The sequence below is a fragment of the Lampris incognitus genome, chromosome 2, assembly GCF_029633865.1.
Source record: "Lampris incognitus isolate fLamInc1 chromosome 2, fLamInc1.hap2, whole genome shotgun sequence".
Taxonomy (NCBI): domain Eukaryota; kingdom Metazoa; phylum Chordata; class Actinopteri; order Lampriformes; family Lampridae; genus Lampris; species Lampris incognitus.
This window is the reverse complement of record NC_079212.1, coordinates 18,271,643-18,380,996: the sequence shown is the minus strand read 5'-3', so window position 1 is coordinate 18,380,996 and position 109,354 is coordinate 18,271,643. Positions and strand designations below refer to the sequence as shown.

Here is a 109,354-nt window from a genome sequence, read left to right as displayed (position 1 = left end):
ATTATCAAGTTCTCAGGCTTGATTTCAGATTCAATATGATGGAAAAAAGCAACTTAAATATTGGTTTTCAGCTCATACAAACAGCATCATGTGAAAGATGAACAGTTAACGTGTGTTACAAATTTCAACCAGAAGAAAGCTACGCAAACTGTCTTGTCTACCGAGTTGCCGGTTAAATGTCAGATCTGGTAATTAACTGAGCAATGCCCCTATAACCCATCTCAAATGTGCTACAGTTGAACAATCAGTTGCATTTCAGTCGATGAGGGGCATCTCAAACCTTTCCGCAAACACATTAGGGGAGATTAACAAGGAAAACAACCAGCAACTTTCACTTTAATTTAGCCTGTATTAGAGTCATTACATAGGGACACTGTGTTGGCAGAGATTAAAGTTGAGATATTGTTATAACTTCATAGATTATGAGCAAATGGCGGCCCAGTGGTTAGCACTGTTGCCTCACAGCAAGAAGATCCTGGGTTCGAACCCCACGCCATCCCAGGTCCTTTCTGTGTGGAGTTTGCATGTTCTCCCCGTGTCTGCGTGGGTTTCCTCTGGGTGCTCCGGTTTCCTCCTACCATCAAAAAGACATGCATGTTAGGGTTAATACTCCTGTCTGTGCCCCTGAGCAAGGCAATTGAAAGAACTGGAGTTGGTCCCCGGACACTGCAGCTGCCCACTGCTCCTAATGTGTGTATAAAGGAGGGGTTAAATGCAAAGAATGAATTTCATTCTATGTATGTACAGTGGCAATTAAAGTATCTTCCTCTTCTCTTCTCAAACCTTAAGACAACCTTTAAATTTTGATTGACCAATTAACAGCTGACTAATCCACTGCAACAGTTATGTCACGATCACATTGCAGTCAATGTGCTTAAGAGGAGGCCTGTCTATTTGGACGGGGACCAGTTGACACAAGGCTGTGAGAACCAGTTATGGGCCAAATCCTGCTAATGCTGCTTTGTTACAGCTGCAACAGGGGCTGCTTACTAGTCAAATACAAGCTTTCCCTCGAGTTAAATGTCAAAAATGGGCAATATGCCCATTTACGTGATCAGATGTGGTTGAAAAAATAATGAATGGCTGCAGCCATGCATGGATTCATTCACATCTCCAGCAACTGTCCTATCTGAGATAAAAGAGCACAGAAATGTCAGTACCTTCCACTGTGTCTGTTTCAGAGGAGATGAAGTATACATTATCTTTATCACATACCTCCATGGAAGATAGGACCAGGGGAGTGGGCTTTTAAAAGGGGTCTTTGTCACATGTGGAGGCACAGTAATTTCAGGGTCGTGACCCTCCAGAGAGCACCCTCATTCCACATACAGGACAGAAAGATCTGAACCCTCCATCGCAACTCTGAAATGCCCAGCTTCAGAGCTGTTTAATAGATGGCAGAGATTTTTCAAACATCACATTTTCATTTCAGCAGTTATGCTCATAGAATATCTTCTTAGTGTAGAAAGTGATTATTGGGTCAGCACAGTGGCTCTCAGAGAAAGCAAATCTTGGTTTGAGAATATGCAAGCTACATACTTCTTGGCAGCAAGTACACTTGAGCTGAAACCGTTGGATGCTAATGAGTCAGTTGACAAAAGCACTTTAGGAATTTCATCTGCCAGTTAAATCAATAATATGTGACCTTTGGACAATAGAGGATCACACAATGTCTCTCTGTGTTACACTCTGTAGTTTGCCCCGTCAGGTCAGGTCAGCGTTGCTTTGTAAAGTGAGTAAATATGGAGGAACTGCCCAGGCGACAGCAGGTTGATTTGGAGATGCTGCAAGGCATACTATAAAATTGTAGTATGCACGAATATCAGTTTCTCTTGAGAAAGGAGAGTTTGTTCAATTGCTGCAATCAAGTTAAAATTTGATTAACTATCATTGGAAAAATGATTGTTTTGCAGATTTATGCAACAGCAGAGTTTAGTTCACTGCAGCCAAGATGTAAGCACCTGTTATTCAGCGATACAGAAAACCCATTAAAGAGTGATATATATACAGTAGGATTTGCTGTCTCACAAAATTTCATCTCATGCACCCCGAAGTCATAAATACATGCACAAACAGAAGGATGGAGGAAGACCACAGTGATTGTAACTTAGCCGACCATGGCATATCTCCAAAAGTAACAGTACTGGGGAGGGAAACAGAAAATTCCATTCTTTATCCGGAGAAAATGAGGGATGAACAATTCGCAGGAAACAACACAGAGGATAAACTGCTGCACTATGGTTTGGAGAAGGAATTTTTTCAATCGACACCCAAATTATTGTTCCTGTTTTCTGGCTGCTTTACCACCACTTCATTGTAATGTCACTGAATCCGGAGCAGTGACAATAAAGGATACACCAGAACCAATTCTGGTATCACATATCGGGTTGATGCAAAGCTGAAATTGAGTATATGTACCAGAGCATTTACCCGAGGCTGAAGTCCAATACCAAAAGCCATTTGTAAAGTGTCATAAATAAAAGCAATATGGATGGATTAACCAAATTTTTGGCACATGGAAACCTGTATGTATTTCATTAATAGTGGGGGGGAGGGACTCTGATTCAATCTAAATTATTTTTGCCCATTGATCCCAAACTAATGGTCTAAGTTTGTACTGTTCAGTAAAATGAATGCATCGGATTGATACTCAGTATCTGCCAATACTTAAAGATTCGTCACTATAATCGGTATCGGCAGTGAAGAAGTGATATTGGTGCATCCCTAGTGGCAATATAACATGCAAATGCAGCACTGAAGACAGAACTGCATGCCATGGGATGCAATGCAAGAATAATGTCCCCAGTGCTGTCTACGCATTCTGTTTCTCTGGTACTCTGACTGTATACTCTCCTTCTCCCCTCTCCCAGCACACACACACACACACACACACACACACACACACACACACACACACACACACACACACACACACACACACACACACACACACACACACACACACACACACACAATAGGCCTCTGTGTGCAGGGCCCAAGGAATGCTGTGAGATGGCAGGGCAGTGGGGATAGCTGCATGGTGAGGATGGGGGGTAAGGGGGGGGGGTTACTGACGAAGGGTGTGGAAGGTAGTAGGATGAATGGGGTGGGTGGGTAAGGAAAGGGAAGGGGAAGAGAGATGGAGGGGTAACGGAAGGTGGGAGGGGTGGGGTGGGGGTTTGCTGATCTTTCATGACTGTATGAGTGCACAGAGGCTCCAGGGGTCTAGAAGGTGTCTAGGTTTCGGCGCTGTGGACGGGATGGTTTTGGTCTCCTGTGTACAGCGACTGGTGACGGCGAGTTGTCTGCACCCACCTGAAGGAGAGGAGGGGGACGGACAGGTCATGACACCGTCTCACTGCAAAACTTTTGTCCCTCATCAAAAACTAGTTTAAACCTGTTAATGACCTTGTAGTCCTGTTTTTTTGTTTCAGGGATGAGAATATATTGACTAAATGTGGCTTATTAGACAACGTAAGAAAGCATAGGTAAATGAATAAGTACATGGGTCAGTAGCACATGGTGCTGAAATGTAAAATGAAGTGACCAGGTGCGGCCTTGGAGAAAATTATAAGGAAATGTTATTTTGGTTTGCTATGCTGATTTGAAGAGATGACGCCAAACATTAGTGAATACAGTTTTTGAGATTATTTCAGTACTTGGTGGTAATTTCCAATGCAAACTGTGCATCGGTGAAAAACTCCCTCCAGTGGATGACTGGAAGAACTGGTAGTTATGAGGGCTGATCAAACGATGGGATTTACAGGACTAGTTATGCATCATTATATCTGAGGAAAGCTCTTAGCTAATTATATCCGTGGATGTTTGATATGAACAGTTAATGTATTTAGAGTCAACATAGTATTGGTATCGATGCTCTCTCTCTCTCTCTCTCTCTCTCTCTCTCTCTCTCTCTCTCTCTCTCTCTCTCTCTCTCTCTCTCTCTCTCTCTCTCTCTCTCTCTCTCTCTCTCTCTCTCTCTCTCTCTCTCTCTCTCTCTCTCTCCTTGTATACACTGATAGGCCTGTATGTCTGTGTCACTATGAGGAGGAATGTAGGTAAGACTCAGTTTGGGAAGAGAAGGAATTCCACTCGCCCTGTGTGGCACCTGGGTAATGGCCCATATAGTTTAATTTGAGAGACGCATCAAATGATGCATTCAATGTGCACAGTAGCACGCAACCATCTGTAATAAAGAGCCTCCTTTCACCGAACATGGTTCTTATTGCAAAGTCTCTCCTTGATATCAAATTGTTGTCACGCAGGTACTATAATGAACTTTGGTAAAGCAGTAGAGTAGGCTGCAAGGCCCGACTCAAGACAGAAGTTGAGCTGCGTTAGATTTAGTTTGTTTTTGTTTTTTAGGAACAATATTTCTGTGATGAAGGGGGGAAAAATCCAGTGTTCTTTGCTGTGAAACATCCTATTTCGAGCGAGCATTTTAGGTCCATGAGAGCAAGTCAAGGAAACAAAACACAGCATCACACCTCAGAAAATGTGCTGCTGCTGTGTCGAGTATTGCAACAGATCCTCAGGTTGTTCAGGATACAGCTAGCGAATACTAAATCAGAACCACAGCGTGGAGATTTATTTGATAATCTGCATGGATCTAAAGCCATTTCTTTTGAATTTAACATGTGCGGACACAGTTTAATCTCTTGGATTTGTCTCATAATACCGGATCAATTTTTAACGCAGCTAATCACTGCTCTGAGTGCAGCAATTCTAAGACACCTTTTCTCTCTTTACGTCTCTACAGCTGTCCAAAGTGGCCTCTGGACCAGGACTGTGTCCAGACCTGCAGATTACCGAGGTTGAATCAAAGCACCAGACCCTGTGTGTTTCCTTTCCTGTGTGAGACGGAGTGGGGTCGGGGGTGTGTGGGGGGGGTAAATTTGTGCAAGCTCGGTGAGTGCAGCGAGGGGGGCTTTCTCACACAAGATGGAGGCTGAGGGGACAAAGCTGGCATTCATTGGCCAAGGAATGGAAAACATTTTCTCCTGAAAACAGAGAAGCTGCAACCGGCGGAGGTAGCGCAGGAGAGGCCACGGGCATGTGCCCCTTGGAGACGAGGGACCACTGAAAAACTAATGAGGACTCACATTATTTGCTAATTAAGACAATATTATGACACCTCAGACTCCGCTTGGGGAGTTGACATTACTATAGAAAGAATGAGGCGTGCAGATGTTAAAAAAAGGAAACGTCTGTATGTTCTGAAACGTGAGCATGGATACTGGTATGGTGGGCAACAACATGGATCCTTGACTTGTCTGTATCTGAACAGTGTCTTCTTGGAAGAATTTAAATTGCCCCGACTGGTATGCCCTTTGACACTCCAGCAGTACAAAAGGGGGCTGCAGCAATAGAATGAACAATGATTCGGATCACAGACACATGGTTCAGGTTGAGGTTACAAAATGTCAGGTCTCTTTCCAAGTTTGCATCCTAACCGAGAGGTAGCAAAGCGACACAGACATAATCCGGCAGCGACTGAAACGCAACAGAACAAGACTGGCCTCTTCATTTGCAAAATCCAGTTTCATGTGCAAGGGCCGGACCTTCCTCAGCAGCAATACTGGGTCTTTTTTCTGTTGTAGTATCAAAGGTGTGTCTTCTGGACCAACAGTAGAGACCCAGAGATGCAGACAGGGCCTTGTGGTACTGGAGTGAGTATGCCCCCTGCTGGCAGAGAGGACGGAGGCGTCGTTTGTGTGGCGAAGCTACCACTAGGTGTCGTTAGAGGACCGTTATAGCCTGCACAAACACTATAAACTTGACAGTGACTTCCAGACCTGTCCCCCAATTGTCACTCTCAGATTTATCATTTGGCCACTTCACAGTTATTCTCAGCGGTGTCTAAAATAAGAAAACGCCATAACAGATCCACCGACTGATGAGTATTGCACAACACTTGTTCATAACATTGTAAATTATGAATCTCATAATGACTTAAGGCACTGGTAAGCCTTCAGATTGCATTTAAATTCAACGTTGGATGTAAATTTTAGAACAATTTCTCCAAGTAGTTTATCTTGTTTTTTAAGTTTCGTAATGCTTATTTCAAGATACTGCTGGGGAAATTTACATGATCACACTGGCAGATAGCATTGCTTGTTTACTTGTCTCACGATAACAGGACTCAGTTCAAGGCACTTACTCTAAAAAAAAAAGATAGAAAGAAAGAAAAACGAAAAAGAAGATTACCTCAAAACAAGTTTTTTGTTTTCAGATTTCCTTTTCCCTTCAGTGAAAATTCCTTATAACAAATGCCATAATCATGAAACAAGTAAGCAATAATATCTGCCAGAACATTTGACAAGTAATATCTTAAAATAAGCAATATGAGACTTAAAACAAGGTAAAATACCTTGTTAAGCTTGTGGTGACCCACCCATTGGACTGCAACAGTACTGTGCATAATGTTGATTATCAACATTGTTGTCTATTGTAGAGAATAAACAACAAACACGACAAACATGAGATTTCTGAAAAAGCTCAGACCTCACCTTGTGCAAAAAAACAGGCCAACTTTCATGACCAATCACAACACCATCACTCCTACCTCATTAAATGGAAAGTATATCAATTTGCACCAAGTTTGGACAGAGCTGACATCAGTCATTGACCCCATTCGTCCATCTACTCACGAGCATGTTTATGTCACAGCACCGCCCCCGAGCAACAGTCCACACATGAGCGCGGGTGCAGGACAGCTTGCATTACAGAAAGCCTATGAGGCACACAGGGGCCAGTCACAAAGATTTCTCAAGACAATATACAATCGGTTGCGTTAAAAGGAAAAGTGATAGTCACGTATCATAATGCACTGTCTGAAGACTCTACGGACGGCAAACTCGGGAATTTTACAGTTAGTTAAATGTGCTGCAAAAAACAATGCCGGGCTGTGCAGGACACAGCAACCTGTTCATCTCCTCTACTGGAGAGCAGCATCAGACCTCCGGCGGCTGTTTCATCAACAGGCGGGCCCCGACGATGACCAGGAACGCAGCAAGTAAGTTACTCTGGTCAGCCTGTTCATGGATGTTACGGTTAGCTTGTAAGTTTATGAGTTATGAATTTACAAGAAAAAAAAACTCTGCAGTAACTGAGCTTCAAAACTACTGGTTGCACAAAGTTGACCTTTGGCTTTCCAATGAAAAATCGTGCATACTACTCAAAAAATGTCTGTCTGTCTATCTATCTATCTATCTATCTATCTATCTATCTATCTATCTATCTATCTATCTATCTATCTATCTATCTATCTATCTATCTATCTATCTATCTATCTATCTATCTATCTATCTATCTATCTATCTATCTATCTATCTATCTATCTATCTATCTATCTATCTATCTATCTATCTATCTATCTATCTATCTATCTATCTACCTACCTACCTACCTACCTACCTGAATAGTGACTAGTCATACAAAACATGTATGGGTTTGCAGACTCAACAGGAGTAAAGAATCCCAAAAGCTGTTAACCCAGCCAGAAATGGGCCCTTTATATGTTTGACAGTACAGATTGGACACATGAACATGTACAACACACACACACACGCGCACGCACAGAGTTAATATAAAATCCCTGGTTATCAACTGATTACCCCTGGATGGTTGACAGAGTTTCCATAACATTCACCACATGTTGACCCAAAAAAAAAAAAAAACGTCAGCCGTTGTATAAATATTGACATATGCTGAGCCCACACAGGCCTGGCAATCAACACAAGCCAATGTCTGTTTGTTTTGGCAGAAACAGGCTGATATCACGACTCGAGGACCTGCTTTTCTACAGCATCACCGATGGCAAGGAGACGATCCCTCTTTCCCAGTTCATCTCTGTAAGTGAGCAATACTGTATGTTTTTACCTCCGTGTCATTGACAATGACTTTCCCTGGGACAAACACGTAAACACGCAGCATTGCGCAATACCACATCCAATCTGACAGAAGGCCACTTGACTTGAGCTAAATCAACTCCATGGGGTGAAAGATGAGCCGAAGCAGGAATCCATCACTTTGTGCCTTTGGTTCAACACGTAGGAACGTTTAGGAAACAGTTACACAATAGGACTAACGTGGGCATAACAACTTCATACTCCCTACCAACACATACGTGCCAAACTGTGGAGCATTCGACATATCAAAGGTACTATAGGCAGACAGGATGAGGACGTCCTGGATTATGTTAGATTAAAAACTGAGTGAAATTGAAACATTAATACTTTCTAACATCACGTTACACATGACGTTAATCGTCAGAAAAGTACAGATGACTCATTACAGTTTCTTTCGACTAAAACAAAAATCAATGGAAAAGGTCAAATTTGATATTCCATTTTTCTCTAAACGCTCACCTTAGTTCAAATTGTCTCCATTGTTTATTTTCTGACAGTCAGGATGTCGTCAGACATGCTCATTTACATACAGCCAATGAGATAAGAGCAGCAAATTATGAAACCCCGCCCACCCTAACAGCCAACCTTTGCTTGTACTTGTCACTCAAAGATCTGCTTTTTAATATTAATGAGGACTTGCTCACGCCCCCTCACAGTATCAAAACACATGAGAACAGTTATGTGTAAAGATATAAAGAAAAACCTAAATGTTTAGCGCTGAACACTTTACTATGCCGTTTTCAAGAGTTTTGGGCGAGAAAAGTTAAATCTGATGATTGATTTTGGCCCACTAATTCTATTTTTGTTTGTGCAGCAGAAATTAAATCTCCCCCAAGGCAGCTCTAGAGGAGTTTAGAGCATTTCTCCTGCACGGGTCCATGTGAACACCTCAGTATTTAAAAGGTGCAAATGGGTTGAGCTCTACAGTACACCCCGCTGCAATAATTCACTGTAATGTCAGGGGCCCTCGATGTGCATACCCAAACGAACGGACCAAAGCTCTATTAATAGCAGAGGGTGGCGTTTGTGTATGTTATGACACCCATCAAACGTTCCCTTAAACGTGCAACATCACGTTCTGACTGCCTGTCCACATCCACATGTCACATTACTGCTGAAAGTCCCATCGAAAAGCCAAGTGTGGGTGTTGTGTAACCCTGGTATCTGCAGCAACTCAGTTATTTTGATTGGAGAACATATCCAGGGGAGCGGGTTTGTGTCAACACAGGGGGCTTGCCACACCACATATGACTGGACGTGTTTGTGGAAGACATTAGGGCAGAACAGAGACTATTAGAGCATTAATAAATAGCAAGGAGAAGTATGCGTTGCTTTAGTAAGATGTCAACTCACTCAATATTTTGTGGAAAATATTTAGTGACAGCTTCATGATGAGATGATGAGATGAGATGAAATGAGTTTCATAATAGTGTTTTTTAATGATTAACTTATAATTACAAACGGTGGCCCCTGTCAGTTTTGAAGATAAGGTCTCAGCCAGAATAACTTTAACCGATTGTTAGAAATATTTTTTCTTGTCTCTACTTTGTGTGATAAATACTGGATGAGGCGTGACCTTTAATTACTTTTTAAATAATATCAAACATATGAATGTCCATTTTAAAATAGTGCATTTAACTTTAACATTATGGTATACACATTATGATATACATATATTGGCTTCATCAGAACATGACCTCCAGCGCACACTGGGGCGGTTTGCAGCTGAGTGTGAAATGGCTGGGATGAGAGTCAGCACCTCCAAGTCTGAGGCCATGGTTCTCTACTGGAAAATTGTGGATTGTTCCCTCCGGGCTGGCGATAAGTTGTTGCCCCAAGTGAAGGAGTTCAAGTATCTCGAGGTCTTGTTCATGAGTGAGGGTAGGACGGAGTGGGAGATTTGACAGGCGGATTGGGGCAGCATCAGCCGTAATGCGAACATTGTACCGGACCATTGTGGTGAAGAGGGAGCTGAACCGGGAGGCAAAGCTCTCAATTTACCAGTCAATCTTTGTTCCAATCCTCACCTATGGTCATGAGCTTGGGGTAGTGACTGAAATGAGTTTTCTCCGTAGGGTGTCTGGACTCAGCCTTAGAGATAGGGTGAGGAGCTCGGACATCCGGAGGGAGCACAGGGTAGAGCCGCTGCTCCTTTGCATCGAAAGAAGCCGGTTGAGATGGTTCAGGCATCTGATTAGGATGCCTCCTGGGTGCCTTCTTTTGGAGGTTTTCCGGGCATGTCCAACTGGGGGGGGGGGGCGTCCGGGGTGGACCCAGAACTCGCTGGAGGGACTACGTGTCCAATCTGGCATGGGAACGCCTTAGGATCCCCCAGGAGGAGCTGGAGGACGTTGCTGGGGAGAAGGACGTCTGGAGTGCCCTACTTAGCTTGCTGCCACCACAACTCGACCCCGGAGAAGCGGCTGATGATGAGATGAGATTATGCTATCCACTGATCAGCCAAAACATTAAAACCACCTGAGGCCACTGCCATCAGGGAATACCGCTGCCATGAAGGGGCGTACTTGGTCTGCAACGATGTTTAGGTAGGTGGTGCGTGTCAAAGTAACAGCCACATCAATGCCAGGACCCAAGGTTTCACAACACAACATTGCCCAGAGCATCACACTGCCTCCGCCGGCTTGCCTTCTTCCCATAGTGCATCCTGGTGCCATCTCTTCCCCAGGTAAATGACACACGCACCCGGCCGTCCAGATAATGTAAAAGAAAATGTGATTCATCAGACCAGGCCATCTTCTTCTACTGCTCCAGGGTCCAGGTCTGAGGTTCACGTGCCCATTATAGGTGCTTTCGATGGTGGACAGGGGTCATCATGGGCACTCTGACCGGTCTGTAGCTACAATGCCCCATACGCAGCAAGCTGTGATGCGCTGTGTTCTGAAACCTGTCTATCATAGCCAGAGTCAACTTCTCAGCAATTTGAGCTACAATAGCTCTTCTGTGGGATCAGACCAGATGGGCTAGCCTTCTCTCCCCACATGCATCAATGAGCCTTGAGCGCCCATGACCCTGACACTGGTTCACTGGTTGTCCTTCCTTGGACCACTTTTGGTAGGTACTGACCACTACATACCAGGAATACCCCCACAAGACCTGCCATTTTGGAGATGCTCTGACCCAGTCGTCTAGCCATCAAATTTTGGCCCTTGTCAAAGACGCTCAGATCCGTACGCGTGCCCATTTTTCCTGCATCCAACACATCAACTTCAAGAATTGACTGTTCACTTGCTGCCTAATATACCCCACCCCTTGACAGGTGCCATTGTAACGAGATAATCAATGCTATTCACTTAGCTGTCAGTGGGTTTAATGTTTTGGCTGATCGGTGTATGTGACTATTACCAAATAGCCTTAAAAAGTATGCTCTACTTTGCACTTCTTGTTGATGGGGCCTATCCTTATTTACACTTCTATGTTTCTAATCAGCATGTGACAAAATGATTACTCGAAATATTTAACTGCAATTCGCGATTTGCACCATTCTTTTGTTGAAGATCAACAAAATGAATCTGATACCAGCATCGATGCTCCCTCATAATTTAGTTTTAACTATCCTGGAGGATGAGTCACTGACCAACGTGTCCCACTGACATACAGTGACAGAAAATAAGTTTCTAGTGACACATGGTGGGATCTCATTGAATCAGTCACCGGTGTGATGCGTTTTAAAATAGCCAGGAGCCTCTTCTGAAGCAAGTCTGGAGACCCGTGCACATGACGCTCCTCAAAATAGACACGCACGTTTCAAACTTTTGCTTTCAGCGACGGTTTGTGGTTGGTTTAGAAGAGTGCTACCACTGATCCGACCCAAGGCCGCATTTCCTCAAGGCTCGCTTGCCTTTGAAGTTGAGGAGCTAACGTGATAGTTTAGCTTCATGTCATTGTACCCCGCTAACTGACACCACCGGTACTTTGCTTTGCCTCTGACCCGGAAAGCCAGTACTGCTTGGTTGAACTCATTTACGACGCCATCTACCTTTATCTTCCTTCTCCTCAATGTATTGTTTTTTCCAATAGGTGTGAAAATACCCCCCCCCCCCCCCCCGTGTTCATATTCTCAAGAAATACCCTTGTTTCCACCTTCTGTAGGCGTTGAAAAAAACAGGTTTGTTGATGTCTGACCCCCGGCTGCGTGACTGCGTCCACCAGATACGTCAGTCCACACGTGACTCCACTGGGCCGGTGACGATGGACCGGAAACTCTTCAGAAAGTGAGAAAAGCTTTGTTTTTGCTTTTGCTTTTTCTAACGCATGCAAGTCTTCATGCGGGATTAATGCCCAGCGTCTCCATGATGAACGCATGCTATGTGTACACTAAGCATTGTGGGTTTTCTGCACCGCTGCAAGTCCACGATGTTGCAAGCTAAAGTGTTATCCTAATCTTGCTTTTGCAAGATAGACTTCCGCCTATTTGAGGGTTGCACGTACCAATGCAATTTGTAGTAAAAAAAAAAAATGCAGTTCAAATTCAAGCTCCAAAAACTGAGAGTGGGCCACAGGATCTTGGAAATGAGCGCGACTGGTGCAAATATGGTCGGGTTAGGTCACGGGCCTTTTGCTCTTGATTTGGGCTTAGTTTAGGCGGTTTGGGCTCTATTGTATAAATCATTTGGGTCTGAGAGATTGACACAGACAGGAGTTTTACGACCGACAGCTGCCACAACCCAAGTTCATGAGCATGCATGGAGAGACATGAGGAGAAGGGGTTGGAGAGAGACGTGACGGGTCTCATGGGGAGCCAGCTAAGGGGGTGATCTTTAAAGAGTGCCAAATTAAAACAGAAAACCTCGGCTCATCAGCGAGATCTGGATGGTCAGCGCTACTGTCCAAACACCAGGGATAACTTACTGAAGGCAGTTTTAATCCGTCCACTGATCTGTAACGGTAGCAGGCGACACAGTCCGGTGAGTGTGTTGGAACTCAGTTTGTCAAATTTAATTTCGCTAGCTTTTTTGGGGGGGGGGGCGATTCTTAGAGGTGGTGTTGTTGTATCCCTTCCCAAATAGCATGCAAAAGTTCACTATAAACAGGCTACTGGAAGTACAGTGATACCGCTCCCCCACCCCCTTTTTTTTTTTAGAAAGCATCCTGTATGAATAATGCAGTGTCTCTCCACTCTTCTCCCTGGTGACCCAAAACCTCGTGTTGGCATTGCCTTGGATCAGCCAGGGCGGTGGGCTGGATATGTCAGCTCAGCCCAGCTATGATAGAATGTGCATTCCTCTTCCTTGAGCTCACATTCCTCTTTCCAAATATAACTCCTCCAACCCATGAACAATTGCACGTGCTTCTGTGCTGTAGCTTGGTGTGTTAAGCCAATCATAATAACTGTGTGTTAATTGGGGAAAGACAACATGATTTGATCGGATAAGCATTTCAGATGACAATATCAGTGTTCCTGTGATGATGATAAAAGCCTTTTCGTGGGTATTATTTTTGTCGAGGACCTCTGTTTTTGTGTCTAGTGTTGGTTTAATGGCAACACAAGTATTTACATAAACATCTGAATGTATTGCCTCCTCTGTCTTTAACGTGACTGGATTTGATATACTCATCATGATGTCAACGTTGTGTGTCGTCTTACAGGTGCGTGGGCAACAACATCTTTTTGCTGACCCAGGCCTTCAAAAAAAAGTTCATCATCCCAGACTTTGTGGAGTTTACCAAGCAGATCAATGAGCTCTATGAGAGTGCACAAAGACAGGAAGGAGGACAAGTGGGTAGAGGGGGACCCAAACACACACACACACACACACACACACACACACACACACACGCGCGCGCACACTCGTTTCACTATCCTGTGTGGACCCCTCATTGACTACATTCATTTCCTAGCCCTTAACCCTAACCTTAACCATGCAAACTACACACCTAACCCTAAGCCTTACCCTAACCTTAACCTAATCCTAATTCTAACCGTAACCCTAAAACCAAGTCCTAACCCTAAAATAGACCCTTTTCCTTGTGAGGACCTCTGAAATGTCCACACAAGGTAGGTGCTGTCAGGTTTTGCTATCCTAATGAGGACATTTGGTCCACATAAGGATAGCTAAACATGTACACACACACGCACGCACGCACGCACGCACGCACGCACGCACACACACACACACACACACACACACACACACACATACATAGATAGCTTTGTCTTCCTTATAGTGTCTTTGTGGGGACCCCTCATTGACTAGATTCATTCTCTAGCCCCCAACACTAACTTCAACCATCAGAACCACATAGATAACCTTAACTCTTACCCTAACTTTAGCCTAATCCTAATTCTAAAGTTAACCTTAAACCCATGCCCTAACCCTAAAATCCCAACACTGAAGTTGTGGGACCAGCAAAATGTGCCCACGTAGCACATACTAAGTCCTCACTTTACAAAGTAAATACAAAGTATGCACACAACACAGTATATGCCTACTCATACTGTACACAATCGTCATTCATACATTCTTCAATTGTGTGTTTATGCACAGGTGGCAGATTATATTCCCCAGCTGGCCAAATTCAGCCCCGATCTTTGGGGTGTTTCACTGTGCACTGTGGATGGGCAGAGGTAAAAGTTTGTCATTAATCTGTTTGTCACACAATTCATTAAACCCTCCATTGCTCACACCCCATCGCCCTAACACTCCTCTCATTACCCCCCCCCCCATGTGGTTTGTGTGATGCAGACATTCAGAGGGTGACACCAAGGTTCCATTCTGTCTGCAGTCATGTGTGAAGCCGCTGGAGTACGCCATCGCCGTGCACGAGCTCGGCACAGAGCAAGTGCACCAATTTGTGGGCAAAGAACCCAGTGGACTGAAGTTCAACAAACTGTCGCTCAATGAGGACGGTAAGAGTTTAAAGGTTTCATTTCCCTTCCCCAGTACTGGTAGTATCTGCATTCAGAGGCATTGTTTTGTAGATTAGAGATTCAGCTGCGGTAGACTTCTTCATATAATGTGAAATCACACAAATACACATATATATGTGTTAAACTTTATCTTGCCTCTTGCAGACAAACCACACAACCCAATGGTGAATGCCGGAGCCATAGTCATCAGTTCTTTAATAAAGGTAAAGTCGGGGTCTTAAGCCTTCACTTTGGAAAGATAAAAACAATATAGATATTCAAAATGCTCAAATACTGCAGGTTTATGCATGCTTATATTTTCCTTAATGAGCAGACAGAGAGGCTTTCCTACATGAGGGATGTTGTCTATCATGGTATAAAACACAGCAAGACAACTTTGGAGCTGACAGAAAGGTAGTTCCCCAATTAGGGCACACTTTCACATAGTTTAATGTTAATTTACTAAAATTAAATTACTTAATTTACTTTAAATACGGTATAATTAAAATCTAATTATAATCTAACTAGTATATATCTGGCATATATATCCGGTATATTTCAAATGCCTTAACTATGGTCAATGGTGTCTGATTGACCGGCAGCCTCCATCAGGTTCCATCGATGGCTGTACGAATTCACGTTTGCAGCGGCCTCACCCAGTACCATGTGGGAAGATGGCGGCGCGAACTTACGTTTAGGGCGGCCTCACCCAGTACTGTCCATGCAGTGTCTTTGTCCACGTCTAAGTTTGTGTTTTCGTTTGATGGCTGGAAGAGCTTGGTCTGCTGCATCCTGTGGGCCCAGGGACCATGGCCCTGCCTGGAGCTGTGCCCAAGGAGGAAACACTGAGGGCGGTCTGACAGGATGCAGAAGTGAGGCAGGCTAAGCTAACTGCTAACCCATGCAGACCGGCAGTTCCAACAGTCATCCTGGCATTCGCTCTCTTGGACAGTGAAATTTTTTTTTAATATGTTGGATATATATTTATATATATATATATATATATATATATAATATATATATATATATATTCTTGTAGTTTGGATGTGTTTTTGTCTTTGTGTGGCACTGCTGTGGGCTGGGGGGAAATGATATTTCATTTCATGTGCACAGGTGCATGGAATGAAATGACAAATAAATGTTCCTGATTCCTGTCTATCAGGGTATATCACAGTAAGACATCTTTGGAGCTGATAGACAGGTAGTTCTTTAATTAAGGCACACTTTCATACAGTCTAATATTCCAACCATCCATTATCTGAACCGCTTATCCTGGTCTCAGGGTCGCGGGGATGCTGGAGCCTATTCCAGCAAAGTCTAATGTTAATTTGCTAAAATGAAATTGCTTAATTTACTTTAAATGTGATATAATTATAATCTAATTATGATCTAACTAGTATACTATATCTGGCATAACTGGTATATTTCAATTGCCTTAACTATGGTCAATGGTATCTGATTGACCGGCAGCCTCCATCAGTCTCTTATCAGCTCTGCCCTTATCTTAATGCTTATGGGGAAGGGGCTGGGGCGGGGGGGGGGGGGGTAGGGGTCTGTATGTTAATGTATATGTCTTTTCTGCTGACTTTTCCCTCTTACTGGCTACCTGTCCCCGCATTCTGACCAGCTGACCCAGAGATAGGCCTCTTATCACATGTGGGTCAGGTTTAGTGATGGTGGGAGGGTCTCAGGGCTGAGATTGACAGCAGGGGGTGTGTGTGTCAGTCTGGCCAATGACAGCCATGGAAACAGAAGGTGTGTCACCAGTGCTTGTGTGTGCTTGTACATGTTTGAGCGTGGATAGGCGTGCATGTGGTGCATTTACGTCAGTATGTCTTTTACAGTTAAAGGGCCTTGAAAAACAGAAACCCTTGAGGGTTTTAGTAGGCACGGGAACGGAGAAAGGGATGAATTCAAAAAGTTGATTTTTTTTCCAACAGTGACGTTCACTGATGCTGATTGTTTTAAATCCAAAGTGTGAATGTCAACACTTGACGAGTTTCCTTGAAAGCATAAAGTTTTCTCAAAGGTGTACCATGGAGCGCAATGGAGGGAAACTAGTTTTAATGCAAATTAAAGAGCCCCTATTGCGAGTCATTATGAACATGTTATTGACAAGGATCTTTGATCATGAAACTTAATGGAATTTCCTTGACAGTTGAAAATAATATTTGATATCAACATTAACCTTTGAGTTTAAGGTCATTTTAAAGCAATATGAGGAGTACCTTCCCTAATTAGCTGCTTTATAGCTTGGCAATGGTCTTTTGGTCTGCCTTGAAATTCAAGCAGAGCTATAACCTGTCCCCAGGCTCCAAGCCCATGCAATATTCTTCACCTTGCCAAATGGACTTGCAGATAGAAAGACACACTCTCAAGACCAACACCAACGCCCTAATGTCAAAATACTCAAACACCGCCATCTATTGGGTCCAATAATTCTTAGTGTTCCTTGGAATTTCATCCTAAACTAAATGTGTTCCTTCCTTTTTTTCACAGCCTGTCTCAAATAAAGCTGAGAGATTTGACCATGTAAGTGACAAAATCTCCTGACTGTCAAACTTTTACAGCACGTGCCACGGTTATTTCACTAATTTATGTAGTTCCTCAGCTGAAACCACACGTTACTGTGTTATCATTGCAGGTAATGGAGTTTTTGATAAGTATGGCCGGCAGAGAATATGTGGGCTTCAGCAATGCAACGTGAGCACCATGCAATAGATGTTCAGTAATTGTCAGTCCATCACATGAAACGCAGCCTCTGACACCACTTTATTCTCACAGTTTCCAGTCAGAGAAGGAGACAGGAGATCGCAATTACGCAATTGGCTATTATCTCAAGGAGAAAAAGGTGAGCCTTAAAGAGATTTGAGTTGAACTCACCAACCCCTGGCATCACTGCGGGCATGTTCAGGTTTTCAAATGTTGATACATTAGCAGAGACATTTTACAACTGCAGTATGCACTGACTCTGACATGGAACTGGCTCCTTGCAGTGCTTCCCTGATAATGCGGACATGATGGCTGCCCTTGACTTCTACTTTCAGGTGAGGCGTTGTAGCTTTAGTTTTCTACACAGCTGAAACCTAAAAACTGTACTGTGTGTCTTTCCCGGTTCAACAGACTCCTAATTATTTCATTCTTTATTTCATGGGTGGCACGGTGGCCCAGTGGTTAGCACTGTTGCCTCACAGCAAGAAGGTCCTGGGTTTGAACCCCAGGTCCTTTCTGTGTGGAGTTTGCATGTTCTCCCTGTGTCTGCGTGTGTTTCCTCTGAGCACTCCGGTTTCCTCCCACCATCAAAAAAGACATGCATGTTAGGGTTAATACTCTTGTCTGTGCCCCTGACCAAGGCAATAGGAAGAAATAATTGGAGTTGGTACCCGGGTGCTGCACGGCGGCTGCCCACTGCTCCTAGCTACACAGCTAGGATGGGTTAAATTCAGAGAGTAAATTTCATTTGTATGTATATACAAAATGACTAATAAAGAGTATTTTATTCTATTCTATTTTCCATTTTAGCTGTGCTCTATCGAGGTCACCTGTGAGTCAGGCAGCGTCATGGCCGCCACCTTGGCCAATGGGGGTATATGTCCCATCACACTAGATCGGGTGTTGAGTGCTGAGGCAGTGCGAAATACCCTGAGTCTCATGCACTCGTGTGGAATGTATGACTTCTCTGGACAGTTTGCCTTCCATGTGAGTAGACTGGAAAACTGACGACCTATAAGAAGTAAATAAGTAAAATAACAAGAGTGCAAGTAACTCAGGAACGGTTACTCATCACGCATCAATTGCAAATAGAAGAGTCCCACTCAGCAAAAGCACATAATACTACAAGCAATAACATATGACTTTCAACAACTTTACATTTTGTCTTCTTTTTCTTTTTCTTTTTAGGTCGGCTTGCCTGCTAAATCTGGTGTTTCAGGTGCTGTGCTGTTGGTGGTCCCCAATGTAATGGGAATAATGTGCTGGTCGCCCCCATTGGACCGTCTCGGAAACAGTGTTCGTGGAATTCACTTCTGTCAGGTATGCTGTCACATACACTTCTTATCCTGTCTCATTATCATATAACAAAATATCATATGCCGTACATATTTTCACATTTGACAGATTTTATTAGACAGTAATGATTTCTGAGTTGGAATATTCAACCTTTACAGTATTTAATGTTTGATTGTTTAGGAGCTGGTGTCCCACGTCAACTTTCACAATTATGACAACCTGAGACACTTCGCTAAGAAGCATGACCCCAGAAGAAGATCAGATGATGACGACCCAGTAAGAACTAGCTACAGTAGTGTATCCATGTATGCATGTGTATGTATGTATGTATGTATGTATGTATGTATGTATGTATGTATGTATGTGTGTGTGTGTGTGTGTGTGTGTGTGTGTGTGTGTGTGTGTATGTATGTATGTGAAGTTAAGTATGTATGTATGTGTGTGTATGTATGTATGTATGTATGTATGTATGTATGTATGTATGTATGTATGTATGTATGTATGTATGTATGTGAAGTTAAGTATGTATGTATGTATGTATATATATATATGTATGTATGTATGTATGTATGTATGTATGTATGTATGTATGTATGTATGTATGTATGTATGTATGTATGTATGTATGTATGTATATGCTATAAGAAGTGCCATTCAGGGCAGGCTGGCAAGGACAATAGCTTCACTTTGGGGCAAGTCCTTGTTTCTAAGTCTCCTGCTTTTCAGTAAAAAGGATAGCCACATGTACTGGTAAAACACTGTCCTGTCTTTAACTGCCTTTGGAAACAGTCCATTTCTTTTTATAATACACAATTCACTTCATCTAGTCTCTTAAGAAAGCAAGATTATTATAGTTTTCCCTTTTTCCCCTTTAGAACAAGTCAGTGGTAAACCTGATGTTTGCAGCCTTCAGAGGAGACATCTCTGCTTTGAGGAGGTGAGTAAGGATACAATCTTTGCCCGTCTCTTTTCAACACAAAGCTCTGATATAGTCCACCTCATTGGTTGATTGCATTCTATTAGGAAGGTCTCCCTACATATCCATGTAATGGGATTTGGTTGTCTTCCTGAAAGATTTATGGCCATTTAGCAAGATTCATCTCTTACCAGATGGCCATCTATCCATTGAGTTAACCTTTTCATTCATATTCTTTCTCTGGATTCACCGTCTGAACTCTGTGGCCATCTCTTCAGGTTTGCCCTTTCAGCTTTGAACATGGAGCAACGAGACTACGACTCGCGCACAGCCCTCCACATTGCTGCAGCTGAAGGTGAAGCTTCATCATTAGTTAATTCATGCTTCAGTTACACCTGCAAGATATTAAAATGAGAGCAAATAAGAAACGACATTTACATCATCGCTCTTCCTCTGGTTTGAAAATATGGTGTCGCTGAATGGCTTTCCAGATTTCTCTTGTGATGAGTTTGTTGACTGTTTTTACTTTAGGTCATGTGGAAGCGGTGGTCTTCCTAACAGAAGTGTGTAAAGTGAATCCTCACGTGAAAGACAGGTAAGGTTCCGACGTTATCTAACCATTTGTCATGCTATGAATGTAACAGTTTTGAAAGTTTTTTGACGTTTGAATGTGACCGATTTATAATCATTCTTTCATCTCCGTTTTGTGTTTTCTTCTTCATTAGATGGGGCAACACTCCTCTGGATGATGCGATGCAGTTTAGCCATGATGCCGTGGTGTCAGTCCTGCAACAGTATCAGAGAGTGTACTCTGACAGTTATTCTCAGCCCGACACGGAAGAGCAGAAAGCCGCATTGGAAACGGTAAAAGTTGTGGTTTGAGTGTGCCATGTAGGAAAAATGTGACTTCCACGGTTGTACAAGAAGTCCGCCGTTGTATTCTAGTAAATACACGAGACCTTTTGCACCAGATGCGTCTGCAAGGGTATTGAGTGATTGAGCAGATGGGTGAGTGACTTGTTGATAAGATAAGGCAGGCTGTATTATACTGATGTTTGGGTCTTCCTTAGACTGTTACTAACTGAAATATTGTGCAGTGAAACAATTGAATGCATTTCTATTGCATTCATCTATATTGTACAGGCAGTTCAAGAATGTAAAATATCACCATGATACTGTATCTAGCAATGATAATCAACCTGACAATAACCAAAAAGCAACAATTCTGCTAATTAAAAAATATAGTTGATTTTGTTCTCAGTCCTTTTTTGGAGGCCAATGTGATGTAAATATTTATATATATATATATATATATATATATATATATATACATACATATATATATATATGTGTGTGCTTCATGTTTATATTTATTCCTAAATTATTGTTTTTTTTTGTTTTGTTTTTTTTGATTTACCAGTAACTTTATCATTACTTTGTTAATTCATATTTGCTCTTGTGCAATGACAGCAACATAATTCCATAAATTTAACTTTGGCACACAAAAAAAAGACATCAGTGAAATATTTTCTACCTCATCGGGAAGAAATGGAGTTATTTGTTGGTATTGCCTTTAAATCTATCAAAAAGTTGGAAATGTTTTCATGTTTTCATGGGATATAGTAATTGGTGATTTTGTTTCAGATAATGCTGATGTCTCTGTGGTATGAATACTTCTGTTTTGTCTGTCTCTACATCAAGAAAACTACAGTACTTGCCATTTTGTTAAGCTGCACACTTTGGCGAGATAAGTCCTGCCCACTATTCTTGAGTTATTAACTGCACTGTACTAAATGCTCAACCAAGTTGTGATATAAAGTTTCTACACAGATTTTAAATATCCAATGAATGCTTCCTTTTCATAGTTTTGATGTGTAATTTGAATAACTTGTCCTCTAATGAAGTGCTTGCTTTCTGATATGAAATTTTCCAGGGTAATCAAGCTTTAGTCCATCATTGTAAATTTCTGTCCTGCTACTGTAAATAAATGGGAAACATTGGAACATTTTAAGCTTTTTATTAAACAATTTACAGTATGAACACGAAGGTCAAAGAAGGCCGTTTCCATTTAAAACATGAAGACCATATGCATTTTGCCAAAACTTAAAGCAAAGGCAAAAACTTGCCAGTTTATCGTCTCCTTTTAAAGACTATAAACATGTTTGTCACATTAGTTTAATAATACAAGAAGTACATACAAAAAAGAGCTTTGTGATACATTGCCTGAGGTTGTGTGACATACATATTGAATGAACTTGCATTGATAAGCGTCGTAGTGATGGACCAGCTGGACCATGGATAATAGACCCATACCTTGCACACCAGTAAATAGACATTAGTTCAATTTTCAAAGAACATTGCTTTCTTATCCTCATCGATTTGAAAGATACTGTTAAGTACTGTCAATGTGCCCTGTTTAATGCATACCCAAGCTCATGGCCGCTTTCAGCAATCAATATCTATCATCATCATCAACATCTCTTTTGCTCCCACATGCCTTACTGAAAACTCTCAGGCTCCTCCAAGCCAGAGTGTGTGAGCAGCTCCCCATCCCAAAGCCCAAATGCTGGGCAGAGAGGTCCCCTGAACTGGGTCTTGATGGTGTGTATGATCTTGGATTTCTGTATGTCCACCAATCCTAGCAGGCCAGCCTCGTAGTCCAGCAGGATACCTACACGGTCTGGCTTGCCAACCAGTGCCACTGGAACCATCTTGTTGCTGGTCATGGCGAACCATCTGCGCTGGGCATAGCCAAACACCCAGGAGGAGTTGTTGGTGCCAACACAGTCGTCTCGCGACATCAGTGCCTCAGCCACCCCCAGACGAAACTCTTGAGACTTTTTGACAGTCACTTCCCAGTAATGGCGTCCATCAGTGATCTTCTCGCTGCCAAACACGACTGCCCAGTCCCGGAAACGTTCCGGGTTGTCTTGAACGTGACTGGGGTCCAGGCCCAGCATCCGGTAGATGACACCAGTGTCTTTCTTGAAGAGATCCAGACTGCTGTGTGCTGTTCTCTCATCAAGCCTGAACTGCAACTCTGTGTACAAAAGGAAAGGGAATATTATTTTTCATTTTGTACTGAGGCAGTGGCATTGACAAACAATGTATTTTACACTGTTAGCCTTGAGAACTTTGATTTTAGTATGGGGTCTCAATTGATATTACAGTGTGCTCTGATAACAATCCAAAAATAATGTTTAGCGCTTTTTGATAAGACATTTCAATGTAAACAATTTGTCTTTTCAAAATCCAAAAAGTCATAATGTTTGCCATTCACTTTATTCACCTCGCTGCCATGTTTGGTTAACTGAGATGAGGGGGATTAGACGCGGAAGTGCAATAGATTCCAATGTTAAAACTTCGCTATAATAATACAATTTCAAGAGCAGGATTAATCAGTCACAGCTGGAAATCATCTCAGTAGCTATAATAAAAAAAATTCCCATGGCTATGTTTTCCATCCATCCATTATCCAAACCGCTTATCCTGCTCTCAGGGTCGCGGGGATGCTGGAGCCTATCCCAGCAGTCACTGGGTGTTTTCTTACCGTTATTTTGTTGCTTTAGAATGAATGCCATGCCAATCAGCAGACCAACCATTCGCCTTCATTCATTTTAAATCGTAAAAACGGCGACGGTTAAACACATTTGAAGTCTTTTGATAAGGGCTTTGAAATTATGATAGCCTGATCTCTGTTATTTTATTCAATACTGCTCTTGAAAATAGTATTTTTATAGCGGAGTTTTAACATCGGAGTCTATGGCACTTCCGCGTCTACCCCCCCCCCATGACGTCAGACAACCAAAACTGGCCCCGACGTGAAAACATCGAATAGACAGCACTGGTCAGGTCAGAGACCCTGCTAAGTGTGTATTTACATAAACTCGGTCATTGTTTACTCAAAACAGCGACCTTGGCTTAATCGCTAACTAGCCCACTAGCATCGCAGCTATGAAAGCCATCGGTTGATTTCAACCTTACGTCCCGTTCGTTACAAGTTGTTTGCACAACAACCAAAGTATCTAAATGTATGTGTAAACACAGTAGCGGATGGGCAAGATAAGGGGGGGGGGGAAACCCTACCCAGTGTGGCTGACCTCTACTTTGCTTAGGCTGAAAGTACAGTGAAAACACAACACACGTGTCTTTGTAAAACAGTGCACTTACGAACTCCTGTCGACCGAGATATATACCATCTTCTCGCTGGTAAAATAATCTCCCGCGTTTGTTTTGATAACGGAGAACTTGCAGCTCGTCCTGCCAGTAGACAGAAGCGTGCTACGCTAGCGGGCGTCGCCATGTTTATTACACAAATTTGTAGTTCCTTCTCTTCTTCCTCCTCACCCGTGGCTTTTAAATGCAGCTTGTGTTCTAGAGTTTTGCGTTACCGCCATCTGCCGGGCATCTCTCTTCTTCTTTGTGCTCTTCACCTACCGCGCCAGATTGAACGGAAGATCAGCTAGATTTCAGCGAATGCCTCTGTTTCCGCAGAGAAGCTGTACAAAACCTTTGTGAGTGCGGCATTCTGATTGCCTAACTCGCTATAAGTTTGTGTAGAATCTTTCCCTTAGTTCCGCCACGTTTGTAATAGCCGCCGCTCTGTTGACATTTTGTCACAGCGCTCTGGCGTCATCTATCGGCTTGGCGGCGACAACAACGACCAGCCAAAACTCACCGAATCAGTACCACGGACAGCGTCTGCCAATTCTGGTTTATCAATACCGTTCCGGATTTTGTCAATCATTCATCTCCGTCACCCCTTTACATCCGTTGTTAGCTGGTTATATCAGAAATTACGAAGCTTTGGGATGTGTTACTTAGTCGTCTTAAAACGAAACTCTTGAACGCCTGTTAAATTTATACATTTATATTTACGTCTTTTAGAGACGATAATAAATGTCCATGTGTGCAGTGGCAAGTGTCCCGTCTTCATCTCATAGGACTTTTCTTTTTCATGCTGATACAGATGAGGTGGACAATGCATCTTTTATGACATATGATAAATATTTTGTTTTAATAATAAAGCCTGAGTGAGCCAAAACGGATTTATTTACATGTTATGTATTCCATTTAAAGCCACTTTTAGTGGTTTATGCATATTGTCACAGTCATACATTGTGCCTAACTGCTTCTTTTTGCAAACTGATGGCTGCAATATTGGATTAGCTGTTAAGTAATAATGTCTCACGAAAAAAAAGGCGAGATTGTGGAGATCCATGATATTTGGTCAATATTAAACGAAGGTAACTCTCTCTCTCTCTCTCTCTCTCTCTCTCTCTCTCTCTCTCTCTCTCTCTCTCTCTCTCTCTCTCTCTCTCTCTCTCTCTCTCTCTCTCTCTCTCTCTCGCCTTCCAGCTCGTTCAGCTGCCCGTATTCCCTGATATTAAGAATTTACATTTTATGCAACCGTGCATTTGGGATTGTTTTGGCGCGTGTGCGCGCGTGCATGCAGGTAAAAGTAAACAGCTGTCTCAGATGTCGCCCGCACTTGCCGAGAGTATTGTGGGCGATGGGGGTGAAGATGTGAAACTACTTAATTTGCGAAGAGTCAACTTGTCCATTTCGCTGCACGGTTTTCTCTCCGGACTCTGCACGGACACGAACGAGGTGAAGGCTTACGATTAAACCCCCGAGCACGACCGTTATAGTGGTTACTGTAAATACATTGCCGCTTGTCTACGCTGCCCATTCGGCGCCTATTGCAGGTCCATCCATCCTGGAAGAGGGCTCTCTCCTCTGATGCTCTCTCGGAGGTTTCTCCCATTTTTCTTCCCTGATAAGCTTCTTTTTTAAAATTATTATTATTTTTGGGGAGTTTTTCCTCATCCGAATCGAGGGTCTAAGGATAAGGGGTTGTCGCGCATTGACACTTATTTGTATCTGTTGGGGGAAACATAGCGTGATCGCAGAGCCCTGTGTGACTACACTGTGATTTAGGACTATGCCAATAGAATTTGGCTTGACTTGCCACCGTGACCAAGACCAGTGCTTTAAGGCTCCGGAGTAGGGCTGCTTCTCTTGGAAATTCCTGCGTCTTCTGGATGGAAAGGTGCACCGGAGAGAAGGGAGCGGCGCAGAGACGAGAGATAAACTAGCTCAAGTGTCACCGAGGATTTGTATTTTATTTGCTCTGCGGGGACTTCGCGTGCAGGGGTGATGATGCATGTGCTTGCAGCCGAGCACCTATAAACAGAAGAACTGCTTCACGTTCTCCTCAGCTTCTTTGCCTCGGTGCAAACTACTCATTAAGACCACTGACATCATGTCCTAAGTGATTTACGTTTCAAGACGCCCCCCCCCCCTCACACGACAGAAGTCATCATTGCTATTTGGCGTGTTTTCCGACTCGTCTGGCTTTGAGAAGGAGACCAATCCTGGATATGGTTTTTCAGCGAGTAAAGGCAACCAAACCACAGTAAGTCAGGGGTGGTTTAAGGTGCTGGTACACCATATAATGACTGTAGGTGTGTGGGATGTGCCACAGGTGTATCGGGTCGGATTTTGAAGACAGATTTTAACCCAGGATACTTACGTATACATCGAATATGGTAGCGCACACGTTTTCAGCGCGCGGGAGATGGGACGTTTTACCATGCAGTTAAAAGACTGTTTACTCTCAACCCAACTGCAAGTGACTTGAATCTTGTTCAGACTTGTTTTTCCTCTTTTTTTGCGTTCATATCGAGCCTGCTGCAGGGTGACAATGGACCTAAAGGTAGAAGCGGAGGAGTCGGACAGAAACCGACCCCCTCCCATTGAGGTTTTTGCGCACAATTCGACCCTGCACGGGATTGCGCACATCTTCACCTACGAGCGGGTGTGCGTAAAGCGCTGTCTGTGGGTCGTGTTCTTCCTGGGCTCTCTGACCTTTTTGCTGTACGTGTGTGTGGATCGAATCCACTTCTATCTGGAGTATCCGCACGTCACCAAACTGGATGAGATCATGACTCCGAGTATGGTGTTCCCCGCTGTCACGTTTTGCAACCTGAACTCGTTCCGCTTCAGCCGAGTGACGCGCAATGACCTGTACCACGCAGGGGAGCTGCTGGCTCTGCTCAACCAGAGGTGTGTATATGGCACTGTGTGTATGTTCAACCACATCCGGCTCATGCTGCAGAGTCTGAGCATGCTGACACCTTTCAGTTCGGTCGAAAAGTTACTGTGTGAAATTATTGGGTCGTTTTCGTTCCTGCAACAATTGGTTGTGTTGAGCTCTTGGGCAGTGATACTCATCTATGTATGTCTCTCACACAAGCCTCATCCAGAGCTTGTGTGCCCACTTGCAAGCTTCATCCAATGTGTGCACACATGCACAAAAACTGAGTCAGACGGCAAAGGTAGAAAGATATAAAAACTGTTTCCGGCAAAAAGATAGGCTGACTCTAAGAGAGTCTTCCACCCCATGCCATGGCGAGCCGGGTGTATCGTGTATGTACATTTTCACCCCAACCCAGTACCACACCATCTGGGTTCATAGATAACCACACATTCAGTGAGACAGCATGGGGGCTAATGCTGGGCTGGAAGGGAAACCCACACATGGCCCTCCATGGCATGTGATTGAAGACCTCTTGATCAGCTCATCTCTGTGCAGGGTAAACCTGCAGGAATCTACAGGAACCTGGAAACAAGTTTTTTATTCACATTGATGTTGATTCTCACACCCATTCACAAAGGTCGTTTTGTGTTTGTTTTGTTTTTTTCAATAGTTTCAAAGTTGTGGTTGGGGCCCTCGCTGCGTGGAGGATGGAGGAGGATGCAGATTGCAAGGCGTGAAATAGTCAAAGCTTTATGATCACAGGCGCCTCAATAGTCTTCATGGCCTAGCTGTGTGGACATTGGGGCTTAGCGGAGCACTTGTGCACAGGTGGAGAGCTCTACACAGTCTGTTGGGTTTTTATCACACAAGTTAATAAAGTGACCACTATTGGTTTAGTAAAGCTGTCGTATCCCAAGAAATGTCACTAAATCAGTAAAATAAAACCCATTCCTATCCATGAACCACCGTTAATCCAGGGTAGAGTCAAAGAATATAAAACAAAATCAACATTGTTACATTGTTTTTCCTTAATATGTATTGCAATATTAAAGAATAAAAATGTGTCATATGATCTCACCAGATATATGAAGCTCTCAACTTTCAAAACCTGCATTAGCAAAGAATTTACCGCTCCAGCAATGATTCAGGCTATTTAACAGGTGGAAATGAGGCAGTTGTCCAAGAAGCCATTAGATCAGACTAAATTATGTCATTAGTCAGATGGACCAGGATATTTTTCTTCAAGATCAGTCAAAAAAAGCAGAACTCGCTAGATTTCATTTTCCACCAGCCAATAACAGTTTTATACAAACATGATTGATGGGCCCAATTACCCTTACGTTGCATCCTTTGCAAGGAGCAGGATAAGCGGTTCGGAAAATGGATGGATGGATGGATGGATGGATGGATGGATGGATGGATGGATGGGCATTTCACATGTTGTCAATTCATAAATGATAAAATTTTCAGCCCTGATCCAGAGCCATTAAACTATTTTACTGCCTGGAAATTACAATAATGATAATGAACCACTTTGGAACAAGACACACTAGAGAGGATGTGACGTGTGTGTGTGTGTGTGTGTGTGTGTGTGTGTGTGTGTGTGTGTGTGTGTGTGTGTGTGTGTGTGTGTGTGTGTGTGTGTGTGTGTGTGTGTGTGTCAGGTTTTTCTATCCTAATGGGGACCAAATGTCACCATAAGGATATAAAAACCTGAAACCACCTACCTTGTGGGGACATTTTATGGGTCTCCATGAGGAAAAGGTAGAGGGTTAGGAGTTGGTTTTGGGGTTAAAGTTAGAATTGGGATTAGGTTAAGGTTTGAGTAAGGGTTAAGGTTAAGGTTAGGCATGTAGTTATGATGGTTAAGGTTATAGTTAAAGGCTAGGGAATGAATGTAGCCAATGAGGGGTCCCCACGAGTATACAGTGACATGGTGTGTGGGGGTGGGGTGGGGTGGGGTGGTGTAAATACTGGTGTTTGTGCGGATGCATGCAGGATGTGCAAGTTTAAACTCTTGTGAAAACATACTTCAGATACCACAGGGATAAGAAAATGTGCAGGTATACAACATGAGAGTCAGGATCAGAATCATCTTTATTCGGCCATGTATGTTTGCACATATACATGGAATATGACCCCGGTTTAGTGGCTGTCAATGTACTTACATAGATGAACAGCACAGCAATCTTCAGGCATATATACAAGGAATAACTATATACAGGTGAATCAGAAAGGCAATGGTGCAATGGTGCAGAGTGCAAAGATGCTGGAATAAATATGTCTGCAGGTTACTTATATACATGAAGTAGGTGGACATGGCAGAATATGCATGTACAGGTAAAATATACAGTTTACGCAGTGTGCTTAGATTTACTATTACACTGTTAAGTGTTCATCAGAGTGACAGTATGTTGCTGAGCATATTGCTTATCCCTACAGTGGTGTAAGAAGCCGTCTTAATTATCTTGCCAGGTAGCAAGAAGCAGTTCCGCAAGGGCAAAAAAGGCAGGATCTACTCATATAATTGAAAAATGAAATAAAGAAGAAGGTGCACAATGAAAACAGAAATGTCAAACTAAACTGGAATACAAATAGTCGATTGATCTGTGACTGGATGTCACAGTTAATGGAAGAATAAATAGGGTTTGTCGGACAGCTTTACTTTTATGTAGAATTCATTTTCATAAAAACATTCTCAAATCCCATATTGCAAGGGAGCTGGATGCTAGAAAGATGCTCAGAGTTGGAGACAGACATGCTTATTTTCACTCTGAAGCTGTTGTTTGTTTTGTTTTTTTCATTCATACACATGAATAACTGGATTGTTTCTGTGAACTAGGCTTGCAGCTCATTATTTTGCCTCCCTAGGCAAGGTACAGGAGCCGTGCAGCGGGAGCCTCGTTTTCTACGAGCCTTGTCCCAAAGTGGAAATGCTTGTGGCATGAAACCAAGCTTTCTCCTCCTTCTCCTCCTCCTCCTCCTCCTCCTCCTCCTTCTTCTGGTGTTTGGCGTCACCGGGCTGGAGGAAGGTCTCGTTGCGTGATACTGAAGCCCTGCACTAGAACGACCAAGGCCGTCATTTTGACGGTTTTGGATTTTCAAAGTTTAATAACTTGGGTGGGAAAAAAAGATACAGACCTGCCGCTCCGTGAATGCTCCTAAAATTGCATATATTTGCACTAAAATTAGTTTTAGATCAATTGCAAAAAAGAAAAAGTTATGATAAGATCTACCTAAAACGACCATGAGTCGCCAGCCGCTTCTTTTCACCTGACAGTGAGAAGTTTCGCCAGGGGGACGTAGCGCATGGGAGGATCACGATATTCCCCCCCAGTTCCCCCTCCCCCCCGAACAGGCGCCCCGACCAACCAGAGGAGGCGCTAGTGCTGCGACCAGGACACATACCCACATCCGACTTCCCAGCCGCAGACACGGCCAATTTTGTGTCTGTAGGGACGCCCGACCAAGCCGGAGGTAACAATTCAAACAGGAATTGGGATTCAAACAGGCGATCCCTGTGTCGGTAGGCAACGGAATAGACCGCTTCGCTACCCAGACGTCCCTGATTGTGGGATTTTATCTTATAAGTGCCTTCTTGGCAGGTTTTGCCACAATAAAAACTGTGCGGAGTAGAAGCCTCATCTCAATTAAGACAAAGAGTTTGTCTGCAGGGCAAAGGGAGCCCATTACTCCAATTTCATACCAGAGCATCCTACTGCCCCTGTAACCTGATAGATTAATGGACGGATGCTGAGCCTTTATATGGGTTCTCACGTTTGATTTAATGTTTGACCAGTTTCACGAGTCTCCACTTTTAACAGAGATGCAACATTCAGGTGTAGCTGTCGAATCGCTCTCACAAATAAGTAAAACTACATAGATAAGGACATACTGCACCTGGGTAGCATAGTGTGAATTCTGGTATCCACGAAGATAACCTTTAACAAAAAAAGAAAAAAGAGAAGAAGAGGAACCACTTTAATGACCAATTTAAATATTGTGACACATACGGTGCACAAAGTAATTGGACATTTTCAGCGTTTGCATATCTCTCTCTCTCTCTCTCTCTCTCTCTCTCTCTCTCTCTCTCTCTCTCTCTCTCTCTCTCTCTCTCTCTCTCTCACACACACACACACACACACACACACACACACACACACACACACACACACACACACCATGTCTCCCTATACTTGTGGGGACCTCTCATTGACTACATTCATTCTCAGCCCTTAACTCTAACCTTAGCCATCATAATTAGATGCCTAACCTTAACCCTTACCCCAACCTTAACCATAAACCCAAGTCTTAACCCTAAAATATCCCCTATTCCTCATGGGAACCGATAAAATGTCCCCACAGATAGGTGGTCACACACACACACACACACACACACACACACACACACACACACACACACACACACACACACACACACATCATACTTACTAGCGCACATGTTCTCACACACTCACACCCCTCTCTCTCTCTCTTTCAGGAAGGTCAGAGTGCAGGGTTTGCTATATTGTAGCGCCCCTGGTGCAGTTTTAGGATCCGGTGTTTTGTTCAAGGGCACTTCGGCAGCGATTGTGAAGCCCATAGATGAAGATGTCAAACCCAGAGATCTAGATGTTGTCAAACCACCTCATAGGGTTAGTGTATATATTCATATGGGCTTAGAAGTCCTGCACAGTCTGTCATTGAAACCGTAAACTATTGTGTACGGGAAGTCAGTTAGTTCTTGACTCAAGTGAAGCAGGGTGAATCGGCTGCAGTAAGGCAACAGTATTTAGGGCTGTGCGATATGACGATATATATCGTGTGACGATAAAAGACGTCTATCGTTTCATATGAAGCGCTATCGTTTATTTCGTTGTGTCGCAAATCACACTCTTTACGGCAGTGTTTTTCGTCATTTGGGCGACCCTTTCCGCTCTTTGCACAGCACGGACGCAGGCAGGATATTTGCATGAAGGCAATATAAACAAACATGGAGGACGGTGAACGAGGCGCTTGTATCTAAAAGAGGGGCTACTTCTATCGTATGGACGTGGTTTGGGTATGAAAAGGCTGACACGGACCAGAAAACCGTACTTTGCAAAATATTCCGCGCACCGGTCCCCACAACAGACTCAAACGCTACTAGCCTCTTTTACCACCTACGCAAGAATCATGTCAGTTTGCGCAAAGGTTCTAAATAAAAGGAAAAATATAATCAAATATGAGTAATTACCTTCTATTAATGTAATAAATGTAATAAGAAATAGGCCTTTCCATGTGGTCATAAACTATGTTACGTCTGAACACATCGACAGCGCTGCATTTGATTTGGCGCTGTTCTATTGTGCTGGGATCATTTGGTGATGCCTGCGGGCTGTGGGTTGGTTTATCGGGTCTGCCTGTGACGTCGTGTCAGTCGCAATAAACAACGCAACGGAGAGGTTGTGTCGAGCGACAGCGCTGTGTCCTGACGTGATTTCTAAACACAATTAACTATTCATTGAATTTACAGAAAATGTTCTATATCGTGATATCAGTGACCTATATCGTGATATGAGATTTTGGTTATATCGCACAGCCCTGTATACAATATATTAAAACATCTGAAACATCAGTGAAAGTTGCAGTTTATAAGAATCTGCTAAGAAAATGGTCACATTTCCACCAAACCCCCCTGGTCTGAATCTGTCGTCCAAAAAAAAAAAAAATAGAAAAAAAGAAAAGAAAAAACAAATGCATGGTTTTGAGTGAATCTCTTAAAAGCGAGATATTTTTAATAATAGCGCGGCGTAGATCGTCGAGAGGTTGAAGAGCGTGTGCAGTCCCCACTTTTCTGCGCTCTTCAAACAGGGCAGGGGGTCATCAGAGTCGGTGAGCTCCACTAAATGAAAGGAAACATCACACTGGCCATTTATAATGTGTGCTCTGTGGGCCGCCGGCCTCCCACTCAGCCCAGTGCCCACAGGAGCACACGTTACTCACTGGTATTCAATCTCCCAGTATGTGAAATCAGGACACAATGAATCAAAACACATGAACCTTTGGGGATGCAGGCACATCATTTTTATGCTTTTGTGTTGGATTTTGATTAAATAAATGAAAGCGTACCGGGCTTCAAGGACACCCGGTTTTCTTGATGGGAAAGAAGTGGCAGGTTGAATTCACTTGGCTTGAAAAAAGGTGTTGCTGGAGCTCACAATCTGTTTATTCAATTTACAATGAAGCCCCCCCCCACCCCCACTGTGCTGCAAAACTACTCACCAATTACCTTTTTATTTTCAGCCTCATCATTTATGATTGTTAACAATCCTTCTTAAGGAGACCAGAATACTGAGACTCTGGTCATGGCTTTATAGATGCATGCAATGTTTGATTGAAGTGTTATATTGCAGCAACCTTTATATTACAGTAAGACAAAAAATACAGAAAAGGCACTTTAGCCTACAGAATGACACTTCTGCTATACTAAAGTGATTGATCACATATAAAAACCACTTGAAAACACCGAGTGAGCCTTTTTCCAAGCTTTACTTTATGGTTATCCAAAGGAGTTGACTCAAGTGCAACTGGACTTGGTATATATCCGTGAAGACGTTTCGCCTCTCATCCAAGAGGCTTCCTCAGTTCGTGCCTTTCTGACCAGACCAAGCTAGTCTGACTGGCTGGTGATGAGACTCAGAATTTATCCTCTAGGAGTCGTTGTCAGAGCTATAGATGTCCATGGCTTTTTGTGTCCCGATGTTTAGATGTTTACCAACGCCCTTCGCTAACAGAGCCATAGATATGAGTGGCTCTCCTGTGCTCCGATGTCCAGCCACGCCCATCGCCATCGGAGCTGTTGATTTGCATTTGTTTAGCAGCGACGGTCGTTGGGGGTGTTAGTTTCGACTTCATTATTCAGTGGTCATGAGAGTCGTTGGAGCCGTTAGTGACCGACTGTTGTTCTTGGAGGCTAGGCTTCTTGAGTCTCCTGGGTAGAGATGAAAGGACGGCATTGTAAGTGGGAGATAGGTGGTGTCGCAGACCTCCTCCTCTGTTGAGGGATGGTTTTTCCCGTTTCACATAGATGGCTTCCTTCACCCCTCTTTCAAACCATCTATCTTCTCTGTCCAAAATGTGTACGTTGCTGTCCTCGAAGGAGTGTGTCTTCTCCTTTAGGTGTAGATACTAGACTGCTGAGTCTTGTCCTGAGGAGTTTGGTCTTCTGTGTTGGGCCATCCGTTTGTGTAGTGGTTGTTTGGTTTCTCCTATGTATAGGTCAGTGCAATCCTCATTGCATTGTACAGCATACACCAGATTGCTTTTTTGGGTGTGTGGTACACGGTCTTTGAGATGAACCAGTCTTTGTCGGAGTGTGTTGCTGGGTTTGAAGTATACCGGGATGCGGTGTTTGTTGAAAATTCTCCTGAGTTTCTCGGAGACTCCAGAAACATACGGGATGACTGTGTTATTCCTTCTGTTCCTTTTCTCCTCGTCGCTCACCTGGTTGGTCTTTTTGGAACGTGTTGCAGTTTTCACAAAGGTCCAACTGGGGTAGCCGCAGGTTTTAAAAGCTCCCCTCAGTTGTTTGTGTTCTTCTCGTTGGGCCTGAGTGCTGCTGGGCACATTGTCAGCTCTGTGTTGCAGAGTTCTGATGACGTCCAGTTTGTGTTCCAGAGGGTGGTGTGAGTCGAAAAGTAGATATTGGTCTGTGTGTGTAGGTTTCCTGTAAACCCCAATGTGGACGTCACAGTCCAAGAAGGGCAAACTGTTGTTCTTTACGTCTTCCCTTGTGAACTTAATGTTCTTGTCCACTGAGTTGATGTGTTTGGTAAACGCTTGCACCTCTTGTGTTTGGATTTTGACCCATGTGTCGTCCACATATCTGAACCAGTGGCTCGGAGGTGTTCCTCTGAAAGAGTTCAGGGCCCTGTGTTTTACCTCTTCCATATATAAGTTGGCCACAATGGGTGATACTGTGGAGCCCATTGCACAGCCGTGTTTCTGTCTGTAGAACTGGCCCCTGAATTGGAAATATGTAGTGTTCAGGCAAAGGTCCAGCAGTTGACAAATCTGGTCTGGACTGAGGTTGGTCCTATTGTGGAGTGTCGTCCTGTAGCAAACGTTGCCTCACAGTTTCCAAAGCCTCCATGCTTGGGATGCAGGTGAATAACGAGGTCACATCGTAGGATACCATGGTTTCATCCGGTTCCAGTTTTACACCTTGGACCTTGTCCACGAAGTCAATGGAGTTTTGGATATGGTGAGGTGTTTCGCCCACTAAAGGGGTCAAGATGTTGGCTATATGTTTGGCAATGTTGTACGTGACCGAGTTTATGCTGCTGACGATGGGCCTGAGGGGGGTTCCATCTTTATGGATCTTAGGGAGTCCATATATGCATGGAATGTTATCTTGTGGGTAGAGACGGTGGTATTGTATCCGATCAATGGTTCCTCCTTTCTGTAGTTTCTGTAGGTACTCTATTATTCTCCTCTTGTAACCACTAGTAGGATAGCGTCTCAGAGGTTCATAGGTGTCGGTGTCGCTGAGTAATGACGTGATGTTGGACATCTTACTTTATGGTTAGGCAAAGATTGTTAAGTCTGAACAAGGACAGTAAGTCAATCTATCCCGACCAGGGGACACATTCCCACATCTGGCTTCTCACCCGCAGACACAGCCAATTGTCAAGTCAAGTCAAGTCAAGTCAATTTTATTTGTATAGCTCAATATCCAAATTACAAAATTGCCTCAAGGGGCTTTACAGCAACACAACATCCTGTCCTTAGTTTTGTCTGTAATTGTGTCTGTAAGGACAACCGACCAAGCTGGAGGTGACACGGGGATGCGAACTGGTGATCCCTGTGTTGGTAGGGAATGGAATAGACTGCTACGCTACCCAGACACCGCGGTGTTTAAAAAAAAAACCTAGCTTTCTCTCCCCATATCTCTGCAGGTATGAGATCAGAGATCGGCACCTTGTGGAGGAAAGTGTGCTGGAGGCCCTGAAGGTCAAAGCAGACTTCCACAACTTCAAGCCACGTCCTTTCAACATGTGGGAGTTCTACGATCGGACTGGTCACGACATCAACGACATGCTGCTCTCCTGCCATTTCCGCGGCTCAGAGTGCAGAGCGGAGGACTTCAAAGTTGTAAGTCAACGCCCAAGATCATAGTCAGAATGCAGGGAGTAGAATTAAAATGACTTTAAAAAAAAAAAAAAACAGACCAATGCAATCCAATATATTATATTACACCCACCCCATTTAATACAAGTCAGGCTCATGAAGGGCTGGATGCATTCATCTCTGGATAAAACATCTCTGGATGAAGATGCAAAAAAAAACAACTCACATTGTCCGACTGACAGTTATTGCACATGTTTATTTACTACTAATGACAGAGTAATACAGTAATTCAATAATCTAGCAGATGGGCCCACCCTTTAGTAGGCATAATAGGCAGTTAAAGGATGAAGTGGGGTGACATGCACTGTGGTCGTGCTGTCCGGCTAATGATGTCGGTGAGCTTGGCATTTGTCAGGGGTTGAGGCTATATAGCTGCTAAACATATGTACGGTCGAGTGTGTCATTACCCCGGGAATTTGAAAAGCCTCTGTCCCGGCACCGAGCTGCACCTGGCTGCTTTGGAAGGGCATGCTGCTGACCGAACCCTGCAGAGAGCCGCACATGTGCTCCCTGAATCAAAGTCTGATGGCTGAGCAAGTCTGCGACTATGAGGAATGTGTCTTACCTAGGATACATCCTCTTAAACCAAAAGTATGAGGTAGTAAATTCAAGGTGCAATTTGTAAAAAAATGTTTTTTTAAAATGCTATACCACATGAAGACTGCAGTAATTGGAGGCTAAGTATAAAGAAAGTGCTATATGGAGTATAAGAGGTGGTGTAGAAATGATTAGTGCATTATCTTTACACAATTCTAGTAAAATAAAGATGTTACAGAAATCTAGAAAATCCTGCAGATGTAGTTCTGTTGTATAGAAAAGGTTATGGATATGAGAGGTAGTTCATATAATTATAAGCAATCAATAAAATACTGTGAATTCCAGCTGTAGAGATGAAATGGTGGGATTAAGACATAAAATATAACGATTGGTTCTGAGGGAGTTTCAACTTGGTCTGAGCAGATGTGATGAAACTTGACTTGAGGATAGTGTTCATTTTGTCTCACATTTTGTTTTTATCTTTATTTTAGTTTACTTTATGTCATTTATGTTTTTCAGTAATTGCAGGTCTGGAGGGTTGGGGCGGTGACTGTTTTGTAATAACTGTTCACTGATGATTACTGTGCATGGTGAATCAAAATGTTTAACTGATTTAACAGTACTTAACATGCTTTTAGCACGCACGCACGCACATATACACATACACATTTTTGGATTTCTGTCTTTGTGAGGACCCTTCATTGACTACATTCATTCCCTAGTCCTTAACCCTAACCTTAGCCATCAGAACTACATGCCTAACCTCAACCATTACCCTAACCTTAACCTTAACCTCAACCCAATCCTAATTCTAACCTTAACTCTAAACCTAAAATAGACCCTTAAAGAAGTGAGGACTGGACAAAATGTCCTAACTTTGCAGAAATGTCCTCAATCTGATGGTTAAAAAGTCAAATTGGCTCTCACAAAGGTAGAAGTTCAAGAACACCCCACCACACACACACACACACACACACACACACACACACATTCACGCAATGTGTGCTGTGTCTTCCCTTTATCTTTTGTCAAACTGGTACCATTTCAGACTAGATTAATCACGTTCATGTTTCTTTTGTGAATATTTGACAGCTATGCTATAATTTCCCATACTACAGTATGAGCCAGACTTACATGCTGGGCTGCTATGATGAGATAGAATTTTATTCTTTTGATAACCATCCTTGGGAAAAAATATTTGTTTATTGAAGTACTTTTTTAAAACGTAATATCAAATATTGTTTGCCGTTTTGCCGACTCCTCTCAGCTCTTGGGTATGGGCTACCAAAGTTTCAGGCTACCTTTTCATCTATTCTATTGTATTACTTCTCTTTTTCTCAGAAGAGGGGAGGGGGGGTGGCAATTTACTGCATTGTCCTTTGAGTTTTGAAGCTTGCAGGGGGGAGATGTCAAGTTTTGTGTCAGAGGAATATCATAAATGGAAAATGTGGATTCTTGTAGGGCAGGGACGGTGTGTTAGATGGACTGGTTGGTTTCTCACTTTGGTGTCTTTGTGGTCCTGCTGGTTATCAGATCTCTGCTGTATTCACATGTTGCCTTGGCAGTTGATGGGAGCCATTGTGCTCTTTAATCTGGATCAGACTGAGCGTTGATTGTACTCACGTCCTCTGCTGGTGGATACTGTTTAGATTTAATGGGTGCTTTTCCCAAGTGCTTGCTATTATCTCATCTGCAGAGCAACAGACCTCTAAAGTGTGACATGAATTTCACACATCAAATGAAGGATTCTGGATCCAACCCCATGTCAGTCCAATGTAAAAATGCAGAGAAGTGTAAAGTAATTGCCTTTAACAACATCTGACGTTAATATTGACTCTTTTCTCTACTATTCATTTCCAGATTGGTTAAGGGGGAATTTGATCACTTTGAAACCGCACAAGAAAACGCCAATAATTGTTAGCCTAGCATAAGCTGAATTTACCCCTGTCTACCAGCTAATGAAGACTAAATTTGAAAAAACAAACAAAAATAAAACAATAAGACTCTTCAAGAACAGTATGAACAATTCGCACCTAATTATATAATGTATTTACAAGATTGTTCACAATGTTAAAATATAAAAGTGACCACAGTGAACTGGAAAGGATAGCAATGATGAATGGCAGTTTGTTCTTGTTGCCCAATGATGCAACATTCACCTTCATTGTTAGCAAAATTATCTTAGAAATTCACTAACATGTTGAAAAATATAGTAAAGTCAGTAAAGTTTATTTCTAGACCTTTTTTTTTTATTTTTTAAAGATTTTTTTCTGGCATTTTCTGTTTTATCTTAACAGTGAAAGTAGAGAGAGACCGGAAAGGCTGGGGAGAGATAGAGGGGGTGACGGCAGCAAAGGGCCTGGGCCAGACTGAACCCAGGCCGCAGCAGTAAGGACTCAGCCTTATGTGGTACACGCTCTACCAGTGAACCACCGGGGCGCCCTTTCTAGAGCACATTTAAACACAGCTTAACCTGACCAAAGTGCTGTACAAAGGACAGGGCCAAATTGCTGTACAAAATGACTTTAAAATATGAAAAGTAAAAAACACAAAGAGAGACACAGCAACGACAACAATAAACAACAAGGGACCAGGATGGGGTGAGGTGGCCTAGCTTACTGGCAATATGGCTTCTGGACTTAGAGGGACCAAAGATAAGTACTTCAGTTTTGTTACTGTTTAGCTGAAGGAAATTATTTGCCATCCAGCCTTTAATGTCCTCGAGACAGTCCAGTAGAGGCTGTAGGGAATCCCTAGATTTTAGTGGGAGGCACAACTGTGAATCATCCGCAAAGAATTGACAGCCATTTAGGACAAAGCTGGAAAAGTATGCAGCCTAGATATCTCGTCAGTTCTTATGTGTTTTATTGATACTTCCAAAGCTTTCAATTGTGTTAATCATAGAAAGTTGTTTGTTAAATTGAGTCAAAGAGGGGTGCACAAATACACTGTGAGAATTCTGGCTTACTGGTATGCCCACCAGACTATGCATATAAAATGGGGGCAATAGTGTCTCAGCCCCATTTGGGGTTAACAATGGTGTCAGACAAGGGGTATTTTGTCCCCAGTTCTCTTTACTCTATACATTGATGATCTATCCAAGGAATTGAAGGCCTTTAACACTGGGTGTATGATTGTTAATTCTCTAGTGAACCATATTATGTATGTAGATGACCCTGTGGTCCTTAGTCCATGTAGCGCTGGTCTCCAGCAGCTTCTTACTATATGTTCTGTGTATGGTGTGGAATATGATATCAAATAAAATGCCAGTGAGAGTGTTGTCTTGATTTGTAGAACCAAAGTGTGAATGTCTAAAATGTCCCAACTTCAAATTGTCTGATAATAATCTTGGTGTCTGTAATAAGATAAATATATTGGACATTTTATTACAAAACAAATGACAGATGATGATGATATTTATAGGCAATGCCACATGATGTATGCACAAGCAAACATTCTCTCACGTAAGTTTAGTTTGTGTGCAGATGGAGTGAAGATGTCTCTGTTCAGAGCATGTTGTACACCAGTCTACACTGCACACTTGTGGTCAAACTACAAAAAAGAAAGCTTACAGATACTTCAAGTAGCTTATAATGATGCCATGAGGATATTTACTTAAGATCCCTAGGTAGTGTAGTGGAGTCAATACTTTCCAAACTGTTTTAAGAAATCTTTTAAGAAATACATTTATTTGCTGGGTTAATGCCTCTGTAAATGAAATAATCCTGGTTTTATCAAACATAAGGTTTAGTACCACATGCTACCAATCCCAGCTGTGGAGGCATTGGTACAGTTGTCTCCTTGTAAGTCATTAAAAGATATTTTTTCTTTCTTAAAACATGATCTTTTATGGTGCCTTTGTATGGAATATATATTCTATGTAATGTCCTGTCTTATCTGGACCCTGAATCTAAAATAAAGTTTGAATGAATGAATGGAGATATTATGCTTCCTAATAATCTTTCCAAGAGGGAGCATGTACAGACAGAATAGAACAAGCCCCATGATGGATCCCTGAGAGACCCCATAGTTGACAGGGGCAGAGGAAGAGGAAAACTGACCTATAGCCACTGAGAATGTCCTATGTTAAAGATAGGATTTAAACCAGTTTAGTGCTGTACCCTAAATACCAATCCACTGTTCGAGAACTGCCAAAAGGATGTCATGATCCACAGTGTCAAAGGCAGCACTAAAACTCAGTAAAACCAGAATGGCATTTTCCCCAGAGTCAACAGAGAATAATAGATAATTTGTCACCTTTAACAGAGCTGTTTCTGTGCCGTGGGGGGCTTTGAACCCTGATTGAAATGCATTAAGGATCTTGTTGGCATTCAGGAAGGGTCGTAGTTGTGACAGGACAATTGTCTCCACTAAGAATTTAACATCAAGGTTATGATTTGACTGGTGGCTTGTCCAGGGTGTTTCCCAGCCTGCTGCCCAGTGACTGCTGGGATAGGCTCCAGCATCCCCGCGACCCTGAGAGTAGGATAAGTGGTTTGGATAATGGATGGATGGATGGGTTATGATTTTTGAGCAGAGGCTGGACAACTGCATGATTAAAATATACGGGGACTGTGCCAGAGGCTAAGCAAGTATTAATAACTTGAATGCTATGGCCAATTATATCAAAAGTATCTTTTATAATATGGGAGGGCACAACATCATGGGGGAGGTAGTTGGTTTCATGTACATGACTATATTCCACAACCCAGACATAGGAACCAGTTGGAACTGATTAAAGGTAGTCGGGCCCGCTACACAATGGGGTGGGGTGTCAGACAGAGGGGGAGAGAACTTGGATCTGTTTTCAAAGTTTTTCAGTGAAAAACTTCAAAAACTTCTCACAGATGGCTGTGGATGCTTCAACATCATGAGAGATACGGGAATTGAGGACAGAAGTTATAGTGCTGAATAGAATTTTAAGTCTGTGAGAATTTTTACTCTCTCAGAAATATTTAGCCCTGGCTTTTTGGCTGCTGTTTGACAATTTGCCAGACAGTTTTGAAATATTTTAAATGAAACTGAGGGGTGATCTTTTCTCCATCTCCACTCAGCTTTCCGACAGGCCTGCCTAAGAGAACGAGTTGAATCGTCCAACCACTTGTGGGATTTAAGTTTGTCTACCTGCCTGCCACCCAATGACTGCTGGGATAGGTTCCAGCATACCCGTGACCCTGAGAGCAGGATAAGTGGTTTGGATAATGGATGGATGGATGTCTATATTTGAGGAGGGCTAGAGTCCTCGATAGGTGAACAGGAGGAATGGAATAAGGAAATTAATTTATCTGGGCTTGAAAGAAGCTCAGCAGCAGAAGAAATAGAGGTTGTGATGGCATTTCTTTGATAGGCTTCAGCAAACTGATTTGCAGTGAGAGAATTTATGTAACAAGCTAAGTTATATATAGAAAACCCATAAGGCGTAATGTAAGGTCAAGAGTATGACCTAGTACAAGGATGGGCAATTTTGATGATAGAGGGCCACAAAAGATTTATCCTCAATATCAGAGGGCCAGACTGTGACCGTGCGCTTACACCAGTGGGATACTGTAACCCCATCACTCAATTAACCAATTATAACAACTAATTTGATGAAAAGAATAAAATATTAAAGTTTATTATGCCAACATTTCTTTTTGATGAGCTTAACACAGAAACGAAACATCCACATTCCTGAGTGATAGACCATTATTTCAGTGCAATGGGGTCTCAAAAATCATCATTCAGTAATGGTACAAAAGTTAACATTCACACTAGGTGCAACAACTAATATTCATGTTTGTAGTGCAATTCTACTCTGCCCTCCCATTCCATGACATGTTTCAAATAAACATGCAATTAGCTCAAAATGGTAAATGGACTGCATTTTATATAGCGCTTTTCTAGTCTACCGACCACTCAAAGCACTTTTTTTTACAATTTATGCCTCACATTCACCCATTCACACACATTCATACACTGATGAAGCCATTGAAACTCACCCACAGGTGGCTCAGTGTAAAGTTCTGTCTTAATGAGGTACTTGTGTCCTCTCCTGCTGGCATACAGTAGACTGAAGGTCAATGTTTGTGCATCCAATCTGCATGAGCTAGAACAGAGTTTCATCTGTCAGTCTGTTTCTCTCTTTTGACTCGATGTGCTTCATTGTTGAGAAACTGCTCTCGCAGATGTAAGTGCTCCCAAACATGCTGGCCATTGAGAGTGCAAAATCCCTGAGGAGTGGAAAGTGGGACTCGGGTAGTAGTCTCCAAAATGAAATTCCTCTCTCATTGTGCTTTGCTTGAAAGAAGGGGTCAGACTGTAGTTGAATTAATGAATGATAATTTATTGTGAACATGTAAATAAGCAGGATATAAAATACAGATAATCCATTGCCAATAATCTGAAGTGGTATCTCATCGAATGCTGTCCTCCAAGAACACCAAGATTTCAGTGAGCAGCGCAAAAAACATCTCCAAGCACGTCCCGCGGGTGAACATGCCTGATGAGAGGGTTAAGGACAGATGATGCCGAGCTAGCGGGAAGGACAGTACTCTGAGGCGCCACCTTAGAAGGAGAACGAGGTTCCGGGGAGCGGATATTTTTTTCCTAGGATGAATCTGGGGGAGGTTCCCGCCCTCAAACGCTAGGATTTGCCAGGTCAGCCTGTCAGTCAGCCTGCCAGGTATTCTGCCCTCAAACGTTAGGAGTGGCCAATTTGCCCAGTCGAACGCGGGGGAAAACTTCACTGACTATCCACTGTTAAAGGTCAGATTACTTCACAATAAACATTATTGATAAGTAGATTAAGTAAGGGGTAATACCTGACGTGGTGTCCATAATGGATGGAGGAGGCCATTAATTCCTGATTATGGACACCTGTACGTTCTACAGAGCAGGACATTTTTCAGCACGTCCACGGATGTGACAAAAGTTTCCCTCACTACAACCTATGGGCAAGTACGTTTCGATATTTTTCAAAATATGCAAAATCAATTAACGTCTATATCCCCACAAGAATTAATTCAAATGCTAACAAAGTTGGCACAGTGATCGTGCAGATGCTCGATTTCACATTTTTCAAATGGTGTTCAGATCTGTCAAACGATGAGTCTGCATTGCCATTCAGTGTCTTACTGTAATTAGTACCGTATATACAACATTTTCCATTTCGCCAAATGTTTGATCAAACTTCTCCAAAATCTTTGACAATACACTTAATATCAGCAGAAGTTTGTATGGTCCCCCCCCCCCCAGAATTTTATCACCAACACTTTTGCTACAGCTGGCCCTCAAAGTTTGCTCAAATACTGTTGGCAGGGCTTATATAACAAAAGAATGTCATATTACCTAAATGCTTTGTGCTATTGCATCAAATTTGGTGTACATGTCTGGATATGATGTCTAAGTGACCATGACAAACTTGGTGCCATTTAGGTCAATAAGTAGCACTGTAGCAGGATTATAAACTTAAATAGCCATAATCCATTAACCATTAGTCCTAATCATTTGAAATTTTGCATGCTTCTTCATTGTGCGAAGGTTTAATGATATCTGATAGGACGTCCTCATACTCCAAAAAATATGGCCACCATCAGCCAATAAATTCTAAGCTATTAGCACAGACAATTCTGTATGACTAATCGTCATGAAATTTGGGTCACATTTGCAGGCATACTCCAGATGCAAGCCTACAACATTTGGTCATAATCAACCTGATGGTGGTGATGAAACAACCCACTTTACATTTTGAAATCTAGCTCAAAAAGCCTTTGGTCTTGAATCAAAATTTTGGCTCCTCTTGAATCCATGGGTCATGCCAAATCATGTGCAGGTACACTCCAGATGCGAGCCTATTACATTTGGTTAGAATTTGCCAATAGGTGGTGGATGTGGGAAACTGCTTGGACCCCGTTAATTGCTGGGAGGGCTGCCCACTACCACATGCCTCCTCCGATACATGTGGAATCACCAGCCGCCTCTTTTCACCTGACAGTGAAGAGTTTCGCCAGGGGGACGTAGCACGTGGAAGGATTATGCTAGTACCCCCAGTCCCCCCCCCGAACAGGTGCCCCGATTGACTAGAGAAGGCACTAGTGCAGCAACCAGGACACATACCCACATCCGGCTTCCCACCCGCCGACACGGCCAATTGTGTCTTTAGGGACGTCAAACCAAGCTGGAGGTAACACAGAGATTCGAACCGCCGATCCCCATGTTGGTAGGCAACGGAATAGACTGCCACGCCACCTGGATGCCCCTGGATGCAGCTATATTTTCTACTTGTTTAACTCAACACACCTTAAAAGGAGAATGATTGGCAAACAGGATCCAAAATCCCTATTCATTGTCACCATAAATGAAAAATAAACGTATCCGAATGGCATCTGAGAACCCTGATATGACGACAACACTGTAGAGGTCTCTGGGTGTGGGAGACACTGTGTATGCAAGAACTCCTTTAATGAAGGTAGTAAAGTTGCTGTTTTAGATTTTTGTTGGCTTTGTGCGCCTTTGTTGACAAAAGAGGTAGTATTTTGCGGAAGAACAACTTCACCGTCACAGAAATTTACATCTACAAACATCCCTTCATAAGAAATGTAGTGGTGTTTTGAAAAAACAGGTGTTCGCAAGCTATTCAGCGATGAGATAATGTGTCTCAAATTGTGGCTATGTATCTGGCCTGTGTGCTATTAATCATTTGGTCTGATTTTGCAGGGAATCCAACCCAGAGACAAGCATGGGAGATCATTATATAACAATATCTTCTCACTGGTGGTCTCATTTGCTTATGGTGGTCAAACAGAGGTGTCACAATTAAATTGAGACTGATAAATAGTCATTGAAAAACTCCTAGTAGCAGCTTTAAGATGTAAATAACAGCAACAATAATTATAATGACAATAATAATGTTTCCTTACATAGTCTCTAATATATCCTCTTTTAACCTATGAAGGAGCACTTATTTATAGCAATGGCCCGAGGGAGTAGGTGTCAGGGTAGGGATGGTTAGTTACACATCCACACACTAAAACACTTGCAAGGTGCTTTATGAAGTCACAGACTTGGACTGGTATCCACTGAGCAAATCCACTGGAGTAATCATGCATTTCAATGACACTTTGATGGTAGTTCCTGCGGGAGGGTCGTGCATTTCATCCACTTATAAAAACATCCCATTTTTCCAAGTTGTTCCAGATGTTCAAACTAGCCATCTTGGTACATATTATCTTGGCTATAGCCATTCAATTGCTGCTACAATAATAAATAATTCTCGTACGGCAAACTGGATTGGCATGTTGTATGTGTGTGTGTGTGTGTGTGTGTGTGTGTGTGTGTGTGTGTGTGTGTGTGTGTGTGTGTGTGTGTGTGTGTGTGTGTGTGTGTGTGTGTGTGTGTGTGTGTGTGTGTGTTCTGTACTCACAGCTTTAGCGCCAGTTGCACCAACATGCTATTAACCCTCAGCATTTCTTCCTCCAATTTCAGGGGGGACGGATTATTTTTCTAGCATTTTCACGAGCTGAACCTTCCGAAGCCCAAGACCATTTTTCACATGACCCCGTCCTCTCAGCTCTCTGCTGTGATGGAGCAATTTCTTGTCTCTTTGAAGAGCAGTGTGGTGCTCAGAAAATTGAATCCTGCCAGAAACACAGTGGTAGCAGTGAGGTGTTTTCCCCCGGAGTGGTTTAAGGCCTCTATTTCTCACCTTAGCTCTTCCTTTGTTGTCTTCATCACTGCACGTCTGCAGAAGACTGGGAAATGTGTTTCCTTTGAAGACTGTCTTTGACGCATTGCATTCTTAATATTTCTCATTGTTTCATCGTCAAGTCCTTGATGAAGGAGAAAGACAGCTGTTCCAGCAGACTATTCTTCCTAAAAAGATTGAAAATAAAATAAAAACTGGTTTTATGCATGTGCTGGAAGCTTTTAGTGTGTGTGTGTGTGTGGGGGGGGTGTGACAAGACCACATATTCACTACTCAGTTCCTAGTTAATTGTACATTCAGGGTTCACAATATAGTCATTATGTGTCAAATTGTTGTGATGCTAGATCAAGTTAATTTTGCACATCTCATTACAAATGTCTCTAATGTCTTCTCTGTAAATGTCTCCTCTCAGCTAAAATGATGTTTGGGACGGGCTTGATTACATGCCAGTGCAATGAACAGTGGGTCATAGCAAAGGTGTAAATATTTGGTTTGTCAGTCACTGGAATGAAGATAATGCATTTCCCCAAGCTGCCTGTGGAGATGTGTGCTAGCAATAATAGATTCCAAGTGTGAAACTTGATACTGTCCAATTAATGGGTGATTTGCTCCAACAGAGAGGAAATTCCTTTCTTGTGATTTGTATGTGTGCAAGAAAACTTTTGCACATACATTTTTTCTGAGTATCCTCTCTGCCATAATGTGATTTCAAAATGGCAGAATGGAGAAATGCATGCAGCAAGGCAGTGAAAATGGAGTTAATGACTGAAACCAGTACTCCCCAGCATTACTTTTTAACAACAGAGCGAAAGAGGGTCACCATTTTGTTAATTGTTAATCGTATCTTTTTAGTGGACCACAACGGAGCCTTATTCAAAAACCCATTAGCCAGGACTAGTCCAGGACAGGAGAGGAGGACTGAGAAAAACATGAAAGGTGGAAAAACCATGCTCGTGGGGGAGCTTCACTTTGTCTGATGTGTGGCCTTTGTTTGTTTGTCGAACTCGGGCTTTGACAGGACTGCCCAGGGAATCGTGGCGTCTGTTTGCAAACTCCCAGCAAACACTGCCACCGTGACAGCTGTGTTGTTATCTCTGCACTCTGATCACTGTCTTGTCTCAGAGAGGCAACAGCCAGAATCTTTACAGAGACAAAATGCCAGACCTACCAGGGAAAAAGATCGAGTTGACACGGTGGGATACAATCTACTGCCCTTTTTAGTCCTTTAAGGTAAGATAATCTGGCTGCCATCACACCTTGCACAGAAGTTCAAGGATGTTTTTTTCCTGTTCAGGAAAAATGAGCAGCTGAAAATATATTTAGAACTAGAATAAAAACATTTTTTTGATATAAACCTTAAAAAAATGTGGGGGCATCCAGGTAGCATAGCAGGCTATTCCATTGCCTACCAACACGGGGATCACCGGTTTGAATCCAGCTTGGTCGGGCGTTCCAACAGACAATTGGCCGTGTCTGCGGGTGGGAAGCCAGATGTGGGTATGTGTCCTGGTTCCTGCACTAACGCCTCCTCTGGTCAGTCGGGCGCTTGTTTGGGAGGGGAGGGGGAACTGGGGAGAATAACGTGATCTTCCCACGTGCTACGTCCCCCTGGTGAAACTCCTCACTGTCAGGTGAAAAGAAGCAGCTGGCGACTCCACGTGTATTGGAGGAGGCATGTTGTCATCTGCAGTCCTCCCCGGATCAGCAGAGGGGGTGGAGCAGAGACTGGGACAGCTCAGAAGAGGGGGGTAATTGGCCAGGTGCAATTGGGGTGGGATCCAAAAAAAATATCCTAAAAAAAGTGGGAGGAAGGAATGTTCCATAAAAGGCAAAATCAAAAAAGGAAGGAAAACGTCTTTCATTGCAACAATCTTTCATTATTATATTACAGCCTTTAAATAGACACAGATGTAACGTTTGATAGGCAAACAAACACAAATTGAACTTAGGTTAAATGCGGGCCACCTTGCAGCAACACGTTTCAAACAAGCCAGCGCTTCCTCAGGCAACCACATCTGTGAGCGTTTAAAGGCTGTAATAACAGAATATTATTAGACTGAAAAGTGAAGTCCCTCCTTTTATCTTTTTTGATATGAACCTTGAAACCTCTGACCTATTTTTACTCCTGCTCTGTAGTATATCCTTGTGCGGGTTCCTGCAATTGCATCAAATGCGCTCAGCAACAAATTGATGTCAGAGTTCAGGCTTGGCTGGGGTAGCTAGTGTTGTGTTGATCTTTAGCTCAGAGCTGAACTGTCTAAAAGCCACCCCAGGGGTTGGCGATGAACTCAGGTTTCTCTTGCAACACATCACAACACAACTCAACAGAGACTCTGGGGGAGAAACAGCCCATCCTTCCATTGGCAAGAATAGAGAGAGGCTTGCATTACCTCGGGGTCCAGCAGTGAGAAGTGACAGATGGAAAGTAGGGCTGCCCCAAAGCTCCAAATGGGAGGCAACACTTTGTGGGTCAGCCCGGCCCCGGGCCCGGCCCATATCCAGGCGTTAAACCAGCTTACATCGTCTTGTCTCAAATTGTGCCACCTTTCAGTCACAGTGCCGTGCCCCGAGGCCTGGGAGTTGTGTTTATCCTCACTTTACCCTCTCTGCCTTCCTTCATAAGCAATTTCCTGCATCCCTCATTCATTTCAACCCCTGCACCAGTGCATTCACCACATCACCCCCATGGGCATGACAACCCTCATTATGTTTTCATGCCAAGCTCTCTCTTTCCCTCTCCTCTTATTATTCTCTCGCTCTCTCTCTCTCTCCCTCTCTCTCTCTCTCTCTCTCTCTCTCTCTCTCTCTCATATGCCCTTTACCTCGTTCAGCTTGTTCCCCTGGCTTCCCTTTTCAAGCCCTGCATTGTGAGCTCGTTGTTTATTTTTTCAACGCAGTCTTAGCTCAGAGACAATTAACGATTAGCAGCACAGGAAATCATTCAAACTGGCTCTGAAATTCCCTCACAGCAATGCGATGCTCACCGTACGTGGACGGGATCAAATTAATATTTGCCCCCACGGTGCTGAACACAGTGTGTTTAGTGCTGACCACCTACAAATACAGATTGATGGGCAGGGTAACCACATTACCCGGATCAGCAGGTGAATCCTCGGAGCTCATAATGGAGCGCAATCCTCGACACCAAAGTGATCTGTCAGCAGTAAGAGGGCATGCGCGGCTCGGAGAGTTCAAGTTCAACTTTAGTCAGCGTAAATTTGACAGCAGAGTTTTGAAAATATTCAACTTGTTGACACGCCGGCAACAGTGACTCAACATTAAGCCCGCATGTGCCGTCTTTACCCTCTCTGCCTTCTCTGTGATGGGCCATACAGGAAGTCCCCGGATTACGAACGAGTTCTGTTTTTGAGTCTGTTCGTAAGTCGAATTTGTATGTAAGTCAGATCAGTTATGTGCAGTTCACATCTAGCATCAGTTAGTCAAATGTTTGTCTTAGTATTGCGGCGAGCCAGCGTGGAAGAATGAGTCGAGAGGCAGAGATCGCTTTTTATTTCATTTATTTATTTATTTGTATTTTCCCCTCTTTTTTTCCTCCCCAATTGTATCCGGCCAATTAGCCCACTCTTTTGAGCTGTCGCGGTCGCTGCTCCATCCCCTCTGCCGATCCGAGGAGGGCTGCAGACTACCACATGCCTCCTCTGATATATGTGGAGTCGCCAGCCACTTCTTTTCACCTGACAGTGAGGAGTTTCGCCAGGGTGATGTAGCATGTTGGAATATCACGCTATTTCCCCCAGTTTCCCCTCCACCCCGAACAGGCGCCCCGACCAACCAAAGAATGCACTAGTGCAGCGACCAAGACACATACCCACATCCGGCTTCCCACTCGCAGACATGACTAGTTGTGTCTATAGGGATGCCCGACCAAGCCAGAGGTAACACGTGGATTCGAACCAACGATCCTCATGTTGGTAGGCAACCGAATAGACCGCTATGCTACCCAGACGCCCAGAGAGAGATCTCTCTTTAATCGCAACTCCCGCGCCCCATACCCCGCATGACCCCGGGAGTGCCCTTTTATTTACACACCAGACCAGAACTGACTGCAACAGAACGATGTCCCCCCGATGTCCCAACTGGCCACATAGACTAAGTCACGGTCCCATGGTCAGTCAGTCAGTAACAGTCCTCTACCCAGTCCGAGTCAAACCCCCAAACAAACAACACAATAACCAAAACATGTACACATTATTTTTTAAAATAATAGGCTTTACAGGGGTCGGTTCGTAAGTCGGGCATTCGTAACCCGGAGACTCCCCTGTGTGTTAGGTGACAAATCTGCTATCGTCTGTTGTCTTCACTTAACTAACTTCTCTTCCTCTTCACTAACCTCTAAACCCAGGAGGTTTCCTTTTCAATTATCTTAATGTTTTACTCTCTCTCACTGGCTCTCTTTCTTTCTGCTAAGCAGATACACAGGAAGCCATGCAAAATAACACCACAACACAACACAACACAGCACATCTCATCAGAGAAACCAATCAATTGAGAACAAAGAAAGCTAACCTAAAAAGGGCCTTTCTGGTTGGAGGATGAGCAGGAGGAAAAGCTGCAAACATGGTTAAGCACAGATGAAATGAGGTGTGTGTGTGTGTGTGTGTGTGTGTGTGTGTGTGTGTGTGTGTGTGTGTGTGTGTCTCCGTGTCATAAAGGGGAACTCACAGGAAGGCCAGACAGTGTGAAGCAATAGACGGGTCATCATCTTCAATCGCTGGGTTTCAGTATGACACCTATATTCATTCATATTGAAGCTGTGATTCTGTGAGGAGGTGCACCCCGTCGTCTACTCTTCGTTGAGGGACCGGCAGTCACAGAGCGTCTCCATGACTCCTCGACGGCTTTCCGGATCAGTGGTGTTGTGCATATACAGTTGACATGCCTAGATCTGAGAGGGGAAAACACTTTTTTATGAGGGATATTCTGGACGAGGGGGAAAAAAAGTCTGCAGCGCTGAAAATAGCCCGGCTTGGCTGCATTGCTCTGCACATGGTTTATTTATCCTGAGGATTAGTGCAGGTGACTTGAGGGCCGGGTGCTGTCTGGGCTCAAGGCAGGCTCTCAGAGGGCTGGGTCTGACTCAGACTGCTGGATGAGGTTTAGGAGAAGGAGAATGAGGAGGCATGATGCTGCAATTTAGACTTCAGCTATTAGCTGCGCTCACCTGACCCTGAAAGAGGCCAGCGGTGCATTTCGGGAGGTTTGTTTGAGAAAACAAAGATCCAAGAGGCAAGAGAGGATCTGTTGTACAGTGTGTGTGTGTGTGTGTGTGTGTGTGTGTGTGTGTGTGTGTGTGTGTGTGTGTGTGTGTGTGTGTGAGACGGATGGATCGGTTGAGAATTACTGTGATGGGCCATTTAACATGTCAAGGCTTTGGGGAGTAACTCGTGCAAACACAAAATACACACACACACACACACACACACACACACACACACACACACACACACAACATGCCCAAACACAAACAGCTGTCCACAATCCTCTGTAGTATGGGGAACATGGACTGCAAATGGAATGACAGCAAACAAGGACTAAACCTGAAAACAAGGAAAATGATCCCCCAACAGTACAAGAGTACACTGAGGTGTGTGCGTGAGAGAGCGAGCAAGAGAGAGACAGATGGAGGAGGGTGACCAAATGTCTTGCAGTAGAGACCAATAATGTCTTTTTTTATACCAACTCCATGAGTGTGCTTGAGGGCTTTGGAGTCAGGTGAGGTCGGAGAAAAGGAGGAAGGGTAAGTAAGACAAAGTGGGGAGGAACAGATGGGAGCAGTGGTGGTGGAGGGTGAGACTTCAAACTGCGGGCACTTCAAGTGTCAGACGCCCAGACACCCTGCATGGAAATGAACTTGGGCTGAACCAGACAAGGACATATCGGTTTAAAAAAAAGTATATACGGTGTAGTAATGTGGGGTGGCTTAGTATCAATTTGAACGAGAGAGCTCTGCAGTAATCGGGATACAGCCCAAATAGGGAAAATGATAACTTTCTCTGTGGGCATTACGGTTGTAGTCTGAAAGATGTTTAATTAGCCATTCATTTTAATTAATATGCAAGATTGGACAAATTTGTTCCCCTCATATTTAAGGTTTTATTACTGTCGGAGGAAAACAAACAGTAAAGTAGGAAGGATTTATATGCTAATCAGCACAGTCATACAGGTGCACACATGCAAGTATACACTCATTTACTCCCATGCGAAGAAATACAAACACACACACACGCATTTACATACAAATCCACACACAAACCATGCTGAAGTGTTGTAGCAACAGGCAGCGGCATCCTCAATGGCCCCCACAGTCCTTTGGAGGAGATGCCTGGAAGACTGATTGGTATTTCCTGGACGTCCCTTTACGCTTTTAGTACACCAGCCTCAGACCGGGGGTTTCCACAACGGAGCTAATCAGTTAACCACCAATGCCTCTGTCTTGGTCTGCCATCAGCAATACGGGGAGCATTTTTCATTCTTTTGTTTTTCCTTTTTCAATGTGTGCAAAATAACAGCATGACCACAGAAATAAGTGGTGGCATTTGGCCCTGAGGAGCTTCAGCACGTGTTCAGTGTTTGTTGAAAAGGCCGAATACCTCCTCCCTTAAGGCTGCTGTCCACCTCTGAACGATCATCCTTACGACATTTCTGTTGTGCTGCAGAGGATGCAATGACAAAGAAAGAAAGAAAGAAAGAAAGAAAGAAAGAAAGAACAAAAGGAAAGATGAGAGAAAGGGAGGAAACAAGAAAGGAAGGAAGGAATTAAAGAAAGAAAGGAAGGAGAGAAGAGAGAAAGGAGGAAAGGAAAGAAGAAAGGAAGGAATTAAAGAAAAAAAAGAAAGAAAGGAGAGAAGAGAGAAAGGAAAAAGAAAGGAAAGAAGGAATTAAAGAAAGAAAGCTTGGTTGGCCCAGGGGTCTCCTGAAGCAACAGACAGGTACTGGGAGGCCAGAAGGGCCGCCGCTACGGCGATTGCGAAAGCAAAAACTCGGGTGTGGGAGGAGTTCGGCGAGGCTATGGAGGAGGACTTTCAGTTGGCCTCAAGGAAGTTCTGGCAAACCATCCAGCGACTCAGGAAGGGGAAGATGGAGCGGGAGATTGACAGACAGATTGGTGCAGCATGGTCATGAGCTTTAGGTAGTGACTGAAAGGGGGAGATCACGTACAAGCAGCTAAAAATGAGTTTCCTCTGTAGGGTGTCAGGGCTCAGCCTTAGAGATGGGGTGAGGAGCTCGGACATCCAGAGGGAGCTTGGAGTAGAGCCGCTGCTCCTTCGCATCGAAAGGAGCCAGTTGAGATGGTTCGGCAATCTGATTAGGATGCCTCCTGGGCGCCTTCCTTTGGAGGTTTACTGGGCATGGCCAACTGGGGGGGAGACCCCGGGGTAGACCCAGAACTCACTGGAGGGTCTACATGTCCCTCCAGTGAGGCCTGGGAATGCCTTGGGATCCCCCAGGAGGAGCTGGAGGGTGTTGCTGGGGAGAGGGACGTCTGGAGTGCCCTACTTAGCTTGCTGCCACTGCAACCCAATCCGGGAGAAGCGGCTGGAGATGAGATGGGATGAGAAAAAGAAAAAGGAGTGAAGAGAGAAAAAAAGAAGGAATTAATGAAATAAGAAAAAGGGAAGGAAGGAAGGAAGGACATAATTAAAGAAAGGGAGGAAGAAAGGAACCAAAGGAAGGAATTAAAGAAAAAGAGACGAGAGAAAGGAAGAAAGGAAAGAATGAAAGAAGGAAGGAATTAAAGAAAGAAAAATGAGAAAGGAAGGAAGGAAGGAATTAAGAAAGGAGAAAAGAAGGAAGGAAATGAAAGGAAGGAAAGAAAGAAAGAAAGAAAGAGAGGAGTGCATAGACACCACTAGGAAAAGGCGCATGAGTAGCATACCCATCCATTTTCTATACCTGCTGATTCATGTCAGGGTCAGGGGGCGCTGGAGCCCATCCCAGAATACTTTGGGTGGAAGGGTGGAAACACCCTGCATGGAGCGATGAATCATCTACTGATTCTTGATACTGACTGGTATTACTTAAGGATTTCTGTGTGTGTGTGTGTGTGTGTACATCAGCCTTTATGATAAACAACTTCGACCTTAAATCAATCCAATTAACCCATGTCTGTGAAAAACTGCATTTAGAATAAGCTGATATCAGAAGCTGTTGTCATGATAAATCCCTGTCCCACTTGGCAGATGCGAGGAGCTAAAATGACGGGGGTAGTATTGAGGACAAGCCTTTAATTACTATCAGATGCAAACCAATTACCTGGACTCTTGAGCCCGCCAGAGATTTAAATTTATCACTTCTGTTGTCAAGATTGAAATTTAAACTAAGCAAACAGGAGGAAAGACCTTCAATCCCCCCCCAACCACCACCACCACCACCACAGCAACTTCTGCTCAGTGTGTTTACCTCCTGCACACTCACAGCAATATAGTATGATACAACTCTCCCCTGCACATAATGAAGTGAAATTAAACTCATCACTCACACAACCATGCACTGACATTAGCTAAAACAGGCATTACCTCTCGCTGACTGATGTTCAGACAACCAGACAAAATAGAGGACATCAGTCACGGCAGCGTGCAGCCAAGGTTGGGAATGACAGGTATATCTGAAACTGCAAATTGGTTTTTCTATTCTTGTTTACCCTCTGCTGGTCATTGTTTTGTTTTTGTCGTTTTGGGTTTTGTTTTTGCTTTTTTTCTGCTGTGCTGACAAGTAGAGCGAAGCTGCAGATGAGGGTCTGTCAGGCTTGGTTTGTAGCCCAGCTCTTTTCCAGTGCCCTTTGGTCGACAGGGGCACACCTGTTTAAAGTAGCCGCAGTGTCTTATTATGCCCCTCCAGCCGATGGACTCCACACTGCCCGCTGCTGCTGTTAACAACCCTGCAAGAACCTGCTGCTCCAGTCTCAGCTTCTCCTCCAACCACCACCAACACACACTCTCTCTGAGAACGACTTTCCGTGTTGGAAAAGGGTACGCCCAACATGATCCCAGTCAGAATGGAAGACAACAAGCTTGAATCAGACTGAGCATTTTACTCTCAGGTACCCACAGGTCTTAAAGATGTTATCTGCATCCGGGTAGCATAGCGGTCTATTCCATTGCCTACCAACACGGGGATCGCCGGTTCGAATCCCCGTGTTACCTCGCGCTTGGTTGGGCGCCCCTACAGACACAATTGGCCGTGTCTGCGGGTGGGAAGCCGAGTGTGGGTATGTGTCCTGGTCGCTGCACTAGCGTCTCCTCTGCTTGGTCGGGGCGCCTGTTCAGGGGGAGGGGGAACAGCATGATCCTCCCAGACGCTACGTCCCCCTGGCAAAACTCCCCACTGTCAGGTGAAAAGAAGCGGCTGGCGACTCCACATGTATCGGAGGAGGCATGTGGTAGTCTCCAGTAGTCTGCAGCCCTCCCCGTATTGGCGGAGGGGGTGGAGCAGTGACCGGGGAGAAATTTAAAAAAAAAAGTATTTCTTCAGAGTCGGTGGATTTGGCAACATATGGTGGTTGCAACAGTGCATTTTCGAATCCCAGCATACCGTTCGAAACGAAATCTATCCTGCACACGCAGGTCACAGTTTTCGACGGTCGTAGATTTTGGTGTTATACCGGCATGGTTTGATTGCTGTGCTCTATAGCAGTAAGAGCGCATTGAGAAAGAAATTCAGTGGTGGCGTGTGTGTTTTGGAGAAGGAAGTGTTACGCTCGCGCACCAGAACCCGACCCGTGTGGCGAAACCCAAGACAGGCAGACACAGGATGACTTCAAAATCCACAAAGTGGGGTTTTATTGTGGGAGGGGAATGTATGGTGAAAAAACGTTGTTAGTGGGATGTGTTAATAAACTGTGTGGTGTCCCGTGGTTTGCGTGTACAACCATGTGTGAGTGTTTTTAGCCTATGTGTGGTGCGGTATGTAAATGACCAGGAGGTGTTGAAATAATGTGCGTGCACCTGGCAAGAAAGTCCAGTCCGTGATCCAAGAAGGGTTGTCCGAGAAAGTCCGGGTCCGAGAAGTCGAGGCCGAAAGGAGGGGTCCAGGGAAAAACGTGAAGGTCGCTGGGGACGAGGGAGACGCGGAGGGAGGAAACAGACACGAAGATAAGACACTGGGGAATAAACAGAATGCAAGGAACGCTGGAGGGCTTGTCAGAACTTTACCGCAGGGTTCAGTACGTCGAAGCACGGAGTGGTGTTCTGGGAGACTTCTTGTAGAGGGCTGCCTGATGGTAATGGCAGACACCTGGTGCAGTGCAGTGCTCGTCTCCTCAGAGCGCGAGCCGAGCGCTCGGATGTTTCCGGCACGTCCGAGCTGGGGGAGTGGCTTGAACGTGCCGGGGAGGCAGCTCGGGGCGGTGTAACCACAACAGGACCCCCCCCCTCCTACGGGAGACACCGGGCGACCGTCCGATGGCGTTGGGGTGGGCCCGATAGAACTCCTCCAGGAGTGCGGGGTCGGCCAGGTAGGACCGGGGAACCCAGCTGCGGTCCTCGGGCCCATAGCCAACCCAGTCCACCAGGTATTGGTACCCACGCCCCCGGCGGCGTATGGCGAGCAGCCGGTCGACATCCCAGACCATGTCACCACCGTCGAGGACCCTGGGGGGTGGAGGAGCTTGGACAGGGGGCTGGTGGCTACCGGTTTGAGGCGCGAGACATGGAAGACGGGGTGGATCTTGAGTGAGGTAGGGAGATGGAGACGCACCGCCGAAGGGTTGACGATGCGGTCGATGGTGTAGGGACCGACGTAGCGGGGAGCCAGCTTCCGGGCCAGGAGCCATACCCTCTGGCCAGGTCGATAAGCTGGGGCCGGCACTCTCCGCCGGTTGGCGCTGCGCCGGGCCCGCTCTGTAGCTCGCAACATAGCGACCCGGGCGGTCTTCCAAACGCGCCAACATCGGCGGAGATGGGCCCTCGTGGACGGGACCGCCACCTCCTGATGGGGGAACAGAGGGGGTTGATAGCCAAGGGAACACTCGAAGGGGGACAAACCGGTAGCCGAACTCTCCATGGAGTTGAGCGAGTACTCCACCCAGGGCAGGTACTTGCTCCAGGAGGCGGGGTTGCTGGTGGTAACGCAACGCAAAGCCGCCTCCAGGGCTTGATTGGTCCGCTCTGCCTGCCCATTGGTCTGGGGGTGATACCCGGAGGAGAGGCTGACCGTGGCCCCAATCCCCTTACAGAAGGCCTGCCATACCTTAGAAGTGAACTGGGGACCACGGTCAGAGACAATGTCCAGGAGAATCCTATGGGGTAGGACAACGTGGGAGACGAGAAGGTCCGCCGTCTCGGCTGCAGAGGGGAGTTTGGTGAGGGCAACAAAGTGGACGGCCTTGGAAAACCGGTCGACAATGGTGTCATTGCCTTGGGACACGGGGAGGCCAGTTACAAAGTCCAAGGCAATGTGGGACCAAGGTCGGCCGGGGACAGGAAGGGGGCGCAGGCGACCTGTTGGAGGGCGATGGAGAGCCTTGCTGCGGGCGCAGGTCGCCACGAACTCTCTGGTGTCTGCCTCCATGGTGGGCCACCAGAAACCCCTGCGGATGAAGGCCGCCGTTCGGTAGACACCGGGGTGGCAGGCAAGACGGCTGGAGTGGCCCCACTCCAGCACCTGGGGCCAGACAGAGGGAGGCACAAATAGCCGGTTCCGGGGTCCATTGCCTGGGTCGGGCGGGGCACGCTGGGCCCTTCTCACCACCGATTCGATGGCCCAGGTGACGACACCCACCACCCGGGCCGGGGGAAGGATGGTGTCTGGGGCGTCAGGGGACCCCTCGGGAAACAGACGGGAGAGGGCGTCTGCCCTGACGTTCTTGGTGCCCGGGCGGTAGGCGAGGGTGAAGTCGAACCGGCTGAAGAAGAGAGCCCAGCGCGCCTGCCTGGGGTTGAGCCTCTTAGCCGTCCGCACGTAGGTCAGGTTCTTGTGATCGGACCATACGATGAACGGCTGCCCTGCTCCCTCCAGCCAGTGTCTCCACTCCTCTAGGGCGGCGTGGACGGCCAGCAACTCCCTGTTGCCGATGTCATAGTTCTTCTCCGCAGGACTGAAACGCCGGGAGAAGAAGGCGCACGGGTGGATCTTCTGGTCCTCCTCCGACCGCTGGGAGAGGACGGCTCCAATGCCCGATGCGTCCACCTCCACGATGAACTGCCTGCACGGGTCCGGGTGGGCGAGTACCGGAGCCGTTGTGAACAGCCTCTTCAGGGCCAAGAAGGCGTCTTCTGCCTCCGAGGTCCAGGAGAAGGGGCGGAGGTTGGAGGTGAGTGCCGTGAGGGGGGCGGCGACACGGCTGAACCCTCTGATGAAGCGCCGGTAGAAGTTTGCAAACCCCAGAAAGCGCTGGAGTTGCGTCCTGTTAGTGGGCCGTGCCCACTCCTCCACCGCTCGGGTCTTCCTGGGGTCGGTGCGGACGAGCCCCTTCTCCACGATGTGGCCAAGGAACTCCACGGAGGTGGAGTGGAACACGCAGTTCTCGGCTTTCACGAAGAGCCTGTTCTCCAGCAGCCGTTGGAGGACATGCTGGTGGTGTTCCTCCTCAGTCCTGGAGAACACGAGGACGTCATCCAGGTACACCACCGCGAACGTGTTCAGCATGTCCCGGAGCACGTCGTTGACCAACGCCTGGAAGACGGCCGGGACGTTGGTGAGGCCGAAGGGCATAACGAGGTACTCGAAATGCCCTAGGTGGGTGTTGAAGGCCGTCTTCCATTCGGCCCCTTCCCGGATGCGCACCAGGTGGTACGCGCTGCGCAGGTCCAGCTTCGTGAACACCGTGGCGTGAGTGAGTGGCTCGAACGTTGTAATGAATGAAAGGTCACGTGTTTAACTTGACCTACTCACGGGTGTACGTGCAGTGCGCGTGACGTATACAGGAAGTGAGAAGCGCATGTTATGAAGGTTGTATGTCGGATGAACGCTAGTAAAAGCTACACAGTTAAGAACCTACGAAGTCGGCTCGTTCTTGAATTATTCTTATGTCAGTAAGACAAGGCGTCTACGGACATTACATGGTGTCAGAATAGTCTGTGTATCGGAACACGAGTGGTCATGCCGAAGTTTAATCCGCCGAGTGAATTCAAGTTTGACTGCCCCGTTGAATGGCCGCAGTGGAAACAACGGTTCTCGCGATTCAGGCTCGCGACAAAGCTGGATAAAGACGACGGGGAGATTCAAGTGAGTTCGCTGATTTATGCGATGGGCAGCGAGGCTGAAAAGATATTCAGCTCGTTTGACTTCGCGGCGGAGGGCGATAAAGTGGACTATGATATCGTACTGAAAAAGTTCGACGACTACTTTATTCCCCGCCGTAACATCATACATGAGAGGGCGTGCTTCTATCAACGTAGCCAGCAGCCAGGAGAGACAGCGGAGATGTACATCCGGACATTGTACGAGCTGTCTGAACACTGTGAGTTTGGGGACAAGAGGGATGAACATATCAGAGATCGTCTGGTAGTGGGCATAAAAGACAAAGTGCTCTCCCGTCAGTTCCAGCTCACAGCGGACCTTACTCTGGTGAAAGTCATTGAACAAGTGCGCCAGGCGGAGGCAATAACAAAGCAGCTCAGCCTCCAAGCTAACCAACCAGAGGCCCAGCTGGCTAACGTCAATGTTGTCCGATGGCGGGACGAACGCCAAAACAAAAAGGGCGGACAGCGTCATGGTGGCGGCAGTCCGGCAACCAACAAAGTAGATGAATGCGGGAGGTGCGGCAAGACGCAGCACACCGATGAGCGGAAGTGTCCTGCAACGAACAGTAAGTGCAACAAGTGTCATAAAAAGGGACATTGGGAGCGTGTATGTCACTCTAAAGCGGTGAGAGAAGTCACTGAAGAGGTTAAACAGCTGTACTTTCTGGGAGAAGTTGGCAAAGAGAGCAGTCAGGAAGATTTGACTGTTAGTTTAACAATAAGTGATGTACCAATAACCTTTAAAATTGACACGGGGGCTGACGCTACTGTTATCAACCAAGGGACATTTAAAAAGCTGAAGCCAAACATAAAACTGGGACCTCCTGACACATGCTTCATAAGCCCAGGTGGAAACATCAGCTGCATAGGACAGTTTCAAGCCACAACCAACTACAAGGAGAAACAATACTCCTTTCCAGTGTATGTGATCAAGGGGAGAGGCAGCTGTCTGCTGAGTCGTCCAGAGGCAGTGGAGATGGGTCTAGTGAAGCGGATGAATGAGGTCAGTGGAGTTTTCGGTTCAAGTGGACTGCTGAAAACAGACCCAGTGAAAATAGCTCTGGTGGAGGGTGCCCAGCCATACGCGGTGCATACAGCCAGACGGATACCGCTGCCACTTGTACCACTGGTTAAGAAAGAACTGCAGCGCATGGAAAATGAGGGCATTATTGAAAAAGTGACTCAGCCCACAGAATGGTGCGCCGCTATGGTGCCGGTGCTGAAACCGAACAAGAAAGAGGTTCGCTGCTGCGCTGACCTCAGGAGGCTGAATCGAGCGGTGAAACGTGAGAAATACGTGCTGCCCACTATGGAGGAAATAATGCCAAGGCTCGCAGGGTCAAAGTTCTTCACAACGTTGGATGCAGCAAGTGGGTTTTACCAGATCCCCTTGCATGAAGACAGCAGGGGGCTCACCACTTTCATCACCCCATTTGGGAGGTATGCTTTCTGCCGCCTTCCATTTGGTATAACGAGTGCTCCAGAGATTTTCCAGAGAAAGATGGCGGAAACTCTGACCGGGCTAGAGGGCACAGAGGTGTACATGGATGACATCCTTATACATGGAGAGACTGAGGAAATCCATGACCGGCGCCTAGCAGAGGCGCTGGGGGTCATTGAAACAGCAGGTCTCAAACTGAACCAAGCGAAATGCAAGTTCAAACAGAAACAAGTCCGCTTCCTTGGTCACATCATCGACGAGGCAGGCATCAGACCTGACCCGGACAAAGTGGCCGGAATAGAGAACTTTCCTCAGCCCCAGAACGTGACGGAACTCAAGAGGTTCCTCGGGATGGTGAACTATTTGGCAAAATACGTCCCAGAGCTGTCCACTGTAGGTCAGCCGCTTTATGGACTGCTTAAAGCAACGACAGAGTGGCTGTGGGGACCTGCACAGAACACAGCATTCCAAGACCTTAAAGCAGCACTCGCCACCGCCCCGGTACTCACCTTTTATGACGTCACTAAGGCTACGGTGGTGTCAGCAGATGCCAGCAGCTACGGGCTGGGAGGCGTTCTGCTCCAGCAGCACGGGGAACACTGGAAGCCCGTGGCCTACTGCTCCCGACGGCTGAGTGACGCAGAGACAAGGTACGCACAGATCGAGAAAGAGTGCTTAGCCAGCGTCTGGGCATGTGAAAGGTTCGAGAAGTACCTGTTTGGGCTTGACAATTTCAGACTTGTCACCGATCATAAACCACTAGTGCCTCTCATGAACAGCAAAGACTTGGATAATGTGCCCATTAGGTGCCAGAGACTGTTAATGAGGCTGATGCGTTTCAATGCAGTGGCTGAATACGCACCAGGCAAAACTTTAGCTGTGGCTGATGCACTCTCCAGAGGCCCAGAGCAGCGCTACGGAGATGGTGCTTCTCATGATGATGTTGCAGCGCACATTGATGCCATCGTGTGCCAGGTGCCTGCCACACCTCAAAGGATGCAGGAGATAAAACAGAGCACGGATGGGGATCTGCAGCTCCAGACAGTGTTGGGCTTCATCAGACACGGCTGGCCTGAGTATGTCGATAAAGTGCCGGAGACAGTCAGAGACTTTTATCAGGTGAGAGGGGAGTTATCTGAGGTAGATGGTTTAGTCATCAGAGGCAGTCGTATTGTGGTGGACATGTATTGGGGACAGAATTCAACCCAGGAACTAAGGGTTAAGTCATGGTTGCCCTGGCAGGTTAACGCAGGGTTAAGTTATGGTTGTCCAGCCAGTTTTCTGGTTATTCTTGCCACCTCCGCTCAGTCGAGCTGGGGTTTTGTTTGTCTCGCTGATTTACCGTGGATTAAAGAAAGTTGCCTACACGGCTAAAGTGTGAACCTACGGTCTTCTCCGTTACTTCGGCTCTACACTGGTGACCTCGACGTCGCTTTTCGGATAAGTTTTCTGAAACCACACATGTAATGAATGAAAGGTCACGTGTTTAACTTGACCTACTCACGGGTGTACGTGCAGTGCGTGTGACGTATACAGGAAGTGAGAAGCGCATGTTATGAAGGTTGTATGTCGGATGAACGCTAGTAAAAGCTACACAGTTAAGAACCTACGAAGTCGGCTCGTTCTTGAATTATTCTTATGTCAGTAAGACAAGGCGTCTACGGACATTACATGGTGTCAGAATAGTCTGTGTATCTGAACACGAGCGGTCATGCCGAAGTTTAATCCGCCGAGTGAATTCAAGTTTGACTGCCCCGTTGAATGGCCGGAGTGGAGACAACGGTTTTCGCGCTTCAGGCTCGCGACAAAGCTGGATAAAGACGACGGGGAGATTCAAGTGAGTTCGCTGATTTATGCAATGGGCAGCGAGGCTGAAAAGATATTCAGTTCGTTTGACTTCGCGGCGGAGGGTGATAAAGTGGACTATGATATCGTACTGAAAAAGTTCGACGGCTACTTTATTCCCCGCCGTAACATCATACATGAGAGGGCGTGCTTCTATCAACGTAGCCAGCAGCCAGGAGAGACAGCGGAGATGTACATCCGGACATTGTATGAGTTGTCTGAACACTGCGAGTTTGGGGACAAGAGGGATGAACATATCAGAGATCGTCTGGTAGTGGGCATAAAAGATAAGGTGCTCTCCCGTCAGTTCCAGCTCACAGCGGACCTTACTCTGGTGAAAGTCATTGAACAAGTGCGCCAGGCGGAGGCAATAACAAAGCAGCTCAGCCTCCAAGCTAACCAACCAGAGGCCCAGCTGGCTAACGTCAATGTTGTCCGATGGCGGGACGAACGCCAAAACAAAAAGGGCGGACAGCGTCATGGTGGCGGCAGTCCGGCAACCAACAAAGTAGATGAATGCGGGAGGTGCGGCAAGACGCAGCACACCGATGAGCGGAAGTGTCCTGCAACGAACAGTAAGTGCAACAAGTGTCATAAAAAGGGACATTGGGAGCGTGTATGTCACTCTAAAGCGGTGAGAGAAGTCACTGAAGAGGTTAAACAGCTGTACTTTCTGGGAGAAGTTGGCAAAGAGAGCAGTCAGGAAGATTGGACTGTTAGTTTAACAATAAGTGATGTACCAATAACCTTTAAAATTGACACGGGGGCTGACGCTACTGTTATCAACCAAGGGACATTTAAAAAGCTGAAGCCAAACATAAAACTGGGACCTCCTGACACATGCTTCATAAGCCCAGGTGGAAACATCAGCTGCATAGGACAGTTTCAAGCCACAACCAACTACAAGGAGAAACAATACTCCTTTCCAGTGTATGTGATCAAGGGGAGAGGCAGCTGTCTGCTGAGTCGTCCAGAGGCAGTGGAGATGGGTCTAGTGAAGCGGATGAATGAGGTCAGTGGAGTTTTCGGTTCAAGTGGACTGCTGAAAACAGACCCAGTGAAAATAGCTCTGGTGGAGGGTGCCCAGCCATACGCGGTGCATACAGCCAGACGGATACCGCTGCCACTTGTACCACTGGTTAAGAAAGAACTGCAGCGCATGGAAAATGAGGGCATTATTGAAAAAGTGACTCAGCCCACAGAATGGTGCGCCGCTATGGTGCCGGTGCTGAAACCGAACAAGAAAGAGGTTCGCTGCTGCGCTGACCTCAGGAGGCTGAATCGAGCGGTGAAACGTGAGAAATACGTGCTGCCCACTATGGAGGAAATAATGCCAAGGCTCGCAGGGTCAAAGTTCTTCACAACGTTGGATGCAGCAAGTGGGTTTTACCAGATCCCCTTGCATGAAGACAGCAGGGGGCTCACCACTTTCATCACCCCATTTGGGAGGTATGCTTTCTGCCGCCTTCCATTTGGTATAACGAGTGCTCCAGAGATTTTCCAGAGAAAGATGGCGGAAACTCTGACCGGGCTAGAGGGCACAGAGGTGTACATGGATGACATCCTTATACATGGAGAGACTGAGGAAATCCATGACCGGCGCCTAGCAGAGGCGCTGGGGGTCATTGAAACAGCAGGTCTCAAACTGAACCAAGCGAAATGCAAGTTCAAACAGAAACAAGTCCGCTTCCTTGGTCATATCATCGACGAGGCAGGCATCAGACCTGACCCGGACAAAGTGGCCGGAATAGAGAACTTTCCTCAGCCCCAGAACGTGACGGAACTCAAGAGGTTCCTCGGGATGGTGAACTATTTGGCAAAATACGTCCCAGAGCTGTCCACTGTAGGTCAGCCGCTTTATGGACTGCTTAAAGCAACGACAGAGTGGCTGTGGGGACCTGCACAGAACACAGCATTCCAAGACCTTAAAGCAGCACTCGCCACCGCCCCGGTACTCACCTTTTATGACGTCACTAAGGCTACGGTGGTGTCAGCAGATGCCAGCAGCTACGGGCTGGGAGGCGTTCTGCTCCAGCAGCACGGGGAACACTGGAAGCCCGTGGCCTACTGCTCCCGACGGCTGAGTGACGCAGAGACAAGGTACGCACAGATCGAGAAAGAGTGCTTAGCCAGCGTCTGGGCATGTGAAAGGTTCGAGAAGTACTTGTTTGGGCTTGACAATTTCAGACTTGTCACCGATCATAAACCACTAGTGCCTCTCATGAACAGCAAAGACTTGGATAATGTGCCCATTAGGTGCCAGAGACTGTTAATGAGGCTGATGCGTTTCAATGCAGTGGCTGAATACGCACCAGGCAAAACTTTAGCTGTGGCTGATGCACTCTCCAGAGGCCCAGAGCAGCGCTACGGAGATGGTGCTTCTCATGATGATGTTGCAGCGCACATTGATGCCATCGTGTGCCAGGTGCCTGCCACACCTCAAAGGATGCAGGAGATAAAACAGAGCACGGATGGGGATCTGCAGCTCCAGACAGTGTTGGGCTTCATCAGACACGGCTGGCCTGAGTATGTCGATAAAGTGCCGGAGACAGTCAGAGACTTTTATCAGGTGAGAGGGGAGTTATCTGAGGTAGATGGTTTAGTCATCAGAGGCAGTCGTATCGTCATTCCCACAGAGATGAGGGATGTGATCTTAGACAGAATACACGACGGGCACCAGGGGATAGTTAAGTGCAGAGAGAGAGCTAGCCAGTCAGTGTGGTGGCCCAAAATGACAGAGCACATTACAACAAAGATACAGCAATGTCAATTCTGCAGAGAACACAAGAACACACAGAGAAAAGAGCCTTTAATGTCAAGTGAGCTTCCATCCAGACCATGGCAGAAAGTTGGCATAGACCTGTGTGAGTACAAAAAGCAAAACTACTTGATAGTGTCTGACTATTATTCCAGGTTTTTGGAGATCCTAAATCTACCAACAACTACTAGCAGTCAGGTTGTAGCTAGGCTGAAGGCTACATTTGCACGTTTTGGTATCCCTGAAATTGTAGTTAGCGATAATGGGCCACAGCTAGTTTCAGAAGAGATGAGGAGGTTCAGTGAGGACTATGATTTCATCCATGTGACTTCAAGCCCACACTACCCCCAGAGTAATGGACAGGCAGAGAGGGCTGTTCAGATAGCCAAAAGCATATTAAGGCAGGAAGACCCTCTCCTCGCCCTGTTGACATACAGAGCTACACCCTCTTCTTCCACTGGAGCCAGTCCAGCGGAATTGCTCATGGGTAGGAGACTCAGAACCACCTTACCCACATTGCAGCATAACCTGAAACCGGCCTGGCCTAAAGAGGAACTGATCAAAACCGCTGACGCCGCAGCCAAATCGAGGCAGGCTTTCTACTACAACCGCAGGAACGGCGTGCGGACACTGCGCCCACTGAACTCGGGTGACGCAGTACTCACCAAACCTGATGGACAGAAAACATGGACAATGCCAGCAGTTGTTCACAGTCAGAGCTCCACTCCCAGATCCTACATAGTGGAGACAGCTCAAGGTGAACATTACAGAAGGAACAGGCGCCACCTGTTGGCCACACCCAAAACACTCACCTTTGTCAGCAGGGATCCTGACCATGTCACTCCAGGGGAGAGTGGAAACACGGATGAGTCCCGAGCAGCAGAAATGCCAACTTCCACACCATATGTTACTCGCTCTGGCAGGGTGAGCAAGCCTGCAATCCGGCTGGATTTGTGAGGCGTATGGACTTGTGTACTGTGGGAGATTTTTTATTTTTTTGTGAAAAGGGGGGTGATATACAGGTTAAAATTGTTGGCAGTAAATGTTCAGAGAAATGTTTAGAAAATAATCTTAGAGGGGGAGATGTAATGAATGAAAGGTCACGTGTTTAACTTGACCTACTCACGGGTGTACGTGCAGTGCGTGTGACGTATACAGGAAGTGAGAAGCGCATGTTATGAAGGTTGTATGTCGGATGAACGCTAGTAAAAGCTACACAGTTAAGAACCTACGAAGTCGGCTCGTTCTTGAATTATTCTTATGTCAGTAAGACAAGGCGTCTACGGACATTACAACACACATTATGGCTACGAACGCCGTTGCAATTAAACTGCCGGAGTTTTGGGAGTCTTCCGCGGCTACATGGTTCGCGCAGGCTGAGGCACAGTTCGCGCTCAGAGACATAACAGCAGACGAGACCAGGTACTACTACGTAGTGGCAGCGCTGGGGTGCGCTACGGCTTCCAGGATAAGCGGTTTCATAACCAACCCACCGGCCGATGGTAAATACGCCGCACTTAAACATCTCCTCCTTGAAACTTTTGAACTGTCAGCAACGGAGAGAGCACGTCGCCTCTTCGCAATTCAGGGCTTGGGAGATGGCAAACCATCGGAGCTAATGAGCAGGATGTTAAACCTACTGGGTCAAGAAAAGCCATGTTTCCTGTTTATGGAGCTGTTTCTGCGCAACATGCCGCCCCACGTCCAGACTGCGCTCGCTAACTCCACCATCACTGATCCCCGTGAGCTGGCAAAGGAGGCTGACCGATTCTTCGTCGCTACACAACGTTCCTCCCATGCCGGGGTGCTGGCTCCTACCTTCACTGGCCCCCCGCCGACATCGCGGGCGTGGCCCGACGGTGGCGCCACAGCATCAGACCGCTACAAGCCCTCTGGACTCTGTATGTACCACGCTCGATTTGGTGCGAAAGCTAAACGGTGCCGTTCCCCCTGCAACTACAGGCCGACGGGAAACGAGAGGGCCAACACTCAGTAGTGGCCATGAGTGTTGGCGATACGAGCAGGCTACTCTTCATCCTCGACACCATCTCCGGTCGGCGATTTCTTTGTGACACGGGCGCACAGAGAAGCGTGCTCCCTGCTACTGACGTCGACATCATGGGCGGGGAGCGGGGCCCCCAGTTGGCGACGGCTGACGGCAGCCCTATCCACACCTACGGCGTGCGGTCTGTAGAACTGTGTTTTGGTGGACAACGTTTCACGTGGGAGTTCGTCATGGCCAATGTAACGCTTCCCCTCCTCGGAGCTGATTTTTTGTGCGCTTACGGTTTGCTAGTGGACATTCAGAACAGCCGTCTGGTCGATGCCTTAACCTTCTCCTCCTTCGCATGTACGCGGAGGGAAGCGGCCTATGCAGGTCTAGCCAACTCTCTCTCAGAGGCAGACAAGTTCACCCGCCTCCTCGCTGAGTTCCCTGACCTCACCCAGCCTACCTTCTCTGCACCCACCGCTAAGCATGGGGTGGAGCATCACATTGCTACGAAGGGGCCCCCGGTCTACGCCAGAGCCAGGCGTCTCGACCCCGCCAAACTCGCCATTGCCAAGTCTGAGTTCGAGCACCTGGAACGCATGGGGATCATCCGCCGCTCTGACAGCCCGTGGGCGTCCCCACTCCACATCGTCGCTAAGCCTGATGGAGGTTGGCGCCCATGCGGGGACTACCGCCGACTAAATGACGCCACCACGCCTGACCGCTATCCTGTCCCGCATATCCAGGACTTTTCTGCAAACCTGTCTGGCAAATGCGTCTTCTCAAAAGTCGACCTGGTCCGTGGTTATCATCAAGTTCCCGTGCACCCCTCAGACATCCCCAAGACAGCGGTGACAACCCCATTCGGCCTATTTGAATTCCTACGAATGCCATTTGGACTCAAAAACGCGGCCCAGTCCTTTCAGCGGCTGATGGATTCAGTGCTCCGTGGCCTTCCTTTCATCTTCGTCTATTTGGACGACATACTCATCGCCAGCGCCTCCGAGGAAGAACACCTGTCCCATCTTCATGCCCTCTTCACACGCCTCAGCCAGCATGGGCTGATCGTCAACCCGGCGAAGTGCCGGTTCGGGCTGACAGCCATTGATTTCCTCGGGCACCGCATCACTGGGGACGGGGCAGTCCCCCTGCCCTCAAAGGTGGAAGCGGTGGCGGCCTTTCCGCGCCCCCAAACAGCTCGTGCGCTCAGGGAGTTCATCGGGATGGTGACATTCTACCACCGCTTCATTCCTCGAGCCGCCTTTATCATCCGGCCACTGTACGAGGCGCTGAAAGGCATGTCCCCCAACCAGGCGGTCGACTGGACAGCAGAGCGGGACCATGCGTTCACCGAGACTAAAGCTGCGCTCTCCCAGGCTACCCTGCTAGCGCATCCTTCACCTACAGCGCCTATTTCCATAACCACGGATGCATCGGACTATGCTGTTGGTGCGGTTCACGAACAGTGGGTGGGGGGGGGCTTGGCAGCCTTTGGCCTTTTTCAGTCGCCAGCTTACACCCCGAGAGCGCAAGTATAGTACTTTTGACAGGGAACTCCTCGGTCTCTGGCTCGCCGTCCGGCATTTCCGTTTCCTGCTAGAGGGCCGCGAGTTTACTGCGTACGTGGACCACAAGTCCCTCACGTTTGCCATGTCCAAGACGGCCGAGCCATGGTCCGCTCGCCAGCAGCGACAACTCTCCTACATTTCGGAATTCACTACCGACATCCAGCACGTCGCTGGTAAGTCTAACCAGGTAGCTGACTGCCTGTCTAGGGCAGTGATTGGAGCGGTCCACCTAGGCCTTGACTATGCACAGATGGCTGCTGACCAGGCCACGGACCCGAGCATCCTCCGTCTCCGGGCCTCCGACACGGGGCTCCGCCTGCAGGACGTTCCTTTCAGCGACACAGGTGTCACCCTCCTGTGTGACGTCTCCACAGGACAGCCCAGGCCCATCGTCCCGCACAGCTGGAGACGCCCCGTATTTGAAGCTGTGCACGGCCTCTCTCATCCAGGCGGTAAGCCATCCGTGCGCCTGACCTCTGCTAAGTTTGTGTGGGAGGGACTTAAGAGAGACGTGAAAGCGTGGGCCGACTCGTGTGTTGCCTGTCAGCGGGCTAAGATACACCGCCACATTAAGGCGCCCCTGGAACGCTTCGCAGTGCCGGAGAGACGATTTGACCATGTCCATGTCGACCTGGTTGGTCCCCTACCCCCCTCCCATGGGTTCACCTACCTCTTCACTGTGGTGGACAGGACTACGCGCTGGCCTGAAGCTGTTCCCCTGGCATCCACGACGTCTGCTGATGTGGCCCGGGCTTTTATTGGGTCGTGGGTCTCACGTTTCGGTACGCCTTCCGACCTTTCATCTGACCGTGGGCCACAGTTTACCTCAGAGCTATGGAATGCTGTGGGTGAGGCTCTGGGCGTCAAGCTTCATCGCACTACCGCCTACCACCCTCAGGCGAACGGCCTATGTGAGCGCTTCCACCGGTCCATGAAGGCTGCGCTTCGGGCTACTCTCAAGGACTGCAACTGGGTTGACAAGCTACCATGGGTCATGCTGGGCCTGCGGACCGCCCCGAAGGAAGACCTACAAGCCTCCTCTGCGGAGCTGGTGTACGGCACGCCGCTGCGAGTCTCAGGCGATTTCATGCCCAATGCAACGCGTCCCTGGTCAGCTGTGGACCAACGAGCCTCCTTGCTGGACGGGGTCAGAGCTTTCACACCCGTCCCTACCGCCCAACACGGCGCTCCGGTGTCCCAGGTGCCCCCAGGTCTGCAGTCAGCGGACTACGTGTTCATCCGTCACGACGCACACCGCCCCCCTCTGCAACCCCCTTATGACGGCCCCTTCCGCGTCCTGGAACGGGGAACTAAGCACCTGGTGGTGGATTTTGGGGGCACGGCCGAGCATGTTTCAGTGGACCGAGTTAAACCCGCACACCTGGACTTGACGCAGCCGTTGGAGTTAGCCCAACCTCCTCGTCGCGGTCGTCCCCCGGCTCCGCCTCCTCCCCCCATGGAGGCCCGAGCTGCCTCTTCTGCTCCTCAGGCCGACCTCCACAGGCCCGCGTCAATGCCTCCCACAGACACTCCGGCCCCTGTTATCCGGAGCCGCCGCGGACGGCCTGTCGTCCACCCGCGCCTGCCTGACTTCGATTACTAGGGCGAATTCTGGGGGGGGCTCATGTGGTGGACATGTATTGGGGACAGAATTCAACCCAGGAACTAAGGGTTAAGTCATGGTTGCCCTGGCAGGTTAACGCAGGGTTAAGTTATGGTTGTCCAGCCAGTTTTCTGGTTATTCTTGCCACCTCCGCTCAGTCGAGCTGGGGTTTTGTTTGTCTCGCTGATTTACCGTGGATTAAAGAAAGTTGCCTACACGGCTAAAGTGTGAACCTACGGTCTTCTCCGTTACTTCGGCTCTACAGTATCGTCATTCCCACAGAGATGAGGGAGGTGATCTTAGACAGAATACACGACGAGCACCAGGGGATAGCTAAGTGCAGAGAGAGAGCTAGCCAGTCAGTGTGGTGGCCCAAAATGACAGAGCACATTACAACAAAGATACAGCAATGTCAATTCTGCAGAGAACACAAGAACACACAGAGAAAAGAGCCTTTAATGTCAAGTGAGCTTCCATCCAGACCATGGCAGAAAGTTGGCATAGACCTGTGTGAGTACAAAAAGCAAAACTACTTGATAGTGTCTTGACTATTATTCCAGGTTTTTGGAGATCCTAAATCTACCAACAACTACTAGCAGTCAGGCTGTAGCTAGGCTGAAGGCTACATTTGCACGTTTTGGTATCCCTGAAATTGTAGTTAGTGATAATGGGCCACAGCTAGTTTCAGAAGAGATGAGGAGGTTCAGTGAGGATTATGATTTCATCCATGTGACTTCAAGCCCACACTACCCCCAGAGTAATGGACAGGCAGAGAGGGCTGTTCAGATAGCCAAAAGCATATTAAGGCAGGAAGACCCTCTCCTCGCCCTGTTGACATACAGAGCTACACCCTCTTCTTCCACTGGAGCCAGTCCAGCGGAATTGCTCATGGGTAGGAGACTCAGAACCACCTTACCCACATTGCAGCATAACCTGAAACCGGCCTGGCCTAAAGAGGAACTGATCAAAACCGCTGACGCCGCAGCCAAATCGAGGCAGGCTTTCTACTACAACCGCAGGAACGGCGTGCGGACACTGCGCCCACTGAACTCGGGTGACGCAGTACTCACCAAACCTGATGGACAGAAAACATGGACAATGCCAGCAGTTGTTCACAGTCAGAGCTCCACTCCCAGATCCTACATAGTGGAGACAGCTCAAGGTGAACATTACAGAAGGAACAGGCGCCACCTGTTGGCCACACCTAAAACACTCACCTTTGTCAGCAGGGATCCTGACCATGTCACTCCAGGGGAGAATGGAAACATGGATGAGTCCCGAGCAGCAGAAAGGCCAACTTCCACACCATATGTTACTCGCTCTGGCAGGGTGAGCAAGCCAGCAATCCGGCTGGATTTGTGAGGCGTATGGACTTGTGTACTGTGGGGGATTTTTTATTTTTTTTGTGAAAAGGGGGGTGATATACAGGTTAGAAAATCATCTTAGAGGGGGAGATGTAATGAATGAAAGGTCACGTGTTTAACTTGACCTACTCACGGGTGTACGTGCAGTGCGCGTGACGTATACAGGAAGTGAGAAGCGCATGTTATGAAGGTTGTATGTCGGATGAACGCTAGTAAAAGCTACGCAGTTAAGAACCTACGAAGTCGGCTCGTTCTTGAATTATTCTTATGTCAGTAAGACAAGGCGTCTACGGACATGACAAACGTGGAACTCATAAGGGGGAGTGGATATTTATTTTTCACCGTGATGTCATTTAGCATTGATAATCTATGCAAGGCCTCAGGCTGCCCTCCTTTGCCACAAAAAAGAAGCCCGCTGCCACCGGGGAAGACGAGGGCCTTATGATTCCTGAGGCCAGGGACTCTGATATAATTGCGCATAGCCTCCTTCTCCGGGACGGAGAGGTTATACAACCGACCGGTGGGAAGGGCGGCCCCGGGAAAGAGATCTATGGCACAATCATAGGGACGGTGAGGGGGGAGGGAAAGTGCACTGTCCTTACTAAATACAGGGGCTAAATCGTGATAAATGGGAGGAACACCAGTGAGATCCGTGGGAGGAGGCACGGGTCTGAGGCCGCTGGACGGGGAGTGGGCGGAGCGAAGGCAGTTGGCATGACACGCAACGCTCCAACCCAAAATCCGCCCAGTAGACCAAGAGATGTAGGGATCGTGCCGTTCCAACCACGGTCTTCCCAACACCAGGGGCGCTGAGGGGACGTGCAAAACCAAAAAACGGATAGCTTCCACGTGATTACCCGAAAGGGTGAGGGAAGCAGTGCTGTGTGTGATCTTACCAAGTGAACGACCATCTAGGGCTGTGAGGGGTGTGTCTAGGGGAACGAGTGGAATGCCGGCCTGCCGGGCCAGCGAGATGTCCATCAAACACTCGCCCGCCCCCGAATCCAGGAGTGCACCAATAGACAGTGAGTCGTTACCCCAGGTGAGAGTGACCGGAAAAAGCTGGTTGTGCTCCTTCTTGGGCTGGGGCTGAGGAAGGGTCGTCAGGCTCACTAGGACACCCCTCACTAATGAGCCGGGTCTTTTTGGGCAAGCCTTGATGTAGTGACCCGACCTCCCGCAGTAGAGGCAGAGGTGGTCACGCATCCTCTGCTCCCTAACCTCCAGCGGGAGCCGTGACCGACCCAACTGCATGGGCTCCTCCTCCGGCCTGGATCCAGAAGCCACCCAGGGTTGCGAGGGGGAGTGTGAGGGTGGAGAGAGCCCACGGGACGCTGACCCAGGGAAGGCACCGGTAGAACGGACGGGGGTTGGTCTATGGGAGGGGCCAGTGCGCGGGGCGCGTTCCTGGCGCCGCTCCCGCAGCCGTTCATCCATCTGGAGGGCGAGGGTGACGAGCTCGTTGAAGGCGGCAGGGCGGTCCCGAACGATGAGATCTTTGATGGGCTCGCTCAGCCCCCTCCTGTACGCGCTCTTGAACGTAGTGTCATCCCACCCACTGTCTGCCGCGAGTATCCTTACCTCCAAGGAATAATCTGCCACCGACCTGGCTCCCTGCTGGATGGAATGGAGGCGGCCGGCAGCGTCCTGCCCGTCAGCTGGGTGGTCGAACACCAGATTGAACTCGCGGCGGAAGGCACCATAGTCCGAGGCGAGCCGCTCGGTATGGCCAACCGCTGCTATGGCCCAGCTGAGGGCTTTGCCGGTGAGGAGGGACATGACAAGGGCTACCTTGGTCTCTCCTGTTCTATACCTGGCTGGCTGGTGTTTGAACAGCAGCTCACACTGACCAAGGAAACCCCTGCACAGCTCGAACTCCCCACCGAAGGCCTTGGGGCAGGGGAGGGGGAACGTCGGGACCAGGAACGGGGAAACCGGAGGCCGAGCTGGGGGCAAAGACTGAGGCCAGGGCAGCGTGGTCGCTCATCCTGGAGACCGCTGCTGAGAGCGCAGCGATCTGCGCGGTGAGGGCGTCTAACGCGCTCGTCGCGGCCTGGGAGCCGGACTGAAGATCGCTGACATCTCCGGTGACACGGGTGAAGGCAGTAGTAAGCTCTGAGTTGAGAGAGGCAAGTTGGCAGCTGTGACTTCTTACTACTGCCTCTAGGGGGACGGGGCTCTGGGGCGTCACAGGGACCGTCTGCTCCTTGGGTTTGCCTGGGTCCATAATGGCTTCGACGTTCTGTTATGCTCGCGCACCAGAACCCGACCCGTGTGGCGAAACCCAAGACAGGCAGACACAGGATGACTTCAAAATCCACAAAGTGGGGTTTTATTGTGGGAGGGGAATGTATGGTGAAAAAACGTTCTGTTAGTGGGATGTGTTAATAAACTGTGTGGTGTCCCGTGGTTTGCGTGTACAACTATGTGTGAGTGTTTTTAGCTTATGTGTGGTGCGGTATGTAAATGACCAGGAGGTGTTGAAATAATGTGCGTGCACCTGGCAAGAAAGTCCAGTCCGTGATCCAAGAGGGGTTGTCCGAGAAAGTCCGGGTCCGAGATCCGGGAAGTCGAGGCCGAAAGGAGGGGTCCAGGTAGAGGGACAAGGGGGGAGATCGCAGGGGAGGTCCGGGGAGAAACGTGAAGGTCGCTGGGGACGAGGAAGTCGCGGAGGGAGAGTCTTGGGAGGAAACAGAGACACGAAGATAAGACACTGGGGAATAAAAAGAATGCAAGGAACGCTGGAGGGCTTGTCAGAACTTTACCGCAGGGTTCAGTACGTCGAAGCACGGAGTGGTGTTCTGGGAGACTTCTTGTAGAGGGCTGCCTGATTGCCACAGGTGCGCCTGATGGATGATGGCAGACACCTGGTGCAGTGCAGCGCTCGTCTCCTCAGAGCGCGAGCCGATCGCTCGGATGTTTCCGGCACGTCCGAGCTGGGGGAGTGGCTTGAACGTGCCGGGGAGGCAGCTCGGGGCGGTGTAACCACAACAGGAAGACTGATGAACAATGTCATCCTACATGGTAATAATGAGCAACATATCAAGTCACATCAAATATTTAACTAAACCAAATTGAGGATTGCATAACATCTAGGTTTGCATTTTCGTGCCTACGACAGTCAGCACTCAACTTCCTTCTTCTTTTTCTTCCTCTTTTCCTTATACGGACGACTCAACGCATTTCTTGTACATTTCACATGAATACTTGGTGGGAATGGTGTACCTCACTGGCACCAATGAAAATAACATATGTAGGAGCAATTACAGAACACACTGAATGGCTGTTAGTATAACAATGCCATAAAGATCACGGATGATATTTTTAATTACACAGGGTCTTTGCCCCCTTTTGTGTGGTGCTTCAGTCTCCCATAATAGAAAGGAGTAAGAAGAGTAATATAAATTAAACATGTACTCCTTCAGAGTTTTACGTTTGGCAAGTGACTTCGTTTCGTGGCAGTAAACCGGACAGGTTAAGATGTGGACGAGGAGAAGACAATAATCAGTAAGTAAGAGATTGGGTGAGAGACCGGAATAGAAGGAGGAAAGGAAAGAGTGAGGTAACAATAGAGATAGAGAGAGGGAGCGAGAAAGAGTCATGACCAGACAGTGGTGAAGATGTACAGACAGTGTGAGTGCTGCTGCCCTTGAATGCTCTGGGAATGTAAATGGCATCAGTTCAAGCAGACTTTGATTACACACACACGCACACACACACACACACACACACACACACATATAGTGTATGTATATGTGTGTGTATGTATATATATATAGTGTATATATATAATGTATATATATATACATATATATAATGTGTATGTATATATATATATATATCTTTGTTAAAAGAAACACTCAACAGTAGGGAAAGTGCTCAACAAATAAGGAGCAAAATAATCCAATGAGTCAAATAAATTCTTTATGTGACATATACATATATGTATGTATGTGTGTATGTATATATATATATATATATATATATACATACAAACACAAACACACACACGTGTGTGTGTGTATGTATGTGTGTGTATATGCCAATGTGAATAAACAAGTTGTTTATTCACATTGGCAGCTGATGACCTCTGATGACTAGTAGTTCTCCTGATTTCCTATGTTAAATGCACTTATTGTAAGTTGCTTTGGATAAAAGCGTCGACTAAACGACTGTAATGTAATAATGTAATGTAATGATGAGTGCGTGACGCATGAAACAAGCTTGTACCGAAATGTATTACAGTTTTTTTCCTACATCTATCTTAATATATATATACATCTACATACATACACACACACACACACTATATATACTATATATATCAAATCTATTATCTGAACCACTTATCCTGCTCTCAGGGTCGCGGGGATGCTGGAGCCTATCCCAGCAGTCATTGGGCGGCAGGTGGGGAGACACCCTGGACAGACCGCCAGGCCATCATATTGACAGCAAAGACAATAAAACTGAACCACCTGTCTTAACAAATCATTCTGCAGAAAGCAAAGTAACCCATTCCTGGTCGAAGACTCTGTAACTGATATATGTAATAATTGTTTCTAATAAATTTTCTCAAGCGTTAATCCCTCGTGGAAGACAACCAGTCATTACTTTGTATGAGTGATCCATCTTCTACTGTTTTGTCATCAACATTCCCATGCTGTGTTGCTGGTGTTTCCAGCAGATGCAACATCACCCCCCCCCCCCAAAAAAAATCTATTTCCTAATTTTTTTGCAATAGCTATTATTCACTATAATTGCAGCGTCACACTCTATTTAAAATGTCATTATGCTATCTGGATCCTGTGTTAGAGAGAATGTGTTATGTTTCTCACTTAGGTGCTGCTCTAATTTCTGCAGTGGCAATTTTCTCATCAAGTCATCATTTATTTACAACAAATGCGTGTCTATGAAATAGCTCTGTCGATGTGAATGATACTTCTCATTAGTTGTGCCTTTCCTGTGTAGACCTGAGGGTTTCTGTGAGACAAAGGACGCTAACAGGAGAAGGGACCATGCTACAGTCAGTGTACCATCAAAAAAAATATCCCATAATTGAACCCCCCCCCCCAAAAAACAAAACAAAATCACACGCACACATGCATGCACAAATGTATACTGACATGCAGATCTGTTGGGCAGTTGTGGTCCGATCGGCTGCTGATCTGCTGTGTCACCATCTGGGAGTAAGTAGGAAGTAGTGACTAGTAGGTCACCATGGCAACCTGTTAAGAGGCTTTACTGTGTTTGCCCTGGACTTCAACTCACACCACGCTGTACTGGACTCGGTGAAAGCTCATTGTGAGTTATGACATGATCCAATTACATCATAGAGAAAAAAAGAAAGTAGCTCTTTACAATAATGTATAATCATAAACGGTATACAAGGGATTACTAATTGCTTTATTAATGTTAAAAACTCGTTTATTAATATGTTACAACTTCACATTAATGAAAAGACCTTTTGGGTTGCCAGGTTTGGAATCCACTCATAGCCATTCTCCCAGAAATCGCATAATTAGGCAAAGCTAGCTGAACCACTAACCACAGCTAATGCTGGGATCCAGCTACTAGATGTTTCGTCTTTCACGATGGTCACCATGTCAGATTAGGCAATCATAGTGCCATAAATTCTTGCCGCATCTTGACCGGGAAACTGGCAACACGACAAGTATGACCTCGACCAATCATCGGTATGCTGCCTTTCACAATCTTGCGGGAGTTCATAGGTCATTGGGGAGGAGGGTCAAGAAATTGTCAGTCATGGCTACAGAAGCACTATGTGTGATGCTGGAGGTCTTGTGTTCTGAAATGAAAAAGAAAAAAAATGATTGAGGATGCTGTTGCGGCTAGTGCTGCTGGGAATTATAACCTAGCAGAGCTTAACCAGCTACTCACCGGGTTGCTGAACTGCCTCCGCTTGTTCTTGCCAACATCTTGCCTATCTTTTTTTGACTTTGTTATGGGCCTACCTTGAGGAAATGTAAAAAAAAGGCAGGGGTATCATTGCTACTGCTCAATGAACCTTTCCTCGGTTTCGTCGTTCCAGCTGACAGCAGCAGCATCCCTCTTTCTCTTTGCCGTGTTTACCTGCACCAGAGAGCACTCTTTCATCCTATTGGTCAACGTCAAGGAACACGTCGTAGGAGATGTCAGACTAGGCAGGAAAATACAAACCAAAAGGTTTGCCCTAACCTCAACCATTTAGGACATTGTGCCTAAAGTTAAGGTTCATTAATGTCAGGTCTAAATTCTAATTTAATTTTGCTTTCAAATTTTCTTGTGTTTTCCCTTGTGATGCTATTATTATCAACAATTATTTGAAAATGACAAGGCAGTTATTTATAAGTTTGAGCCATCTCCTAATTTTGACAAGTGTGTTTTAAGAGCTAGCAAGTGCCCTATTATTCATTTATTTCACTATTTACAGCAACTCATTATAAAGCATAACCGACCCTTTTTTTAATGGTGCAATAACTGAAGGCTTAACTGCTATGGATAAAAATTCTGCTTCCTGCAATAAAATTAAAGCATTTAAATCCATTCAGCTGTTCCAGTGGCGGGGGGTGGGGTGGGGGGTGGGGAGAAATAATTCATTAGCTAAACATAAAAATCAACAGATACAAATTGCTCCACTAGTAAAATATTGCCCTTTCGATTTTCAGTCCAATTAGAATTCCTGTCGAATTATCCTGTATGTGTTGTGAAGGGCCTCAAATGTAGTTCAGCCCTTTTATTTTTCATTTCAGTCTCTCATGCAAGACCATATCAACTTACGTATATTAGTGGTGTTTTTATTCTCTGTCTTGTTAGTGTGACTTTCATATACAGACTATGTTCAGCTTCAAGCCAACACCTGTCAAAACCGTTCTGTTGTACTCTGTGGCCCGTTTAATTGCACTGATATGATTTCTAGCCTGAACACATGGCCCACTATGAGTTGAAGTACTGGATTGAACTGTCAGTGTACATTTGAGAGACTGGGTGTGTTCATTTGTGTGTCTGTGCTTCCTCTTATACAGCTTTTGCATCTGTGTGTGTGTTTTTCTGTATATCTGCATATTTCTGCTTTGCTTGTGTGTGTATGTGTCTGTGTTTGTGTGATTTTGTTTGTATGAGCATCTATTTGTGTTTATGTGTAGTATATGTTCCCTGTGGTGCTTGTTCCATTGCCTGCTGTCCTTTTCTCTCTGGCAGAACACAGCTGGGAGGCTCGGGCTTCTCCTCTGAGCATTCATTTATCTGGGCTTGTTCTGAGTCCTCCCAGCAACCCCACTGCCACCACCACCACCACCACCACAGAAACACACATACAGACAGAGGCAATTACAAAGTATTGATTCTCCTTTAAATTTAGCACCTGTGTCCAAGCTGAAATAATGTGTGCAATACACAAAAAAGAAGGCAGTTGGTGGCTTCGGCCTCCAAAAAACTCTTGCTGTTAAGCCGTCTTGGTTTTAGTTTTGAGGGAGTAGAATTACCATAATACTGCAGATGTCCAGAGGGTGTATGGACATGTTGCCTGATCTTGTAGCTTGTCCTGCCACTTTAGATGTAAAGATATATTTAAGGGGTAACTTACTGAGCATACAGAATCTACTAGTTTTGCAATTTTTGTCTTGCACCTTAATAATGTTTTCTGCATGTGCACACGTGGTTCCTCATACAGATCTACTAACATATTTAAATCATGCCCTGAGCTAGAGTTCAGTGAAAGCTTGATGGGCCCTTCATATTCTTAGATAGAGCTCTACAGACCTCTTGTATTATTTAACTTGATAGAAAACCTGCAACAGACAGGACTAGAAATTAATTCATATATGCATGGGTACAGGATTAAGACACAGGTCACCAACAGTACCCTCCATGGAAGAGAAGGCTGGAAGCCAGGATCAAAGAAGAACAGAGAGATGTTCGCCAGTTAACAGAGGTGCAGAAAGGTCTGATGAAAGACAGGCTCTGGTTGATGAAGTACAGCAAGATGTCCATATTCGAGGCCCTGGAAACTGCCAAACAAATGCTCACAGCTCTGGCGGCCAGGCTGAAGACTTACACTAGAGAAGTAGAAGCCAAAAGAGTAAATGGCCTGTTCCTAAAACAACCCGCAGGAATGGGCAACATGATCCAGAAAGGGCCGGTGTGGGTGCAGGTCTTTGTTCCAACCAAGCAGTTGCATACCCGAGTCTACAAATCAAGGTCCTTAGCAAAGACTATTGGTTGACTATTGGAATCACTGTCCCCGCTGCTGTTCTGCATAGGCCTGAACCCCCTCAGTCAGATCATTGCAAAGAGTGGGTATGGATACAGATTCAGAAGTGGAGTTACCATGTATAGGAGTTACCTCCTATATATGGATGACATCAAGCTGTATGAGTGAGACATTGACTCGCTGATCCACCACACCAGGATCTACAACGATGACATCAAGATGTCATCCGGACTAGAAAAGTGCAGTTGAATGGTGGCCAAAAGAGGAAAGGTGGTGAGGACTGAAGGGGTTGAGCTACCATATGACAGGATAACAGACATAAAGGACAGTTACAAGTTATTGGGTATTCCACAGGCAGATGGAAACCAAACCATGAGGAGGCAGCAAGGAGGCCAGCTACAGCCAAATACCTCCATAGAGTGAGGCAGGTCCTGAGGAGCCAGTTCAATGGGAAGAGTAAGATCCAAGCCATCAACACATATGCCCTACCAGTCATCAGATACTCAGCTGGAATATTAAGCTGGCAAAAGGAGGAGGTAAAGGCCACAGATATCAGGACATGGAAACTCCTCACAATGCATGGAGGGTTGCACCCGAAGTCCAGTAACCTGAGACTGTATGATAATCGAAAAGATGGGGGCCGAGGGTTAGTGAGTTTCAGAGTCACTATCCAGAATGAAACAAGGAACATCCGTGAGTACATCAGAAAAAGCCCCCCCGGGACAAACTGCTGAGTGAGTAGTTCAGGCAGCAGAAGACATAGAGTGGGGAGGAAGGCGACGAGGAGGTATCATGGAAGACTAAGCCCCTCCATGGGATGTACCATTGACAGATAGAAGATATGGCTGATATTGAGAAATCCTACCAGTGGCTTGAAAAGGTGGGACTGAAGGGACAGCACAGGGGCTCTGATCATAGCAGCTCAAGAACAGGCACTAAGCACCAGATCGGTTGAGGCAGGGGTCTAATACAACAGACAAGACACAAGATGCAGGCTGTGCAAAGATGCCCCTGAGACAGTCCAGCACTTAGTAGCAGGGTGTAAAATGCTAGCTGGGGAAGCATACATTGAAAGGCATAACCAAGTGGCTGGGATAGTGTACAGGAACATCTGTACTTTAAGTCCAAATGGGAGACACCGCCAAAGGTGGTTGAGAATTACAAAGCTTAGATCCTGTGGGGCTTAATGATTTCCCACTGTGAAGTTCCAGAATGACAAGCAGATGCTGGCTATCTGACCAGACATTGTATAGATAAGATAAGATACTTTATTGTCATTGTGCACACAACGAAATTATATTTGGTGACTCTCAGACGAGCAGCACTAGATGAGGTAAATGATTTAAAAAAAAAACCCCAAGATAAAAGCAAGGACAAACAACATTTAGTATAAACAAATGAGGTAGTAAAAAAATAAGTGAGATAGCAAAAAATGATAATGAGACAATAAAAGATGGCAGCAGCTTTTAAAGTTCAAAATAGTGCATGGGATTATTGCACATAGTTCATATTGCAGCGGCTTTAGTAGCAGTTAGTCCTCAGCAGCTATAGGCAGGTGTGTGTGTGTGGGGGGGGGGCAATGGAGGCTACAGCTCTGGGGAAGAAGTTGTACCTTTGCGTGTTTGTCCGGGTTTTGATGGTGCGGTATCTTTTCCCCAATGGCAAGGGAACAAACAGACAGTGGCCTGGGTGTGTTGTGTCTTTGCTGATGTTGCTGGCTTTCCACTATAGGCGGACAGCATACACAGCATCCAGGTCCGGGAGCACAGCTCCCACAATCCTCTGTGCTGTCTTTACCACCTGGGCCAAGTCCTTCCTATTCTCTGCTGTGCAACTGGCATACCACACTGTGACATGTTGACAGAGGATGCTTTTATAGAGCTTCTGTAAAAGTTGACCAGCAGCTGAGAGGGGAGACTGGTTTGTTTAAGTTTCCTGAGGAAGAAAAGTCTCTGTTGTGCTTTCTTCACCAGGTGGGAGGTGTTGAGTGACCATGTGAGTTCTTTAGTTATGTGGATTCCCAGGAATTTGATGTTATCCACAATATGCACCTCTTCACCATTTATGTGCAGTGGGGGTGGGGTGGTCTTCCTGGATCTCCTAAAGTCCACAATGATCTCCTTTGTTTTACTGGTGTGCAGGACCGGGTTATTGTCTGAACACCACCCAGCCAGATGTTGGACCTCTTCTCTGTAGTGTATCTCCTCGTTGTTGGCTATGAGTCCCACTATAGTGGTATCATCAGCAAACTTCACTATAGTGTTGGAGGAGTGAATGGGGGTACAATTGTGGGTGGAAAGGGTGAAGAGGGCTGGACTGAGCACACAGCCCTGCAGCACACCTGTGTTCAGGGTGAGGGTTGAAGATGTATGGTTACCTATCCTGACATTTTGTGGTCTGTGAGTGAGAAAGTCCATAATCCATGAACAGAGTGAGGTGGTTAATCCTACATTGCTGAGTTTGTGTACCAGTTTATGGGGGATTATTGTATTGAAAGCGGAGCTGAAGTCAATAAAAAGCATCCTGGCATATGTGTTTGGATGCTCCAGGTGGGACAGGGCTGTATGAAGTGTAATTGAGACTGTGTCCTCTGTAGATCTGTTCCCCCGATAGGCAAATTGGTGGCTGTACAGATCTGTGGGGATGATGTCCTTGATGTGAGAGAGTAAAATCCTCTCAAAGCACTTCATAATAACTGGGGTCTTGGCAACTGGGTGATGGTCATTGAGGCAGTTGACTGCTGTCTTCTTGGGTACAGATACAATGGTGGTGGATTTAAGGCAGGTGGGGACTACAGCCTGTTGTAAGGAGAGGTTGAAGATGTCGGTGAACACCCCTGTTAGTTGGTCAGCGCATGTCTTCAGTGTGCAGCCCGACACTCTTTCTTGTCCTGCCACTTTGGAGATATTGATTCTTCTCAGAGTGGACTTCACCTGATGGTGCTGTAGGACGAGTGCATGCTCTTCCTTGGGCAGGGTCATTTGGGCCCTCACTCTGCTGTTCTGCATTTCAAAGTGTGCAAAGAACTGGTTAAGCATGTTGGGTAGTGTGCTGTCATGGGTGATGTGTGGGGTGCTGCATTTGTAATCTGTTATGTTTTTAATACCTCTCCACTTGCTCCAGGGGTTGTTGTTGTGTGTGAAGTGCCCCTCAATGTGCTGCTTGTACCTGCGTTTAGCCTCTCTAATGCCCTTCTGCAAGTCCCTCCGGGCATTTTTGTAGGCCAGCATGTCACCTGTCCTGAAGGCAGCATCTCGAGCCCTGAGCAGAGACCACACATTCCTGTCCAGCCATGGCTTCTGGTTCGGAAATATCTTGATGGTTTTGGTGGTCGACAAGGAACAGAAGGACAGAACAGAAGAAACAATCTCAAGCAACAGCAACATCAGGAAGAAAGAGCATGAGAAGCTAGAAAAATACTAAGGGTTGAAGGAAGAACTAGATCAGATGTGGAAGGTGAAATCCACAGTAGTCCCAGTGATAATAGGAGCATTAGGGGCTGTGACCTCAAACGGAGAGAGTGGCTCCACCAGATTCCAGGAACAACATCTGAGGTCTCTGTCCAGAACAGTGTGGTCCTAGAACCAGCTAAGATACTGCACAGAACCCTCAAACTCACAGGCCTCTGGTAGAGGACCCGAGCCTGAGGAAGACTCACCCGAAAAAGGATAAGAGGGAGATTTTATTTTATCCACCGGTTATTGGGCGGCAGGCGGGGAGACACCGTGGACAGGCCGCCAGGCCATCACACAGGGCTGACACACACACACACACACAACACACACACACACACACACACACACACACACACACACACACACACACACACACACACACACACACACACACACACATTCATACCTAAGGGCAATTTAGTATGTCGGATTCACCTGACCTGAATGTCAGACATACTTTATTTCATATGAAGTTTAATTTTGTTTTATTGCCACTGTAACTACAGTATTATATTAGCTCAAAGTAATGAGTGCTGCCTACTCACTTAACCATTCATCTATTTTGGCTTAGGGTTTTTTATGTAGTCTGACTGGGATATTGCAGTTGTGTGTACTGTGCTAGATGGATTCAGTCAAACAAAATAATGAAACGTTGACCAGCGTGCTCGACTTATTTCTTATCTTGCTACTCAGCATCATTCTTTGAAAGTGGATAGGCTTTAAGATTGGGACATGTATCGACAGCAGGTAAACCCAAGGCTTTGGAAGTTGAAGTTGCTTATGTGTACTATATCTGGGGAAGCAATAATCTGTAGGTGCTCGGTGACAGCATGCCACAGCCTGGGAAATCTAAGGCTTCAGCGGATTTCTCTCAGCAGAGCGTGAAATTTGTCACACCAAAGACGCTCACTCTGGGGGAAGAGCTTTAGGGGCTTTTTCTGCCTCTGACAGTTTTCCCCGTCCTACAAACTACATCAAAAAAAAGAAAACCCGAATCCCTATAATGAATGTGTTCATTAATTGAGGCACATCCCACCTTGCTTGTCTGTGGGTGGTATTTAGGGAATAGCAAAATAAAATACATTTGATAAAAGAGGAATTTGTCAGCTGCAGAGATGGAGGGTGCTGTTCTCCTGCAGGAGTGTGTGCCCCGGCATAGACTCGATCTGTCTTTGATGTTTTCTTATTAATGAGGGTGACGGCTTCCTCCTCCTGCTCCTCCAGGATGCAGTCCCTGGCGATTGAATTGGCCCGTAAAGCTCTGGGCTGGCTGCAGTAACTGCCAGCCTGCTGCCCAGGGCAGATCTACTGTATAGGCTGGACCCAACTCATACTTCCAAGGGGCTTGACTGCTTCATTACAGCCACTCAGATGTTGAATCACAGAGTGTTTCCTGAAATACGTCTGTTACTTTCAGATGCAACTGTGTGTGTGTGTGTGTGTGTGTGTGTGTGTGTGTGTGTGTGTGTGTGTGTGTGTGTGTGTGTGTGTGTGTGTGTGTGTGTGTGTGTGTGTGTGTGTGTATGCGCGTGAGCTTTCGATGCTGTATATGTCATTTTATGCATCCATCCGTGTATCTCCATTGAGCATCTTGGCATGTCTCTACTATTACTCCTTGACATATTACCATATGTCCATGTACATTCTGTTCACTTCTCCATTGTACTTACTATGCGTGACTTATTAATGGGACCATCTTCCCAGGGAACTCTCTCTCTCAGTGTTGTAAAGCATGCACAGCAGCATTCCTTCATGTAAAATGCTCATTTTGTTGCTTTTACAGCATACAATAGGAGCTCAATGGCCCTGCTTCACTTTAGCAACACAAAACATCACAAGTGGCGATGGATTATGAATTGGGTTTGATTCCACTTATTTAGGTCAGTGGTTCTCAACCTTTTTGGGGTCCTGGACCCCCTGCGTATTTTTGATCTACCCTGAGGACCCCTCCACCTGATTTTGGGGGAGGGGGGTTGCAATTTGATAGAAACAGTAGAAACTGCATTTTAAATTGCATTATAGCATTTATTCACTCTTTGGGGCAAAAATAAGAGCTTTCAGTTGTAACTTAGATATAGTTAACAAAACAGAATTCTTATGCAGTAACTTTCAGATATATGTAACAAAACAGAATATGTATTAAGTAACTTTCAGATATATGTAACAACAGAATTTTTATGCAGTAACTTTTAACAATGCAAACGGGAGCGAGATCTCTTATTGAAATACAATAGATTACACTTGTGAAACAGATGTAATTAGAGAAAAAAGTCCTGTTACCCTTTATAGTCTAGGTAGATAAAGGTCTCAGTCACATTTGAGTAAAATAATCCTATTTCTATAAATGTCATAAGATCTTTTTTTTAAAGATATTTTATTTTCACGAACCCCTTGCAATTACACCACTGACCACTAGGGGTCCGCGGACCCCCGGTTGAGAAACACTGATTTAGGTCATGTGCCATAATACAAAAAGTCATTAAAGCCATCCAGCCATGAAGCAATAAAAAGTGAAACACCATTTCAAGCATCTGAAGACGTTATTGATTTAAATCTGCCCACATTCACACACAAGTACACACACAGGTAAACATACACACAAACACGCACACTGGCATGTTAACATACACAACCTGAATTAATTTTCGTTTTGTTGAAGTATCATGTGTGAGTGTGTGTGTTTGTGTGTGTGTGCGTGTGTGTGTGTTTTCGTGCGTGTGTGTAACAAAGAGGTGCGGTGGGCTGAGAGGCCTACTGATGATGGTAGATTTGTTTTTTTTTATATAAATGTATTTCTGATTTTTCCCTTTTTTCTCCCAATTTAGTGGCCAATTGATCCCTATTTTAATTCAAACACCCACTCTCATACTGCATGCGTTCGCCAGCTGCATCTCTCCGGCCGGCAGTCTCGAAGGAGACGCCTCGCCACCTCCGTGACAAGGCGAATCCAGGCCGAACCACTGCTTTTTCCCCCCCACACACACACAGACGCATTCATGTGACGAACACAAGCCGACTCCGCCCCCCTCCCGAGGACAGCGTTGCCAATTATTGCTGCTTCATCGAGTCCGGCCATAGTCGGATCTGACGAGACCGAGGCGCGAACCCCAATCCCCAGTGGGGAACTGCATCGACACAAAGCCGATGCTTAGACCGCTACACCACCCCGGACCCGGTGATGGTAGATTTGTGCACAGTAATCCAGTCTCTGGACTATGTGTAATGTGTCTTTTCATACCTCTGTATGTCTGCTAGTGAACTGGGATGTATCTCCCCTGTGTGCATGTGTAGTCTGTCCTCCTGTCAGGTCTCCATGGTGATGGTGGTCGCGTGGCTCGGGTCCTAGGCTGTTCAGGTGGCGCCAGGACATGGCTTGGCATCTTCCTCATCATATTCTTCATACATTTTATAATTCCATTATAATTCTGTTACCCTCTTTTAGTGTTGTATTCTGTAAATTGTGTAAACACAACATCCATTGCACATTATATGTCTTTGTTGCTCTCCCTGAGGTTTCTTCCTATTTTTTCTCCCTGTTAAAGGTTGTTTTCGTTTTTTTTTAGGAAGTTGTTCCTTATCCAATGTGAGGGTCTAAGGACGGGATGTTGTGTTACTGTAAAGCCCACTGAGGCAAATTTGTAATTTGTGATATTGGGCTATACAAATAAAATTGACTTGGCTTGACTTGTATCAGTGTTTAAAAGTGTACCTACAGTGTTCATGGAGCAGAGACTGAGGACAGTTGAGCTGTACGTGCTTGTGCCTATGTGTCCTTAAGATGGAAGACTAGCGGAGATATCTTTGTGTATTGTTTTCTGCCAGTTTTTGATGTTTTGATGTTTAGTGCCCCTGAGTACTGACACACACACACACACACACACACACACACACACACACACACACACACACACACACACACACACACACACACACACACACACACACACACACACACACACACAAACAAACTGATCTTTGGATGAAAATAAGTATATCACAACCTTTTATGGGGTATTATGAGGAATTCTGGCACAGCTAATCTCTCATTTTGGTCACAGCAGGGTAGGAGGTGGTAGTCAGACAGGAAAACAATCATCAGACTCTGGAAACAAAATAACCATCAAATGCTCCGTCATTATGAGGGTGCCATTACAGAGTTTTGTTTGTTTGCATGCTTGGCAGGCGGACTGCTGCAGATTTGAACTTCTAATGCTCGACTAGCTTCTTTTGTTTCCTCTTCCCGTGGGATGGATGTACAATAAATCTGCTGTCTTCCTTGTCTTATCGCCCGCAGCTCAGACAAACCTTTTTCGCATCCTCTTAAAAACCTGACATTGAGATTAAGCGAGGTTAAGTAAGAAATGAGGCTTCTTTTCTCGCCGGAGCAGTATGAATTAATCTTGTAGACCGGCCCCGCTGAGACTGTCTCTGTCACTAGAAAAATAGTGCTCCGCTATGGCAGCCTATACAATTACCTCCGTTTTGCCCCATTGACTTGGCCTGGGGCTGTTCATCCCTCAGTGTTTACTCGACTGTGCACAGGGAGACGGCAATGCACGCAGGAGTTAACACAGATAGCTCCCATGATGGCTTCTCCACCTGGCGTGTCTTTCACAACTGAAAGCGTGGGATATGCATATGGCCCCTGCACCACCAGCTGGAGATTTGTAGGCGATGGTGAAGATTGAGATTTGGGAATGTCTACAAGCAGCGGTTTTACTCTCTCTATGAACTGTGGATCATGTTTATATAGAGTCAATGGGACTAATTGTGCAGGAGAAAAGGGTGGGGCGGAGCTCCATAATTACCGTCCCACCCCACCCCACACACCTTTTTTTTCTCCCCAATTGTATCCGGCCAATTACCCAGCTCTTCTGAGCCGTCCCAGTCGCTGCTCCACCCCCCTCTTCCGACTACCACCTGCAGAACTGCTTGCTACCACATGCCTCCTCCGATACATGTGGAGTCGCCAGCCGCTTCTTTTCACCTGACAGTGAGGAGTTTTGCCAGAGGGACGTGGCACGTGGGAGGATCACGCTATTCCTCCCAGTTCCCCCTCCCCCCTGAACAGGCGCCTTGACCGACCAGAGGAGGCGCTAGTGCAGCGGCCAGGACACATCTGGCCAATTGTGTCTGTAGGGATGCCCGACCAAGCCAGAAGTAACACGGGGATTTGAACTGGCGATCCCCATGTTGGTAGGCAACGGAAAAGACCGCCACGCCACCCGGATGCCCCACTATAATCACCCTTCTATATTATTGTTGGTTGCAAGCAACTAACATCGCTATTGGTAGTGTATAATTACTGTGAATAAATGGCTGATAGCAAATGGCTTGGTCCCCTGAGCAGCTTATTTGCCACATATCTCAATTTTAATTTTGCTCCATTGGAGGGGGGGGGGTTAAAGGGTACCTGCTTAATGAGAGCGATTCCACAGAAAAGTGTCTAGCTCTGACTGAGCGTATAGGGCAGCAATCAATATGCTTATAAATTCCAAAAATCCATTAGAGCCCTCACTTTTTTTTCATAGGGACAGCTTTAAAACTAATGATTCTCAACCGCTGCTTGGTGAGGAAGACTTGCAACACGGTTTTCTTCCTCTCTCCATTTTGGTAAGCAAGAGATGCATATACATAGGTGTTAGAAGGGTTTTTACAGGGTCATTATGTGGCTGTTATGTGTGTGTTCAGTGCCACTTTATTTCAGGCCAGTCTACCATGGAGACCAGGGATCACATTTAAACAATTTGTCGTCCTTAGAGACAGGCCCGCAGACTGGGCTGCCTCCCCTCAATTAAGGGGTTTCATTGTTTTGTTATGAATCCTCTGTTGTTTTATTTATTTTCCCCTTTGGGAAGGATTCTTTTTATTTTAGATGCAGCCTTGCCACAGCATTGTGCAGGGAAATGAATTGCCTCATGTGCCAATATAAAGTGAACATTATCTGCTTTGGGGCTTGCATGTTGCTTTAAAAAAAATCCACCTTCACAATATCATAATAACACAACCATTTCATCAGCCCTTACACTCCAAGTTGCCCCCCACTCACCCACTCCAACCCATCATCCGCTCCCAGTGTGGGAGGATGGCGGCTCGAACTTAACGTTTGCGGCGGCCTCACCCAGTAGCATCCATGCAGTGTTCTTGTCCACGTCTGCCTCTAAGTTTGTGTCTTCGTTTGATGGCTGGGAGAGCTGGCGCTGGATCAGCTGGGGGAGCCTGATCTGCTGCGTCCTGTGGGCCCAGGGACCACGACCCTACTCGGAGCTGCGCCCGAAGAGGTAACACCGAGGGCGGTCTGACAGGACGAGGAAGCGGGGCAGGCTAAGCTAACTGCTAGCCACGCAGACCAGCAGTTCCGACAGTCATCCTGCGTTTGTTCTCTTGGACATTTTTTTTTTTATTCTTTAGTTTGATATATGCGTTCTTATAATTTTTGGATATGGTTTTTTGTCTTTGTGTTGCACTGCTGTGGGCTGGGGGAAAATGATATTTCATTTCATTTCATATTCGCAAGTACATGAAATGAAATGAAATGAAATGACAAAATGTTCCTGATTCCTGATCTCCCGGGTGTTTTGGCTTTACCTCAGAAAGCCTTCCCCCGGTGTAACCTCCATTTTAACAAGCCCTGTGTTATTCTGGGTACGACCCCGCTGCCAAAGGTTGGCGAAGTGTCGTGTTCAGATCAGAAGTAGCGCTGTGAGGCACCTGTAACTTTAAGGGAATGCGCACACCTCCATTTTCTTTCATATGCCATGACCCCCCCCCCACCCCACCCCCCATCCCCGCCCACCTCCCACTCATTCTCTGGCGGCGTCCCTCATCCGGTGCTATGACGCTATCGTCTCCGAAGGTGATAGGAGAGCCCTGCCGATGTCTGGGGAGGGGATGAGAAAGGAGGACTGTCTCTACTGGCCTGTGAAATATTCATCAAACGGAGCGGTGGGGGGGGGGGGTTGGAGGGGTAGTGCAGCAGTCCTCGCTGACTAGAGCATCATCATTCAGAGGAGACAAGGAAAGAAGGGAGGAGTGATGCAGAGCAGGGAGGATAGAGGGGATGTTACTGTAGGATTGGGAAGAATTTTCATTGTGTGGGATCAAGTAGATAAAATCCAAAACCTAATGGATAAAACGATGCCCCCACCACCACAACAGGAGGAGTTTTATAGCACGTCAGCCATGAAAGCAGCGGGGAACCTTAAAGATTTCCCACCGATAACATTTAGCCAGCCCAAAACTCCCATTTTCAGCACCTGAGTTGACTTCATATTAAATCCACTAGTTTTCTTAACGACTACCTCGGCGAGCAGATGGCGGCAGAAAAGTTGGATAACAATCGAATGTTGCTGGTGAATTTGCTGCCCCAGACCATTAACTGATCATTAGGTAGTCTCCAATGCCTCGAAGTGCCATCACACGGCCGACACGGAGGACCTGACAGTCTTTATGTTCATGATTTATTCTACTTCCATACACTGACTTTGACCCCCCCTGAAGTAATGTGGCTGCCAGGCATCATTATGGCTCTATAAGGTAGCGGGGCAACCGGTTATCTATTCTACCAGGTATTCCAGCCATATAATTAGGTATTATTTTTTAGACCTGGGACAAAATGTAGTCGCAAATAACTACGTGGAAAAATATGGGGAAATGAACAGTAGCTATCATGGGTGCAGTAATAGTAACACTATCATGAACTGGAAAAACAGTGAGTAAGGAGGTTCGAGTTTCCCGTGTGAAAGTTCAATGTAGCCATGCTAAAAAAACAAAATGATGTCTGACTTCTTTTTTCCCGCTCTTTTTTCTCCCCTATTGTACTTGGCCAATTACCCAACTCTTCCGAGCTGCCCCGGTCACTGCTCCACCCCCTCTGCTGATCCGGGGAGGGCTGCAGACTACCACATGCCTCCTCCGATTCATGTGGAGTCACCAGCCGCTCCTTTTCACCTGACAGTGAGCAGTTTGACCAGGGGGACGTAGCACGTGGGAGGATCACGCTATTCCCCCCAGTTCCCCCTCCCCGCCGAACAGGCACCCCGACCGACCAGACGAGGCGCTAGTGCAGCGACCAGGACACATACCCACATCCGGCTCCCCAGTCATGGCCAAGTGTGTCTGTAGGGACGCCTGACCAAGCCGGAGGTAACACGGGGATTCGAACCGGCAATCCCCGTGTTGGTAGGCAACGGAATAGACCGCTATGCTACCCGGATACCCAGTGATGTCTGACTTCTGAAGTCACTTGCCATTTTTCACTGCCCTGACCATTTCTATTATAAAGGTATAGCTGATCTCCCGGCAGTTGGTATCTCGGTTATGTTTTGACCGTGCAGAGTGGCCTGCAGCGCGCTCATTAAGGGCAGAGTCACTGCATGGCAGCCTTCCTTATCTTTATCCTCATCCTGCATCCCTAAGGGGCCTCGAGTCTGACTCCATTTACTCGTTTGCTCGTCTTCTGACAACACCGAACTACTGCTTGAGATTATTTCAAAGACCCTTTTTTTACGTTTCCATGTCTCGCCATCATTAATTTGCAAACACGCATGCATGCACACCCATACATCCACAGATGCAGACACAAATACGCACATGCACAAACACACGCACCCTGACACCATTTTCCCACTGGTTGAGGTTAAAATCCAGTTTGGGATGGCTCTTTGTTCTTCCCTGTGTCCCTCAGCATGATATAGTGACTCATCCATAACTCAGCAGAGGTGGAAAAGGTTGTGCGACGAGGAGTGATGCGTCTATTTCTGACTTACTTTTGGCTTTGGGCTTACTTGAGTGATTGGATGCTGAGATCGCCCATCACCAAGAGTTTAAAGTGTAATCCATCTCCCTCGCAGGAGCCGACTGCAGGAGATGGCTTCCTCTGCATGTGGTTTGGCCTTTCTCTGTGGTGTGAACACACACAGCGGACAAGCTGATTCTTTATGCAAGTGGGCCTCGGACCGGCTGACAGAATTAGTCTGGGTACACTTTCCTTTCATGTATGTATTAATGTGTGTGAGGGAAAAGATGTCCCCGGACTTTCTGGGTGAAGTCAAATCAAACTATAACAGCTGCACCAAGGGGTATATAGCGCCGAATGCAAAAAAAAAACAGATTAAATGAGGTGTAGTAGTTGGGGGGTCACTGTAGGATGCTGGTTGGTTGCTCTTGCATTTAAATAGCAGGCTCCCAGTGATGGCTGTTTAACTGAGAAAGAGAAAGCGTCCGTGTTTTAGAGGGACTACTTTAAAAGGTCTTTAAAAACATTCACATAAAACAACAGAGTGATAATGGACTGCACTTACCCTGCCGAGACAGCTCTCTGCAGCTCGCAGACTGAGAGAAAGCAGGGAAACCTCTGTGAGAGTTCGAAATCTCCCTTTTACATGTTGCCTGTTACGCGCACGTGTGCATGTGTGTGCGTGTGCCCATGCATGTCTGCGTGTGCATGCGTGTGTGTGTGTTCGTGCGTGTGTGTGTGTGTGTGTGTGTGCATGTAAGACGGAGAGCTGCAGTGAGTCTGAGAGAACTGCCGAGCGATTTTCAATGGCTGGAAGATTGTGTCAGAGTGGCAAACGTATTGATCACCGAGCTTCAAAAAATGTTCTGTGTAAACGCAAGTCCACAAAACAGTAAATGTAATCCTCTGGAGGGTGTACAGGATTCATTCCTTTTTTTCCCCCAAGTCCATTTATCAATTTCCGTTGTAGGAAGATGTGTTGGAGGGAGCTGTATGCTGTATTTCCCTATGAAAGCAAACTCATCCTGCTGTCTCTCTATATAGGACTGTTATCATAACACTGTAGTAGTCCACCATGGTCCATATGAAGTCTGCTGCGTAAGAGCCTGCAGTTTATTTATGCGGGTAAATGCAGCTGTGCATTCAGTATAGCAACTTTACCGTCTCCCATGTTTGACATTATTTGTCTTACTGTCGCTGTCACGACACATTCGACAATCTGCTCCGAGAGACATAGCAAATAATAACAAGTGTGCCTCTGCATCCATTTATTGATCAAAATGCTGGCCAAGATCACACGCTCATAGATTCAACATTCATGCGATGATTAATTTATTCATATGGTAGCGCAGGCACCATATGACTTCACGCATGCAGTCCTTTATTCATAAATAAATCCTGAGATACTTGCCGCCAGTGGGCAGAGATGTACATTGATTTAATGTTCTCTGTGTAAGCCATCGAGGAGCGCCATGCTGAGTCTACTGTTAGACAGTCAAAGTGCACGGGTGTGAAGTGGGATGTAAAAACAAAAATATTGTGGCAGGAATGAGGAAAAACACAGGAGACCAAAGCGAGTTTGATGTTTATTCCTCAACTCCAAAACCAACTGCAGCAGGAACAACCCTGCACCGGCGAGCCCGGGAATGTAAACCACGCCCCCAGCTCACAGTCCTGCTGGGTGAGAGGCGTAGCCCCTAGTGTCCGCCACACAGCCCCCCCCCCCCCGAACACCCAGAAGGGACTCCTGGAAAGAAAATTAGTGTCTCACTGGAGGCTTAAGCAACCTGCCATAACGGCTGCGCCGTCGCCTCAGCCGAAACAGTAGGTGAAACACAGTCCAAAGCCGGCTGAGAAGCAGAACGCGGAACCCGTGAAGACACTGCCGGGGTCCTGGAAGGAGGATGACCCCGACGGGGAACCTGGGCCGGAAACACAACTTCACCTGCCACCCTGTGCGCCGGTTTAAGCCTATCAAGCGTGACACGCTCCCTACGCCCACCCATATCTAGCACAAAACCCTTAGGACCCGTCAAGAACCCGAAATGGGCCATCGTATGGGGATTGGAGGGGCGAGCGGCGAGCATCATGTCGTACAAAAACAAAACGAGCCGACATGAGCTCCGCAGGCACGAACGACCGCGGAAAACAGTGGTGAACGGGGCCTGGAACCCGAGTGCTGTCGGACAAAAAAGGATAAACGGCCAGACGGGGTCGAGGAGCGGAACTCCCAGGCAAAAATTCCCCAGGGACGCGGAGCGGCTGACCGAGCACCAGCTCAGCGGGTGACGCGTCGAGGTCCTCCTTAGGAGCTGAACGCAACCCGAGCATAACCCAAGGTAAACGATCCACCCAGTTACCATCCGAGAGCGCAGCGCTGCCTTGAGCGACCGGTGAAAACGTTCACACAACCCGTTAGCCTGAGGGTGATACGCGGTAGTGCGGTGTACCTGCACACCCAAGGATCGCGCAAGTGTCGACCAGAGCTCTGACACGAACTGGGGGCCCCTGTCTGAGGTGATATCTGACGGAGTGACGAAACGGGCGACCCAGGAGGAAAGAAAAGCGCGTGCAACATCCGAGGATGTTGTGGAGGACAGAGGGACAGCCTCTGGCCACCTGGTGGTCCAATCTACCATTGTGAGCAGGTGCGTAAAACCCTGTGAAGAAGGTAGAGGGCCCACCAGGTCCACATGCACGTGGTCGAAACATCTGGCCGGGATCGGAAACGGTTCGAGGGGCGATTTAGTGTGCTGGTGGACCTTAGGGCGCTGGCACGCTACACATGCGGCTGCCCACCCCTTGACGTCCTTGCGGAGGCCAGGCCAGACGAATTTGGAGCCGACCAACTTCACCGACGCCCGAACTCCAGGGTGCGAGAGGGAGTGAATCGAATTGAAAACTCGACGGCGCCAGGCCACTGGAACAACGGGGCGGGGACGGCCGGTGGAGACATCGCAGAGGAGGGCAGGACTCCCTTCCTGCATCACAGCCTCCTCTAGCTTGAGACCGGTACGCGTTGACCTAAGGGCAAGGACGTCCGGGTCGCTGGGCTGGTCGGCAGCCATAGCGGAGAAATCCACACCGAGGTGCACAGGACACACAAGCACACGCGACAGACGTTGTGAACTCGGAGATCGCCGCTAGGTGGCGCTGTTGACGAGCAGACCACGGCTCAGTCACCTTGGACATGGCAAAAGTCAGCGGCTTATGATCCACATAAGCCGTGAATGGGCGACCCTCCAGCAGGAAGCGGAAATGCCGGGTTGCAAGGTGCAGTACCAGCAACTCCCGGTCAAAACGCTGTACTTGCGCTCGCTATCTCGCAGTTTGCGGCTAAAAAATGCGAGTGGCTGCCACGCATTCGCCACACGCTGTTCAACCACAGCCCCCACGGCTATGTCAGACGCATCGGTTGTTAAAGCTATGGACGCCGTGGGTGTGGGATGGGCGAGGAGGGCAGCGTTAGCCAGGGCGTACTTAGCTCCGTCAAAGGCCTGGACCTGTTTGGGAGTCCAGTCGACAGGGTCGTTAGCCTTCTTAAGCCGCAGGGCTTCGTAAAGTGGCTGAAGGAGGTGGGCAGTGCGAGGGAGGAAACGGTTATAGAAATTCACCATGCCCAAGAATTCCTGCAATGCCTTAACAGAGACTGGGCGGGGAAATTCCGCCACCGCTTGCACCTTAGAAGGCAACGGGACCGCGCCTTGCGGCGAAATGCGGTGACCCAAGAAGTCCATCACCGGCAGTCCAAACTGACACTTGGCCGGGTTGACTATCAGGCCGTGTTCGTCCAGACGACGGAAAACCTGTTTCAGGTGCGCCAGGTGCTCTTCAGCTGACGGACTGGCCACTAATATGTCGTCGAGATAAACGAACACGAAAGCAAGGTCACGCAACACCGAGTCCATCAGCCTCTGAAAGGTTTGCGCTGCCCCCTTCAAGCCAAAAGGCACGCGCATGAACTCAAAAAGCCCAAACGGGGTGATCACTGCGGTCTTGGGCACGTCCTCTGCGCGCACGGGAACCTGATGATAGCCGCGCACCAGGTCCACCTTAGAGAAAATAGTGGTACCTGCCAGGCGCATGGAAGAGTCCTGTATGTGTGGGATAGGATAGCGGTCATTGGCGGTGACGTTGTTCAGGCGGCGAAAATCGCCGCAAGGCCGCCACGACCCATCCGCCTTGGGCACCATGTGAAGTGGCGAGGCCCACGGGCTGTTGGAACGCCTCACTATACCCAGACGCTCCATGATGGCAAACTCCTCCTTAGCTATAGCCAATTTTACCGCGTCGAGGCGCCGCGCGCGCGCAAAACCTAGCGGTCCCAGAGTGGGAATGAAATGTTCTACCCCGTGTTTAGTAACCGCGGTGGAAAAGGCAGGCGTAGTCACCGATGGAAAATCCGCCAGCAAACGCTGAAAAACATCCCCTAATGCTAAAAAGTTAGCGTGTGTTAACGGCCCGGCTCCCCCTGTCTCGCACGGAACAGTGGCGAAAGACACAGCAGCAATTAAACGGCGGTTTGCAACATCAACCAGCAGACCATTAGCACACAGAAAATCCGCGCAGGAACAGTAATGGCGGCCACTACAAAGTCCCACTCAAAATGGCGCCCGTGGAAACAAACAAGTCACCAACCTTGTGCCAAACGTCGCAATGGACGAACCGTAAGCTGCACTTAACTGTGGGCCGCCGCCTTCGGCCGACCTGTCTGTCTTAGCAGGAGGGAGTAGGCTCTTTTGCGAGCCTGAGTCCACGAGAAACCGTCTTCCTGACATCGTGTCCTTAATGAAGAGCAGCTCACTACGTCCGCCAGCGCCCACAGCTGCTACTGAGCGCTGGCCCTGGAGTTTCCCGCCGCCTCAAACGTGCACGGAGGGACGCAGCGCCTCGCTTTGCCGCCGAACCGCTGGTGGAAGAAACAGAGGCCTCTCCCGCGCCGTCTCCGGGCAGTCACTCCAGCCACCACTGCCGGGTCCGCGTCCTCCGACGTCGGCTGCAGAGGCTCCGATGCCACACTCTGCACAGAGAACCGTCTGGTAGCCAGCAGGACCCGATCGGCCTCCTCAGCCAAACCTCGGCAGTCCCCAGCGGCCAGACACGGGGAGTTAGCCAAAGCCGCGCGCACAGGAGACGGGAGCTGGCGCAGGAAAACGTGCGGGAAAAGGAACCTACCTTCGTCTGAGCCTAGCAGCGACAGCATATTGTCCATGAGATCCACAGCCGTTCCGTCGCCCAAACCGGATATGGAAAGGATTCTATCTGCCCTCTCTGCGGCAGATAGGCTGTACCTCCGGAGCAGAAGATGTTTGAGGGCGACGTATTTATCGTGTTGCGGAGGGGCGCGCAACAGCTGCTTGGCCCGACCAAATAGTATCTGGAGTCATCCGCGGAGTTTCCACGCAGGTGGAACAGCCCCTCGACATGCTGGAACCACGAGGCCGAGTCACTCTGCCGGAACTCTGGGAGTTACACAGCCGCGGCGAGAACGGCCGGCTGTGAGAGTTGGGGCGGCGTGGCCGAAGTGGATTCACACACATCTTCTGCTCCGAACATGTTCAATTCGGGGTCACCAATGTGGCAGGAATGAGGAAAAACACAGGAGACCAAGGCGAGTTTGATGTTTATTCCTCAAATCCAAAAACCAACTGCAGCAGGAACAACCCTGCACCGGCGAGCCCGGGAACGTAAACCACGCCCCCAGCTCACAGTCCTGCTGGGTGAGAGGCATAACCCCTGGTGTCCGCCACAATATCACAGTTAATTACTGAGGACAACAAAGCATAGACAAAAAAAACGGAGACTGGCCAAAGTGCATGCTGTGTAATTAATATCTCCCGCTGCATCAAAATGGCACGTTTTCCTTGGCGTTTAACGAGAGAAAAACAATAGAGAGAATAAGTCAATGCCTCTAACATGTTGCATTAGGGCTTTTTGCAACAGCACTGTGCAAACCCGCTTCCGGGGTGGGAAGATGGCGATGCGAATTCCATTTGCGGCGGCCTCACCCAGTGCCGTCCATGCAGTGTCTTCGTCCACGTCTGCGTTTAAGTTTTGTCTTCGTTTGATGGCTGGGAGAGCTGGTGCTAGATAGGCTGGGAGAGCTTGGTCTGCTGCATCCTGTGGGCCCAGGGACCACAGCCCTGCCTGGAGCTGTGCTCCAAGAGGTAACTCCGAGGACGGTCTGACGGGAAGCGGGGCAGGCTAAGCTAACTGCTAGCCCATGCAGACCAGCACTTCCGATAATCCCGAGGACGGTCTGGCGGCGGCCTCACCTGGTGTTGACTGTTTTGTTTTTGGTGTCGTCGTGTGGAGTGGGAGGAGGTGTGTTGAGGGTGTCTGGCTGGGGGAGCCTGGTCTGCTGCATCCTGTGGGTCCAGGGACCACGGCCCTGCCTGGAGCTGTGCCCGAGGAGGAAGCAACTGGGGTGTTCTGACAGGACACGGAAGCGGGGCAGGCTAAGCTAACTGCTAGCCTATGCAGACTGGCAGTTCCAACAGTCTTGCTGGCTGGTGTTTGTTCCCTTGGACAGCGAGTTTTTTTTTTTTGGATACATGTGTTAGTTTGGATATGTGTGTTCTTGAAGTTCTTGTAGTTTTTGGATATGTGTTTTTGTCTTTGCTTTGCACTGCTGTGGGCTGGGGAAATGATATTTAGTTCCATTTCATGTTCAGAAGTACATGAAATGAAATGACAAAGAAGGTGTTCCTGATTCCGGATCTTTCCTTTGCCTTGCTTTATAGTACACCACAAGTCAATCCTACTGTTATAGAGTGAACTCAGATGTCTGCTCCTTTGTTCAGCAACCTCTAACTCACTGTATGTGATAGATGGATGGCAGGAATGTGTGACTGCCCTTGGCAAGACCCAAACTCTGTCAACAGTTATTTGGTTGGTTCGTTCCTTCTTATCACAGATATGTCATGTTGTGCCATAATGCTGAGCAATGGCCTGCTTCAGCAGCATGACTCTCTCTCTCTCTCTCTCTCTCTCTCTCTCTCTCTCTCTCTCTCTCTCTCTCTCTCTCTCTCTCTCTCTCTCTCTCTCTCTCTCTCTCTCCCTCTCTCTTTCTCTCTTTCTGTCTGTCTGTCTCTCTCCAGCTCTCTCTCTCTCCCTCTCTCTGTCTTTATGTCTGTCTGTCTCTCCAGCTCTCTCTCTCTCTTCCTCTCTCTCGCTCCATCTCTCTCTCTCTGTCTCTTTCACTTTGCATCCCTGCTCTCCATCTTTGCTCTTTCCTCTCCCACCCTCGCTCAATCTCACGGCAGGGGTTACGTGGCTCACACAGCAGCACTAAACGGCGAGGTGAAATATGACTCGTTCGTCGATGAGAGATCAATATTGAGACATTTCCCTAAATACCAATTACAAAGGTCTGGCTGCGGCTGTTTAAACTTGCCAGCTGGGCTTCGTGTGAGTCTGGTGCATATCTGTGCCTCGGCGTTTCCTTAAAAATTAAGGCAGTCTTCTTCTTGGCTGGGATGCCTGGTCTCCATGGTAACATCAGGTCCATTATAATTGCAATAAAAAAAAGTATGCGAGGTAATGTTAAAACCACCATCCTGCCAGTCTTCATCACCTCACTGATTTTACTGTGCAACCCAAATCACAGGGGAATACCCGCTTACACTTGCTCGCTCCAAATCCCTCTCATCCCTCTCGTCCTCTCTATCTATTCCTTTCTCCTACTCTCTGTTTTTCTCTGTTAGTCACAAACACTCTCGCTTACACACAAACACTCACACCTAAGCACAGACTCACACTGTCCCCTAGTGTTCAAGTAGTGTTAAGAAGTATGGCAGTCATCCCGGTACTGACTGGAACCCCAAGTGAAAGGTGTTCAAATGTGTCTCGCAGGTCTTCACGCGCTATGGGAAGTGTTACACCTTTAATGCGGGGGGTAACGGACGCCAGCCACTCATCACCACCAAGGGAGGGATGGGTAATGGATTGGAGCTCATGCTGGATATTCAGCAGGATGAATACCTCCCTGTCTGGGGGGAGACAGGTGAGGGGAATCAAATTCAACTCATTCAGTCACTGGCCAACAGAACTAATATTGGCCCCTCTGTCTGTCTGTCTGTCTGTCTGTCTGTCTGTCTGTCTGTCTGTCTGTCTGTCTGTCTGTCTGTCTGTCTGTCTGTCTGTCTGTCTGTCTGTCTGTCTTCTTCTCTGTCCCTTTCACTGTTCACCAATACCCACTCTCTCGTTTAACATGTTTCAGTGTGTCTATTCTGTGTGTATATGTGTGTGTGTGTGTGTGTGTGTGTGTGTGTGTGTGTGTGTGTGTGTATGTGTGTTGATCTCTTAGTAGTATCATTATGAGTGAATATATTTATATATGTGTGCGCATGTGTGTGCATGTGTGCGTGCGTGTGTGTGCGCGTGTGTTGCTCTATGTGCATTCATAAGTCATGAGTGAATATGTGTTTATTTAAGTGTGTGTGTTATCTGCATTCACAAGTATCGTTGTGAGTGAATGTGTGCATGTGTTTGTGTGTGTGTGTGTGGGGGGGGGTGGGCGGGTGTGTGCATGCGTGCACGTGCGTGTGTTGGTCTATGTGCATTAATAAGTATCATCGTGAGTGAATATGTGTATATTTATGTTTTTGTGTGTGTGTGTGTGTGTGTGTGTGTCCCAGCCACAGTTAATGTCTCACTCTGCTGCCAACATTACCAAGCACACACACACACACACACACACACACACACACACACACACACACACACACACACACACACACCCTGTCACATCTGGTTTTTGTTACCGATTGCTGGATTCATTCATGCAGTAACACAGGTTATAGATATATGTTGGACCTACCCCCAACCTCTTATCTTCGCAGATGAGACTTCGTTTGAAGCTGGGGTCAAAGTTCAGATCCACAGCCAGGATGAGCCTTCCTTTATTGACCAGCTGGGTTTCGGTGTTGCACCTGGGTTCCAGACATTTGTGTCCTGTCAGGAGCAGAGGGTATGAATATTAATATTTCAGAAGGAATTTTTGATCCACCTTTACAGACTGTGTGACACAAGTATAGGTCAAAGATCATTTGAAATAAACAGACACATCAAATCACCTCTTTAAGTAGCCTATGTTATACATGCAGTCATATTTGATAAAATTTTACAAGTTCTGATTTTTTTCATCTTTGTTGCTTTTGTTCATTTTTTTCACAATGCTTAACCCTTCTTGATATTCCAACAGTTTTGAATATAAGTCATGTTTTTCTTTATCATTATTTGAGTGAGGATAAGCAATAATATTAGTGAAAGTTCTAGTATTACTGGTAAGTAGTAATTTTCATAGATATTATCAGTGCCATTAGGAAAGTTATTTGTATTCTTTTATTATCATATTATTTGTATTATTATATTATATTATTTTTATTATTTTATTGTTATTATATTTATTTATTTTTTTACTCAAAAGTATTAGCAGAGTTATTACAAAATTAAGTGAAAAACAAAATCAGTGTATTTGTCGAAACATGATGTATGGTGTGTTTCTGCCCCAGCTGATATACCTCCCCCCACCCTGGGGTGACTGTAAGGTGACTCCGATGGACTCCGACTTCTTTGAGAGCTACAGCATCACCGCCTGTCGTATCGACTGTGAAACACGCTACCTAGTGGACAACTGTAACTGTCGCATGGTGCACATGCCCGGTAGGACACTGTCCGTGCCTCCGCCGTTGAACAGGCGAAAAGTTGCTTCACTTAAACTGGGCAAACAAGAAGATATGGTGCATTTCTCTCATGGGTTGTGCTTGTCACTTTATCTGTTGCTGTCAATGTGCAGGTGATGCACCGTACTGCACCCCTGAGCTGTACAAAGCCTGTGCCGATCCAGCTCTTGGTATGTAAAAGGCCTTCTGAATATTATGTTAAAACACACACCATGTCACCCTATACTTGTGGGGACCCCTCATTTACTAAATTCATATAGTCATACATACATATATGTTGGCGGCAGCCATACCAACACAACATGTACCCTGGCTCTGCCAAATGACAGAAGCTAAGCAGATGTGAGCTTGGCTAGTACTTGGATGGGAGACCTCCCAGGAAAATGAGTTACTGCAGGATGTGGTGTTGGTGGGCCAGTAGGGGGCAGTCTTCCCCCTGGTCCCAATAAAAACAACAAATATCAAATCCAAGTGCAGTGATGTGAACACTGTGCTGTATGTACGAGATACCGTCCTTCAGATGAGATGTTAGACCAAGGTCCTGACTCACTGTAGTCATTAAAGATCCCATGGCACTTAGCGCAAAGAGTAGGGGGTTCCCTGGTGTCCTGGCAAAATTCCCAACCTGGCTCTCTCCATCTGGCCTCCTAATCATCCCTCCATGTAATTGGCTCAATGATTTCTCCCTCTCCACCTCAAGCTGATGTGTGGTGAGCGTTCTAGTGCAAAATGGCTGCCGTGCATCACTAAGGTGGGTGCTACACATTGGTGGTGGTTGAGGTGAGTTACCCCCTTCAACGTGAAGCCCTTTGGGTGTCTAGAAAAGCACTATATAAGTGTAATAATTATCATTATCATTATTCATTCCCTAGCCCTTAACCCTAACCTTAACCATCATAACTACATGCCTAACCTCAACCTAATCCTAATCCTAACCTTAACCCTAAACCCAAGTCCTAACCCTAAAATAGACCATTTCCACGTGGGGACTCATAAAATGTCCCCAAAAAGTAGGTAGTTTCAGGTTTTTTCATCCTGATTGGGAACATTTGGTCCCCATTAGAGTAGTAAAACCTGGTACACACACACACACACACACACACACACACACACACACACACACACACACACACACACACACACACACACACACACACACAACTCATGACGTCAATCACTCACAGGCCTTCTGCTGTGCTGTTGTTTGCTGCCCTCAGACTATCTGGTAGAGAGAGACAATGACTTCTGTGTGTGTGAGACACCATGCAATGTGACCAGATACACCAAAGAGCTGTCCTTTGTCAAGATCCCCAGCAAGGCCTCTGCTAAGTATCTTGCCAAGAAATACAACAAATCTGAGAAGTATATTGCGTGAGTCTTCATAATGGAAGGAAACACACCATACTGTTATCTTTCTGACATTGTCGTCCATCTAGTTTAAGTTATTGCTAAGTACACATTATCACAAAATACATTTAAAATACTTCATAATTCCATAACAGGCCCAAAATGGGATATTACATTAAATTTTATGCCGTTTGTGCTCGGTATTGTTTTTCTCTCTACAGTGAGAACATCCTGGTTTTAGACATCTTCTTTGAGGCCCTCAATTATGAGACTATCGAGCAAAAAAAAGCTTACGAAGTAGCTGGACTTCTAGGTACGGCTATGGTGATGGGAAATGGTGCTTTCATGCCAAAAATACAAGTTTGTATTTGAATGGGTAAATTACGGTTGTGTTTTTTTCAATTGCAGGCGATATCGGTGGTCAGATGGGACTTTTTATAGGAGCAAGTATACTTACTATTCTGGAGCTTTTTGACTACATCTACGAGGTGAGATTTCTTCAGGAATGTGTTGGGATGTATGTGTAATCATATTCCATGTGAATAGCAGTCACTCTGGTGCTAGTTCCCTGTATGTTGTCTTTCTGTCATTCTCGTTTAAGTTGTATTATGTTGCTCACTGATGTCTGCCACAATAAAATCCCCAAAAAGCAGAGACTGAATCCATTATAGGCAAACAGGTGAGGTTGTCCATCATATGTGTGTGTGTGTGTGTGTGTGTGTGTGTGTGTGTGTGTGTGTGTGTGTGTGTGTGTGTGTGTGTGTGTGTATATAGATATAGATATATAGATATTCCTATTTTCCCTTCCCTTTCCCATTCTGCTTCTCATTTGTTGAGCACTTTTATTAATACCATTGACGGTTTCCAAAAAAAAACTGCTATATATATACATACATACATACACTGATCACCCAATGCATTAAATCTACATGAGATCAATGCCATCAGGGAATACCATTGCCATGAAGGGGTGTACCTGGTCTGCAATGATGTTTAAGTAGGTGGTACGTGTCAAAGTAACATCCACACGAATGCCAGGACCCAAGGTTTCTCAGCAGAACATTGCCCAGAGCATCGCACTGCCTCCACTGGTTTGCCTTCTTCTCCTGGTGCCATCTCTTCCCTCAGTAAATGACACATATGCACCTGGATGTCCACATGATGTAAAAGAAGATTTGATTCACCAGACCAGGCCACCTTCTTCTGTTGCTCCATGGTCCAGTTCTGATGCTCACGTACCCATTGAAGGTGCTTTTGGCAGTGGACAGGGGTCACCGGCTAGAGCTGCTGGTCAGTCCTCAGCTTTATTGCTGCTAGATCTGTCAGCTGCCTTTGACATGGTTAACCACCAATTCCTCCTCTCCACACTCACTGAGCTTGGTATCTCAGGATCTGTCCTCCGCTGGTTCATGTCCTACCTCTCAGCGAGATCTTTTAGAGTATCTTGGAGGGGAGAAGTGTCCAAACCGCACGGCTTATCCACAGGGGTGCCTGAAAGGTCAGTGCTCAGTCCCCTCCTCTTCTCAACATACACCATCTCACTTGGTGCAATCATCTGCTCCCATGGTTTCTCATACCATTGCTATGCTGACGATACCCAGCTCTTCCTATCATCCCGCCTAATGACCTCACAGTCTCGGCACAGATATCGTCATGCCTCGCTGATTTTCTGCATGGATGAAAGAATGCCACCTTCAGCTTAACCCATCTAAGACTGAGCTCCTTGTTATCCCAGCCAGTCCATCCTTACAACAGATGAATATCCAGCTCGGGTCAACCCAACTCAAGTCTGCCCGAAACCTGGGTGTCATGATTGATGACCAACTAACCTTTAAGGTTCATGTGGCTTTGATTGCTCGGTCATACCAATTTGCCCTGTACAACATCAAGAAAATTACACCCTACCTGTCTGAGCATGCAGCACAACTTCTGGTACAGGCTCTTGTAATATCATGCATTGACTACTGCAACTCCTTAATGGCAGGTCTGCCTGCATGCACTTTCATCCATCCATCCATCCATTATCTTAACCGCTTATCCTGCTCTCAGGTTCACCGGGATGCTGGAGCCTATTCCAGCAGTCATTGGGCGGCAGGCGGGGAGACACCCTGGACAGGCTACCAGTCCATCACAGGGCCGGCCAACACACGCCAACACACACACACACACACACACACACACACACACACACACACACACACACACACACACACACACACACACACATTAATTCCTAGGGACAATTTAGTACGGTCAATTCACCTGACTTACATGTCTTTAGACTGTGGGAAGAAACCGGAGTCCCTGGAGGAAACCCACGCAGACACAGGGAGAACATACAAACTCCACACAGAGGACGACCTGGGATGACCCACCTAGGTTGGACTACCCTGGGGCTCGAACCCAGGACCTTCTTGCCGTGAGGCAGCTACGCTAACCACTGCGCCACCGTGCTGCCCGCATGCACTTTCAAACCTCTGCAAATGATCCAGAATGCGGTGGTGTGTCTGGTCTTAAACCAACCCAAAACAGCACATGTCATTCCGCTGTTCATATCCCTCCACTAGGTCCCAGTAGTTGCGCACATAGAATTCAAAACCTCAATGCTCGCTTACAAAACAGCAACTAAAACGGCTCCCGCCTATCTGAACTCCCTCATTCGGGTCTACACTCAGTCTATGCTCCCTATGCATTGCCTTTGTGCACTGCCTGTTGACACCTATGTCCTATTGGACTTGAACCTAGTTTTTTTGGCACTTGCTTGCGTTGTTGTCTCCTGACTAGATATCCTTGCTTGTGTTGTATTAACTCTCAGATATACGTTGCTTTGGATAAAAGTGTCTGCTAAATGAAACTGCAGCATTGTAACATCATGAGCACTCTGACCGGTATGCGGCTACGCAGCCCCATACACAGCAAGCTGTGACCCCTGTCTCTATCATAGCCAGCATTAACTTTTTCAGCAATTTGAACTACATTAGCTCTTGTGCGGGATCGGACCAGATGGGCTAGTGTTTGCTCCCCACGCTCATCAATGTGCCTTGGGGACCCATGACCCTGTCGCCTGTTTACCGGTTGTCCTTCCTTGGGCCACTATTGGTAGGTAATGACCATTACAAACTGGGAACACCCCACAAGACCTGACGTTTTGGAGATGCTCTGACCCAGTCATCTAGCCATCACAATTTGGCCCTGTCAAAGTCATTCAGATCCTTACGCTTGCCGATTTTTCCTGCTTCCAACACATCAACTTCAAGAACTGACTGTTCATTGCTGCCTAATATATCACACCCCTTGACAGGTGCCATTGTAACGAGATAAGCAGTGTTATTCACCTACCTGTCAGTGGTTTTAATGTTTTGGCTGATCGATGTATATTTAACCAGTGACTTTGTTTCCATCCTCTCAGGTGGTGAAGCACAAGTTGTGTAGCTGCTCCAACAAGAAGCACAAACACAATAACAACAACGACCAGGGAACCGTCCTGAGCCTGGATGATGTCAGGTGCCACGTCACTAACTTCCATTAAAACTGCTCCATTTGAGAGGAGGGAGCAGTCCTATTGCCTCGCTTAGTAGCTCTGCGTGATGCAGCAGTCATCGTTCATTTCATACAAGCCAGGTCACTGGCGCAAAAGACAATGTGTTTTAACTCTAAATTGTGCCTGGTTCATGTTTGTGAGCGATAAGACGTGTGGTTGTAATATAAGGAATAGCCAAACATGGCAGCAGGAGGTCTGAACAGACTGCAGAGACACACATATTCTGACGGATCCCCAGATGTCTGAATAATTGCATGGTCGTCTATACTGCACATACCTTGTCCAAATGCAAGGACAGATGCTGTATAGTGATTGGCAGCATGAGCTAAACAGAGACTCGGAGATATACAGTCACACATTTTGAGAAATCCTATACATCTAGTATTGTTTCTCATGTTCCACTTTAAGAAAATCTTTTAATCAGAGATATGATAAAACTGAGTTTCTTTTCTCAAGTGTCTTTTTCTAGAATTCCTGATCATTTGGTGTTTCAAGAATTTTGCATGACTGCACTGCATGTTTTAAACATAATCTGACCAATTTAGTTGATTATTATTTGCAGCCATCCCAACATGTACCCTGGCTCTGCCAAATGATGGAAGCTAAGCAGATGTGGGCTTGGCTAGTACTCAGACGGGAGACCTCCCGGGAAAACTGAGTTGCTGCCGGAAGTGGTGTTGGTGGGCCAGTAGGGGGCAGTCTTCCCTCTGGTCCTAATAAAAACAACAAATATCAAATCCCAATGCCCCAGTGCAGTGACGGGGACAATGTGCTGTAGGAGATGCCGTCCTTCGGATGAGACGTTAAACCGAGCTCCTGACTCACTGTGGTCATTAAAGATCCCATGGCACTTATCGCAAAGAGTAAAGGGTTCCCCAGTGTCCTGGCAAAATTCCCAACCTGGCTGTCTCCATCTGGCCACCTAATCATCCCCTGAGTAATTGGCTCAATGATTCCTCCCTCTCCCCCTAAAGCTGACGTGTGGTGCGCGTTCTGGTGCAAAATGGCTGCCGTGCATCACCCAGGTGGGTGCTACACATTGGTGGTGGTAGGAGTTTCCCCCCTTCAATGTGAAGCACTTTGGGTGTCAAGAAAAGTGCTACATAAATTAATTGTTATTATTTTTATCATTATTATTTCATAAATTCATTCTTAATTGCTTTTTTTAAACTCTTTTTCTCATCTATTGTCTGTTTCTAGCTTGTCTCACATCACCATGCCATAGTATAGTCTCCCATTAGAAAGGCTCTCAAATTCTTTCTCTTATATTGTCACTATGCTACCTCAGCTTGGGGGTGTGGACTAACATGACGTTTTCAAACAGAAAACTAAATATGGCAAACTGACAAAATGAGCAGCTTAAAAGATACTCATACACAACCACATAAGACAAATTACTGATGAATCTTCAAACGCTCTCTTACATGTGGTCATACATAGACGTATACAGAGTTATTTGCCCTGATTAACCGACAGTAACAATCAATTTAAAGGTCAGAATAGAACTTAATGATCCAAAAAAAAGAGGCATATCTCTCGTTTCATGACAGACATGTGAAACACGATGGAATGCATTATTCATTTTCCTATTATTCCATGAAAATGTAATTATATTAATGACCACATCTGAGGAATTACACATTTGGTTATGTGGCAGTGGGAGATAGAAGGAGTAAAATTTTGACTTATAACAATGTTTTGTTGAATGTGGTTTGTCCTCCTCTGAGTTACAACTACTTTGCATGTAGCACTTTTAATGTAGCATTCTAATGTGTAGTCCATCAGTGAGCAGTATACCGTCATGTTTTTCTGCCGTATGTTTCATCATTTGTCTCTGTAGATGATTGTGTAGTATGAGCATGCACATTTATGTGCGTGTGTGCACAACTTTGCCGGACACCAGTACTACCACATTATTATCAAACTGCAGAACATTGCATCTGTTATAAGGTAGTCAGCAGTGGGCAAAATTTCTGTGTCTGTGGGCGGGATGCTGGATGTGGGTATGTGTCCAAGGCGTTGCACTAGCGCCTCCTCTGGTCGGTCGGGGCACCTGTTCCGGGAGGAGGAGGAACATGGGGGAATAGCGTGATCCTCCCACGCGCTACGTCCCCCTGACGAAACTCCTGACTGTCAGGTGAAAAGAAGCGGCTGGCAACTCCACATGTGTCGGAGGAGACATGTGGTAGTCTGCAGCCCTCCCCGGATTGGCAGAGGGGGTGGAGCAGCGACCGGGACAGTTTGGAATAGTGGAGTAATGGGCCGCATACAATAGAGGAGAAAAAGAGGGGAATATCCAAAATAAATAAATAAATAAATTCTGTGTGCATGTTTTCCAGATTTGTTTCATTTGCTGAGGTCAAGGAGATTGTTTTCACAAATATTCGAACGACCCCCACAGTTTTCTGTTGTATATGATCAATTTCCACTCATGCCCATTTAGCCATGCTGGATGTGGTGTCGAAACTGAAAAG

At 46.5% G+C, this 109,354-nt stretch overlaps 3 protein-coding genes across 4 annotated transcripts; 2 read left to right on the top strand and 1 right to left on the bottom strand.

The window, feature by feature from the left end:
• The first annotated feature begins 6,708 nt into the window (after positions 1 to 6,708).
• On the top strand, positions 6,709 to 20,970 carry LOC130106607 (glutaminase kidney isoform, mitochondrial-like). The gene is made up of 18 exons (XM_056272784.1): positions 6,709 to 7,015; positions 7,766 to 7,853; positions 12,021 to 12,142; positions 13,518 to 13,647; positions 14,417 to 14,496; positions 14,615 to 14,778; positions 14,944 to 15,002; positions 17,278 to 17,310; positions 17,423 to 17,481; positions 17,563 to 17,629; positions 17,775 to 17,825; positions 18,301 to 18,477; positions 18,679 to 18,810; positions 18,967 to 19,062; positions 19,662 to 19,723; positions 19,981 to 20,057; positions 20,234 to 20,297; positions 20,428 to 20,970. The coding sequence occupies exons 1-18, from the start codon at positions 6,825 to 6,827 to the stop codon at positions 20,582 to 20,584; spliced, it is 1,809 nt and encodes a 602-aa protein (XP_056128759.1). The 5' UTR covers positions 6,709 to 6,824; the 3' UTR covers positions 20,585 to 20,970.
• Positions 20,971 to 21,712: 742 nt separating this feature from the next.
• Positions 21,713 to 24,005, bottom strand: LOC130108049 (SPRY domain-containing protein 4-like). 2 transcript variants are annotated; one of them, XM_056274887.1, is made up of 2 exons: positions 23,873 to 24,005; positions 21,713 to 22,742 (listed from the first exon to the last, which is right to left on the bottom strand). In XM_056274887.1, the coding sequence occupies exons 1-2, from the start codon at positions 24,003 to 24,005 to the stop codon at positions 22,201 to 22,203; spliced, it is 675 nt and encodes a 224-aa protein (XP_056130862.1). In that variant the 3' UTR covers positions 21,713 to 22,200. The 2 variants fall into 2 exon arrangements, with proteins under 2 accessions (XP_056130862.1, XP_056130863.1); XM_056274888.1 differs by lacking the exon at positions 23,873 to 24,005 and adding an exon at positions 23,253 to 23,425.
• A 2,403-nt stretch (positions 24,006 to 26,408) lies between these two features.
• On the top strand, positions 26,409 to 106,868 carry LOC130107351 (acid-sensing ion channel 1A-like). The gene is made up of 10 exons (XM_056273901.1): positions 26,409 to 26,770; positions 35,684 to 35,879; positions 100,161 to 100,311; positions 101,150 to 101,277; positions 101,822 to 101,972; positions 102,106 to 102,162; positions 103,210 to 103,363; positions 103,561 to 103,652; positions 103,748 to 103,827; positions 106,749 to 106,868. Exons 1-10 carry the CDS (start codon positions 26,409 to 26,411, stop codon positions 106,866 to 106,868), a joined length of 1,491 nt encoding a protein of 496 aa, XP_056129876.1.
• The last annotated feature ends 2,486 nt before the right edge of the window (positions 106,869 to 109,354 follow it).

Coding starts and splice junctions, on each gene's coding strand:
- LOC130106607 (XM_056272784.1), top strand. CDS start 6,825: ATGCACTGTCTGAAGACTCTACGGACGGCAAACTCGGGAATTTTACAG. Junction 14,497..14,614: donor TGCACTGTGGATGGGCAGAG/GTAAAAGTTTGT, acceptor TGTGTGATGCAG/ACATTCAGAGGGTGACACCA. Junction 18,811..18,966: donor GTGGAATTCACTTCTGTCAG/GTATGCTGTCAC, acceptor TTGATTGTTTAG/GAGCTGGTGTCCCACGTCAA.
- LOC130108049 (XM_056274887.1), bottom strand. CDS start 24,005: ATGGCGACGCCCGCTAGCGTAGCACGCTTCTGTCTACTGGCAGGACGA. Junction 22,743..23,872: donor ATCTCGGTCGACAGGAGTTC/GTAAGTGCACTG, acceptor TTTTGTACACAG/AGTTGCAGTTCAGGCTTGAT.
- LOC130107351 (XM_056273901.1), top strand. CDS start 26,409: ATGGACCTAAAGGTAGAAGCGGAGGAGTCGGACAGAAACCGACCCCCT. Junction 100,312..101,149: donor CCCTGTCTGGGGGGAGACAG/GTGAGGGGAATC, acceptor TTATCTTCGCAG/ATGAGACTTCGTTTGAAGCT. Junction 103,653..103,747: donor CGAAGTAGCTGGACTTCTAG/GTACGGCTATGG, acceptor TTTCAATTGCAG/GCGATATCGGTGGTCAGATG.